This window comes from Pararge aegeria, chromosome 5 (genome assembly GCF_905163445.1).
Source record: "Pararge aegeria chromosome 5, ilParAegt1.1, whole genome shotgun sequence".
Classification (NCBI taxonomy): domain Eukaryota; kingdom Metazoa; phylum Arthropoda; class Insecta; order Lepidoptera; family Nymphalidae; genus Pararge; species Pararge aegeria.
Genome location: NC_053184.1, coordinates 16,889,511 through 17,033,689, shown reverse-complemented (window position 1 = coordinate 17,033,689; position 144,179 = coordinate 16,889,511). Strand labels below are relative to the sequence as shown.

At 35.9% G+C, this 144,179-nt stretch overlaps 4 protein-coding genes across 4 annotated transcripts; 2 read left to right on the top strand and 2 right to left on the bottom strand.

The window, feature by feature from the left end:
- Positions 1–8,278: 8,278 nt before the first annotated feature.
- On the bottom strand, positions 8,279–10,351 carry LOC120623979. Its single transcript, XM_039890275.1, has 2 exons — positions 9,007–10,351; positions 8,279–8,325 (listed from the first exon to the last, which is right to left on the bottom strand). The coding sequence occupies exons 1-2, from the start codon at positions 10,349–10,351 to the stop codon at positions 8,279–8,281; spliced, it is 1,392 nt and encodes a 463-aa protein (XP_039746209.1).
- Positions 10,352–24,415: 14,064 nt separating this feature from the next.
- Positions 24,416–68,852, top strand: LOC120624158 (nose resistant to fluoxetine protein 6-like). Its single transcript, XM_039890533.1, has 12 exons — positions 24,416–25,883; positions 28,581–28,819; positions 31,065–31,288; positions 32,742–32,899; positions 41,705–41,886; positions 48,348–48,490; positions 49,638–49,806; positions 55,206–55,399; positions 62,994–63,114; positions 65,589–65,778; positions 66,835–66,977; positions 68,259–68,852. Exons 1-12 carry the CDS (start codon positions 24,629–24,631, stop codon positions 68,811–68,813), a joined length of 3,573 nt encoding a protein of 1,190 aa, XP_039746467.1. The 5' UTR covers positions 24,416–24,628; the 3' UTR covers positions 68,814–68,852.
- A 1,055-nt stretch (positions 68,853–69,907) lies between these two features.
- On the top strand, positions 69,908–143,589 carry LOC120624159 (nose resistant to fluoxetine protein 6-like). The gene is made up of 12 exons (XM_039890534.1): positions 69,908–70,420; positions 115,669–115,838; positions 123,779–123,972; positions 124,090–124,372; positions 125,430–125,593; positions 126,780–126,948; positions 128,297–128,490; positions 129,408–129,533; positions 130,622–130,827; positions 137,314–137,456; positions 138,085–138,196; positions 141,221–143,589. Exons 1-12 carry the CDS (start codon positions 69,955–69,957, stop codon positions 141,304–141,306), a joined length of 2,313 nt encoding a protein of 770 aa, XP_039746468.1. The 5' UTR covers positions 69,908–69,954; the 3' UTR covers positions 141,307–143,589.
- Positions 104,343–108,042, bottom strand: LOC120624160. The gene is made up of 2 exons (XM_039890535.1): positions 105,822–108,042; positions 104,343–105,724 (listed from the first exon to the last, which is right to left on the bottom strand). The coding sequence occupies exon 1, from the start codon at positions 107,730–107,732 to the stop codon at positions 106,011–106,013; it is 1,722 nt and encodes a 573-aa protein (XP_039746469.1). The 5' UTR covers positions 107,733–108,042; the 3' UTR covers positions 104,343–105,724; positions 105,822–106,010.
- Positions 143,590–144,179: the final 590 nt, after the last annotated feature.

Genomic DNA, 144,179 nt, shown 5'->3' with positions numbered 1-144,179 from the left:
ATTTGAAAATTAGTGATGTTACTAATTACTTTTCATGGCATATTGCACACCATTAGAAAGGGGACAGTCCAGAGATGTTTTAAAAAAATTGGAAGAACATGATCACTTTTAGTTTTTTTTTTATTAAAACCGAAAGTTGACGTTCAAGCTTATTTTTTTACGTAAAAAAAACTTTGCGGGGCTGTAAAACAAAAACTAGATGTTGCTGGCGTGTAATTCTAGTTTCAAAAGAAGCGTAAAACGTTACAAATTAAAGATTAAAAAGAAAATTAATTAATACTTAACAACTTTATTTTTTATTAAAATTTAAATGTAGAATTTTTACAATTTTTAAAAAAACAATTTAAAATCAGTATAAAAAAAACCGTTTGAGCAAGATTTTTTTACGAGGGCTGAAGAGATAGCCAAAGACCCCTCCAATCATCAGATTCGATTTGGCACACGATGCACCAAACATCCTGTATTATGAAAGTTGAGCTTAATTTGCTATACTCCGCGAACAGCAGGAGAATCTGTATGGTGTAATTTATAATTTCTTCAATCCGTATACTCCACACCACACAGATCCTCGGCAATGTACCCTCTACGCACGTTTTGCTCCGGAACCGGAGCCTCGTCAGGAGATGTTGACTTTACAATGAATAATTGTTAAGTCAACAACTCCTGAGGATGCTCCGGTATACGGATAGTATACGGATTGAAGAAATGATAAATTACACCATACAGATTCTCCTGCTGTTCGTGGAGTATAGCAAATTAAGCTTCATTTTCATAATAATGATATATAATCATCGTTATCAACCCATTACCTCATTAGCTCAGGGCATGGGTGTCCACAGTACGAGAAGCGTTTAGAAGTACACTACTCACCAGTGGCGTACACAGGGTTTTTGACCAGTGTATGCATAAATTCAAATTCATTTACTTCAAGCAGGCCTACTCTATAAGCAATTTTGAAACGTCAAGTATGTATGTTTGTAGTGGCTCTACCACCGGTTCGGAAAGCAGATTCTACCGAGAAGAGCCGGCAAAAAACTCAGTAGTTGCTCTTTTCCAACATAAACATTTACAATCATTTTACTATTTTGCGGGAGATGAGAGCGAGGCTGGCTGCTTCTAATCTACCTTGTCATTAAGGAATTCATCAAATGTATAGTAACCTCGCTGTATCAGATTTGTTTTTACACATAAAGCAGGAAGATGGCGTAGATTGAAAAATTCTTCCCCTTTATGAGTTATACAAAAAAATTAGGGTAGGCAGTGCTTTTGTGCACGTATGAAGTGCACGCCACTGCTTCTTACATGCGTTAAAGCAATGTCTACCCTATATCTATATATATATATATAAAAGAAAGTTGTATTACACCATTTATAACTCAAGAACGGCTGGACCAATTTTTATGATATTTGATTTTTTGGATTTCTCTTGTTAGATCGAAATAGAATAAAAATATTAAAATATAATATATATATATATATTCATAAAAAAAAAAAATGTAATTATAAAGGTACGAAGTTCGCCGGGACAGCTAGTTTTTGTATATTTGAAAACTCGCATGAGAGGTGGATTACAACGACATTCTTTCTCTCTGCTTTATGCTACCCTGGTCACAAGTCTTGTGCACGCCACTGGTAGACTGCACACGCCTTTTAAGAAAATTATTGGGAATTCCTCAAGCGTGCAGGTTTCCTCACGATGTTATCCTTTCGTTAAAGCAAGTGAAATTTAATTGCATATATACTAGATAAAATACAAGAAATATAATTATATATATATACAAACTGTCCCCGCTGGGGACGGAACTCATGATTCCTCACTTATAAGACCCGTGCACAAGGGTGGTCGTCAAAGAGGTCGTTGATTTAAAAAAAAAATTGTTTTAATTTTTTCATAAGGTTATAGTAACATTTGAAAAAAAAGAACAAAAGATCCTATCAAAGCTCCGTAAGTTAAAGATATTAAATCACTAATAATAATATTTAGTCGTTCATGAAAAAGCAAACAAAAAACCGAACCAAGGAATGAGGAAGTATTCACTAGGTAGCAATACTTATTTATTTGGTCTTACCTATTAAAAGAAGATATCTGCAAGCTCAACTGAGAATATTATCGCTTTGTATTTTAGTCACGCGCTTAGTTTGAAAACGATGAAATACGTGTCTAATTATATTTATTTACAAAGCTTTTGGAACTAATAATTCTTAGGAACTTTAATTTGACGGACAAACTCTCTTCTTTTTTAACTTGAAAAGTTGGTGGGAATTGGTTGGATGAGGAAGTCAGGATTTTGAGTTCTGATTGAGGCGTGGTGGACTACGGCCTTTATTGAGAGAAGACCTGTGACCTGTGACCTGTGATGAGGTGAATGAGGGGTTTGCTGCTGTCCGTTCAGAAATTCCGTCTACTATCTCCAATCATATTCTTTAAATATACTACGACAATACACACATCGCCATCTAGCCCCAAAGTAATGGTTTGGAAAACCATTTCTTATCCATGTAATATTATAGTATGTAATATATTGCTTAAATACGTATATACTTATATATATTATTTATAATATGTATGTAGTATTAGAATTTATGAGTAAGTAGTTCATTAAAATTATTTTGTATATATATAAATATATATTTTTATACTTAAATTGCTGCACCAACCCGTTCCTTCGTTTTTTTTTTCCTAACGTCAAAGGTTGTCTGGAAGAGATCGCTTTAGTGATAAGACCACCTTTGCACGATCTATTTTATTTTTCTTATTTTAAGTTTCTTCTGTATTTGTGTTTAATTTATATAAAATGTGTATGTGCATTAAAGACTTAAAACAAACAAACAAACAACTTTTTTGCCCACTGCGCCAAACGGCCGTCGTCATTTATCAGGCCTTCACGAAATTTAGGCAAAACTAAACTGAGAGAAGACCTGCGCTCTACAATGGGTCGATAATGATAATGCTCAGAAGTAATTTTATACACTCAGGATATATATAAGAAGGGATAAATCGGGAAGCCAATTCCGTGAAACAGGTAAGCCGCTGATTGTATCTCAAATGGGCAGAGTTCGGGAAGCGAAGTGACCTCTGTTTATCCTTAATCCCCAGTGCCTGAAGACTAATGTAATTGAACAGTGCAAGTTAAATGATGACCTATGACTCCGAAATGTGGTCACTCAGGGCTTCATAAATGAAGTCACAAAGCTGACAATGGAGTAGGCATTGCTTGGAGTATCAGAAATAAGACATTCGTGTAATAACCAGTAGTGTCAACAAAGCTGAAGAGTAGCAAAATTATAGTGGCAATGGGCACGGCCCGTAGCACGGACTAGGTACGGATGAACGTTGATTCCGTGGAAGTAGGGCGGCACTGGAAGCGCAGTGTTGGTAGACTCCCCATTAGGTGGAGAGACGACATCAAGCGAGTTGTTGGAAGTCGCTGGTCACATGCGGCATGAGCCATTGCAGTGTTGAACTCCTTCAAAAAGTTCCTGAAGTACTATGCGTTATAATGATGATTATGTCAAAGTGCATGGCCGATGATGGACAGCGTAATTAAGCAATTTCGAACTTCGAGCTTGTTTACTATGAAGCTTGGTTTTCAAGCAGGTTTATTTATTTAGGAAAACCAACCGCTAATACATTTTTTCTTGTCCAAGTTTTTACGTTGCGAGCTAAGTGAATGTTCAGCTTATTACAGGTTTTCACAACGTTTACAAATAATTTCAAAATTAATTACATTTTATATATAACTTCATTACAAAATAAATGTCTAAAAATATTTTACTAATTAATAAGGTTATAATGTTAAAAATATAAATAGAATTAAAATTAAAATTCATATTAAATTAAAACTTAAATTAAAAAAAAAAAATTTACATGAATGTCCAAGTTTAAGCTTATTAATTTTTGAATATTTGATAACATAAGAAGTCAAGTATTTATTTTATTTTTATCTTGAAATGTCATTTGAAATGTGTTTCTGGTCTGGACTTAATAGCTCAACTGTTATATAACTCCTCATAATTACTATTGTCACAAAAAGAAAAAAATGGTACCCGATTACCTTAAAAACTAATTTAAGCTTCACTTTTTGTGGTGCCAACATACTATCCTTGAAGAGTCAACTAAATGTCTTACCTGGACACAAGACCGGTTTTACATCAGATTCCTTTTTACTTTATATGCTAGAACCAATGAATTTATTGAACCAGTTGCCTTTTTTTTAAATTGACGGACCAATGCTGGCCCACCTTGCCTGAGCAAAACTGCGTAGCGCATGAAAGGAATGCGTCCCACAAAATTTCGCCCCGGGTCCATCAACCTGAGGCTGTTCCTAGTATAGGGACTGCGTGTTATATTTTTTTAGTAAAACATTTACAAGCGCACCTTGGCAATTATAAAAACTTGTATGCCTGCACATAAAATAGCATGATACTCATTTATACAGCTCCTTGTTTTATTCATTTTCTGATAATATTATTATATTTAAATAAATAAGAAAAAAGAAGCAGTGATTGCCCAGTGGGTAGACTTCAAATTCACTTTTGGGGGGCCGAGTTCAAATCAGAGCACGCACCTCAAACTTTTCTAAGTTACATGCGTTCAAGCATTTAAAATAGCACGTGATTCCCCACGATGTTATTCTTCACCATTGAAGCAACTTGCATGCCTTATAGTTCTCCATAATGTTCTCAAAGGAGTGTGGAGTCCACCAATCCGCACTTGGCCAGGCCACGTGGTTTAACCTCTTCTCATTGTTGGAGAAGAGGATCATCATATCAACGAAACATCAATGGGTTGACTTGATGATGATGATGAAAAAGGAAAACATTGAATTAATTTTGTACGAGTCTACCGGTGATCCTAGAGCTGGCAGTTACTTTGGCCAAAGAATTAGTTTGGCCATTTGAAGTTGCAGTGCTGCCGGTATCTTTGTAACTAGCCTCGCTGCGCTGGTTTCGAAAACATTTAGATTTAGTACCTACATTATATTATATAGGTTATTATTATATATGAATATACTTAATATCACATATTCCATTTGACCTTAATACTATATGTGATATTTTTTTTTTTTTTTTTTTTAATCTATTTTTTTAAGGGACTTTTATAGGTTACCTATACGTCAGCCCCATCGTTACACACAATATGAATCCTAAATAAACATAAATCTTAAACTACAACAATTTGAGAGAATCACCAACGAATCTATAAAGTTTCATTGCCGAAGTGCTCAACGGTTCGCTAATAATAGAATTAAAAATGCCAATGTTCATAAAATTAATATTCAGTTCGTAAATTAGTGTTTCTCTCAAGCTGTGATTCCGAACACACGCCATTAGTAGGTGTAAAACATCATCTACCTCACCACATAAATCACAATTGGGAGAATCAACTTTCCTCATTAGGTATTTGAACTTGCCTAAAGGCATGTGCCCAGATCTAAGTCTAAATGCTAGAATTAAATTATTCCTACTAATATTACTATTCATAAACCAGGGTATATGAGGAGGCTCAGATTGAATGGTCCTGTACCATATACCTTTATCGAGCGATCTCTCATTAAAATATTCATTCCAATGTTCGAAACAAATACTCTTGTATTTGGGCAACATTTCGGTATAGTGAGGTTTAATCTTGAAATCTTTTCCGTTTGTGTGCGCCAAGTTTGCCAGTCTATCCGCCTCCTCATTACCTTTCAGACCGATATGGGATGGAATCCACTGAAACTTTAAAGAAATTCCTTTTTCTTGATAATCTTTGATTATTCTCAAAATAGAATATGCTACAGATACCCCATTACAACCCGTAGTGCATCTTATAATATGTTGAAGAGCACTCTTACTGTCTGTTAATATAACTACTTTTCTGACGGAAATACCTAAAATATATTTTAAGGCTTCTAAAATTGCTATTAATTCAGCTGTCAATATTGAGATATGCTCATTACTAACTTTAAATATTTTATGATTATTAAGATTTGGATCGTATATAGCGGCACCCACACCAGATTTACACTTTGATCCATCGGTATAAATCTTGTAAAAATCATAATAGTTGTTGAGAATTTCCAATATAATTTCATTTTTTAAATTATTTACCTCGTTCAATTTTTTTGATTTATTCATACACTTTAAGTTAGTCATAATGATATCATCATATTTAATGTGACTTATCCACGAACTTAAAGTAAACATTTCCAACACTTCCGAAGAATTAATAGTTTCTACTCTAGTCTCACTATATGTAATAGCAAGTAAAGGTTTTTTTTTATTGATCCAATATCTTGACCCCCCTGTATTACTTAGATTATTTATACTACTAACGGTGGCATTATTACTCCATGACTGTGCCTTAATACAATATTTATATGCGAGATATTTTCTTCTAATACACAATGGCAGAATATTTATTTCACTTTCCATAACATGTATTGGCGTGCTACGAATAAATCCTCCAATAATTCTAAGAGCTTGATTTTGAATTCTATCTATTTTTACGAGGTGGGTTTTAGCAGCATTGTCATATAAATAACAACCAAAATCAATCCTGCTTCTTATCAACGAAATATATAGTCTGCGCAAATGTTTAGGATGAATACCCCAGCCGGATCCAGCCAACATTTTAAGAATATTGAGATATTTGGTTGTTCTTTCTCTTATTTCATAAATGTGTTTCGTCCACCTTAAAGATTTGTCTAACCATACGCCTAAATATTTAATGGTATCCACAACTTGTACCGCTCGATCATCAATACTAATATTAATTTGTTCGGTTTTTCGCTTTCTAGTAAACAAACATATTTTAGTCTTGTTAGGAGATGGTTCCAATCCAATTAGTCTAAATTTTGTAACTACTACATTAATAGCACTTTGCATCATCAACATACAGTCCTGCAAATTAATTCCATTAACGTAAATAACAAAGTCGTCTGCATACTGCGTCATCATGACACCCGGGATACTTAAAGTAATTTTCCGCGTTACAATATTAAATATTAATGGTGAAATTGGGTCCCCTTGGGCTAAGCCTATATTTGTCCATCTTATCATATCTGAATCTCCCTGGCGATCAGCTACAATCTTTAAATGTCTTTCACTTAAATAGCACCACAAATATCTACATATTAGAGCACCAATACCAATCTGGTCAAGAGATTTAATAGCCTCGTCAACAACGACATTATTATACGCCCCATCTACATCTAGAAAGCATGCCAAAGTAGATACGGTTCTCGAAAATCCTTCCTGAATATACGAAGTCACGCGAGTTAGACAATCTAAACAAGACTGACCTCTTCTAAAACCGGAAGTATTTTGAGGTAACAATTGATTTTTCTCAACAAACCACTCAATGCGCTTAGTTAACATGGTATGAAATATTTTGCAAACGCACGAAATAAGCGAAATAGGTCTTAAATTTCCAGCTACAGAGCCATTTATACCTAGCTTTGGGATAAGAACAATTTTAATATCTCGCCATTGTTCTGGTATTTGACCCGAGACCAGAATGGAATTATATAGATTAAGTAACTCTCTTTTAGCATTTAATGGTAGATTGTAAATCATCGAATATGTGATTGCATCATCACCAGGTGCGGTGTCTTTTTTTTTTAAACAAACTAGTAATTCTTGTAACACAAAAGCTGATTCTAGAAAAGTATTACTAGATTTTAGATCAGGCATGGAGGTTAATGCATAGTCTGGTGTGAGCTTACATAAAATATCTTGCTTTTGTAAGTTAGATGCATAAAATTGACGTCTTTTGTACCCCTTTACCCAACGCATTTTGTCCCACATAACAGATGCTGACGTTTGTTCACAGATACTCTCACACATATTTTGCCAGTCAAGTGATTTATAGCGTGAAATTATATTCTTGCTTTCTTGAATCTTTTCTTCTAATTTATTTAAGTTATCCGGTGTTGGATTCCGACGAAATTTACCTAAGGCTAACCTACGCTTAGCTACAGACTCGGATATGGATGTACACCAATATGATTGTGGTTTAAATTTAGAACTTGGACTGGAACATATTTTAATCATCGGTATATGTTTATTAGCACTATCATTTATTTTGTTGGTAAATGAATTATACCTTTCTTGTACATTCTGAAAACTTAGAGAAGAAGAGAACAAATCTTTAAGTGTTTCGTGATAAGAACTCCAATCAGCTTTTTTAAAATTACGCTTATTAACTAACTGTAACTTTTCTGTGTAATTAATTGTGTATTTAATTATTAAATGATCACTACCTAAATTTTCTTTCGTAACTTCCCATTTAAAATTAATCCCTATGTCCGACGAGACAAATGTGACATCTGGTGAGGTTTCCTGCAAATAATTTTGATTTAATTTGATCCTTGTAGATTCACCATTATTTATTGAAATTAAACCAAATTCAAGACAAGCGTCTTGTAGCTGGTTTCCTCTAACATCAGACTTATTAGTCCAATTTGTGTGGTGACCATTGAAATCTCCAGCAACTATACTATTTTTACCAAAATTTGAGAAAATACCATCCCAATCAGTCTGAGTAGTACGAACAGATGTTGGACAATAAATAGAAACAATATTCTCTAAATTATTACAGTTGAGCACCTTAATATAAACTATTTCTATGCCTAAATTACTAACAGCAATATAACAGATTCGTGCTTTTACACTTTTATGGGCAATAATAGCGACACCTCCATAACCATCCATTCTGTCTTTCCTAAATATATTATAGCCGCTTACATTAAAATCTATCTCCTCACTAAGCCACGTTTCACTTAAAATTGCAATATGTATATTTTCTTGGTCCAGAAATGCTTTAAATAAAGCTAACTTTGGTTTTAAACTCTGACAGTTCCATTGAATTATATTTAACGTGTGCTTTTTACTTTGACTATCCATTATAGAATATATTAAATAGGTTTTTGAAAATATCACCGTCCTTAATTAGTTCAACTACTAACATTTTAATTTCCTCTAAAATAACTCTCAAAATTAATATAATTTTATTCTCTATACCTGTTTGCGAAAAGAACACTGCTTTGATTTTTAATAAGAGTCCTGCAAAGTCAAACTTGTTACGTTTTTCCTTCTTTTCCTTGTTACTACCTTGCCATTCTCCTCTTCCTATATTTTCGGTAATATACTCCATATCAACAGTACTTTCTACTTTATTGCCTTTTTTCTTCCTTTTTTTTACTTTTTGTGACCCAGTTGGTATAGTCTCAATGATTTCTTCTTCTTTTTCACTATTTGAAGATGTTTCCATGTGCTCATTATGAATCTCAGTCTCAGATACTAAAACATCTCTATATGTTCGATTGCCATTGCCCTTAATATGTTCGTTTTCACGGTGTTCAACTGTCACCCCGGTCATTTTACGCTGAAGTCTATCACTTACTTTTCTTTTATTGTGATACACAAACAAAGCCTTTCGATATTTACAATTCTCCTCGCACATAATCTTCCGAATTTCTTTCTCTTTATAAAACACAGGGCAGGTCTTGTCAAGGGCCATGTGACTTCCTTTACAATTAATGCAAGTATATAATTTTGTTTCACAATTAGGGTGTTGCTTTCCGCATTTTGGGCAAATAATTCTTTTAGTTGGGCAAAATTTCCTAGAGTGTCCATAATTCCAGCACCCAGAACACTGCGTGACAGGAAATGTGAATGTTTCCACCTTAAATCTGCACCCGTATATAAGTATATACGAGGGTAAGGTAGAACTTTTGAAACACACTCTAACTGATTCACTCTCAATCCATTCACGCTTTTCATTAAATCTCCTTAATCTTTTAATAGACAATATTTCGTACTCGCTTTCAAAAATTCCTATCATTTCACTTTCTTGAACTTCCATATCGATATTTCTCACTACACCGAATGACAATTGAATTTCTTGTGTTAACTGACATCTATAATCTGAATCTGCAAACTTTTTATTAGTAAGCAATTTTTCTGCATTTCTTGTATCACTAAACTCAACTAAAATCTTATAAGGACTTTTATATTTGACACTCAAGATATTTCCTATATTTTCTGCACGTAATAGTTTAGCTAACGCCATTTGTTTAGGTAAAATTTCCTTTGACGTAATAATAACCTCTATCTTTTCATTTTCTTGATTTTCTTTATAAATTTCGTCTTCATCCATGTTATCACTACTACTAGACTTACGAACAGCTATACGTTTCGGACGGTTCCGCTTTACGGTCGTAAATCCATCTTCATCAATACTTGCGCCACTGCTATCACGCAATCTCTTCTCCCGCTGTATATTCTCACACACTACACTTTCGTCAAATTCATTTACAATCAAAATATTAGACTCACACTCGATACTTTTGCTTATTTCGCTCATGTTTACATTTTTTTTTTTTTGTGGGTAGGCAAAAAACTTTTAACAATTATTGACAAAGCGTCCGCTCTAATGATGTGCTTGCGCACGAATGATGTGATATTTATGTGATGTTATATATATTTTATATTCATCATCCGCTTATAAACGTAGGTACCAGAATTAGGCAAAAAAAAAGATAGTGGCATTTAGAGCTGAGGGTCTCTATTCCAATAAGGGGATCATTTTATTGACATATGGAACTTGAACTTTTGGAACATGTTACGAGAACCTCTCTGGCTCTGTGGGAGGTCCCAGGTTCGATCCCTGGCGGGTAAAATTTGGGAATTTATATTTTTCAATTTTCTCTGGTCTGGTCTGGATATAGACTTTGGCTTTTTATACGATGGCGCGTAGAGACCGTTTAGTGGCTTAATATGACTGCCATACCTATTATAGGTTAGTCCTATCATCTTGACTTGAGCATTTCTTGCATGTCTCATTATGTACACAATCTTTTAATTGCCTTTAAGTATAAAGATCGTTTTGTATAATATTAAAAAAATAATAAAATGTCAATTGTAATTTATGAATCTAACACATCTATTTCAAAAAAGTAATGCTATAAGAAAATGTAGACTATTGATTACATAATAAGATAACTAATGAGTTAGAATGAATAGAGTGTAGGGGTATTGTAAGTATTTGGCCTTTTTTTCCCTTTATTGTTCAACACAAATATTAATAGAAATTCGTCCCAAACGCCACATGCTTTATGTGATGAGACGTAATGAATATTTTTTGAGAATTAAATCACAATTATACTAGCACGCAACACAGATTTTTTCGCACGTCTAAAAGTTGATTAGTAGAAAATGCTTTAGCATTAAGTCCGCCTTATGTATCATCCTACATAGTTGTTATAATGTAAAAAATATATCTAGAGAAGTACTCTTTCAAATTGAAGTCCGGGATTAAGAGATAACTGCCTCTTATTAACTTATGATTATTTAAACGTTAGAAAAACCTAGACAAACGGTTTTAATGTTCGTACCTTACTCCGGGTCAATCTTCGGAACGGTTAGACATAATTTAAAGATTCTTTCGCGGACAAACTTTGCAATGTGTTTTGTAAACTACTTTGCGATTAAATTAAAATTGATTACAATTTAAAATCATTTACTATTTATTATACCACTTTCCTATAAACGATGGGCTTACAACGATCGCTTAAAGGAGGATTATTTCGAAATATCAGTTTTTAAGGCATAAGTACTTTGTATTCCGAAAAATAAGGATATCTTGATATTTATCTAACAAATAGTTTAATAACATGGGTTGATGTTTTACGTGACACATTAAAATGTAATAAAAAAAACGCTCCATGAAATTAATTGCATTAATTATATGAATTGTGTCCACCTGCTAAAGCATGGGAACATGGAATAAAAAAAGTTTACCCCCGTTTATAACTACTACGTGTAATTATAAACGGGGGTAAACTTCTTATTGGAATATTATTTGGATTTTATTTCCACATGTGCGCCAATGCTCTGAGAGTTGATAAAGCTGTGGGAGAAGATACATTTTTATCCTTTCCCCGGGGATATAATTGTCTCCTGCCCATGCTAGCTGTGCGGTTGTTAGATATGTTTTAAGATGCCTAGTGGACGTCTCCAGGAAGTAAAAAGGTTTTCGTTGCGGATTTTTTTTCAGGATTTTGTTGCGGACTTCGGAAGCGAAGTCCAAGCGCTACTCTCTGAGCTAACACCATTTGCCTATAATAATTTTAATTATTAGGAGAATCTGTATGGTATCGTTTATAATTTCTTCAATCCTCACACTCCACACCAAACAGGTCTTCGGCAATGTACCGTTTACGTCTACGCACGTTTCGCTCCGAAACCGGAGCATCCTCAGGTGGTGTCTTCATAATGAATAACTGTTTTCTTAACATTGTAACGCGTGCTTCTATCCAATAATATTGATTATAATATAATTACATACCTGAACTTCTTATTATAAATTTATGATTAGTACTTTGACCGGGATGCGTCATGGTTAAATAGGTAGCAAAAGTTCAAGAGGTAAAAAAAGCAGTCTCCAAGCAAGGTCGGGGCGAATATTATGCAATAGCTGTTACGTAGAAGGTAATCAGTCAAATTTTTGAAAATCTGCCAAGTTCATTGTTCGTCAAGTAAACTTTACGTATTCAACTCAATGTGACAAGGGTGATCTCAGCTCTATTAAATGTCAACTCGATCTAGGGCTGCCAACATTATTTATCTTAAAATAGCACTCTGCTATTATCTTAAAAATAGAAAGTTATATTTGTTAATTTAAGTAATTAAATATATTTATTGGGCTAAACGCCAGTATCTTTTATGCCATTGGTTGCCCGGAAGAGAGTGCTATAACGAATAAGGCCGCCTATACACTGTAATTGTTTTTCTGTTTTTCATTTATATATACTCATTATTTGTACATAACTCAGAAAAACGAGAAAAAACAAGAACAAAGACATGAAGAATGAAGCTCGATACAAAAGGCGGCCTTATCGCTAAGTAGCGATTTCTGCCACTGCTGATTAGGGCAACTAAAAAAAAACGAACAGGTTGGGTACACTATTTAGAACATTCATACGAATGTCTACCTACTAATACATAAACCAGACTACACAAATACAACAATACTATTGATAAATTTAAAAAATAAATATACTAATACATATTTTAACATACCATAAATACTCAAAAATGAGTTTAATTAGATAAATAAATAATAATAGTCGTCTTTATTGACATGATTGTACCTACAATGGAAGTTTATTCATTCATTTATAACTTCATACCTACTTTATATTGAAACTTTAGATAAATCTATCTTTTTAATTTTTCAATATTGCAATCAAGAACACACAGAGGATGGATTTTTAGAAACATTGTCAAACTTTTTTTGTGGTAATAATTTGACGGACCAATCATATTGCACATCTGATAGTTATTGGAAAAAAGCAACACTTCGAAGGGCATGTAAGGAGCACTGCAACATGCCACCCTATGTCGATCAACCTGCGGAACGTGTTTCAATTTACCGGAATATTTTGGTTTACGACCGTTTTATTTTATTGTGCTGCATTTCACCGGTTAAATGATTGAACGAACCGAAATGCTACCGTTTAATGCGTAACGATTTCGTTAAATAAACCTAAATTAAACGGTATATGCAATACTTTCAATACTTTTAAAAATGCCTAGCCTAGTTCATAGCGCGAGTCTTACTACGCTGTGAAAACCAGAAATGGTATAAATTATACATCTTTTTAAAAACATTTGTAACGATTCTTATAAATCAAGATGTTTAAGTAGAAAGAGCTTAATTTTAGGGATAAAAATTACTTAGGTACCTACAATATGACGAAACTTTTGGCTATAATATAATTATATAATTTCAAAGAGAAAGCAGGCAATTTAAGAAAAATCTTGTGCATGGTATAACTTATGACCAACGTCAACGTCAACGTATCTTAACGTCATGCCGCTTCAGATTACTCGTACTCATAGCACTGCACGCAGCCAATAACAAAAATAACTGAAATTAAAGTTTGTTAAACCGGGTTATATCAATCCCTATTTATCCAGTTTTTTGTTTATCCGGTTTAAAAAACGAAACCGATACTAAGGTATCGTATAGTAAGGTATAAGGCTGAAATAGTTCCAATACCGGGGTAAATGATGAATGAAACCGGTTTGAAAATTATTCCGTTTTCGGAGTACTGGTTAAGCCTCGTGCGTATGTTATCAAGTTAAGATATTCATACACCTCCACCAGTCTACAAATCCGCACTTGGCCAGTGTGGTAGACTAAGGCTCAGATCCTTCTCAGCCTGAGAGGAAACCCGTGCCCTGTAGTGAAGTTTTAAAGAAAATTATTTGTTCAACTCAGCTGGCCTCATTTGATACTGGTACGCCGCGGTTGTCATACGAGGTGAATAAATAAGTAAATAATTAAATAAATATACTACTATAATACACACACCGCCATCTAGCCCCAAAGTAAGCGTAGCTTGTGAAATGGGTGCTAAGATGACTAATGAATATTTTTTTTATGAATAATATCCATAAATACTGAAAAAATACATATAAACACCCGGACACTGAAAAACATTCCTGCTCATCACACAAACATTTTTCAGTTGTGGGAATCGAACCCACGGCCTTTGACTCAGAAAGCAGGGTCGCTGCCCACTGCGCCAATCGGCCGTCAAAAACTAAGGGAGTATAACGGAGAGCGGGCTGCGGCGTACTCTAATGAATCCTTATATTAAGGTTGATAACCCCTCATTTTTTCGTCGTGGTGGAATAGCTTTATGGCTATCCCAGTCCTTTTGGGCAGGACAGAGGTTACATGGGACTCGTATCATCATCATCATCATCATATCAAGCCATTACAAGCCCACTACAGGGCACGGGTCTTCTCCCACAATGGGAAGGGGTTAAGGCCGTAATCCACCACGCTGGTCCAGTGCGGATTGGTCTCACACACCTTTGAGAACATTATGTAGACCTTTCTGGCATGCTTGTTTCCTCACGATGTTTTCCCTCACCGTTGAAGCAAGTGATATTTTAATTATTTAAAACGCACATAACTTTGAAACATTGGAGATTAGCTGGGAGTCGAACTCGGCCCCCTCGAAAGTGAAGTCGAGCCTTCCCACTGGAACTCGTATACCCAAAGTAAATACCACCACGGCATGTTCTCTCCTTGGCTTTACTAGACGCCCAGGGAAAAGCTTGGCAACCCTATTGCGAACCGACATTTACTGCTTTTATTGGAATATTCTTTTTGTCTACCTACCTACCAAGTACCGATACATGGTAACCAGTGAATAATTTTTGCTCATAACCGTTTGAGTTAAGGAGACGACGAATGTTTCCGCAAGTTTATTAATAGTACTCCTCTTTATAGAAAGGGACGGAATCGACGCGATGATAGTGCTACAAGCGAAAATATATCTTAATGTTAACTGAATTGGATATGTTTGGCAATCCATAGATTTGAAACTATAAAGACGAATGGCTTTGGTATTTAAAGTTTTTTTCGGTCGTTAATCTTCATTGGTTGATTAACGGAAACAAGATGATTTTAGAGTTTAAATTGTTGTGACATTCATTTGAATATTTATTCATATTGAAAGCTACTGTTTAAATTGATCTATCCGCCGTTTGATAGAGCTACAATCTAAAATAAAAAAAAACCTTTTTTTTTAAACGTTTTTTCAATTTTTGGGACAGAGTCTCAAACGCAAGCGGCGTTTGAGACTCTGTCCCAAAAATTGGTCTTGACGTCTGGTGACCCAAGATCTGGCGCTTATTTAGACCAACGAGTAAGTCTAGCAATTCAAAGGGGCAACAGAGCCAGTATTTTGGGTTTGGTACCCATAGGTTGAACAGTTAGACGGCTTTTTATTTTTGTAAATATTAATGTTAGTTTGTAATTATTATTATGTGTTTACAAATTGAAAATAACCTTTTTCTGAATCGGTCTCTACGCTCTGATCAAACAAAGTCAAAGTCAAAGTCAAAAGTCAAAAATATCTTTATTCAAGTAGGCCCACAGGTGGCACTTTTGATGCGTACATAAGAATTACACGGTAGTGAGATGATGGCGATAACCACATTCGTAAACTTAAAACTAAAGCTACGAGGGTTCCAAACGCGTCCCGGTCTAAGAAGAAGCCCACAACAAACTTAGCCGGGTGTTTTTTATTAGTGATCGATGTAGGTACTCTACAAAACTGAACTGAAGCGCTGATAGCCTGAGAGTACCCCATGATGTTTTCATTAACTGTAAATAAAATCGCACATAACTTCGAAATGTTAGATGTGCGTGCCGGGGCTGGAATACGGTCCCCCCGAAAGGAAAGCCGAAATCTTACCAACTATGCGGCCATCGCTTTCATATAACAATAATTCGAAGTAGTAACATATTAAATAAATGATAATCCATACATATGATGTTGTATATTTCAAAATGATTAACGTATTTCGCCTTGAACTTTCTCGTATACTTACAAAACACGAGAAATAATAATGATTTATATTTCAATTATGTTCTGTTGAAGCGCTTTTTTATTATTGAAGAATTATAAAAGTGCAATCCACTCGTATGCACCATCTATTTTTTAATTTATTATTGCGAGAGACTGATGGCAATATGTAAATTAATCTGGTAATAGAGTCACCTTTCCACATCATAATAAATTTTATGTTTTTATTTCAAAGAACTGGCTAACCAGTTTAGCAAAAAAGAATTTTTAACATTTGTGCATCTTTTGATAAAAAAAAAAATTAAGGTTTTTTTTACCAATACTTGTTTTTTTATAGTATTAATAAATTGCAGCAGATGGGACCTGATCGTAAGTGGTAAATCATCGTCAGAACAACACTTCGCACGGCATGCAAAAAACACGTCCGCCATTATATTATGAAGATTAAGAAGAAGAAGAAGAGATACTTTATTGCACACAAATATACATAAAATATAGAATAAGCAACAAATTAATTAATTATTATAGATTAATCAATTATAGATTAAGCTTAATTTGCTATACTCCGCGAACAGCAGGAGAATCTGTATGGTGTAATTTATAATTTCTTCAATCAGTATACTCCACAGCAAACAGATCCTTGGCAATGTACCCTCTACGCACGTTTCGCTCCGAAACCGAAGCATCCTCAGGAGATGTGTGGAGACTTTACAATGAATAATTGCTAACTTAAATTTAAATGAAGTTATAAATTACACCATACAGATTCTCCTGCTGTTCGCGGTATATACAACGGACTACGCGGACAAATATATAATTGGAATTTTCATGAAATTTAGTATACAGGGGGTACCGGGGGCGATAAATCGATTTAGCTAGGATTCATTCATATTGAAATCTCGAGCAAAAACTATCCTTTTTTGTGAGATTCTGATGCGTGCTATGTGTGAACGGTAAACGTTACGCCGAAAGTATGTAGTAACTATATCGGAATTATCGGAATTGTTGTTTCTTTAAAGTTCGAAATCAACATACGAATATTTTTTTAGTCGGCTCATTCGCGGACGAGGTCGCGCGGGTCCGCTAGTTTTCTAATTAATAGAGTAGATTACGTGTGAGTCTGAAATGAGGAGATCCGTAGAAGAACTAGAGTTACCGACATAGCTCAGCGAGTCGCTAAGCTGAAGTGGTAATGGGCGGGTCAAATAGCTCGGGAAACCGATGGACGTTGGTATGTCGTCAGTCCACCTCGTTGGGGTTCTTAAGGTACTGAAATGGCGACCCCGCACCGATAAACACAGCGTAGGTCGACCCCTAACGAGGTGGACAGACGACATCAGGCGAGTCGCTGGGAGCCGCTGGAGCCCAGGACCGTGGATTGTGGAACTCCCTTCAAAATACCTTTGTCCAGCAGTGGACGTCAATTGGTTTAATTGATGATGATAACGGCAGTAGATTAATAGAGTAAGAGTTGAGCCCTAAGCGGAGAACTACTAGAGAAAAATTGAGTTAGTTTTGAATTTATTAACATTACTTTTGCGTAAGTACCGGGACTGTACAAAGAAAGTTTCATCTGTCCTGGTAAACGATTACGTCATAGCTACCGGGGCCGAGTCCGAACCCCAAGAGGGGAAATTTGGGAATATATATAATAATATACGAATTTTTATTGATTGAAGAGTGTACTCTGTAGATTTAAGTTTTAGAGGTATAAAAAAACTGTTAATCTTTGAAACAACTGGACTGGACTGAAATGGTTTTGAATGTTATTTACTCAAACAAGTGGTGAAGAATTTTACAAGAATCCTGCTAAAATTTGACTGCTGAATGGATTTCGTTATAACAAAACAGAAGGACTTTGCAATAAGTGAGTGTCCAAGGCTACATTCGAGAGTTGGAAACGAGAAGAAAAAAATGAGATAGTTTAAATTCACTATTTCACCCTAACTGTTATTTATTGTTTACAGTACGTGCTCTTAAATAGTTTGCAATACTCACAGGTTATAAACAATAATATGTACATTTTTAATTATTCAGTACCTCATTTAATTATAATTGCAATCATAAAACAAAGTAAAATCTAAATTCTAAGTATCAGCCGTCAAAATTCTCTGACGCTTCAATTAAAGCACAGGTTTTTTTTGAGTAGCTATCATTTTAGTAGCAGCAACAAGCAGATGCCCTTCCTATTGGTTAATGTAGAGCCATCGTGTTCGCTCCGCGTATATATTCAACTTTTGAAATCATTCAAATTAAGTTCACTCTATTTGTATAGTATCGTACTTATTCGCAATCTATTCTAGCCAATGGCAGAGCTTGCTTCCCGAGTCTACGGTTGTACACAAATGCTTATTGGCCCAAGCCGAAAAGAGTTGCAAAGTTGCTATCGACGCGAACGTAGCAAAACCACGCTGCTAATTCGAAAATGACTAGAATTTGATCTTCTGTTATTCCCGCTATCGTGGTAGACAACATAATTCAAGTTAATTCGCCCCTGTGAAGTTGCCGTGCAGTGTGTGAGTGGAGTGTGGATCCAAATCATCAGATTATCCAGGCGGCATTGCCACGTGCTGTCTTGTCTCCCATACAATCGAAATACGACCAACCAGATCTCTGTCTGGATCGCCTCTTTACGACCGGTAAGTATCTGCTTGTTGCTTAGACCAGTGCCTAACGTTTGAAGATTAGAACCTTCCCGTTTTACATCGGTGGAACATCCAATCGAAATTCGCGTTCTAAACCACGGATCGGACGGATCTCCACTGCAAGATTCGTGTCGTCACACATCGCCTGACCAGCCCTACTACTGTATCTCATGCCAGCAACATATATTGCAACGTTCTGCCCTATGTCAATCACCCACGTAGGTGTTGATCCTCATATGCCTGTAATAACAGGGTGTGTTGTATCTTTAAAAAACCCAATGACCGCTTTTCTGCAGAACAAGGCGCGCGCTCGGCAGCTGCTTTCAAAGTTGCAAACTATTTGAGCGCACGAACTGTACTCATAATCAAATTTGATTGAATACATTATTTGCAAATTGTTAAAATTATAATATGAGGTGTCTGATTGAGGAGACGTTAAACTAGTCATATTCGATTAGCTCAGCATTTCGTATTTTGTCTTTGAAATATAAAATACCAGCTGTTGCCGGCGTGCTTCGTCCGCGTTTATTACTTTTTTTATTATCAATATTAAGCTTAATTTTGATAATATATCATGGATTTCCGCAAAGTAACGCCTGCTTCTATCCAATACTTTTTTTTTTAATAAATCCCGTGGGAACCGTTTGTTTTCCTGGGATTAAAAGTAGTCTATGTTACTCTCCGCCCTTTCTACTAATTCTATGCCAAAAATTAATGTGATTGGTTGCATACTTAAGGCGTATAGGAAGGACAAACAAAGTAACACACTTGCGCATTTAAAATATCATATCTAAGATTTTTGCCCAAGATGAATACCAATAGGGCAAAACTTTTACAGTACGTAATTAGTTTTAGTTAGAGTAATGGTTTAATTTTTACTATACCCATACACATAAAAAGTAATCCCTTTAACATCTTAGACTGGATCAATTACTAGCTGTTTAAATTGTAAGGTTGAATTTGTAGTAAATCATATTCAAACATATAATATATATATATATATATATATATATATATACTAGCTGTTGCCCGCGACTTCGTCTGCGTTTGATATTGTTTTTAAAGTATTCAGTATCGCTAAGCCTTGAATGATATATGTGGTAGTATATATATATAACATGTGATTGTCAATTAATTATAGCCAAATAATTTGCAATAAAATAAAATTGCGACTATAATTAAAGATCTAAGTTATCCTATCTCTTAAGTTGGACCAGACTACTCACGGTGTGCCAATTTAATTTAAAATCGGTTAAGTAGTTTAGGAGTCCATCGCGGACAAACATCGTGACAGGAGATTTATATATATTAAGATATATATATATATAAATTTTTAACTCGTATGTTTGTATATATATATATACATACGAGTTAAAATTTTGTGACCTAAGCCAACCAATATGCCAAATTAAGGGAAACTAAAAATGTAAACAACACACACAATATTTGTGTGTGTGTGTGTTACAAAAACATACTATAACCTAACCTAAATATATCTTTTATTGTATATTTTTTTACATTTTTATGATGCATTAATTCGGCGTATTGATTGGCTTAAACCTCAAAATTTTAACTCTAAGTTAAAAATAGGATAACACACATACATCTTAATATATATAAATCTCCTGTCACGATGTTTGTCCGCGATGGACTCCTAAACTACTTAACCGATTTTACATTAAATTGGCACACCGTGAGCAGTCTGGTCCAACTTAAGAGATAGAATAGCTTAGATCTTTAATTATAGTCGCAATTTTATTTTTTTGCAAATTATTTGTCTATAATTAATTGACCGTCACATGTTATATATATATATATTATATATATATAACCTTATATGTATAAGGTTATTATAAGGTTATATTATATATATACTCGTATATATATATATATATATATATATATATATACTACTATACTCATTTAAGGCTTAGCGATACGGAATACTTTAAAAACAAAATCGAACGCAGACGAAGTTGCGGGCAATAGCTAGTCATTATATAAATTCATTATGTCAAGATTACCTATGTTTATTTTTACGTTCAAAGCGTACAGCGATTCCGTTTACTACGGCAATTTGATTCTTAATGCTCATACCATAAGTATTAGAACTGTATGTTTATATGTTTCAGTCTGCGACTGATGAGTGCCAATCGTAGACTATTACGACAGTCCGTCATGGGCGTTGCGGGATTTGTAAATGCTTCATCTACTTTATGCTTTCATTAGATAACAGAAATTCGGTTACCGATACAATTGTATTGTGTTTGTTTTGGAATCTATATCCATTATGTATTCTGTAACAAACTGGTAAAATTAACCAGAAGCGACCGATATATATATGCGACTTTGTACGTCTGTCCGTCTGCAACAGAAAATTATTTCACTTAAGTACCGCTGCAGCCACGAAAGGGCTTTTCAAACAACACTTACTTCGCAAATAAAATCTATTTATCGAGCTTTATTGAAAAAATCTTGATCTTAATGTAACTACCTCTAAATATATTTGATATTCCTATTGCGCAGAAGCTTTCGTTTTAAAGTTAATCTCAGTATATGAGATAGAAAAAATAGCAAGTTTATTAAAAAAAAAACAATTTTTTTTTTTGTTTATTTTTTCAATACGCCATCTCTTTGGCCTAATATGCAGCGATACTGAGCCAGCTCCTTTCTCAAACATTTTTACTTTAACAAATTTATGACACAAATGTAACATTTTACACAAATGTGTGATAATAAAGACGACTTTTCTTTCTTTCTTTCTAATAACCAAAGGACGTATAAAGTTATACAGTTCTTTTCCACGCTGTGACACTTAAAAGGCCCCGTTCTAGTATTAAAGTGGTATTAAAGTATTAAAGTATGCAGCTATACTGAGCCAGCTCCTTTCTCAAACATTTTTACTTAAACAAATTTATGACACAAATGTAACATTTTACACAAATATGTGATAATAAAGACGACTTTTCTTTCTTTCTTTCTAATAACCAAAGGACGTATAAAGTTATGCAGTTCTTTTCCACGCTCTGACACTTAAAAGGCCCCGTTCTAGTATTAAAGTGGTATTAAAGTATTAAAGTATGCAGCTATACTGAGCCAGCTCCTTTCTCAAACATTTTTACTTAAACAAATTTATGACACAAATGTAACATTTTACAGAAATGTGTGATAATAAAAACGATTTTTCTTTCATTCTTTCTAATTAACAAAGGACGTATAAAGTTAAGCAGTGTTTTTCCACGCTCTGACACTTAAAAGGCCCCGTTCTAGTATTAAAGTTTATTATCTATGGTACTGTCAGTTGAACGAACAAATACTGAATACAGTACTTCGCTCATCGTCATCACCAACTGCTGATCACAGGTCTTTTGTATGAAGGCCGCTTGTTACAAACGGCTCCCAGCGACTCGATTGTTGTCGTGGGCCTACCTCGTTGTGGCCGACCAACGCTGGATTTAACTGTGCCTGTCACTATTCCAGCACCTTGGGGTCCCAACGTCAGTGGCGTGGAGAGGGTTTTTAACCAGGGCATGCATAAAGAAGGACAATCGCATAAATTATATGAAATTTTTAGGGTAGGCAGTGCATTTGTACATATATGAAGTGCACGCTGCCCGACGTCCACCGGTTCTCTTAGCTATGTGCCCCGCCCATGTCCACTTTAGCTTTGCTTTACTCGTTGCGCTATGTCGGTGACGGTCTCCTTATTTCTGTATTGATCACGTAGCTCTTTCCATCGCCCGCTAAGTGACTCTGAGCCTTCTTATAAGGAAAAATATATAAACATAGCCATCACTGCCCAATGGCAACACGCACTGATCGAAGACTTCGGTCTTCAGGCACTGAGGGAAAATAAGACTTTATACCTCGATTATTAACATTGTCCCTGCAGGTTTATCATAGCAGGAGTCAAAAATTATATCCCCCGATCATATCTCCTGGCAAGGGATAAGATAAGCGTGTCAGCCTGCCAAAGCACGGCAACAGGGACTAGAAGTTAACCCCTGTTCATTATTACACGTAGGCACTGACGTAATACTATTTGCCGTAATATTATTTTATGGACAGTATTGCCACCCGTGCGCCAACACATGCAAGGTTGATAAAACTTTAGGAGTACAAACGTCGGTTCAGGCAAACCAAGTACAGAGACGGCTCAGGAACAGCAGAAAACCTTTAGAGAAGGTAAAATTTGGCACTTTCCCCGGGGAGAACAATGTCCGACCAGTACTTGCATTGTTGCTTTTATTATTTGGTTCTCCAGTTTAAACAACAATTTAAACTAGCTCATACAGTATGAAGACAAAATATTCTAAGTTCTAAGCTACTTATAGGTAAACACCGCAGACAAATAAATAATGTTCAACTAGCTTACGACTATACAAACGATAAAAGTATATCCGGTGCAGGCAATGTATACAATTTAATTCGGGCCATCAAAACAATTGAAGAATTTAGTACTGCTATTTTATGTTACCATAGAAAGCTTGCATAAATTAAGTATATTAAATTTTGAATAACTAAACTAATAATAAATGACTTGTATATAGGGTCACCAGCTTCATTTTCTTTTATACATTAATAGCGGGCAAACGAGCAAGTGGCTCACCTGATGTTAAGTGATCACCGACGCCCATAAACATCTGCAGCACCAGAGGAGCCACCGATGCGTTGCCGGCTTTTAAGAAATTTGTTTATCCTACCGCCCGCAATGCTCCTATTGGATGTAATTAATCAATATTCAGCTTGGGATATCACTCAAATAAATACGTATACTTCCGGCTTGAAATGGCTCAGATGGTTAATGTTTAATTTTGGATGATTAATTTATTTAAAATTCTTAACTGACTCATGTTTCTTAAAAGTAAAGTTTTTTAAACATGCCTAAAGTGGAACTCGCGGATGCAGCATTAAAACTGAAAGATAGATTTTAGACTGATTCAATTAAGACATTTCATATCATATTAAACAAGTTTAACCAGCGCAGAGTTAGTAAATAGAATTTGCCCGATCCTGCGTTTCGGTGAGCACGTTGAGCCACTTATTATAACAAATGATTAAAACTCGGCTATCCACGTTGGAGCAGCATAGTGGTTTAAAGCTATTTATTCTTCTCTCCTATAAAAGAATAGGCCAGTGGTTATTAGCACTGACGGTTACAGGCTGAGAATGTATTTGATGAGTTAAAAAAATGCTCTCTCGTGAATCAATCAAAAGTGCTAAGTCAAATAGCATCGATAACGCCACATGCCAATCAATCACTCTAATGTAATTCTATCAATCCAATCGCCATCGATTCGACTCGCGGGCCGGACAATCGCCTCTGCAACACTATTTTTACACTCATCTTGGCCAAATGCCATAATACTGCGCCCTCGCTCCCGTACACTCGAATTAACTCCGGCTGCGAAAGTGTGTTTTGCTACTAAAAAACTTTTGATAACAACTGAAAATTACATCCCGATTCGTACTCCATCGCCATCAATGAAACATCTGTAGGTGACCACGACAGAGTGGCGAGTGCGACGCAAATAGCACCAGGGCTTCTGGCTGAAGTACGTTTCAGTCGCACGTATGATGGCGCCGTGAGCGTCTCACGCGGCGGCCATGGTGAGCCACAGATCGACGCTAGCTCTTATTTTAATCTTCGTTCCTATATTAGTTACAGTGATAAGCGCATTCCGCGTACGTTTACCAGGAGGTTCCCATGAAGTGAAATCTGAACGAAGACACAAATGTGAGGATTGTGGTGTGAGTGATTTTAGCCTTGACCCAGTTGTACATAGTTTTAAAAAAGAAAGTGCGAAACGTACTCTCGATGATATTAAAAAGGTTCTTAGTGAAAAACGACATTTGTTTGAAGAAAAGTTAGCGAAAGATGATGAACAGGACGACGATGAAAATGAAAACGGTGACGATGATGAAAGTGATTCGGTAAAAGCTAGTTCTGAACGTTTAAAGAAAGTGGAAACAAAAAGTAATTTAGATACTAAAAGTAGAAGTAAAAAAGTGTCGTTGATTTTAGATTTTAATGACGATGACGACGACGACGACGATAGTGAAGTCGAAGACGATGACGACTATGATCTCCCAAAATTATCGGATCATAAGAAACCAGTTGTGGTTGATTCTAAAATACACATAGATGACAAAGAAAAATCAACCACGCTTGTGAAACCATTACTCAAACCTAGTGTAATTACTAAAGATAAGAAAGAATATGTTATAGATAATAACGATAAAGATGATATTACTGGGCAAACAAAGCAAAAAGTAGATATATCGTCTATCAAAACTGTTCTAAAAGAATCTTTAAAATCTAAAGCAGAAATTGAAAAGCCTTTGAAAACGACACCAAAAGTTGAAATTAAAAGTGATAATGAGAAGGATTTAAAACAAAGTGTAAAAGATTTACCAAAGATTAAAATTATAAGTAAATCCAAAGACATCCCAATAGTTTCCGAACCCAATGAAAAAGCCGTTAAGAGTGAAGCTAAAGAAAAAGAAAAAACAAAACCTAAGAGTTCTGATAAAGAATCGGTAAAAATAAGTAAAAGTCTCGCAGAAGATGTTTTACAAAAGAAAACTATTCCTGAATCAAAAAAGAGCGCAGTGTTAACATCTGAAGAAAAAATTGATACTAAAAGAGACACTCCGAGAAGCGACTCCAAAGACAGTCGCTTACAACATATTTCCGATGTTTTGCATAGGCGAAACTTGTTACATAGTGAATTTGAGGATTTTTACGCATTTTTCCCAACATTTGCGCCAAACTTTTCACGCGTACATAATCCTGAATGCCGGCGCCACGGACAAATACTTTTGAGACAGTTGCGTGGAACAAAATTATGGGCCTTGAATAGTGAGTACATTGTTTTAATATTAACACACCAAAAATTGTTTACTTAGTAACTTAAAATTAGAATTTACGTGTAGCTTTCCAAGGTTTGCGTTATTATTTTAAGCTTAAAATTATATTATTTTATAGGTAACTAGTGGTGCCCTGCATAACACACAAAATACTCCGACCCTCCGCGTCGACCTATTTCCTCGACTCGTATACTCGTATTCTCTATAATCGTAGCATGATGTTAAATACTACATTTGTATAGATTTGAATTGAACTTGGGTTATTTTTATGAATGACTGTTATGTGCATAAAGTTTGCTTAATCTAGGTAGGTAGGTATACCATTTATTGCTGTAACTAGACTGCTCTTACATACTGTGTCACAAGACCAGGGTGTTTACCTAGCTGACCTCAATAGGTTTTGGATAGAAGTTATCATCTTCTTGCAATGCAAAATGATTGTGTCCGCATCAGAAGTGATTTGAATAAAGAGATTATTCACTTTAAAGATACCTTCTATGAAAAGTAGGGATGAAAACTACTGGATAAGTTATCACTGGAATCTGATATCACATGAATTAACATACTTCAACCAACATTATTCAAAATCCGGGAGCTTTAAATACATTACGTATAGTCCATTATTTCATGCCTATCTTATAATTGAAATGATCTTTTCGTAACTTTTTAGTAAAATACTATAAACATCTCTTGTTTATTTTAGCATATAACCATTTTACTTTAAATTAAATATAATTAAAAGTTTGTTAACCTACATGATAAGGCAAGTTAAAAAAAATGAAGGATAGCTACTTTTACTAGATCGAAGGATTTTAATGGCAATTAATATTTTTATTTTTACATTCATATTAATATTTACTGGTAAACACACTTTCACGATAATTATAACATTAATTTATCATGTTAGGCACTGGTCTCCTCTCTCTTAAATGAGAGGAATTTAGAGCAAACTTCCTGGATGCTCCGATGCGAGTTGTCGGGCTCACGTGACCTATGCGGAAGTTCTACCTGACCCGGAACTCGAACACAGGATTTTCATATTAGAGTATCGAAATCATCAGGTTTATACGGTCAAGTGTGACATTCAATGCATACGTTTACTTATTCGATTGCGTGAGAGTTAACTACTATTTATATGGTATAGAAAGAGTACAATCTCTCTCTCATTACATTGACAGTGTAATTTCTCAGTATCGTAACCGCTAGATGACGCTTCTACGATTCCATATAAATCTTAGTTGACGTTCACGCGATCGAATAAGTCCACTAGTCCTATAGTTTGCATGTTTGACTACAGAGTGTGCTTTTTTTTTTTTTGCTTTTTCGGAAGGACACTTGCCGATAACCTCCTAAGGGGTTGCTACGGCGTCACCGGGGGAGTGGGGCGAGCGCGAAAGCTCGCCATGAGAAGAGCCCCAGGGCTCGACGACATCGGGGGGAGACAGAGTGTGTTGTCAAACATGAAAACTATAGGACTATCTAGACCAGGGGTTCCCAACCTTTTTAAGCCAGCGGCCTACTTACAAGTTAAGAAACTTTTCACGGCGCGCGCCTGCGCCCTAACCTAGCTAGTTAAAATAGATAGGTACTTGTTATCTAACTAGGCAAATATATGACACTAGTAAAGACCGTATTGGACCCTTGACACCGTCTTATACCACTACATAATAAATATTTTTAACAAAATAATACTACCCCAACAATAAGATAATAACACATAATTTTTCAAAGTGTGGGACAAGCTGTGACACCACAGCACAAAAAGTATAAAAAATATTTCTTTTCTTGATATTTTTATTTACAGAAGAAGATGGTTGGTTCCCCTACTTTCTACGGCGCCCCAGACCGGCAGGTTTTTCGTATCAGTTTTTTGTGATAAAGGTCTTCCGGGAAAGTACTACCGATTCTCCGGTTCGAAGGGGGTGGTTGCCAGTTTAATTACAGGCACACGATCGGGTTTATGGCCACGGGGCTTCGCAGAACGTGTTCCTTGCATGTCCTGCGAAGCTTTGCTCTATGAATGAATGAATGAATGAATACACTTTTATTGTACACCACATAAACATATAGTAAAATTATAAATAAGAATTTTACAAAAAGTAAACAATTTACAATTTGGCGGCCTTATCGCTACATAGCGACTCCTTCAAAGAAACTAAAGGCGTTAAACACAGCTCAAGAAGAGAGGTACGAGTAGGTGGTGCATATAAATAAACATATATATTTTCATGTATATCTATACATAGATGACCTCTATTTATAAATGATGGCTTAATATCGTCACTTGGGCCATCTGCATGGTCAGTCAATCAGTACATCGTATCCTTCCACTATGGTAAACATTGGTGCCTAATCTTCTGTAGGTAGGAGCATAGATATAAAAAAAAGTCTATAAATAGTTTATTCTTTCCTATTTTCTATAAGAATTCAGTGAAGGCAGGACTACTTAAGACGGGACTAAATTGACAGGTTTTAAAGTAGTGTTTTTTTAAGATAAGTCAATTTAGTCTAGTTTAGAGATTCGTGTATAGCAGACTCGAGACCGACTTCCACTTATACTTACGTAAGCCCTTGTCCTACAGTTCTACAATACCTACATTGAAAAGTCCATTTGTGTTTGTAAACGTTTGCGTTGAATCGCTCCCCAAGGGTTTGCACAGTTGGACAAATGTGGAATTTTTCATTACAGTGCTCGACGCAACCGCAAAGATCCCCTCGGGGCTACTCCAAGGCAATGGCATACAGCTGGGTGACTTTGATCAGTGCTTGGGGATCCGGGCGAGGGTACAACTGGATACCGGGAGCATCGTGAAGATACAGGGGAAGTACTGTTTGGCAATGATCGATGTTAAAGCGGAACACCCTGACCTGGAGGCCCCAGTGCATTTGGCGCAATCCAGAAATTTGTTCAAGAGCAGAATTGATGATGTGAGTATATCTTTAAGTTGTTGAAACGTTAATTATTAATCACAAAAAAACCCGACAGTGGACTAGTTAAAATTATAATATAATTTTGTATGGTATATCATAAAATTACGAATATTTTATAGATGGAAAAAATATAAAATTTATCATAGCCATTGACCTTTAGGATCTTTAAATAAATCATTTAACGGTCAATATTAAATCTATTAGAGTTTCGATCGGGCTAGCTAGTTGTTTATAGGTAATTTAAAAGATATACCTTCGGGATCAACACTATAATTACACCTTTTATTAGATCCTCATCAGATGTTCATAAAATTAAAGAAACAACTTCTAAACTAATTTAAATTCATAAATGTAATTAAAAATATCTACGACAATCTTCCGAACTCCAACGTGGTCGGTCTGTATGTGACCTTTTTAAAAATAAATTAATCTAAAACCTTCTCTAAGATAAAACACATAACATTCAAAAACCACCAAGAAAATAAGCCCAGTAATGTTTCAATTATATAATAGTAGCAGTAAAAAAGATACTTGCAGTACATTTTCTCGCGGTACATTATTTCCGCAAATCAGTGCATAGAGGGTATGCACAGGGTATGCAGATGATATAAAATTAAGAAAATCTCCAGTACGAGTTATAAAACACCTAAGGATAGGCCATTGTAAGAGCTATAAAAAGCCTAGCCTTAAGTTTATACTAGAGATAGAAAATCTCCAGTAAGAGTTATAAATTTATATCTTCTGCATACCCTGTGCATACCCTCTATGCACGCCACTGCCGCAAATTATATTATCTGAAAAATTGTTTGGAATATCCTAGCTTGCCTGTATAGTAAAAAAATATTTTTTTTAAATTTATAATATTACTAGCTGTTGCCCGCGACTTCGTCTGCGTTTGATTTTGTTTTTAAAGTATTCAGTATCGCTAAGCTTTAAATGAGTATAGTAGTATATATATATAACATGTGACTGCCAATTAATTATAGACAAATAATTTGAAATAAAATAAAATTGCGACTATATTTAAAGATCTAAGCTATCCTATCTCTTAAGTTGGACCAGACTGCTCACGGTGTACCAATTTAATTTCGGTTGAGTAGTTTAGGAGTCCATCGCGGACAAACATCGTGACAGGAGATTTATATATATTAAGACTATACCTACTTAGGACTACACTATGACCGTAAATAAGTCTAAATGATGTAACTACTCGTTAAATTAATTAAGACGATAAAGACAGGGAATTCAGTAAAATACCCTATTATTATGCTGATTTATTGGTCCCTCTTGCTGCTGAGGGACCTTGGAGTATGATGCGGAGTTTAATATTGGTTTTGCTTACATTTAACTTAGTTATAGATCTTTTGACCATATTTTTTTCAGACCTTACTTACAGTTAAAACGAGATAGACTTATGGCGGACTTATAAATTTGTCTCGTTTTAACTGCATCATAAGTCAGCAAAGTCAAAGTACACTTTATAGATATGTCTTAGTAAAAAATATGCTATATCCTCTATAAATATATAAATAAATATAAATATACTACGACAATACACACATCGGGATTCGAACTCGGCCCCCCGAAAGTGAAGTCGAGCTCCTACCCAATGCGCTCAATCACCGCTTGCATATCCATGTTAGCTCACATAATTTAGATTGCTACATATTAAAGCTGACCCCCATTGTGCTCTCGACCTTGCGTTTGAGTGAGGGGATAGTTTTCCGAATAATTAACATATCTTCTCCACATTATCTTGAAGATCGTATTTAGATGTATGTAATTATGCTGTGTCGTGACTTCAGATCAGAATACAGTCACAGTAAATAAGTGAAGAACCGTAAAATAAATAATTATCATCTTAGTACCCATAACACAAGCTACGCTTACTTTGGGGCTAGATGGCGATGTGTGTCTAAGGACTATAATATAAAACTTTTCATAAAATTTTATGATAAGCAGTATTATTTGAATATTCTCGATGTTCTTGTTGCAGCATTATAATTAGGAATTAAGAAACATTAAGAACCAATAGGTGGTATTAAGTATTAAAACCTACATAAAAATAACCACATACGAATACATAAACAAAAATTACACAAATAAAAAAAAATATGTCCATATCTATATATATATATATAGGTATTAATATATTAATAAATAACTGGATGGCTTCACTCAGTTTGGGTGTGACGCTATCCTTAACATTTCTAACTTCTAAACCTTATCATAATTTGTTTAGCCAGGTCACTTCGTGCCGCGTTTCTCCACGCTTAGCTGGGGCGTCTGCGTTCCTTCCCCTTGCAGTCCAGAAGACGTGGAGGTCATCTTCAGAGATGCCATCAAACACTATCAATATAAGACTGGTATCAGCATACGGGTGAAGGTCGATCAGAATGACTGCTATACAAGGAAGGGCCCCAACTGGTGGAAGGAGTGGCTGGATTTACCTACTATATTGACGCTGTAAGTTGTCAAAGTCAAAGTCAAAAACATCTTTATTCAAGTAGGGCGATAGATGGCACTTATGTTGCGTACATTATACAAGAAATGTGTAAATGGTAGTGAGATGATGGCGATAGCCATATTCTTAAACTTAAAACAAATGCTACGAGGGTTCTGTCCTGTTCTAAAAAGAAAAAGAAGCCCACGACTAAGCCGGGTGTTTTTTTTGTAATCACCATCTAACATTGTCATCTTAAATTATTATTATTATTTCTTAGTAGTTTTTATCGCACTCCATAAAAACAACCAGTCAAATTATTCTTTTGTTAGGCAACGTTGATCAAAATGAGTAGCAGTTTAATTCTACTGCTCCTAGTAAGTTTACGACCTTCCTGGCGCAGTAGTTAGAGGTAGTGATTAATGAGCAGAGGTCTCGCCTTCAATCAATTTAAAAGATTATAATTTCGAATTTTGACTGCTTTTGTCTGCTGGGAGTCTTCGGCCGTGGCTACTGGTACCTTACCGACAAAGACATGCCGCCAAGCGATTCAGCGTTGGATACGCGTAGAAATAGGAGTACGAGTATGGTTTTATTATAACTGCGATATACTTAACAGGTTAATCCTTTACTACCTTTACTATATACAATTACGTAAACATATATGTATGAACGCTTCATAAGTGCCTCTGATAGGGCTGCATGAATAAAGAATTATTGAATTTTGAATTTTTTTTAATTTCGCCAGGTGGTATTAAGTCAAAGGCTAACTTGGAGAGAAATTAAAAAGCAAATGCTTAACTTGGCGTCATGTCTATATCGGTAGGGTGGGGACTTGCAACGGCCGAACAAGTTACCAGACTAAACCAAAGGAAATTCAGAAATTAATAATTCTCTGCCGGGGCGGGAACCACGGACCACCCACATTTAAGACCACAACGCTCACTGTTCCATCGGGGAGGTTGATATTACTATTCCGAAATAACTTACTACCCAAGAATCCCAGCTATAAATCCAATTAACATCAAAATCGGTGTAGTGGTTGAGCCGAACGTAGGATACAAAACAACAAACTAATGAACAAACAGACATACTTTTGTATACCTATTGTTATGACATATGACAATGGGATGATAATATAATTTAGTGAGTTTAGACTTAAATGAGAAAATGTTTTATCCCCGTTAAATATAACAGTGCGTTAAAATGTTAACAATGTTCCCGTTAAATATAACAGTGCGTTAAAATGTTAACAATATAGCTAACTGTGTAATTTTCAAGTTGACATGACGATGATTATGATGTTTAGTCCACCATGCTAGCCCAGTACGAATTGGTGGACTTCACACGCTTTTGAGAACGGATGGAGATCCAGACGGTTACCTCACTATATTATTCTTCTTCGTTGAAGCAAGTTTTAATTAATTATAATATTAATAAGTATTTATATTTTAATTGATAAACTATTATTAACAGGTCCCTATACGCCACAGTTATCTCATTGGTCTTCATTGCTACTCTGCAAGATTATCTTGGCACAAATAATTCCGAGGAAGAAACAACAGAGGAAGGGAAATCTGACGAAGAAGAGGACGACGAGAAACAAGGAAAAGAAAAACAAAAGAAAAGCTCAGGTAAAAGAATCACTCATTAATAATTTATATTAAAAAAAAATTATGATAGGCAACATAAACAAAGCGATAGCACAAACACTAAACGACGAGACGAAAGTGCCATGTGAAAGGAGATTTTGGAGATCGCAACAGAAATTGTATGACATCTTGCGCGTTTGCAAACGCAAGTATACTCGCGTAAGTCTTGCAAGTGTTACTTGCTATGCCATTTATATAAAAAAATTATATTATATTGACTAAAGTCTTGCGTTTTTTTCTGCAATAAATAATGTTACGAAGAAATAACCAATCATACTTTCGCAACGAATGCAGAGGTAGCTGTTTACAATATTAATCAAAGGCGATTTCGTAGAATACTTGCAGTGTTACGCGTTTCTGCCAGTAAGTACACTCGCGTAAGTGTTACTTGAGTCCCTCCTGCTGTACCATTTATATATCTACTAAATTCCCGGTTTCTTTTCTGCACCAAAAATCTTGCGATAAGTTAGCCTGTTATAATATCAACAATTATTGTAGAGGCAAATACTAGCACAAAGTACTATTGTTAGCTACTGTCATAAGTACTGTGAGGATACGTACCGATGAAAAGAAGTCAAAGCGACTCTTTAAAAAAATTTATATCACGTATTACTTGGTGGGTGTGTAAATAAGTGACGTAAAAGACTTGCAGTAAAAAATCTCTCTTCATATTAAGTTTACAGATACTTAATAAAAGTTAGTACCTTTAAAATAAAATTGCATGAGGTACTTCATAAAATTAAAATAAAGTAACAATTCACAAATTCCACAGACCTCTAGATCAACCTTAACCTACATTGAGTAACGAGAGTTCAAGTCGATTGTGATTCAAATTGATACGATATGACGATGGCACTTTTAATTAGCATAAATTACATACACAAGTCTTACAGTCGAGTTGCAGCACCGCGGGTCACGTCGACTAATTGTTGCTATCACTGGACCTGTGACATGTTTATCAATGCCGCGTGACCCGATACAACAATGATTTATGACCCTGAGGGAATAAGGACTCCTAACAACTACGCGTCTAATAGCAGCGCGTTTTTTAAGCTATTAAAACGCGACTGAGAATAACGCTTTTTTTAAACTTTCTATATTCCACTATATGTTAGTCCTTAACTACTGCAAAGATGGTAGCGGGATTAATGGTATGGCAGTTATATAAACCCAAACCCGTCATCGGTTTCTACCAGAACGCAAAATCGTTCGGTGCCAAGTCTTTGACTGTACTTTGTCTGTAGATAGTGTTTAACCTGGAGGATTACCCCTACCAGATCAGAACAAAAATAGACCACAACGCTTGATACTGCACCTGACAAGCTGAATGAATGAATAAATAAATACACTTTTATTGCAAACCGAACTAAATATTGCAGTAAAAATTTAGAACATCAACATAACACAGCGTATACAATTAAGATGCTTAATCATGAATATAAATTAAAACTTATTGATTCATGGTTGATGATGATGATTTGGAATGAATTCTATTACTCAGAATCATCAATAGGAAATAATTTGGGTATGCAATAGTTTCTAAGCTTAACGAAATTATAGTGTTATTATTTTCACAACTTGGTGCGGCAAGATCTAAGAATATACATACATATTATTAATTACAAAAACAGTAAATATATAAAATAAATAAAAATAAACTAAAGCATATTCGTGAATTCCTATATTTGGAATGTGTGTTGTATGAAGATATTTTATACACGATGTGGCCCAATAACTAATTTGCAATGTCGCGCGTCGTATTTAGCATTTATTAGGTTATTACTCAAAGGGTTTTGCACTTTTTTTTATTCGAAATATCTGGGAAAATAAACGCTTCAAGTGCAGTCGTCCTTATTTTCAAACCAATACAATTACGCACGTTATTTATTGAACACCCAGAGCACAGCCCAGCAGTGTGTGCAATATTGATTGTCACATTTCCAGCTGGGATTTAGTGGTTTTGAGAGTAGCGGCTATCATTTGTTATTGGTTATTGTCATTATTTCACTATAAAGTTAGCCGCAAAACCACGTGGGAGATTTGCATACAAAATCTACGTGTGATATTCTCTTCTATGATTTGATTTTTATTTAATAGCTACGCTCCACGGTGTAAACGGATTACAATCGTATTGCTTATTCGACTTCGACATCATTGGAATGACTGCCACCCCAGCATTCCGCACCTGTCTAAACACCTTCGGTTAAAACTGGGCGGTTTTAAACTCAAAATTCATTTATTTCAAGTAGGCCTAATATAAGCACTTTTGAAACTTCAAGTCTGTCTGTGTGCAGTGACTCTACCACCGGTTCGGAAGGCAGATTCTACCCAGACCGTTGCTCTTTTCAAATGTAAACAATTTACATTTTACATTTTAAAATTCATTTTTCAAAATTCAGATGAAAGTGGAGCCGGATGCTTCCAACATACCTTGTCATTAAGAAACTGATCAATTGTATAGTAACCTCGCTGTAATAAATGTGTTTTAACAGATTCTTTAAAGTAATGCATTGGTAGGTCCAAAATTACCTTAGGAATCATATTATAAAAACGTATACTCAATCCCACAAATGACTTCAGTACCTTTCGCAGACGATATGCAGATGTCACTAATTTATGACCATTCCTTGTAAGTTGACTGTTTGTATCCACTTTTTGTTTATAAAGACTAAAATGTTGTCTTACAAATACTATATTGTTTTAATATATTGTGAGGCTACCGCAAGTTTACCTATTTCTTAAAATTTTTCACCGGGGAATCACGCCATTGAAGTTTATTTATTGACCGTTTGAGTTTGAAGTTTGAGTGAGCGCTCCTAGTCAAGTCTACCTATGTCTTTTTTTTTCATTATTATTTATAGAACAAGTAGACTAGAGCCTATCAAACTGAGTTTTAGGTGTTAAACCTCAAGTGCCTGCAACCATGCCCTTCAGACACAAAAGTAATTCTGCAGAAATAAGTATGAATGTCTTGGCAACAGAAATAAGTATGACAGTAATGGTTACTTCCCCGGACGCGTCACAATAAATTAATAGTTTAAATAACTCAAAAACACGCTTGGTTAAAAAAACTAAACAAATTTCTACCTTTTAGTTTATATACGAAAGTGTGATTTTTAGTTTTTCCTAAACTATTATTTTTATTTGAGTTAAATAAATCCATAAAATAACCATTAAATTAGTTAATATTAGAGAAATCGAAAAAGATAATGGTTGGAAATTTAAATAAACATCATTTCTGTCTAAAGACGAACGTTATATTTGACGGCCGACTGGCGCAGTTGGCAGCGACCCTGCTTTCTGAGTCCAAGGTCGTGGGTTCGATTCCCACAACTGTAAAATGTTTGTTTGATGAGCATGAATGTTTCTCAGTGTCTGGGTGTTTATATGTATAGAATCCACATATAAAGTATTTATGTATATTATTCATAAAAATATTCATCAGTCATCTCAGTACCCATAACACAAGCTACGCATACTTTGGGGCTAGATGTCGATGTGTGTATTGTCGTAGTATATTTATTATTATTATTATTATTATTATTATATATATTAAAGAAATCTTATTTAGCATATTGAAAAATGGAATAATCTTATAAAGTTAAATGTTTTTTTCCTATTGCGTCTTTGGTTGCCCGTAAGAAAGCGCTATGCAGCGATAAGGCCAACAAATTGTACCCTCTTGCTCTAGGCGTATATCTCTGTAACAATTTATTCATTCATTCAAATAAGTGTATTGTCATCGGTTCTCGATATATCTACTAAGTTTGAACGAAATCAGACCGTTCGAAGAGGGTCAAAATCAAGTCCAAAGGAGTCCGTTACTAACATACAGGTGAAGCTAATATATAGCGGGTAAATAGCTCAACAATGACGCACGACGGTCTGTCTGTCCGTCATAGTCATTGTTCAAATATAAACAGTAACCTTAACAATTGCATGCCCATTAAGCACCTTACGAACAAACTTGATCAATAAAATTTCTGACAAATTCTGGTCCGGTGAGTTATTTAAATCTTTTCGAAAAAAGGTCGAAGTCAAATACGGTATTCGATTTTTGGGTCGAGGAACTTTCTCGCTCCGTATAAGAGTACGTTTAAATGCCATGAGTTCCCCAATTATTTTTGCATAGACTATGTGACACCACAACCATTTGACTTCTTTATGGTTTACTAGCTGCAGGGCTAGCACGGGCAGGAGACAACAATTCTATCCCCCGACTATATCCTCTGACAAGGGATATAATTAACGTGTCCACCTGCTTAAGTGCGGGAATATGCGATAAGAGAAGTTTACCCCCGTTTATTATTACACATATATTATTTGGATATATTTTCCACTTGTGTGCTCTGAGAGTTGATAAAGCTGTGGGAGAAGATACATATATATCCTTTCCACGGGAATATAATTGTCTCCTGCCTATGCTAGCCTTGCTGTTGCCATGTCTTTCTCAAGAGCGTTAGTCTAGGTTAGCATATTCAACAACAGAATACGAGGCCTTCGGTTGGACTCCCTGTTCGTGCCAAGAGTTGTTAGTTATTATGTTAAAGAACGCTGGCGGTCCTTACGTAAATTAGATAGTATAAGTACAATAAACAATATATTACTTAGCTATGAAAACATTAAAATAGAAAATAAGAATTTAGGATTAAGGAAAATTGTATTTAACTCTATTATATTTAGCCAGTAAGGTACTTAATTGTAAGGAATGTAAATAAAGCTTTATTATTATTATTATTATGTTAAAGAATTCTCAGTATCAATCTTGTAAATTGGCGGTGTCCTCCGCTGCCCTCCAAAACTAACTTGTGGTGAGTCTGTTTCTTCTATTATTGAGGAAGCCTGTGCGCAGCTTTTTGGCGTCAATAGGATGATCAATGATGCTGATGAATTTACCGGTGATACAGCGTATTCACAATAATTGGTATTTTTAATCATTAAACTAATATTGCAAAATATAATAGAGAATAGATTTGCATAATACACACGTTAACATAGATGCCATTTAAATATAAATAACGAAGTCACAGTATATTGATATTAGATGACGTGCAAAGATTAGAAACCATTGATTGATGGAAATTGAAAATGCACAAGGTATGTTAAAATTAATACATTTAAATTATAAAATAAAACAAAATAAAAGATGTTTTCCAGATCTTCTTCAATTGTCCACCAATCACTGGGCTAGCGTGGTAGACTACGGCCTTAACCCCTTCCCATTGTAGGAGGAGACCCGTGCTCTGTAGTGGGCCAGTAATGGGTGGATATGATGATGAGTATGCACCCTAGATTGTAGCCTACTTTTGTAATCAGTTAATTTGTTTTTTACGCTCTCAGTCGATTATCACATGAAGTAAGTGAAACTAACTCACATTCATAAATATATATTTAAAAAGACGCAGTTTAATATTCAAGTCTGTAATCGATTATCGCTTGCTATTAATAGCAAATGCACAGTTCTAAGTAATTGCTGTGCAAGGTTTTATACATCATATCAACCGATTAACGGAAAACTAGAGGGCACGGTTTTCCTCCCACAATGAGAAGGGTTTAAGACCTAAACCTAAGGCTGGCCAACCTCAATAAGGCTGGTCCAGTGCGGATTGGTGGACTCCACACACCTTTGAGGTGATTATCGAGAACACGCATGCAGGTTTCTATTATGTAGCCGGCAAATCCATTTCAGACGAATGTCTCAAAAATTTGAGATAGTAAAAAAAACAGTGAAGAATGAATGAATTAATACACTTTTATGGTACACTAAAGAAAAAAGTAGTTACACACATATAAATATAGAGAAAGAGAGTACAATTTGGTGGCCATATCGCTACAAAGCGATTTCTATTGATACAATTTGTTGATTGGTATTGGTGGCCTTATCGCTACATAGCGATTTCTACGAGTGATGATAAGGTATAATAAAGTCTCGTCCCATGTAAAAAAGTAAATAAAGAACACTCCTTTGTATCCTATTACGTACATAAAACGCGACCCCGTTTTTGTCAACGGCGCGGCGCCGGCGTCCCGCGAAATTTGTATTTACATAAATAAATTTAGAGGCCTCAAAACCCTCAGTTACGAACTCGGGCTCTTTTCTAAATCAACGAACGAAATAATTTATTATGTAAATTGGGAACGCCGACAGTTTTACGTCACATCGAGTTTCACGCTCGAGTTTTCTTGATATTTTTATTTTTATTAGACTGAACTACTCCTATAAGCTTAGATAGCGCAGTGGGTAGGAGCCTGACTTCACTATCGGGGGGGCCGAGTTCGAACCCCAGCACGCAACTCTAACTTTTGTAAGTTATGTGCGTTTTAAGTAATTGAAAATATCACTTACTTAAATGGTGAAGGAAAACATCGATAAGAACCTTGCATGCCTGAGAGTTCTACATAATGTTCTCAAAGGTGTGTGGAATGATTTTTTTGGTATACGTTTGGGTGGCACTCTGGATGGTTCAGATTCACAAATTAGCCCGACAGATGGCGCCGGGGTCCGCTAGTAAACATTATACTGCAATAAATTGTTTTATAATCTATGCACGCCAGCTTACTTATACAGTGAATTTGTAATTGCTTGCATTTAAATAACATTTATGTAAACGTTTTCATAAATAAAGATATTATGATTGATTGATTATTCTAGCTGTCGCGGCGGTATCCTAGTGTGTACTCAGCCTTAAATTTACTATTCCGCAGGGCGTGAAGGACGACTGAAAAATAAATGAAACTCAAAAAAGATTTTGGCGGGTAAAGGGGATTCGTTAACGAAATATCAAAGTGTCAATGCAATTAGGTAGGGCTTTATTTTTTTGTATTTTCTTTACGATTCTCTGTCTCTATGAAATAAAGTAGCAACTTATTCAAAAAACCTCTCAAAAATTTCCTTCGGGGAAAACGCGTATTGTTGGATTATTATCTGTCTATTATTCCTATCTGTCCCCTCGGGGGGACAAATAGGAATAAATAGTGCGAATTGTCTTCCTGCGCCAGACGAGGGGACTTATCAATGTTTGTGCATTCAAAATTCAAAATTCATTTATTTCAGGTAGGCCTAATACAAGCACTTTTGAAACGTCAAGTCTGTCCGTGTGTAGTGACTCTACCACCGGTTCGGAAGGCAGATTCTACCGAGAAGAAGCCGGCAAGAAACTCAGCAGTTGCTCTTTTCCAACATCAAAAATTTACATTTTATATTTTAACATTCATTTTTCTATCTTGTGAGAGATGAAAGCGAAGCCGGATGCTTCCAAGCAACCTTGTCATTAAGAAACTCATCAATTGTATTGTTTTAACACATTCTTTAAACTTATGCATTGGTAGGTCCAAAATTACCTTAGGAATCATATTATAAAAGCGTATACTCAATCCCACAAATGACTTCTGCACCTTTCGCAGACGATATGCAGATGTCACTAATTTATGACCATTTCTTGTAAGTCGACTGTTTATATCCACTTTTTGTTTATAAAGACTAATATGTTGTCTTACAAATACTATATTGTTATAAATGTATTGTGAGGCTACCGTAAGTATACCAATTTCTTTAAATTTTTCACGGACGGATTCACGTGATTTAAGTTTATATATTGACCGCACAGCTCTTTTCTGCAATATGAATATAGTTTCAATATCAGCAGCTTTGCCCCATAATAAGATCCCGTAAGACATCACACTATGAAAGTACGCGAAGTAAACAAGTCTTGCTGTTTCTACGTCAGTAATCTGTCTAATTTTCCTGACGGCGTAGGCAGCCGAGCTTAGTTTACATATTACACATTCTATTTATATATTACAATATTTTCATATCGTCGGTAACCGATTTTATTTGTTCTTCGCCTTGTTTTGTAGTACAATTAGCAATGATTAAAAAATCGTAATTCGGTATGGGAATTGCCACGTTGGAATACTGTAGACCGGAGTCGTTCTACAGATTGTACAAAGTTGACTGGCACTATATATATTTCTATTAAAAAAAAGGGAAATTAGTCCACCAATCCGCACTGGGCCAGCTTGGTGGACTACGGCCTTAACCCCTTCTTATTGTAGAAAGAGACCCGTGCTCTGTAGTGGGCCGGTAATGTGTTGATGTGATGATGAAGAATCACGAAATCACAGGAACTATAATGCCTACAAACTTGAAATTTGAAAAGTAGTTTCCTTTTAAAACGTAGTTGTCAGCTAAGAAAGGATTTTATGAAATGACCCCTTAAAAGGGTTAAATAGGGGCAGGAAGATGATATCAAAGTCCCTGTTATTTTTTTTAAAGCATTAAAATTTCCATAGTGTTTTTTTAATCCTTAAGACAACTTCAAAGGAAGGTTTTGAATAGAAAAAAAATAGTATCCCTAAAACTACCTCATTACTGAATAGCAAATAAAATTAAGTATGGGAAAATATTACATATTACCAATTCTAAGCAACGAAGGCGCGGCATATTTAGCCGTGGCTAGTAACCACCCTACCGACAAAGACAAGCCGCTAAGCGAAATTTAGTGTTCCGATACGATGTCGCGTAGAACCGATTAGGGATATGACTACCTTACGCCCTAACAGGTTAGCCCTATCTTAGACTGCATCGTCACTTACCACCAGGTGAGATTGCAGTCAAATAATCATAATCATCATCCGCAGCCTATTCACATCCTTCTGCTGGGCACAGATTCATCTCTCATATCAGAGACGGCTTTAGAGCATATACCCACAACGAAAAAAAGCGGGTTGGTGGGCTGGTTTTTAAATTTTTATCTTTATCTTTATTTTTATCTTTATTTTTCGCAGATGGCTTCCTAAGCTCGTTCTCCCTATACAACACATTGGGAAGACTGGTGGCCCCAGCAAGCAGCGAGGAAATAGCCTGTATCCATGGCGTCCGCGCGGTCGCTACTGTGGCCCTCTTGTTTGCTCATAAGTTTCTACCCATCGCCCTGACTCCGTACACCAACCGCTTGAAGATCAGTGAGGTAGGTTTAAATGGCCATGTTAGCTGTATATGGCCGAGTTATCTTTAACAATGATTTCTTGTACTCTTTGATCCCCAGATTAAGCAGTTCATACAAATATTTTATCATCATCATCATCATAATATAAACCCATTATTGGCCCACTACAGGGCACGGGTCTCCTCCCACAATGAGAAGAGGTTAAGGCTGTAGTCCACCACGCTGGCCAACCGCGGATTGGACTCAACACAGCTTTGAAAACATTATGGAGAACTCTCAGACATGCATTTATCACGATGTTTTCCTTCACCGTTGAAGCATTCAATTTGAATTGCTTCAAACGCACCCAACTTAGAAAAGTTGAGAAGTGCGTGCTGGGATTCCAACTTGGCCCCCCGAAAGTGAAGTCGAAGTCCTACCCACTGAGCTGATATTTTATGGTAAAGGATAATAAAATCGATATATTTAAATACAAACTAGGCCGCGTTCTTTTTTTACAATGATCTCTTATACTCTTTGTTTGCCAGATTAAACAGTTCAAACAAATATTTTACGGTGAAGGATAACTAGTGTGGACTCCACCAATCCGCACTGGGCCAGCGTGGTGGATAATGAGTTTATATGGTGATGATAATGATTGGTTTTGATCATCATCAACATATTAATATCCTATAACTAGACACAGGCTTTCTCACTCATTGTGATAAGGATCTAGAGCTTCAGTTCACCACGCAGCTACAATACGCATTAGCGGGCTATTAAGATTCATTTCACTAAACCGTGTGCCCTGTAGTGGCCCGGTAATGGGTTGATATGATGAGGCATATAGAACAAAGACAATAAACCCAATGTCAATATTTTAAACCACACCACACCCTCAATTTGAAACGCCTGATCGGTAAATAAAGCAATAACGCACAAAATAAATATAGCGATAGTAAATACCTAGGATTACAATAATCAGTTATCGCGTAATATCGGTAATATCAGATCACCAGATTGTGCAAAATTGTTCTAGTAAATGATAATTATTTAATATATCGCTCTAATTAATAAATAACTATTAATCTGAAGTAAATAATTTTGTTAATCTGTAGGGTTTTGATATTTAGATATGATTAAATCCAGATATTTACAAATCAATTTCGAATTACTCATTCTTTTTTACTATGGTTGTCAAAAAATTACATAAGTCGGCCAAAATCGGTAGCTAGCTGGGTGACCGATTATGAGAGTCAAAACTTAACTCGTATCTTCCGTGTCTCGGATATTTTATGGATCCATACTGAATAATTACTAATAATTAAAATGCGAAAGTGTTTTAGTTTGTCCTCACTTTATGGCCTTACCAAACAATGGACTTCATTTTTACCACAGAGTTAGTTGAAGGACGGGCCATTAACATAGGCCATTTTTTATCCTATGAAAACAAGCGGTTTTGACAAGATTTGTATAGAAATAAACGCGACGGCGGGCATTGGCTAGTTTAATTAAAAGATGTCACTGATACTTGGTAACAATAGTTATGCAACATTTAAAGTATTCAAGTTCGTTACTAAAACCCGTGAAGCTACTTTTAAACAGTTGGTGGGTGGAAGCTCTACATATATCGATAGAGTAGACATGAACGTTAGGGACATAAATTATTTTTGTTAGTAAGCGATGATAGCCCAGTGGGTAGGAGCTCAGCTTCACATTCGGGGAGCCGAGTTCGAATCTCAGCACGCACCTACAACTTTTCAAAGTTATGTGCGTTTTAAGTAATTCAAATATCACTTGCATCTAGGTTCTTCCAGGTTCTAGGTCTAACGATAACATCGTCAGGAAACCTGCATGCCTGAGAGTTCTACATAATTTTCTCAAAGGTGTGTGGAGTCCACCAATTCGCACGCCAGTATAGTGGACTACGGCCATAACCCCTTCTCATTGTGGGAAAGACCCGTGCCCCGTAGTAGGCCGGGTTTATATGATGATGAATTGTTGATGATAAGTTTTCATCATCATCATCAGGCTATTCATATCCTATAACTGGAACTGAACACGCTATCTCACTGATAGAGATAAGGATCTGGAGCTTCACTCCATCACGCAGCTACAATACGCATTAGCGGGCTATTAAGATTAATTTCACTGAACCGGGCCTCGAAGCAATATATTGTGATAGCGAGCAAACCGAGCGAGCACGTGTTGTTTATTAGAACTGGCATATATCCAATTTAGTCAACTGTGTGAAATCGTACTCTCAACGCTTGAGTTGTTTACATCGATTGAGTAAATAATTATCGTTTTTATTTTATTTATTTTATTTTATTTATTTATTTATTACACAAACTACTAAAATTATAAATATTCGCATCCTGAAACTCACATGAGTTTATTTGGACGCTGCACATTCCTCTAAAATCTCATAAGTTTATAAGTTTATCATAATATATTAACCATTAAATAGCAATACAGTATACAGCAGGTAGTACACTAATAAATCCAGTGTAGGTAATTCTGTACTGCGAGCCATCGCGTCGCTCAGTAGATACGAGCGACCGGTTTGGCGCTGCCCCGAATGCATACGTTATACAGGTGTTCCAATATTAATATGTTTAAAGGTTTTAAGTTACATTTATTTCATGGTAATATTTGTTTAGAATGCGTTTTACGTTACTCATCGTCACTGAATTTCTCAACGTTAGGGGTAGTTCATTTATTAATCTAGGTAGCATATATTTAGTGGTTCTCTTGCCGTAATAATTATTCGCTCCTGTAAGGTTTATTTTTTTTTCTTGTATTCTTCTGGTTATTATTGCCGGCTTATACGTATTGTTTTCATTATATTTCAAAAAGTTCTCGATGAGTAATTGTAATTTAATTTTTTGTTTTACTGTGAGTGTTTTGCATTGCTTATAAATCCATGTATCGTCGTGTTTGTGTTTTAGTTTTAAATTGTGAGGTACAATTTGTTTTAATATTCTCAGGTGTAATTTTTCTATCTGTTCAATGTATGTTTTAAAAGTGCGTCCGTAGCTGCTAAGGCCATAGTGAATAATACTTTCCCCTAAAGCTTTATACAATTGTACTTTGATTTTGAACGGGATTTTTCATTTTAGTAGACTAATATTTGATAATATCGTACGCAATTTAGAACATACAGTTTAAAACATTCGGTCTGAACCGCTTGACGTCCACTACAAGTAATCGGTTTTGCAGTAGGGATTTCAACCGCCTTGAAATGATTACAAGCTTTCGCAAGCGGCTTCGCTAATATTAATTTCTACACCATATTAAGATGGGGGGTGTATATTACTTCGATGACCTGCCTTCTAAGTCCAAGGCCGTGGGTTATTTACCACAACTGTGCGATGAACATGAGTGATTTTCAGTGGCTGGGTGTTTATTTGTATATTATAAGTATTTTTGTATCATAATATCATGATATCAACCGATAGACGTCCACACCTGGACATATATTTTGGACAGTTATTTTGTAGGGAGTTCAAAATTTTACGGTTTTGTGCCGCTTGGATCCAGCGGCTACCTGCGACGCGCTTAATTTCGTCTGTCCACCTCGTTGATGGTCGACCAACTCTGCACTTAACAGAGTGGGGCTGCCCTTCTAGCACCTAGGGATTGGAAACATATTTTTGTATGTTATTCATAAATTATTTAGTATTATTCATTAGTTATCTAGTACCCATAACTTTGAGAAACATAATTGAGAAACCGTAGAATCTTCGCACTTGTTTCTAGTCTAGTATTTTTCGACCAAAATTTCTAAAAGTGTTGAGTTAATTAAGGGTTGATATGATAAACTTAGGTTGATAATACTAAAATTTGTCTGCGAAATTTTACGTCAATATACTATTGACGTAAAATTTGCTAATAAAATTGAGTAGGCACTCTTTACTTTAATTTACGTTTAATTTCAAGCACTTATAGCATATAACTAAGAAACAAGTTTGTTTAGAAATATCCATTTACGTTTCTCAAATTGTTCAGTTTTGACGGGATATGAGAATTAGATGAAGTGAAATTTTACGACTGAAAAAAAATTTTGCGCGCGTAAACGTAACAAAACTTGGAGCTAGTTCATGAGATATTGTTTGCATTGTGTGTAATCTGAGTTACATGAGTTTTTTTTTCTTAAGGAATCTGTTTAACTATTATTATTATTAATCTGTTTAATATATTTAATTTAAGGCAGCACTTCAAGTATATTATAAAATACCTAATATGATATTATATTATTAGCTTCAAACCCTCCTAAAAACTCAACTTACATTTACACGACAATCTTTTTATTTTCTACTCTTATTAACGTTTAAATAAGTAGAATCATTATACCTACTTCTGTATGGTCCTAAGTTATTTAAACAAAAGTAAATCCAGTGTATACATTATGAGAAATTTCTAAGTGAATAGAGTTTATTTGAAATGCTCTGAAACTTTAACAATTAATATTATTTGCTTGTGTTTTAATTGAATTGTCTAGTTTTGATAATCAATTAACAGTTTAATATTTATTATACGTTTGTTAAAGGACTTATTAAAGTCGTTGTGAAAGGAGATTGGATGCAGCTAATTAATTTAGATGACGCAAAGTTTTAGTAGCTACAAGGGAATGAGAAATCCTACTATCCAAATAATATTATAAATGTAAAAGTGTGGATGTTTGTTACTCAGTCACGCTAAAACCACTGAACGGATTTGGATGAAATTTGGCACGCATGTAGCCTTTGACATGGAAAAGAATATAGGCTACCTTTTATCCCGAATTCTTAAGTAGTTCTCGAGGGTAAATTGAAAATTGTTAACGAGCCTTATACCCAAGTCGCAGGCAGAAGATAGTTATAGTATTTCGTAAATAAGGATCTTTATCAATAGCCTATAGCAGTTCACTGCTACACTAGAGGCCTCTCCTAACGCGAGGGTTTGCCCATAATCACCACGCCAGGCAGACAGGTTAGTGATCATAGAAGATGGTAGTAGTAGCAGAGAGGAAGCTGCTGCCGGATCTCTTTTATATTACTTTCAACATTTTTCTACCCGGGGAAAGCACATCATTTGATCTTCTCCCACAGTTTTATAAACTCTCCGAACTAAATTATATCATAATAACACACCATTTATTTTCACAATTCAATCAATTCAAAATTCATTTATTTCTAGTAGGCCTAATATAAGCACTTTTGAAACGTCAAGTCTGTCTGTTTGTAGTGACTCTACCACCGGTTCGGAAGGCACATTCTACCGAGAAGAAGCCAGCAAGAAACTCAGCAGTTGCTCTTTTCTGACATCAAGATCAATAAAAGGGGGTAAACTTCTCTTTATCTGATGCGGTGAGAGCCCTGTGGTTTCAGGGGGGATAGTTTGAATCCCAGCACGCACCTCTAACTATTCTAAGTTATGTGCGTTTTAAGCAATTAAAATACCTATAACTTTCTTCAATGGTGTAGACAACTTCGTGAGGAAACCTAAGAGTTCTCCATAATGTTTTCGAAGGAGTGTGAAGTCCACCAATCCGCACTGGGCCAGCGTGGTGGACTACGGCCTTAACCCCTTCTCATTATGGGAGGAGACCCGTACCTTGTAGTGGATCGGTAATGGGTTGATATGATGATGATAGAATAAACATAGCAGTGTTTTGATGGCTTCATTTTTCTTATTACTAATTTATACTATAATTTATACCAATTGTAAGTGAGAACACTTTAATAAAAATTTTAGATTAATTTTATGATGACGTCGAATACTAGAATGCATCAAAAATTGCAAAAAAAACAGTTACAAAAAAAAATGCATCGTTGCATGTCGCGATCATAACATTAAATTTACTTTATGATCCATAACGAAATAAATATGCAATGAGTCTCTCAGAAAAACATGACATTTATTAAACTTTGCTCAACTTAGCGTTAGAAATACTAATACCTTAATATTTGGAACGACCTTCCGGCATCAGTGTTTCCTGCCACATACAACATGAATGCCTTCAAGGCAAGAATGAAAAGGCATTTTCTAGGCAAGCGCGCCCAAACTTTGACCTCATAATTGCTTTCCATCGGGCATGATTTTCATCAAGCGCAATCCTATCTTAAAATTAAAAAAAAATCCTATTATAAGTACTTAACTATTGGAGTTTCATAACAGAAAAACTCAGTATGTACTTAAATTTTTATAACCTTATAGAAAAATTATGGGGTATGAATTGCTCTAAATTGATAGCTAAATACTAATAAACTGTGAGATTGTGATAACGAAATAAATACCCGGCTAAGTTTTTCGTGGGAAGCGCCTAGAACTATCACCTCACAATATTTATATAAACGCTTCATAAGTGCTTGTAATAGGCCAAAATGAATAAAGAATTTTTGAATTTGAATTTGGATTTCGAATTTTTGTCTTGGACAGGGAAATTAATAGCGCCGAACCAAAAAAGTTCTTATATTCGTTGATATTTCATATGTAAATTGCTATGTTTTGATTTCCAGATAGTGACATCTCCTTTGTTGTCATGGTGTAGAGCGGGATGGATGTTCACCGACTGTTTCCTCCTGATCAGCGGAACCTTAACTTCCTACCGCAAATCTACTAGCGATACGATGGCTTCCAAACTACTCTCACGATACTTCAGGTGAATATTAAACCTTTAACTACCAACAAATATATTTTGTATCCTTCATGAGTTGATTAAAATTTAAAAAGAAAATGCACTGTAACAATATTTATATTAGAAGCAAAAATAAATATTGGATAGAAGCAGGCGTTACTTTGCGGAAATCCATGATATATTATCAAAATTAAGATAAAAAATTGTTAAGATTAACAATTGTTAAGATTAACAATTATTGTTCATTGTAAAGTCAACATCTCCTGAGGATGCTCCGGTTTCGGAGCGAAACGTGCGTTGAGGGTAGGATTGAAGAAATTATAAATAACACCACACAGATTCTCCTGCTTTTAGCGGAGTATAGCAAATTAAGCTTAATTTTGATAGCAAAAATGAACTCGTTGTACAGTTTACTAGGCTACACAAATTACAAATTCATTCAAGGGCAATTGTATATCATTTTATAACAAATTACCAAATTAAATCTTTGAGATGTCTCTCAATAAGTTCAAAGTTTATATAAAACGTAAGCTTACAGAAAAATTCTATTTTAATAATTACTTAAACGACAAAAAGCTTGGGTGTGAATGGCTCTAGCTTCATAGCTTAATATAAATAATATGTAAGATGTTGAAAACAAAAAAAAAATACCGGGCTAAGTTTGTTGAGGGCTCTTCTTAGACCAGGGCGCGTTTGGAACCCTCGTAGCTTTAGGTTTAAGTTGGAACGTTGGAACGAAGTTATCACCATCCCCTTACAATAATGTAAACATATAGGTATGTATGAACGCTTCATAAGTGCCCCTGTGATAGGCCTTATTCATGTGAATAAAGAAATGTTGAATTTGAATTTTAATTTGAATTTGATGATGATAATGTCACTAGCCTTTTTGGGGAAACGGTCCCTGGAATACGTCTATTTAACATGGTAGCTCGTGCCAAAGCTAACGCTGTCATTTTTATTTTTTAATTTTTTATTCCACTACAAGTTAGCCCTTGACTGCAATGTCACCTGGTGGAAGGTGATGCTAAAATGGGTAAGTTATATTCAATTGCAGCCGAAGTTTTCCACCCAGATACTTGTACTTATGGTTTATTATAAGGGAGACTGTTTCTTCGTTTTGATGATTTCAAAGAGAGTTTGGTGAATCAGTCAAAATTTTTTTCTTTAGATTAACACCAGCTCTATTTGCCGTGGTGGTGTTCTACGCGTACATCTGGGACAACATCTCGTCTGGCCCGATGTGGGGCACGTTGGTGACGAGGAACGTGGAGCTGTGCCAGCAGGGCTGGTGGTGGAATCTATTGTATGTGCAGAATTACTTTGGCTTCGAGGATATGGTAAGGAGTTATGAACTATGTATTTAGTTAAGCTATGGAGTTACAGAACTATGGATATCTTTAAGCTAGGTAAATACCTAGCTTAAAGATATCCGTAGTTCTAATAAATGTGGGAGTGTAGCTTCTTGACAGTTACTTCGGGGGGTGGGCCGACTTCGAACCCCGGAATGCACCTATTAACTTTTCGAAGTTAAGTGTGTTTTAAGTAAATAAATATCAATTACTTTTAAATAATTATAATAATGCAGAATAGGCTTACGCCTCATAAAAATACCCCCCTCAACCAATTTTAAAGTCCAGGAATCTATGGGTAGAAGCTGGTATTGGTAATTCAAAAGTGTGTCGGTTTGCTTGTAACCTTTTTTCGGATCAACCACTGCACAGATTTTGACAAAATCGGGACAGAAATAACATGTATCCTGGAGACTAACAAAAGTAACTAAAATAGTTTTTATCCCGTAACCGGGACCGTTCCATGGATTTAAAACAAACTTTGCCTACTATATAAACTGCCCAGCAGTGCCCCTCGATGAACTAAAGATCATTTCAGTCCAGATTATTACAAATAACCTATTGACCCCAGTGGCGTGCACACTGCACAGAGGGTATGCACAGGGTATGCAGATGATATAAAATGAAGAAAATCTCCAGTACATGGCCGGACCCGAACCCCGACCTGAGTGCATTCAACCCGATCCAATCTAACGTTGAGTTTAATGAGCATGTACATGGAATAAAAATAAACCCAATTTAGATTGCCTGTTGTGAAGTTTAACTATTATCCTGTGAATACACAAAAAATGATATACGGAACGCTATCTTGATAATTTATGTCAAGCGAACAATTCTGCGTCGTATGCCCAGTGGCATATTTAACTGCGGATCCCGGTTCGGGCCAAAACTTGTTAAGTATTGGGGTTTCTTTAATAGTAATTCAATAACAAATCGGAGTTAGTAAAATAGCCGTATCAACCCGTGCTAAGTAGACGATTATATTTAGATAGATAGCACGTTAATCCGTCGATCCTGATTATGTTCACTATGTGATAATAGGCGTTAAAACTCACCAATCCACATTAGAACAGTGGGTTTATGCTCTATAACCTTCTCTCCTATCGAGCAGTAGGACGTTAATCGACGGAGAGTGGAAGGGGGTTTAGAATTTTATTAAATTCCTATATTTAAGAAATAAACGTATTAAAATCTGGAGTTATAGTATTGATGTATTGAAGTCTGTACATTTTACATATTACAAATGTAAGTGGAACCGCTAGCTCACAGTGGAGTGATAGAATCTTATCAAACCGCGTGGTGGTCTAAGTGGGTGAATGACGAATTTATGATAAATATCAACAAAATCGAACTATAAACTCTGTTTTAAGAATGGGGTAACTAATAATAAAATCTTGTAGTTAGGTAGGAGGTAGGTACCCATTTGCAAATGTACTATTTCCGTAAATACAGCTCGGAAAATCGCGCCGCAAATATGTTCGGCGATTCCGGGGAAGCGAACGGAATAAGTTAGGAGGGAATTTAAATATTCTCGTTCGTATGAATGAAGTTGCTGAGTACTTACTGCATTTCTGAGTTTTTGTATTATTTGCATTTTAAGTTTCCAGCAGGTGACGAAGTATTATTATTTTAATGGGTTATGTTTCTATAATGGTCGCTGCTTCATTGGTCTAGACCAATGAAGCAAACGGGGTGCCTAGAAGGTATGCAGATGATATAAAATGAAAAAAAATCGTTACGAGTTGTGAAAACTTTAGGGTAGGCTTTTTATAACTGTTACAATGCTTATGCTTAAGTGTTTTATAATTCGTACTGGAGATGTTTTCCATTTTTTATCATCTGCCAGCTTAGTGCATACTCGGTCACACCACTGCATGTTCGACTACGGTTCACGAGACCTTGGGTTCGAATCCCGGTTACGGCCAAGAATAGTTAGGAATTCCATGTTTTCTGCTAAAGAATTTTAAGCAACAGACCGGAATTAGGAAAGCGGAGAGTGTGCTCAGGAGCTATTCGATTTGGTCAAACCATCTCCTTTCTACCATCGAACTGCGAGGCACCGAAAGAATCTGCACCGTTACGTGGTTGAAATACCATCAACACGTACGAAGCGTTTTGCTTCTTCCTTTCTGATCCGCACCGCAAAGGCCTGGAATGCCCTCCCATCTTCCGTCTTCCCTGATACCTATAATCTGGGTACCTTCAAATCAAGAGTGAATAGGCATCTTCTAGGCAAGCGCGCTTCATCTTAGGCTGCATCATCATTTACCATCAGGTGTGATTGCAGTCAAGCACTTGTCTATATACTTTAAAAAAAAAAAAAAAAAAAAAAAGCGGTCGTGTCAACCCCCGTGCCTCGGAGAGCACATTGAGCCGTCAGTCCCGGTTATTATCACTTACTTGTGACAAAAGTCGTTAAAGCCCACCAGTCCGCACTGGAGCAGCGTGGCGGGTCCATGCCCCAAAACCATGTCTCCTATGAGTGACGATGTATATGCTGTGTGACTGACATTAAATGCGGATGATGAATGGTCGCTAGCTATGGGCGTGTTTGTTTAGTAAAAGAAGTTTAACAAGTGGTAATAAACCAAGGTAATAAATAAACTACCATGTCTCACTTGGTAGGTAGGCACATCAAGGAAGGTGTTTTCCTGTCTTTAAGTATTCTTTAAGAGATAAATTTAAAGAAGCTATGGTTATGACGGTGCAATATCGATACATATTTGAAAATATAATTTATGTACATAAAACCTTGCTAAGTTTGTTGTGAGCTCTTCTTAGACCAGGGCGCGTTTGGAACCCTCCTAGCTTAACTTTTAAGTTAACGAATGGAGATAACCATCACTTTGTAGTGTTACATGTTAAATATGAACGCTTCAAAAGTAATAAGGTCTACATGAATAAAACATTTTTGAATTTGATTTGGAATTATTCTGCCAGATATATCAGGTATCAGATTATGGGAGTGGGAGTTTCGCTACGGCGCGTTACCACTACGGTTAGTTTCGGTACGATGCCGAGTAGATAACGATTAGAAGTAAGGGTTTAATACTGCCATACCCTTAACATTATATCGTGATACGATCTTAAACTGCAACAATTGCCATTAGGAAGATTGCATTTAAAGGCTATCTTGCAGTTGAATAATAGTATATTGTGCAACTAGTGCGACAAGTTGTCGATTGTCCACGAAAGCGAAGTTGAACGCACGAGAGAAGCGAGTGCGGTCATTCGCTTGAGTGGGTAATAGATGTCGCACTTGTTGCACATACTATTTTGTATTACTCATGCGGGGAAAGTAGTATCTTGACGCTCGCTGTTGCGGTTGAAAAAGAACCGTTTGCCCATTTTAATTATTCTTGTCGCACTCAAATTTTAAAATGGGCAAACGGTTCTTTTTCAACCGCAACAGCGAGCGTCAAGTTACTACTTTCCCCGCATGAGTGATACAAATAATATTATTTGGGTAATTTGTCCTGGGAACTAATTTCTTTCGTTTTACCCTTTCTATCATTGATCGCGAAGCATTAAAATACTCTGAAGCGTTACTTAGTTTAAATACTTAGTATAGTAGTAGAGTAGTTTAAATTAATAGACACGTACTTGCTTTTTGCTTTCTACGCATAGCAAAAGATCTGGAATGCACTTCCGGCTTTCGTTTTTCCCCTGCCTATACCAAAAGACGCAGCAGCAGGGGGAAGCCGGAAGCAAAGAAAGAAGTTAATTCAAATCAAGAATAGGTATATAAAAGGCTGCATTATGACTTACCGTCAGGGTTCATTGCAGTTGCATGTTCAAGCGTTGGTCTATATATAAAAAAAGGCTAACTGCGAAAACAGCCTTGTTCATTATTTCCATGCATTATAAGATGTTTTCTTTATTGGCGCGATTTTTTATGCGTGTTTTGACACGGCCTTGACCAGGTTATTATGGAATGCTGATACATACTTACTGTGATATATTTCGATGGGAAACAACTATTTGGCTTTATTATTATGCCGTTTTCGATTTATGCGTAATTTTTTAGCTTCTTAAATAGATTGTAGATAAAGAGCTCCGACTCCTTTACCGTAATCTATTTAAGAAGCTAATAAAAAATATACTTCCTTAACGTTTATGCGGGTAGTTAGCCGGCTAGGCACGGCAGCCTGATCTTTGAGAAACGTAGCAGTTATGAACTCATTTATTTGGGTTAATATTGTGCAAGCTACACGTGACTAGCGCATCGATTGACTTGCGTTATCAATACACCACATTGTCGCCCGTTTTTCAAAATATAGCTACTATAATACATTTAAAACAATTAAATGTATGAATTTATAAGAAGATCATAGAAATATATAAAAAACATATTAAAAAAAAATAGCCTTTTTAAAAGATTACACCAATAAATTATTAGTGGTCTCCAAACAAGGTAGCCTGTATCGTGGAGTGAATTCTTATTTTGTTTAACAAAGAATCATACCAAAAGTAATATAGGTAGGTAATAAATTCCACGGGAAAAGATTCCCGTGGAATTTGTATGAAGTTTGCCTGGCATTAGCATTTGTCTGTATTATTCTTTAAGATACGTGTACCATCTTCACACAGTTTAACGACAATAATAGAAAAACAGTAACAGTACTTTGTGCTAGGGTGCAAAGGAAGCCTTATAACTATAGGTGACTTTTAAAGGCAACCCGAGCGTGCGAAGTCGATAAAAAGTGAAAAACAAAATACAAATATAATAAACATACATAATCATTTTATATACTTTACCTATTTAATAACTACACGACAATAGTGTTTTAAACCTCAGGTAAGCTTAAAAACTTGCATAGGTTTAACTGAGGTTGTTTTTTAATGTAAGGGGTAGGTTTATCTGGTAGGTATTATTTAATTATTATCCTACTCCTAATTTATCTTTAACTATAGTTATTTATTGCATATTTGCGTATTTTTTTACCTACCTTTAGTTATTACCGGTTTTGTGTACCTTATAACAATAAACAATAAACAGATATACGTATTCATCTCTAGAATGCAAGCTATTTACGTGCTAAAAATGTATCTAAATTTTGTCAAGATCATTGCAATAGTCGAGCCGATCGCTGAACAACCTTTATAAACAAACAAATAAAGTGCACTGACAGGTTTATTTGAACAGAGACAATTGGCATTTTATCGTAATGATGAAGAATATATTAAGTCTGGTGGGAGGCTTCGGCCGTAGCTAGTTACCACCCTACCGACAAAGACGTGCCGCTAAGCGATTCAGTGTTCCGGTGCGATGTCGCATAGCAACCGTTTAGGGGTAAAACTACATACTCCCTAACAGGTTACCCCGCTTCCATGTAAGGGCTAACTTGTAGTGGAATAAAGAATTAAAAAAATATTATGTTTTCTAGTGTGCACCTCAAACCCACCATATGGCCATAGATTTCCAACTGACAATCTTGGGAGGCATATTAGTATGGGCGATCCAATCTGACGTGCCGTTCTCCGGTACTGTGACCCAGTTGCTGCACCTCCTTGCCGCGTACTCCAGATACACCACGTTCAGAGACCATCGCCTAACGGCGTTGGCTTACCAGGGAGTCAGGTATGTGAGTCTTTATACGTAGTAAACGCAGTTAAAGAAGCTAAACACGACCAAGACCAACGACGCAGTCAATAAGTTAATTATTCAACTATAATTAATTAATTAAAATAATTAATTAAACAGTTAAACTAACGCTTTTCGTAGCTAAATAAGGGAATGAAACAGTCCTGTCATCTTAGTATAAGATTTGCTCGCTCGGAATCGAAGAGTCGTTTTCGAGTATGGGAATACTTTAACATCGGAGTAAAATGGATCTTATTTGCTTTGAGTTACAGATCAAATTTGTATACAACGCTTGAGCTCGGTATTTGTTAAACAAAAAAGAGGATTTGCGACTCTTAAAGCTGGTGACATTTGTTTCATTTACTATGGCGATGCAGAGTTAAATACTTGAAAACGACTCCGGCAACTGATAATGTTCTATTTAGTATGCTATTAAGCTGTAGCCCATCCTTTGCACTTCACTCCTTCGTTGCGATTTTCTCCTTCAACGTTTACGCAAGTAATATTTCAATTGCTTAAATTAAAAACGCTACTAACTCTGTAAAGTTAGAGGTGCGTGGATCGAACTCGGTGCACCCAAAGGGAGGCCGAAGCTCTAACCAATAGGCTATCACCGCCCCTCGCTGTATTAAGTAAAAAATAGTAAAGTAAGAAACAAGAAAAACGTACAATTATCTCTTAGTAATTAATCTACTTAGCTGGGAATATCAAGAGTCAGTTGTCAGTTAAGAGCAAACCACCACAAAGCGGACTCCATCACTGCATTGCAGGTTTCAGGGGTTTAATTTAATTAATGTATTGATCACATCGGGTAACGGATAGTTTCAATCATTGAGGAGCGGTGGCCGAGCTTAGGAATTTAGTGTTGAACCACTAAAGTGCTCTATTCATGCGCGCCTGTTATATATTAATAGCAAATTGTTACAAAATATGAATTGAAAATTTATTATCACTGTAATTTTTTTATATTGAAGTAAGTTCCGGTTTATTTATATGTTATAGGATAATAATTTGAATACGTATGAATGCAAATGAGTGAATAATTAGATCTAACAAAGAAGTAGCATTCCTGTCATTTTTCTAAAATCTAAGGTGAGGTAGAATATTAAAGCTGAAGTGAATATTGCATTTTTTGTTAGAACTCAGGAAATTCCAGGCCAATTTGAAAAATCTTTTTTGAGTTTCATAGATGAATTTAAAAGTGGATCTAACGTTATAATGGCTCAGGCCAGTTACTTGAGTTAAAAAATTCTCCGGAATGCTTTTCAAATATGTTTGAAAATACCTTTCTCATAGGATAGTTGTATAGGCTTCGCGACTCGTTGAGCTATGTCGGTAACTTTGGTTCTTCTACGAATCTCCACATTTCTGATTCGATCGCGTAGAGATACTCCGAGCATAGCTCTCTCCATCGCCCGCTGAGTGACTCTAAGCCTTCTTATGAGGCCCATAGTTAACGACCATGTTTCAGAGCCATAGGTCATCACTGGCAACACGCACTGTTCGAAGACTTTCGTCTTCAGGCACTGAGGGATTTCTGACGAAAAGATGGCACGGAGTTTCCCGAACGCTGCCCATCCGAGTTGGATTCGGCGGTTCACCTCCTTCTCGAAATTGGACCTACCTAACTGGATCGTGTGTCCTAGGTATACGTATTCGTCAACAATTTCGAGTGCAGTGTTCTCAACGATTACTGGTTGAAGCGGAACATGAGCATTAGACATAATCTTCGTCTTGCTCATGTTCATTCGTAGGCCAACCTGTTGAGAAGCTCTGCTGAGGCCATCGAGCATCGTATTTAGGTCTCCCAGAGTCTCTGCCATTATGACTACATCGTCGGCAAACCGAAGTTGAGTGATGTACTCGCCGTTAATGTTGATGCCAAGTCCGTTCCATTCCAGAAGCTTAAAGACGTCCTCCAACGCAGCGGTAAATAGTTTCGGGGAGATAACATCTCCCTGTCGCACGCCTCGCTGCAATTGGATTGGTCTCGTAGTCTGATCCTGTATACGAACTGACATAGTGGCGTTTTTGTACAAACACTGCAACACTTGGATATACCGGTAGTCAATTCGGCATCTCTGCAGTGACCTAAACACAGCCCAAGTTTCCACCGAATCAAAGGCTTTTTCATAGTCCACAAACGCTAAGCAAAGTGGCCGGTTATACTCTTCAGTCTTCTGTATAACCTGCCGCAGCGTATGAATGTGGTCTATGGTACTAAAGCCCTTACGGAAACCGGCTTGTTCGGGAGGCTGGAAGTCATCAAACCTACGAGCGAGACGATTCGTAATAACTCTCGAAAACAGCTTGTAGATATGACTCAGCAGCGAGATGGGTCTGTAATTCTTCAACAAGGTATTATCACCTTTTTTGAAGAACAGAACCACCACACTCCTGTGCCATGCCTCTGGCGTTGTGCCTTGGTGAATAACGGAATCAAACAATCGCTGAAGGACTCTCAGTATCGGTTTTCCACCTGCCTTCAGGAGTTCTGCCGTTATTCCGTCATCACCCGGCGCCTTGCCATTTTTAAGCTGCTTGAGAGCCACACTAATCTCGTATAGGCTGACGTCTGGGATATCTTCGGTATAGTGTCGAGTTAATTTGGCTCTAGGATCCTTAGCCAAATCTTCAACAGGCGTCTGTACTGTGGTGTACAACTGTCCATAAAAGTTCTCAACCTCACCCAAGATCTCAGGTTTGGAAGAGACAAGACTACCATTATTGGTCTTCAGTCGCATCAACTGGCTCTGACCGATAGACAGATCTCTAGCGAACACTTTAGAGCCTCTGTTTTGCTCGATGGCATTTTTAATACGCTCTGTATTGAAGTGCCGCATATCACGAGTCTGTGATTTAGAGATCTGCCTATTAATCCGCCGGTAAGCGGACGCGTCTGCTATAGACTGTAGTCTCATCTCTTGCCTCTCCGTCATAAGCTTGAGTGTATTGGTTGAGAACCTATTGGCCTTGTTTCTACGGTGGGCCTTGTAGAATTTGGACCCGACTGTTTGGACAGTTTCCACCAGCCTGTTGTTCAAATCGTCCACAGTGTCGCAATCTGCTAGGCAACCGAACCGGTTCTGTAGTTCTAGTTGAAAGCTCTCGGGGTTTTGAATATGGGCACGAGTAGGCCGGAGTGTAGACTTCACCAGTCTGACTCTTTCAAGTTGAACGTTTATACTCAATGTGCCTCTTACCATACGGTGATCACTTCCGGTTTTAACCCTGTTGATCACAGAGACATCATTGAATACATGCCGTTTGGTCGACATGATGAAGTCGATCTCGTTTCTCGTGGAACCATCGGGGCTTATCCAGGTCCATTTCCTGTGTGGCCGCTTCTTGAAGAAGGAGTTCATCATATAAAGGCCCTCCTTCTCCATGAAGTCAGCCAACATTTGACCCCTGTGGTTCCGTTGCCCATACCCAAATTGCCCCACCCTCAACTCTGAACCAGTTCGCTCGCCAAGCTTCGCGTTGAAATCCCCCATCACAATATTGTAGTAGGTGTTCGAGGCATGTATGGCTTTTGAAATGTCCTCATACAAAACCTCTACATCCTCGTCTGGGTGTGCCGAAGTCGGCGCGTATACCTGTATGACCTTCAACGAATACCGTTTGGTAATTCTGAGTATAAGGTATGCTACCCTGCTCGACACACTTTCGACTTTTACAACATTGTTGACGAGAGACTTGTGGACGATAAACCCGACACCACCCTGTGACTGTTGGTCACCCTCCCGGTAGTAAAACAAGTTGCCGGATTCCAAGATTATCGAGTCCTCCCCCTCTCGCCGGACTTCAGACAATCCTATAATATCCCAGCGCAACTTGCTCACCACTTCTTCCAGCTCAATCACCTTTCCATCGGTCCTCAACGTGCGTGCGTTGTATGTTGCCAGGTCAAGTCGTCGGGGTTGGCAGCGGAATCTCTGCCGGAGATTCTTAACACCCCTTGCCCCGCCGTTACCATAACCGCTGCCAGAGCCAGGAATAGCGGGGCCGCCGGGAACTAGGGGCTGTGGTTTTTTTCTCCTTCCCATTAAAGATATGCCCGATAATGACCACGCTGGGCAGGCGGGTTGGTCATCGCAGGGCTAGACTGATCGCCCCGCTGTCGCTGCTGCCCGACACCGGTCTGTGCCATTTGTTCAGCCTAGCCAATTCGAAGTGGTTATACCGCCACTTGTCGGTCGCCAGAGCCTCGTCGGTTAAACGGCAGGGTGCACCACGTGCAGGTGAGGTTGGCAATTTGGGAGGCTGACTGGTACTAGCCCCACCCACTTACACCCCCTAGCCCCACCCACTTACACCCCAAGCACTGCTTACCATAATTTTTTTATTTAATCGTAATATGGGAGTAGATATTTCCGTTTTATGTCCTCTTCCTGCTTCATGCCCTGATGAAAAATCCAGTGCACGTCACATTTAGTTATCCATTGATAGTATCCTAGATCGGCAGTCTTCGAGGCGTAGCGCTAGGAATCTCAAATTTCCTAACTGTGGGTTTATACTGAGGATATTCAATAGAGGAGATCCGTAGAAGAACTAGAGTTACATGTCTCAACGGGTGGCGAATCTGAAATTGAAATGGGCAGGCCACATAGCTCGGATAACCAATAGACGTTGGGATCCTAAGGTGTTGGAATGGCAACCCCGCATCGGTAAACGTAGCGTTGGTCGACCCCCAAGCAGGTGGACGGACGACCCAAACGAGTCGGGAGCCGCTGGAAACAAGCGGCCCAGAATAATGGAGAGGATGATGATGCTTTAATAGAATGGTCAATACAAAACAACTTAGCGGCCTAAAAATAATTCGCCCGACTCAGGACCTCGTGATCCATAGCAGAACTAGCTAGCCGATGTTCTAACAAGGCAGATATTTTCTAAACGTTATTCAGTCATTTACAATTACAGTGGTTATTGCGAGCGAAATAACATCTGTTGTGTAATTAATTATGCCAATGCCACACATTTTTAACGATGATTAATATTATTATAATAATCATGAATAGCATTTAATTTGCATAATTGGATCGGTTAGTTTATAACTGAATATTTCTAAAGCAAGTTGGATTTAAAAAAAAAACGGGTAAATGAATGTTCCTTTTTTTAAAATGACCTTACGAGTAAGTTTTGGTGTATAATATATTCATATTACGGTTTAATTAAAACAGGCAAGAGGGTATTAATTTATTTTTATATAGCCCAGATATAGAATAGGCCATAGCCCAATGGGTGGGATCGCGACTTCATTTTCGGGGGCTTAGTTCAGATCCCAGCACGCACTTTCTACTTTTCTAAGTTATCTGCGTTTTAAGTAATTAAAATATCACTTGCTTCAGCGGGGAAGGAAAACATCGTGAGGATACCTGCATGCCTGAGACTTGTCCATATGTGTTTTATATTTGGCTCAAGCACCGCACTGGTATTTGGAGAGACACATACACAGATAGCTCGCATCCCGTAGAAGAAATTAAACTTAACTTATTCAGCTCCTAAGCCTGCCTATGCCAGGCTTAAGAGCTGAATCTATCTTAACGTAGCTTAGAACAGAGACAGACTGCATTCTGGAGATGGACAAAGAAAAAAATAAATTTGAGACATTGTTTAGCAACGCAGTTTAGCAGCGATAAGGTAAAAAAACAGTTTGGATTCTTATAAGTACCTGATGTATGACCTTTTGTAATCGGAAATATTCGTAGGTATTATTTTTAATCTTTGGCGTAATGGGTGGCTATTGAGTAGTTCTTTTTAATTTTTAAACAGCATTTTTTTAAAAACTCGAAGTTTTAATTGCAGAAGTGCAGACGTTCGAACTTTTTGATGACAGGTAAATACAAATCTATACACTTCGTAGGTATATATGATTATTTATTTATGTTTTTTTTTTATAAAAAATAAATGTCAACTTACAAATAAATACAAAAACTGCAATACTTTTAGGGGTCCGTAGCTAAATAAACAACGGAACTATAAATTATATTTTGTCCATGTCTTTATGTTCATTAGTATTTCACTAATATTTTACTATTTATGCCTACACTAAAAAAATAAAACAGATTAAGTTTGTAGCTTGGATGCAGCAGTTAATCTTTAAAAGTCTTAAAATATCAAAGATATTTTACCAATATTTAAAATTTACATTCAACCTAGGATAGATATGATATTACCTCACCAAACAAAAGAGGTTTTTCTTATCGAGTCGACGAAAAAAGGTTTAGTTAATGCATTTCTTACAAATTCTGCTTTAGCGGTAAACATATTCATGAATTCCATATAATCAATGAAGTGATTCATTTTATAGAACAACTGTAGAACGGCCAGCACACAAATCGATTAAATATGATATTGTTAAAGTGGGTGAGATAGCTCGGGGCCTTAGCTGGTCTTAATATGACATCAAAAGTAATGTTTTCGTTAAACTGCAAGTAACAACAATAAAAAAACACAATATTGCTTAAAATTTATTTAAATTTAAAATTTGGGTGAAATGTTTTTTTAAGCCAGTTAATAAAGGAATGAATCTGAGATTAACGAGTCATTAAAAGCCCTCTTTTACATTTAAAAAAAAACTATAAATGGGAATATAAGAATTATTAATAAGTTGAATTTGATTTCAAACACCTCTGTCATATATAGTGATATGATGAGAGATATTAGATTCGAAACTTTTACTTTCAAAGTACGGAATTCTCAGTGCGTGAGTCTGACTCTCACTTGGCAGGTTTTTCACTGCTCTTTTGAAATGGCAAGTCAGTATTTTTGTTGAAATTCTTGAATAGAAAAAGGCTAAACTATGCGGAAATGCATGATGAAGGCTGACCTTCATATGCATTTGTGTCCGATACCTAACCCGATACGCTATATCATTTTTCAATTAGCAAAATAAGATTTTTGTTAATTAATATAATTTTTAAATCGGTTTATAAATGGCAGAGTTCGGTAAACATAACAAAATAATAAAAATACAACCGAATTGAGAACTTCCCCTTTTTTTGTGAGTCGGTGAAAAAACTGTCAGAAAAGTATTCGTTAATATTATAATAGGTACATACTTCGACTGCGACTGCGACTTCGTCTACGTTTGATTTTGTTTTTTGATGTGGCATTCAATTTAGTTTTAGTTTAAAAAAATAAAAGTATTCAGTATGGCTAAGCCTTTAAATGAGGAGTTCTGCCCTCCTCTGTATCGTCTGTGTCCTCTTCTGTATCTCCAACTTCATTCAGATCTACACAAAGTTTAGGGAAAATCAAACACATATTCTGGCCTCTATAGTACAAAAATAATTATTTAAATCGGTTATAATTTGTCGGAGTTATGGTGTAAAATCGTCAAACGCTTTCATCCCCTCTCCCAAAGAACCGAGCTTAATGTCGGGATAAAAAGTATTCTATATTACTTCTAACACTTCCAAGAATATGTGTACAAAGTTTAATGAGGATCGGTTAAGTAGTTTTTGCGTGAAAGCGTAACAAACAAACTTACATTGACATTTATAATATAAGCTTTTCCACCAAGCTTAAAAAAAAACAAAGGGTATATATATTTTTTTTTTTTTAAGTTTTATTTTTTTATTTTCAGTGTCAGCCAACTGTACAGAACTGGTCGTTTGAGCTACACATCTATCCTACATCGATGCTCTCCATACTTGATCGGAATCAGCTTGGGACTTGCATTGAGAAAGAAATCTGGTATCTCAAAGGTATAATATACTTTTTTATAAATTTAAATAGCATTATAAATTTCGAAACCGAAAGGATTTCGACCTGCGACTCTTTGGCAATCGCAGGCGCTAAGCTAAGGCTGTCCAACCGATGCCGAAGTTAGCGTATTTTATATCAGTTAACTTATATTTCGCAATGTTTTTCTTAATTTGTATCGCAGTATCATCGCAGATCTTTCTGGCTCAGTGCTTAGCGCTTTGGATTTAAGTGGGAGATCCGGGGTTCGATCCCGGCATGGGCAGTTTGAGATTTATAATTTCTAGAATTTGTCTTGTTTAGTCTGGAGGCTTCGGCCGTGGCTAGTTACCGCCTTAGCGACAAAGTCGTGCCGCTAAGCGATTAAGCGCTCCGGTAAGATGTCGGGCTACCAGGTTAGCCCGTTACCATCAGAGCTAACTTGTTGTGGAATAAAGAAAAAACATCATCCACCCTTTACCGGCCCACTACCGTCTACATGGCACGGGTTGTCTCCTATGAGAAGGTGTTCCACCAAGTGCGAATTTGTTGACCTCACACGCCTTTGAGAACATCAATAAAAAAAAAAACAACCGGTTAAGTTTGTTGTGGGCTTCTTCTTAGACCAGGACGCGTTTGGATCCCTCGTAGCTTTAGTTTTAAGTTTACGAATATGGTTATCGCCATCATCCATCTCACTACCTTGTAATTCTCATGTAAAGTACGCATCAAAAGTGCCATCTATGGGCCTACTTGAATAAAGATATTTTTGACTTTGACTTTGAATAAGAACTCTCAGGCATGCAGGTTTCCTCACGTGTGTTTGTCTGTTTTCCTTCACCGTTAAATTAAGTGATTAATAAGTTAAATTCAAATATGTCTCTTTGAACATTAGTTATTAAATATTATTAGATATTTTGCGTAATTGAAGTGCATGAAATTGATGATTTATGAATATCTTAATTATTTATTGCTAAATTAATTTTGTACGAAGTAAAATACTTTTTACTAAAAGGTTAAGTATTATTCAAACTGCTAACGTGTAGACACTATCCTTGAAAGTAGAATGTAACCATATTATAATATTAGTACATAAGCTAGATTACTATTTCTCTACCTGCCATTTTGGTTTTTTTATTATTCCAAAAAAATAAAAATAATTTTTTTTTTATTCTACTACAAGTTAGCCCTTGACTGCAATCTCACCTTAGCGGGCTAACCAGTTTGGGGTACATGAGCGGCGTACCGCTAAATTCGCTCGGCGGGTTTTTCTATCCACGGCCTAAAATAGATGATACAGATTAATAATGATTTATTCACTTTCGTTATATTCACATCTTAATGCCCTTAAAAATAAATTCTTACTGTCCGAATATATATTTTTTGCATGCTATTATAGCATATAGTGCACTTCATAACTCTTCCGTCGTTATGCCACGATTGTTTGTACCGGCCTATGAGTTTCATTGCAGAAAAACAACGTTACCGTATCTTATATCTTTAAACGAGCAATTCTTGTATATATATATATATATATATAATTGGAATCTCGGAATCAGCTCCAACGATTTTCATGAAATTTAATATACAGGGGGTTTCGGGAGCTATAAATCGATCTAGCTAGGATTCATTCTTAGAAAATGACATTTTATTTGTGTTTTTTTCATTGGAAGAAAAATAACAAAAAGGTGGCGTTTGGGTAGTCCCAATTTAAACTGAAAAATATGACTTCCTGACATCTATTGGCGAATAATAATACTGTTTTTTTTTTAATTGTGATACTTTTTATAAAAAATATATATTTATTACGAAAGATAAAAAAATGTTTGTCAAAATCTCATGTATTTATATACATATATAGACTATAGGTGTAGACGATGTAGTAGTACGCTGCATTCGAAATTTACGCGGGCGAAGCCGCAGGGCATATCTAGTTCACTTAAAATTAATATTTACCTACCCATGTAAAAATATATTATATATAGGTATATGACTATTTTACGCATTCATAGGATTTGCAACTGAGTTAAATAGTTCAGGGGATAAATAGGGTTTTATATAAATATTTTTTTGGTATATCTATTTATATAAAACCGAGGCAGATTTTAAAATAACAAAGAATACGTTAATTAGCTGCTTACGTTTTTTTTTTTTACAAAAAATGGCTGGAAAAAATATACAGTGTGTAAACAACATTTAAAATACAAATTATTGTGTTTTTTTATTAGTCACGGTTTGTTGCTCCGGAGGAGTCCTTAAAACAGTCGATGTAAACTGAAATAATAAAATAAATTTCATTTGAGATCACGTTCATCTTTTGATTTATCTGTGCGGGCTAGTTTTGTTTCGTTCGGAAAAAAATCGCTCTTGTCTTATTTTTATAACTTGCTACAAGAAACTTACTCTTATGTTCGTTTGCTTTACCCCTATACCTTTTTCTACGAGTAAGCGAAAGTCAGTTTGTTTTTTTTTAATTTACTGTCTAATGTCATTGCAGCTGCTATCATTCTTAGGCTGGTTCACGTGTGCTAGTCTCTGGGGCCTAGTTCTATGGGCTGGAGCTGATTCAGGATACTTTGATTACCGATATGACGTCACGTTCGCCGCTATTTATGCCACTCTCGCCCCATTCGCCACTGCTCTGGGTTTCGCGTGGATGATATACGCTGTCCATAAGAATTCCAATGGTAAGAATTTTCGTAATTTTTTTATTATTAGGATAGTTAGTATTTGGATAGTTACCTCATAACATTTCTACGGTTTCATATTCAAATTTACTTACACAAAAGAGCACTTCTGAAAGGTCAAGTCTTTTTTATTGTGACCCTACCTGGTTTGGGAGTAGTGGCGTGCACGGGATTCTTGACCAGGGTAGGCATATAGCCGAAAGATTGCATAAAATCGAAAAATCCATGTTTTATAGGTCGGCAGTGCTTTTGCGCATGTATGAAGTGCACACCACTAGTTGGGGGACAAATTCTACCGAATTGCCAAACTCAGTAGTTGCTTTTTTCTAACATAATTAATAATAAAACAATCATTTTTCTGTGTTCTGAGAATTAATATCACATAAACGTTTAAAAGTGAACCCGATTAAAATAAATAAGATATAAATAATGACAATCACTTCATTGATTTATTTTATAAATTAAAAAAAAAAAAACTTTAAACTAACACAACAAATAACAATAACAAATGTCATAAATCAATTACAATACAAGTTATACAGAAAAATGTGGGATGGCAAACGAGTACTGGTTTTCGTTTTGTTTTTCATTACACTTAAATTATATTTTCTAATTCTATAACGTTAGACCTTTTTAGGTTCAACTATCGAATAGACAAACTAAATGAGATTAAATGGAAAATAAGCCTATCACAATCTACTACTTTAGCTTTACTTCTATGGCTATCTATAGGTATAGAGTATCGTTTAACTTTGCTTTGTATTCGATACCCAATTGTTAGGTAGGAAAGAAAGAAAAGTTTACATATAGAAATACCTATGCATAAACAATCAATACGTTAGCTTTTAGCGGCTTTATCGCTAAAATACGATCTTTGCAAGGCAACCAAAACAGATATTGGATAAAAATATTTCTGTTGAAAAAAAAAACCGGCTTTGTGCTCTAAGCCCTCTGTGTATGAAAGAAGTGTACCCATCAGTGGGATATTATTAGACTGAGGACTAGAATTAGTAGACACGAAGTACATCATATTAATAAATCTTTGAAATTTTCCAGGATATCTTTCCCAGTTGCTTTGCAGTCGCCCACTTCTTTTCATCAGCCGTATTTCCTACGCAGTTTATCTTATACAATTCATTGTTTATCTAACTAAAACTGCGACAGTCCGATCGCCTAAGGAATTCTCTTATACGACATTGGTAAGCTCAGTTTGGTTTTAAATAAGCTTAGTAACCGCCATGGTGAAGCGGTACCTACTGTGGCGTATGAGTGAAAAAACTGGAGTAATATTGTTTCCCGATTGCGACCCGTTTCGAATTAGTTTAGAAAAGAGTATACTGGAACCCGACACAGAGGATCTGACTGAGCAATCTCAGTATTTTTGCTATTTTAAGTGGATCAAATGTATTAAAAAAAATCAGAATCCATTGGCAGTTTAATATCATGCTTTACCGGTGAAGGAAAACATCGTGAGGAAATCTGCATGCCTGAGAGTTTTCCATATTGCTCTCAAAAGTGTACTCTGCCAATCTGCTCTTGGCTGGCGGTTTTTTTGCTATATTAAGTGGATTAAATGTATTAAAAATGACAGTATCTATTTGCTGTTTAGTAAAATTCTTTACCGCTGAAGGAAAACATCGTGAGGAAACATGCATGCTTAAGAGTTTTCCATATTGCTATCAAAAGTGAAGTCTACAAATCTAAAAACCTAAAACTTCTTTAACCTTCCTCATTCTGTGAGGAGACTATTTATATAGGGCCGGTAATGGGTTGATACTAATGTTGCAGTGTCTCAAAATTGAATATTTGTCTCGTGTATCTCTTCGGAAAAATAACTAACAGGCTCATTGACGTTATAAGAAAAGGCTATTATAGTAATATATCAAAATAACTGAGACAAATTTGTTGGTACTCCTTTGTTTCTGTTGGCAGTGAGCATTTTTCGTTTATATTAACTTACTCAAGTCTGCTCTAGTAGGAGACCTACACCCTTTTTAGGTTAGCATGCTCCCAACTTAGTCTTCGCGGTAATTGATAGCTTACTATTAGCATTCTATTCCTACATTGTCATAGAACAAAAAAATACAAATGGTTATCTTGTTTAGATTATTTGTCATACTCAATTATAGTAGAAGCTCGAGAAATATATGGGTAAAAATTGTATGTGTTAATTTTTCCATACGTGCCATACATACTTTGCAATTATATCATGATGTTGTGTCGTGAATATTTTGGGTTTGTGTTACTGAATCACAGATAAGATTTTATGAAACTTGTCGCAAAAATGAGGCACGGATTTTATATACCATATACAAGATAAATTTTAAACAGAGGGATTAAAAAATATATTAAAATAATTAGTTCAAAATTTTACACGATAGTAAGTAACCAAACCGGAAAGTAATTCTATAATAATGTCTATATTACGGAGAAATCTGAAAGTAGTATATGTTTGACCCTTTATATTGATTTCTTTCCAGTTTGACATTCAAGAAATATTTACCATAGTATTCTCTTCAATTCTTCTAACAATAACACTGGTAATTCCACTTCAATCTGTACCTAAAATATCATTTGAATCAAAAACTGAAACCGTTGAAGAAAACGATACGGAAAAGGAGACTACAGAGCAAAATGATGTACATAATAAACAAGAGAATGATATTAAACTAGAGAAAGAACAGCTTTCAAGGGAAGTTCCACAAAGAAGATCTTTTATGGCTCATAGAGAAGTTCTTGAAGAAATACCAGAAGTGGACGTAGAATACGAAACGCAGAGGGATTCTAATGAGGCCTTAGAAGAGATTTTAGAAGAAGAAGATGACTTAGAAGAAGAAATGGAGGAAAAAGAAGACGAAGATTTGGAAATCATTGAAGAGGAACAAGGAGAAGAAGACGAAGAAGGTCCTGAAGCAACACAATATCTGACACGCTCTTTCTCGGGGGAGAATGAACAAGATATAGATGAATGGGAATGGACAACAGATGGGAATGATAGAGGGAGTCAACATTTTCGTTACAGCAGAAAAGAATGAAATTATGATCAATTAATAAACTTTTTTAAATACAAAATACCTACAAAGTTTTTTATTTTTTTGGAAGATATTATAAAGGTCAGGAGGTTCGCAATAGGTGATTGATCAAATACACGATCTTGACACATTTTTGGTATTTTCTGCACAGAACCAAAAGTGAAAAACAATCCCTTATATCTGTAAAAAAGAATTTCCAGAAATATTATTTGGGTGTCCAGAACCCTTGATTCTCTGTTACATTCATTTTACGAAACGTGACTGTCATTTGTGACGTCACAAAAAAAAGTTCTTGTACGAAGAAGTGTCTTCAAAAATCTCGTAACTTATCGTCGAGTTATCTTAACTACATTGAGTTTAAAGGCATTGTAGATATTTTAGTGTTGACAAATAATATACAATATATATATCATAGATATAACACACCATATCAATGTATTTCTAGTAGGACATACGTCATTATAATAAATCACTATTAGTTACTGTGAAACGATATTCAATGTTTTATAAATAATAAGTCTAAATTTTAACAAAGTTGAGTGTCAACTTTTTAATCATGTCATTAATACGTAAAGTGATAAAAAACACGTAAAACTTAAATTTTGCTAAAAAAAATATTCGCTAAAATTTAAAACAACCAAAGCATTCTACTAAAATAATAGAGTTCGGAAGTGTTAATGGAGCCATGTTTTGGTCATTAATAAAATAGGAAGGATAAATTGAATTGTGAGGTTAAATTTGAAATAGGTTTCCAAATTCGATATTTTACCTTGACAATATTCTGAATGGATTCTTTTAAGCGCATGACTACGAAACAGCCTACACAATATTTAGGTGACTTAATCACTGAATTCCAAAAGAGATTTTTTTTTAATTTATCGAAATCAGAGCACATTTGTATTAAAATACCGATATTACTAATTTTTTTGTGACTTACAACGGAACCTAAATTGCTATAACAATATCCTTATAGCACGCTACTACAAAGAAATTATATAGCCTCGATAAAACAATGGCAATTACAATAGAATAATGGTCACAGGACACTACAAACAAAGCAGTGACTTATTTAATTTCATTGATCGAGCCTCGATGGCTGCGATTCAGTCGGTAAACAGAAGCGGCGCGTGCGCACGCCTCCATAATGATCTCGATCGGAGCGCTCGTCTTAGCGTTCGCGATCGTTGCCACCGGGCAGAAATATAACGAGACGAACATCGACCAACAGGTTTTGAAACGTCTCAACACTATTATTAACGCGACCGGTAACTTGGACCCGCGGGATATAGCCCGGCTCAATCGTACCGCACAAAGCCTAGGCCTAGACAGGGACTTAGTTGCTAAACTATCTGAACGATTAAAAAATGAAAGAGACGTGAAAAGAAAACACGACACAAATTACAATTTGTACGAAGATGGTACAGTGAATAGTGAAGCTTCTAGAGTTGATGTTGTGGAGGAATCGCCAGATTACGCCTCATCAGTAGTGCTTGCTAGCGATCTGCTATCACTTTCGAGTGCTGTGGCGAATGTGAACGAAAAAGTTTGTCGGGAACAAGGGTACAGATTCCTGGACGGACTGCTTCTTAACAAGAGATGGGCGTTGAAAAGTAAGTTTTAGTTGTTAAGAATAGCAAATCCAAAAATAACAAAACAGGTTTGTTTGTAACGTTTACTGATCTAAATCGTTGTATTAATCATGATAGAAATTTACACATTTATAGCTTGGACTTTGGAGACATAAAATAAGGAAAAATTAAAATATTAAAGAATAATAATAATTATGCCTTCTAAATTGGCTCAGGTCAGACGGGGCTGGCTATACCAAGTACCAATGAAACCGTAATTATTGCTAAGATAGATACCGTTCCGCACAATAATAATGCATGCATACCTGTTTCAGTTTTTTTTTTCTTTTGAATAGGTCGTGGCTCGTCTTCTGTATCATAATTTTCTATCACAATTTGTTCTCAGATGGAAACGGATAATAATATGTCAACGTTAAATAATTAGGTGCAAGACTGACCTTATAAAAAAACATGTCCGTGCAGAAACTGATGACCTATACAATATGTGATACCATTAAACTTACGGTTTACAAGAACTGTAAGATTTTTATAAAATAATGATCAGCGCATTTCTTTTCCTTGTTTTTGCTGTCATAACAATAAATTAATAATATTTATTGTGTTTTTGTAACATTATAATTTTTAACACTAAGATTGGATGGTAATTTTTTAGTGCTTCGTTGATTCTAAATAAAGGAGTTAATTCCTAGCTCGTACCTTGGTTTAGATTTTTGTTAGACCAAAGTAGCTAGTTTTCCTTAAAACGATAAGGTAATAGATGGAACGTTATTGTATTATTGCTACTGTCATGAACAGCTCGGTTGAACATCTGCAAGGATAAGTTTGTAGGAAATTACTTATTAACTACTTTAGTCAATATAACAACTTACAATCAAGTTGATTAGCCTCTTTGATATCGATGGATCTACGACTTTGAAGGTAAAGGGGTACCTTTTGCCTGTACTCTATGCTTTGAGAGCATTTTAAGCTGTCAATTCTAAATTCATATTTACAAATTATTCTGATAATTGCTAACTGGTAATTACTGAATATTCATTTAAAAAAAACTAAATCTAAGGCTAAATTGCGTTTTGAACCTATAAAACAGTCGCTGTCAAATTATACATCTTGAATGAAAAAAATGCTGTGTCAGACAGCGGGTCATTGTCCCTTTTCACTGATATTTACGATCTTTACACGAGAGTCTGAGCCAGCAATCTACGGTAGCTCTACTTTCCTCTGTAATAATAGACGGACCTCTGTACTTTCAGTTTTAGTTAGCCCTTGGCTACAATCTCAGCTGGTAACGAAAAAAAAATTCTCGGCGCTAACTACTGCGCCGGACAGTTCGTCAAAATGTGGATGAGATCTGTGATAGTATTATTTATAAAGAAGAATAGTATCTCTATCACTACTATGGAATGGAGAAGCAGAGTATAAAACCGTTGACCGTCGATATATTCAATGTATTTATTGTGGGCTCCAAAACGCATTTTTTTTTAAATTATCAATATGGGCACGGGTCTTTCCCGACAATGAGAAGGGTTTAATGCCGTAGTCCACCACGCTGTACCAGTGCGTATCGGTGGACTCCATACTTCTTCGACTATGGAGCACTCATGCAGATTTTTTTTCATAACTTAAAAAAGTTAGAGATATGCGCGTGCTGGTATTTGAACTCGGCCTCCCGAAAGTGAAGGTGAAGTCCTAACCACTGGGTTATAACCGCTTCAATTATCTACTTTTTGTTAATTAGCCCGTAAGTTTCATTTAAGTGGGAATTCCTTTAAGGAACAATAAATGTCTTAAACCACATAAAAAAAGATTCCAATGAATTGAGATTCTCCTTCTATTTTGAAGTCGTTTGAAAATAAAATAATCCAGAATATAACTTTGTCTTAATAAAACAAAAATATTACAATACGTTAATCCAAAGATTTATGTAGCATTCATTCAAACAAAAATATAGGAAATGAGACATAATGTTGTGATAGTTTATCTTTATGTCACGTCTTGGTTGGTGACGTGTTGTTATAAGACTATATTTCAAATTAAATTTGCCATTTTATTAACGTAACAAGTTTCACAACAATATATATATTTGCAACGCTATTTTTTCAACAGATTTGTCAAATATTTTGTACAAACACTATTTGATAAATAGTGATTGAATGAATTACGTCAAAGTATAGGTTCCATACGTTAGACTGATCTTTTTTTATAATTTTTTGTCTATTGCTGCATATTCGGCAGTTTATCGTCCGTCGGTATTGCATGCAAGGTGCATACCTTTCAAATGAAAGCATGAAAGAATACTGCAGAACTATTCAAAAGTTATGCCACGTTTTTTGTAAGGTAATTAGAGTTTATCCTGATAATGGGGGCCCGTGGAAATGTCAATAGGGACGTGAATAGTTAGACGGCTTATATTTATTGTATGTATAATAATATTAATTTTAGTTTGTAATTATTATTTCCCTAGAAAAGTATATTTTTCGTTTCTTCATTAATAAATAAATAATAAAAAATAGGGACGTTCCCAAAGGGATTTTTGTTCATTATTAGGGAATCGAGTGGGATTCTTGGTTCGGGTATTTCATTTCTACCATCTGATGTGAAGGCCGAATCTACTGAAAAGAAGCCGGCAAGAAACTCTGCAGTTGCTTTTTTCTAACATCAACATTAATGTGATGAACGCGGAGCCGACTGCTTCAAAGCAAGCTGCTATCAAACAGTATATTGGAGCGTATACGTCAGGGCGTATTCCGTAACAATAAGCCAGGGTATGCTTCGGATCACTAAAGACCAGGATTCCGCTCATAAGGACAATCAGTGTTAATGAATTTGTTCCGATCGTTTTTTTTTAATCTCCTATAAAAACTAACGGGGCCATCACTAAATCAGATATAGTGATAGACCTTTAACAGCCTCGTTGATCTGGTATTACCTCAAAGAGTCTTAGGTTGAGATTTACAGAGCGTACTTCGTTTGCTCAGTCAAAGTAAGTCTTAAAGGAGTACAGAATTAGTTTTATGATATATCGGACACATTACTTTTTGTCTCGTTTAACTGCTTCATGTCTTCAGGTAAGACTAAGCACATTCTTATTGGGCAAGTTAGTATCAAGTACCTATGTTTAGGTTTCTTAAGACTGAATTCGCACGCATTATGGATCTGTCTTATGTCAATAATATGTTTTAAAAATAGGCCAAAAGTGATGCAAAGGAAAACTTTGCGGAAATTTTAGTATCAATGCTTACGTATCATTTATGCATAGTATGTTACAGATCTTTTGTATTCACAGTCCACCTTGTGAGTCGCATAAAGTTCATAAAATCTAATTGTTTACAGTACAGTAAAGGTAGTTTTCTTGGGCTATTTTCGATACTAATTATTAAAAGAAATATATGAAATCATTTCAATGAGGTACTAACCTCATTTATTACCTTTTTTAAATATTAATTATACAATAATGAAACAATGGTTTGCTTTACAATAAACGCGCCCTGGTCTAAGAAGAAGAAAAAACAATCTTAGCAGGGTATTTCTTTTGTTATTACCATCTTACTCTGTCTTTAAGTTAAAAATTTAATTTAATTCATGAATCTTTTAAAACGCGACGCATCAAAATGGAGGGTGTAAAGTACCTGCCGCTTTGGAGTAGTCGACGCCCGCCTCTCAGCATGAGCTAGTGGCAGCTAACAATATGAGCGTACTTACTGTAGTATGCTGTAGATATTTTGTATTCACGGCCCGTCTTGCGAGTCACCCACGTTAGTCGGTGCGTAAACAATGCCGCAATACTGCTTATATATGCAGGGCTCCAGTTACTGCTCAATGGAAAACGAGAGGCAACGCAAAGTTACATATAGTGAATATGTCAAAATAAAAAAAAAAACAAAAATATCTTTATTCAAGTAGGCCCGGGTTGCACTTTTTATGCTTACGTGAGAATTACAGATGATGGCGATAACCACAGTCGTAAACTTAAAACTAAAGCTACAAGGGGTTCCAAACGCGTCCTGGTCTGGAAGAAGCCCACAACAAATTTAGCCGGGTATTTTTTTTTGTTATCAGCATCTCACATTGTCATTTGAAATTATTAGAAGAGCAACCTGGTTAGAGCAATAATTCACACCCAAGCTTTCTTCGTAGTCCTTTATACTATAATAGGACTTTTCTATAAGCTTACGTTTAATACAAACTTTGAACTTTTTAAGAGACATCTCCAAGATGTCAAGGGAGAGATAGAAGCAGTCGTTACTTAGCGGAAGTCCACGATATGCAATGCACAATAAGGCAAATTTACTACAATAAACACCTCACTAATATTGTAAACGCGAAAATGTGTTTGTTTGTTTTTGTTTATTTTGGTGTTGCGGAAAAGCTTTATGGCTACCTGCGCCCTTTTGGGCAAGACAGAGGTTATGTGGCGTGCATAGACGGTATGCACAGGGTATGCAGATGATATACAATGAAGAAAATCTCCAGGACGGGTTATATATACTTAAGGGTAGTATTTTAATAACTCTTACAATGTTATTAATATGTATGTATATTCTTAGAGCTTTGCGCACCGCTATAAGGATTCATATGTGAGCCAATTCTTACAATAGTTGCCTGGAAGAAATCACTATAAGTGATAAGGCCGCCTTTGTTACACAATTTAAATGACTATTACCTTTGTTCTCTTTTATTTATTTACTGTGTGCAATAAAGTGTTTTTGATCGATTGATTGAATGTCTATTCTTAAGTTTCTTATAACTCTTACTGGATTGTTTCTTCATTTTATATCATCTGCATACCCTGTGCATACCCTGTGCATACCCTCTATGCACGCCACTGGGGACTCCTATACCCGATCTTAACACTCTTGTTGCCTTTACTAGACGCCCGGGGAACTACTACTTACTATAATGATACTAATACTTCCCAGACGTCTACCAACCGCCCATCTGAGTACCAGAGCTCCAACGCCAAAGCGGAAAGGATCGGGACTGCGTGATATGAATGTATTATGTGTATTTCTCAATATGTATAACTATTCGTTGTACAGTGTTAAATTAATATTTATTTAATTCGCCACACCCACACTAGTTTTGTTAAAAAAAAAAACTAGTTCTTCTACTCTCTACGAATATCGATTCTTAATATAATCATGAAGTGTTTTGTCAAACAATTTTTTTAAGTTGCTAGTGTTATTTTTAAATACGGTTCTGGTTTTACTCTGAATGGCGCGTAACTGGTTTATTTATACTAAATAGGTCGTAAATGGCTAATCTGTTCAAACAACTTACCTGTTTATCTTATATATAAATCAATTGGAGTGTCTATCTGTGCTTACATTAATTAGCTGGTATATTATTATATATAAGCGTTTATGTATCATCGTTATATCAACCCATTACTGGCCCACTAAAGCATGGGTAACCTCCCACCAAGCAGGCACAGTGCAGGTTGGTGGACTCCACACACCTTTGAGAAGATTGTGTAGAACTCTCAGGCATGCAGGTTTCCTCAGGATGTTCTCCTTAACCGTTAAAGCAAGTGGTATATTCATTGCTTAAAAACGCAAGTAACTTCGAAAAGTTAAAGGTGCGTGCTGGGATTCGAACTCGCCCCACGAAAGTGAATTCAAAGTCCTACCCACTGGGCTATCACCGCTTCGTATTTATATTGTTCATGAAATTATGCATCAGTTATCTTAGTACCCATAACACATGCTACGCATACTTTGGGACGAGATGACGATGTTTGTATTGTCTAAGTATAAAATTTTTTTTAACAAGAGTCAGTTTTTTCTCTTTTTGGTAAATTACTGCCTTTTATTTAAAAGGAGTAGTAGACTCCTCCCCTCCTCTTTTCGTATGTATACGAGGTGACTAAGAGAATTTAATGCAGAACGGACAGAAGCATTCTTTGTGCAACTACTGCCATCGATTGCGATCGCCAACAAGTTTGCCAAGCGTGTTGATCATATACAAACCCTTCCAACAAATAATAATAGTAATATATATACTACGACAATATACACATCGCCACCTAGTCCCAAAGTAAGCGTAGCTTGTGATATGGGTACTAAGATAACAGATGAATATTTTTATGAATAATATACATAAATACTTATAATATACAGATAAACAACCAGACACTGAAAAATATTGATGATAATCTAACAAACATTATCCAGTTGTGGGAATCGAACCCACGGCTTATGACTCAGGAAGCAGGATCAGAAATACTAATTCCCAAATGACCCCTTCCCTAAATAATTTAATAAGTATAATATTATAAATGCGTCACTGTATTCGTAAGTTTGTTGCTCTTTCACGCAGTAACGGAGCAACGAAAATACTTAACGTTCCGGACAGAGATAGCTATCTCAATTAGATAGGTAAGTGAGATAGGTAATTCAAATTCAAAAAAATTATAGGATAATTGCAAGACCAATCTAAGCGGACGACGTCGGTGGCAAATGCTAGTTTAAAATAATAAAAACCGCAATTATAATAAATTATGCCTATCTATATATATATATATATAACTAAATATGTATATCGCAATTAGGGATATAATTGTATATGCAACGTAACAATTAAATGTGTTGTTTATGACAGCTAAACCCGCCAATCTAAGTTAAATAATTAATTTATTTTTTCCTTCTGAACAACTCTTTTATTACACGCTTTATGTTAGCTTCACTTGTATGTTTGTTTGTAACGGACTTCTATGGGCGCGATTTTGACCCACATTAAACGGTCAGATTTCTTTCAAACTTTGTAGACATATCGAGGACCAATGACAATACACTAATCTGAAAAGATTATTCCAATTTTCACTATAAAAAATAAGATTTTTTACTAATTACTACAGCGCCATCTAGACCCAAATGTAAAAAACCTATGGCGTTCGCGTACCTAACAAATTCCACAGTAAACATTAAGCTACTAGATGGTAGAGGGCGTTAGCTATTACTTTTTAATGGCCTGTTTTAAATAATAATTAGAACTTGCATTTCGAGAGACGGGCACACTGAATAAAAAAAAAATATTTTATCTCTTTAATGGTGGATGTGTTACCGATTAATTTTGGTCTAATAAAAATAATAGATCAAGAAAAACTAAAAAAAATCGCTATTATGAATAAACTAAAAGAAAGAAATTAGTTTAGTTTTTTATACCAAGCGTGCTTTTTTAGTTTGTTTGAACTATTTAATTATTTTTAAAACACGCTTCTAATGGTGACTTTATTATCAAAGCCGTATCTGTCAACCAATTATACTTAGATGCTTGGCGTTCTGTAGGTACTACTATCGCAGTAGTAATCAAGGTGGGAGGGAGGTCATATGTGGGAGGTCCCGGCTTCGATCCTCGGCAGGGGCAATAATCAAATTTCTTAATTTTCGCTGGTCTGACCTGGTGGGTTGGCCTTGGCTAGTACGACAAATGCGTGTAGCCTAGAGATTTTTTTAAAATAATTGTTTAGTGTTCAATAAAACATAGGTAGGTTAATAAAACATAAGTTGTTTCGATCTACTTTGAATAAGTAGATCGAAACTGCAACGATTCCTACTAGATGACGCTACAGTCGCTATAAGACTGATGTGAAAGGCATATACTAATTTTCGGCAGCGACGGTAGGAGAGCCGTAGCTTAATTGGTGAAAGCGCTCAGGCCGCGATTGCCCGAGAGTCGCAGGTTCAAATAATGTCAGTTCCGAAAATTTTTATATGCATTTTAAAAAACACTACTAAAAAATTATAACAAGTTACATTACTTCTGCACAATAGGTATAACTTATATTATTCTTAATATACACGTGGATATACAGAAATCAACTGTTCCTAAGCCTGTGTTCATAAACCTGTTTTTTAGGCGGAGTGATCTCCTTTTAAATTATTATTTTCCTAATTCTAAGGTTGCCTGGCAGAGATCACTACTAAGCCTTTTGTATTCTACTTCTTTTTTTATGTTTCTTTTTTATTATTATATATTATTATAATTCTTAATGTGGTGTACAAATAAAGATTTATAATAATAATAATAATATTTTTTTAAGGCTCGTTTAGACGAAACAAAGATTAATTTCGATTTAAAGTACGAACGAACTTGGCACCCTTGTGACGACTACAATCAGAGCTTTATTAGATGTATTGCTACATCTTATACAACGTTTAACCCAATAACGAAATAATGTTGAAGCATGCATAAGTATATTTCATAATCACTCTGTAAAAATATGAAATCAAAAGAAGTTTATTTATTTTTTCATACAAACGAATTCTAAACATATTAAGTTTTTACTTATGGCAACCCTTTTGAACCGACAAGCGCCTTCGCTACAGTGGCATACTCATTTAGGTTTTCGGTTTCACAGATAAGTCTAAGAAACAGTACATAACGTTCCTCTAAAGCCTGTGAAGTATTATTTCATCCATTTTATTTCATTTACACGTTATATATTATTGATGGATCGAACCTCGTACTCGTGTTTACCGCTTGAGATAGCTTTAATTGTATGTATAGTCATGCATATAGAAAAACCTGTGAATGCTTCCGTAGACAATTACTTGCAATTCAAAGTGCGTCTTACCTTGTTATATTCTCATCAAGGTGTGGTACTTTTTTGCTAATCATATTGTAATCTTATAATTATTTCATTCTAGAATTTACCGAGTCTTATTGACTACTGGTTAGTTAGAAGCACGGGGGCGTTCGGAATAAGTGTAGTCAAAAAACCCATACACAGTCCAAACGCCATTCTAAATCGAGGTCCGAGCCTCACAGGAGCTACCCTAAAGTCAACGTTTCTCCTGACCCAAAATGTTTTACAGCCCTGGGGCTCAAATCCTGGCGACCTTTACGCTCTCCGCCATTCACTGGCGAAGGTGTTACTACCCTTATGATATAATTAGTATCATGGTTTTGTGTCAAAGTATAAATATTTCTTTTCGCAGTATATATATCATGTTATGAAGATTCGTGTTCTTTACCTAAACTGCAGGTAGAAAATACTAATACGTACGTTCCCACCGTGAAAGTTAAAACACAGTTAATACACATGATTTTAAAGCTTTAACTGACTTACTCAAAATCTTACATAGGTACGTGGTAAAAGGTAGAATATTTTACAACAATAGTATTTAATTAAATCTTAATAGGACAATAATTTTTATGAATATGAATTATTTTAACCTTATTTAATGCAAATAAATGCATGTTATCTCGCATGCTGTGATAGCACATTTGATAGGAGCTCGATTTCGCTTTCGGGAGGCCGAGTTCAAATCCCAGCATGCACCTCTAAGTTTTCGAAGTTATGTGCGTGTGAAGGAAAACATCGTGAGGAAATCTGCATGCCTGAAAGATCTACATTAGGTTTTCAAAGATGTGTGGAGTCCATCAATCCGCACTGGGCCAGCGTGGTGGACTACTGCTTTAACCGCTTCTCATTGTGGGACCAGTGCTGTGTGCCCAACACACAGCACCGGTCTCCTCCGGTACTGAGTTTATGTGATGATGATGATGATCACGTGATTTCAAACCTTAACTTATATTGACAATCTAGATATTGTCATTGATAGCTTCGTATCTGTCTTTGATAGCTTCGCATCTGGACTGTGTCGTGTGGTGACAGCAGATCAGAAAACAATTGTCATCAAAAGAGTCGTGAGGAGTTGAGAGGTGCCAGTCAAAAATTTTACAAAGCTTGGAATTTTGAAATCCTAACAAAAGACCTACCCAGTGGCGTGCATATGCAGAGGGTATGCACAGGGTATGCAGATGATATAAAATCAAGAAAGTCTCCAGTCTTGTACTGTACTGGAGATTTTCTTTTCTATTTTAAAAAACTGAAAGATAGGCATTGCATGAGTTATAAAAAGCGCACCCTTTAGTATGTATGACTCGTAATGGAGATTTTCTTCTTTTTATATCATTTACATGCCCTGTGCATACCCTTTATGCACGCCACTGCTGGGTAGGTCTTTTGTGAGGATTTCAAATTTGCAAGGTTTGTACCATTTTTGACTGGCACCTCGCAACTCCCTACGACTCTTTATATGTTGATAATCTCATGGGGTTTACTAACAATACGTTTTCTGTCACGGGGTTGCCATTCAAGCACTTTGGGACACCAACGTTCTGGGGGACCTTTTACACTCTCAGCTGAGCTGTGTTTGTAACTCTGGCTCTTTTACGATCTTCTCATTTCTAATTCCATTACGTATATAATACTCCGAGGATAAATAAATAGTTGTTATGTTTTATACTTTATTCTTTCCTGATTTATTTTGTTCGAATTACCTCAGTAAAATATTTAAATAATACCACTACATAAAGTGTAAATGAGAACCAAAATACCTTATAGATTCCTCATAAGGGTTGTCATAAGTAAACACTTAGAATGTTTGGCATTCGTTTGTATGGAAAAATAAATATGCTTCTTTTGATTTAATATCTTTAGTTTTAAATATACTATGAAATATACTTATGCAATCTTCAACATTATTTCATAATTCGGTTACACGTTGTATAATTTTTATTACAGATTTGCCAAATTTAAGTCTTGTTGAAATCCTATAGAAATTAATGTTATTGAAGTGCAATCATTATTATTTGTTGCAATAAACAAACAGTCATCAAACAGTATAAAATAATAATATAATTTATCACAAACAATAATATATGCAACTCTGTATATCGTTAGCCGTGACTTTTCTAAGCTCGCTATCCTTAAAGTTAACTAAAACTAACTGTTGACCTCGACGATTAGTTTTGGCGGGATGAAAAAATTATGCAAAATTTCGTCAAGATCTGTTAAGGTGCTCATCTGTCCATTTTAAATAAATATTAATTTTAAAAATCTGCAGAAACAGCCCCCGTATGTAATCACTTCCAAATAAGCAAACTCTTCGAAACTATTATCTATTTTTTCGTTTTTTTCTTTGATCGTGTAAAAGTCAGAAATATGGTCAAGAATAAAATCGTTGTTAAGAACTACGTATTATAAATTATTAATAGATTAAAGTGACGAGCGCTGCTAATTGAAATTGAAATTTCATTCTGCCATCTCCTTCTACACGAAGGAAAACTTTCTCAATTTTATATAAGAACTTTTTTTGTACCCATCGAATATATTATCTAGATTAATAAATAAAGTTTGGATATATAGGACTGTGCGTCTCCCAAACTCTAACTGAACTTGTATTACGTCTCACTACAAGATACCGTTTTTGGTCATAGTGCTTAAATCTAGTCCAAATAACTGTGACGGAAAGCTTACTTAATCGTTAAACTGCAATAACTTGGTACTCCAATAATTACAGTAAATACTTATATAGAATATGTCCAGAAATACTCATATTTAGGAAAGCAAATCTCTTTCGCAAGAAATAACAACGAAGAAGAAATAAAAAGGAGAATTAGATTTGCATGTAGCAAATTCTGTAGCATGAAAGAGCTTTTAAAAAGCAAAATGCCTAGAGCAATGGAACGAAGTATTATTAACGTCAGAAGAATCCATAAAATTCGACATTCATTTGGTTTGTTGTCTGATCAGACAACAAACCAAAATAACCGATGCCCTCGCCTATACTCTAAAAGCAAAATGGAAGTGGGCTGGCCATGTTGCTAGACTTACCGACAATCCATGGACCCTCAGGTTAACGAAATGGCCAGGCCCAACAGGCAACCTTGCTAGAGGTAGACCGCAATATCGGTGGGATGACGATATCAAAAACGTAGCTGGACCAAACTGGATGCTGAAAGCAAAAAACAGGCAGCGCTCGCTGTCTCTGGAGGAGGTCTGGACCTTGAAAAAGGGTTCTTCATAACCGTTTTTTTTTTAATTTCTGTAACTATTATTTTTTTTCACTTTATATACTTGAAATTAACGTTAAATGTGAAATTATGTAAATGTATGAAGAAATAAAAGGCTTTTTATTATTTAAGTTTGATATAGAATACTGGTACTATGAAGCGGTGATAGCGCATTGGGTAGGAGCTCGACTTCACTTTCGGGGGGCCGAGTTCGAATCCCAGCACGCATCTCTAACTTTTCTAAGTTATGCTTCAACGGTGAAGGCAAACATCGTGAGGAAACCTGCATGGCTAAGATTTGTCACAGTTTGGCCACCGACTGGCCAATCTGTACTGGGCCAGCATTATGGACTACGGCCTTAACCCCTTCTCATTGTGGGAGGAGACCCGTGCTTTGTAGTGGCCCGGTAATGGGTTGATGTCATGATGATGATGATGACTCGAACTAGGATACTGGTTAGTCATAGACGTCTTTTCATACCGGGCACTGTCCCAGAAGTCTATGATTGCAGTTCTAGGTAAATAAACCTCCAGGGAAGTGAAAAAAACCCATCAAAAACACGCACCAAATCAAATCGGATATCCATCTGGTCCTGTTGTGTACCAACAAAAATATTTAGAGAATTAGCTTTAATTGTGACATGAACTGATTCGATTTCAGTTACCAACGTTGCAATTTTTTCATGCAATTTTTATTTGCAATAATTAATTCATGTACCCGAAAATTAAACAACGTAAATACCCAGTAATGTCTACATATACATAATTTTTTTTAAATTCCATTCTAATAAATAATCCAGCAAAACGTTTTAAGAATCAAAATACACAGTTTCTTCATAGAATATATTTTATTATATCCAAAACTTTTCATATATAACTAAGAAAAACATCTTTAAAATTTTCGATAAACGTAACCTTGATATTTTTTTCTATTTAGAAAACTTTAAGGAATTTTGCGAAGCGGTCAATCATTTAGTTAGAAATATGGTCAAAAACAAAATCGCAGCGTAAAACCTACCTATCGTTTCTAGTGGGAAGCTTTGGCCGGGGCAAGTAGATTTTTTTTTTTAAAGACCAAAAAAAAAATCTACTACGTCAATGCACGCATCGCCATGTAACCCCAAAGTAAGCGTAGCCTGTGTTATGGGTACTAAGATAACTGTTGAATATTTTTGTGAATACTTATAATATACACATAAACGCACAGACATTGAAAAACAATTATGTTCATCACACAAACATCGAACCCACGGCTTTGGACGCAGAAAGCAGGGTCGTTGCCCACTGCGCCACTCGGCCGTCGGTTCTCGGTAGAGTGCTATCGACAAAGACCTACCGTAGAAACCTACGCGACATCGCAACGGGCTAACCTGTTAGGCTGTATGACTACCATACTGCCTAACAGATTAGCCCGCTACCATCTTAGACTCCATCATAACTCACCACCAGTTATCTTGGCAGCCAAGGGCTAACTTGTAGTTGTATAAAAAAAATACCTAGATTCATTTACAGTTTAAGTTATTTCAATCTTATTGAGCAGCACTCAAAACTCAAGTCAAAACTCAAAAACAAACTATAAGGAACAAAAGTGCTTCTACAGTCTACACGAAGGAAAACTTTCTCAACTTTATATAAGAACTTTTTTTGTACATTATAAAGGGTATATTGTTACGTAGTTGATTTCCCATGGACATTGTACACGTATGAAGCTTTGCTTCCTCGTTTCTTATACGCATCGCCAAGATGTCGATTCCCTTCCGGCTTTCGCTTGGCCGTCACCTATAACAACGGTTCCTTCAACAAAGTTAATATCTATCTTATAGGCAAGCGCTACCTTAGGCTGCATTATTACTTATCATCAGGTGTGATTGAGGTTTTTTTTTGTCATAATACTATACAGGGCCGCCTGAAGGTAAGTGGAAAACTATAGCCTGTAGCTAGAACAACATTTCGCAGGGCATGCCAGAAACACGTCTATGAGCTCGATCAAAGGAAGAATCGAAATTGCATTTTTAGTTGATTCGCATGTCCTAGCACTAAACCTTAAGTGGGGGGTTTGTTGCTATGCGCCGAGGAGTTCAGTTCTTTATCTCCAATCCCGTTCATCAGAACTAAACGAAATTTGGACAAAACTAAACTGACACTATAACCTATCCAGTACAAAAATAACTATTTAAAAAACATTTGACGGAGTTATGGTGTAAAATTGTCAAACACTTTCATTCCCTCTCCCAAAGGAACTGAGCTGTATTTCGGAATAAAAAGTATCCTATGTCCTACCTCGTAGTAAATAAAATCGTGCAAAGTTTCATTTGAATTCATTCATTAGTTTCAGTAGGATACGCGGCCCAGATACAGACAGACAGACTTAAAAAAAATTGAGTTTTGGGTTCAGTATTGGTTATAGAATGCCCTCGAAAACAAAATTTTAGAATATCTTCAATGTTCAGAATTTGACCTTTTACAGTTTTATTGTAAGTATATAGAATATCAAGTTTGAGACGACAACCTTGACTGACTCCTTAGAGTGCTCTCCGAGGCAAGGATGTGGACACAACCAATATCCAAACTCCAGACTGGGGTTTTCTAACTAAAAACCCCAATATCTAACAATTCTTGGTCCGACATGGGAATAGAACCCTCCTGGGTAGACCAATCTAACCACATCAACGAGGCAATTTTATATCCATAATTGTTATGTATATTAGGTATATATAATTATTTACGTAATGTAAAAATTGCTATACCAAATTCTTATTAGTATGCAACATTGTATAATGTTTAGGTACCTATAAAATGTAAGATTTTAAATTGAAACAATTTGCAATGACGTCATCGCCATGCTCATCAACCTTTTAACGTATCATGGCCAAAGAAGTCATCTCTTTAAAAAAAAAAAGAATTACATGCTCTGAGTATTATAGCGGTTGCAGGAATGAAAAAACATTTTTATAATATTTTTGGACTGGTATAAAAACTCAACAATATTTTTAACCATATGTATGAAATTTGGAAACGCTCTAATTTGCTCGCGTTTATGTTAAATTAAGGTCAATAAGCACATTGTTGAATTCTAGCGATTTTAAAATACTATCATAAAACTTAAAGGACATTATAAGACCTTAAACTAGATTTAGTTTTTTTCCCTGATTATAGGTATACCTTAATGACAAGAATGTTTGGAAGCATACGGCTCCGCATTCATCTCCCACAAGATAGAAAAATTAATGTTAAAATGTAAAATGTAAATAGTTGATGTTGAACAAGCGCAACTGCTGAGTTTCTTGCAGGCTTCTTCTCGGTAGAATCTGCCTTCCGAACCGGTGGTAGAGTCACAACAAACATACAGACTTGACGTTTATTAGGGCTTATTGAAATAAATGAATTCTAAATTATCAAAATTAAGCTTAATTTGCTATACTCCGCGAAAAGCAGGAGAATCTGTGTGGTGTAATTTATAATTTCTTCAATCCGTATACCCCACACCAAACAGATCTTCGGCAATATACCCTCTACGCACGTTTCGCTCCGAAACCGGAGCATCATCAGGAGGATGTTGACTTTACAATGAATAATTGTTAAGCTTAACAAGTATTCATTGTAATTATAAATTAAACCACACAGATTCTCCTGCTTTTCGCGGAGTATAGCAAATTAAGCTTAATTTTGATAATATATCATGGATTTCCGCAAAGTAACGCCTGCTTCTATCCAATATTTGAATTCTAAATTTTGAATTTTTGTAGGAATTATTTGTATACTGCTAAAAGAAGATTCTAAGTTAAACTAACTATTTCAAGTATGCAAATGAAAGAGTTTTGCGGAAACCAACATTTAATTTAACCCTTCAAGGCCAGAGACAGGCAGGCTCATGGTAGGGGTACGGAATAGAGTTTTAAATCATTGTTGAGCTCGATCCACCGGTTTAGCCGAGGGACTGCTGTGTTGTGCCAGCTCAGCTAAAATCCGCGAGCGCATTGTTGCTGTGAGTTCAACTAAACTTAGGCCCATTTGCACCTACGGACCACTTACATAGGTAAAAATAACGCAACGGATTTTGTAACGCTGAAATATAACATCTAGATGATACATTTCCTCATCATTATTATCAAACAATTAACAGCCCGTTACAGGGCACGGGTGTGCTAATAGAATGAGAACGGTTCAGGCCATAGTCCACCACGCTGGCTAAGTGCGCGATTTCACACGCTTTTGAGAATGTTATGGAGGACTCTCAGGTATGCAGGTAAGGCAAGTAAGTGATTCTTTAATTGCTTACATTAAAAACGCACATAACTCCGAAAAGTGAAGGTTACGTGCCGAGGATTGGTCTCCGTCGCCTGAAATTTAAACCGAAGCCCTAAGATTACATTTATTACTATATATTTGCCTTATGGTGACGGTTGACTTCCCGTGGGTGTCGTACGAGACGGCTAAAGGAATATAACGGAGAGTGGTCAGTAACGTCTTCCGTGCTAATACTTCTTCTACCTACTGCGATAAGCATCCCGTCTGCCCAGCGCGGTGACAATGGACAAACTCTCCCGTTGCGAAAGGCCTTCAGTCCAGGAGGGTATTCTATAGGTGATATATATACGAGTATGTTTATTGATAGTTTCGTCATTTCTTCTTTTTTTCATTCGTACATAATACAGATCATAAATATTATTTTAGACACCATTTGTGCTAAAACTCTAAAATTTGTGGTACCGGTATCCAAACATAATTTCGTCTATTACTTGCATATTAAATTAAATTGATTTAAGATCTTTCTCCAACAAAAATTAAAATAATTTAAAAATACTTTATGTATCTGATTTTTTTGTTACGTTATAATTAGCATTGAAGTCAAATGTTAATATGCACTATAAAAAAGAGTACACAGCAAAGGTTGTTTTATACCTAACTCACTATTACTTCTTATTATGTAATTATGTTTTGTAATGTGAGAATGTTTTCTTGCGAATTGGGTTGTACATTTTCAAGGTTGCCTGTCTATTGGTGTTCTAGGATATATATTTCGGAGAGTGTGCTGAAGAATTAAATATTATTTCATTTAGTTTCCCATTGAACTGTGGGGCATCGTGAAGATGTCACTACAGGATCGTAGTACATGACTTCTTTGATGAATGCTTTTCTGTTTTCCCCACCACCTATATTATAAGTGCCTTCATCACGATTGAATAGGCATCATCTAGGCAAGCGTAGGTACTCCACCTGTGGCTGGATTATCAGAAGTGAAAACAATAACTGTGTGTTTTTAATCTTTAATATTTATAACGTTTTTTCATTTTTTAATGTAAGTACGATAAACCGCTAACTAAATACATTAATCTCACAATGTAAACTAAATAATTGTTAAAATAATGTTTATTATTTACCAATAATAACTATTAAATTAAGAAAGAAATTATTATGAATTGAATAAACTAAACACAGCGACGCAACAGCGAGGAGCAGCTGACTTTATCTTTCTCGCTCGGGTACACTCGGCGATCCCGAGTTGACCCGATCGAGCCTTTAAACTCAGAGTGTGATGTTTAAGCCTAACTTACTACCTACGTAAAAATCTGTGTGCGATGCGACAAAAGAAGTTTTCACTTCAAAAATACAAAGCGTTTGCTGTGCAAAATATTAAATGATATACTCGTTATTTACAAGAGTTAATGTAAGGTAAACAAGTAATATTTTAATTATTTCAATTAAAATATAACTTGCCTCAACGGTGACGGAAAACATCTTAAGGAAAGCTAATTCTTGGTGGTGGACATCACCAAGAATTCTCAGGCCAGGCCTTAACCTTTCTCATTCTGAGAGGATACCCGTGCCCTGTAGTGAGCCGGTAGTGGGTAGATAATTATGAGGTAAGTTCCTTAAACGTCTACACTAATAGACGTTTACTGCTAACTTACGTATCTTGAAGGGATTTCCACGGTTTTATGTTGGTCGCATCCAGAAGTTGCAACACTATATAACTTGCCTAAGAGGAAATTGTGGTATATAATTATAATCCTTACAAGTATTATAAATGCGGAAGTGTGTTTGTTTGTTTCGGACGGAGAGTAACATGGACTACTTTTTGTCCCAATACAAACAGTTTTTAAGGGATTTGTAAAAAGCCGTAATAAACGCTGACTATGAACTCGTCCGAATGTAAAGTGAGAATGGGCCTTTAAGTTCAGCTGGGAGCCTGCCAAAATAGATCCGCGGTTAAAATGGTTCATAGAATTGCGTTGTGTTTCTGATACTGAACTAAAATTTGGATGAGTTTAAATATATTTACTGTATATTATGAAACATTTTCGTTATTTAGGTACTTATTTCATTTGACGTTTCTATCATCACAGAAACGTCAAATGAAATAGGTACTACTAAGCAGATATTTCTTGAATTGATAATATAACTTCCATGTAATTAATGGAAATAATACAAATTAACGGTTTAATTAAGTATTACACTCATAGCAATTGATTTCTCATTGCCCTTTGAGGATATAGTAAGTATGATTTAGACCTCCTTACCTAGAAAATTATTATAATATATTTAGACTAAATATATTCAAAACCGCACAGGTGAAACCTCCTCAATAAACTCGTTACTAAAATCATACACTTATCACACTAAAATCATACCCAGTTTATCTGTACTCATCACCTTATTCAGAGACGTTATAGAAAATAATCCCTAGTAAATTTAATTTTTAATAAAGTTATATCAATATTAAATATCATAAAAATAAATTACACCTTGCCTGGCACCTAAGCAGGTTATAACAATACTAGCTGTTGGTCGCGACTTCGACCGCGTTTGTTTTTAAAGCATCTACAGACATTTTTATATTGTGTGTCCGTCTAAAAAAAAGCAAATAGTGTATCACTAAAAAGAACTGTTTTGTGTAATTGTAGTCCTTAAATTTTTTAAACTCACGACAATTTCTCAATTGAATGTCCTATTGAAATGAATTATATGTAATATGTAATATTATGTATTTTCTGCTATATTTAATATGAATTTCATAGGCAAAACTGCTACTTTGGGTTACAATTTTCCAATTTTCTAAAGGATCCCCAATTTTTTTGCAAATAATAATATAAGCCTATGGTCGCGATAGTTCGACTTTCTTTTAGCAAAGAAATGAAAAAATGTGTAATCCACCATTTTTTTTGTTTTATTAAACAAAGTGTTTTAGTAAATTTATAAAGTGGGTGAATAATTAAACTTGATAACTATGCATCCATATTTGCCAGATATTTATTTAATAGTTAATAGATAGTTTTCAAGAAACGATTAAAATTATATTTGATTAACAACCAATGTTGCTGACATGGAGTTGGTGGGTATTTCGATATAAATACGATTGCATTATCGATGCACCTCAGTCCTACATGGACTCGAACGATGCAAAGATGTTGTCTTAGTCTTTCAACCTTCAGGAGTTTTATCAATAGTTAAGTACACTTGAACCTTTCAAACATGAAAAACAAAATCAAAATTGGTCCATCCGTTCGGGAAATACTTTGCCACAGACAGACACACACGTTAAACTTATAACACCCCGATGTTTTTGCGTAGCGGGTTAAAAGACGGACTTAGAAAATGATTGCGACGCGCGGACGTGTGCAAATATGATACTAAAGGTACAGTTGCCATAACTTGGTATTGTTTTGCTATTCAGTGGCACTAACTTGGTACATTCAGCATAGTGGAAGCCTTCCAAGTATTGCTCGTATTTTACGTCTGACGTCACATTCTAGAACAATCCGTTGTGGAACAATGACGCCGGTAAACGAGCTTTGCATATCAACTTAGCTTGCATACCAAAAATAATTCCCGCCTAAAGACTATGCATATTGTATCTAAGGTATTCGGTTTACACGATAAACGACGATTGCTATGCGATACGATATTGATTCGATTTATTTTCTGCAAACGACATAAAAAAAGGAGAAGTGTCTCAATTTGGCTGTATGTTTTTTTTTTAAACAAGAATTCTAGGTACTTTCCTTGCATATAAAAAGGAACCGTATATACGAATAAGTATAAAATTTATACTTAGAAATTTTATCAGCCGACGGAAAAATAGTGTAGAAAACATTTATTTCTTTCTTTTTATTTAGATACAAATAACAAAGTCTGTTTATTTTACCAAAAAAATTTGTTTTTTAGAGACATTGTTTCGGCTCCCTTCATACCATATAAGATTCGTTTTTACCCATATAATTTGTATGCATATATTTTGTTTTCTTTTTTACTTTTCCTAATCCTAAGATTACCTGGCGTGTAAGATAAGTACAAAAGGCGACCTAAGCTGAACCTGAACATATTTATATCGCAAATCAGAGTGAAATTATGGTGTGAACATATTTTTTTACTAGTTCTGTTATTAAATGACTACTAAACAAACAATAAATATATCTCACAATATTTTTTATATAATAGATAACAATTATGATTTTAATAATAAGAAAAAATATTATTAATAATCCTCAAGTATTTATTGGTTTTTAATAAAAATGTGGACACTAACACTTAACTCTTTTTAAACACTTTTCTAGTTGACAAAGGTGTTAAAAAAGATGGCAAAGTTTCAAAAAAGATCACTGAAACACATTCCATTAAATATAGAGAAATACTTTAATTATTTACAATATTGGATAGAAGCAGGCCTTACTTTGCGGAAATCCATGATATATTATGAAAATTAAGCTTAATTTGCTATACTCGGCGAAAAACAGAAGAATATGTATAGTGTATTGTTAAGCACTTAACAATTATTCATTGTAAAGTCAACATCTCATGAGGATGATCTGGTTACGGAGCGAAACGTACGTTGAGGGTACATTGCCGAAGATCCATTTGGTATTGAGTATAAGGATTGAAGAAATTATTAATTACACTATACAGATTCTCCTGCTTGTCTAGGAGTATAGCAAATTAAGCTTTAATAAATATTTGTAAGCAAAAATAGCCTATGTGCCCAAAATAAAACTTAATGAAATCTAAAATGTCTTCAAAACAACCGCAGCGTGGCATATAGCCCGAGCTGCTGGTAGCATTGCCCTTTTGGTCGTTCAAACTAATTCTTTTGTTATGGTTACTACAAGCTCTAGGATCACCGGTTTTTGTCAATTTCTAATGACGCGAACAAATTGCTATCAAATTTTATGTTTGTTCCTCTTGGGACAGTCAATATGTAAGCTTAAGTATTTACTGTGCTCCAGGCCTGCTTGACTGATTAATTAAGTCGCCTGAATGTGTGATGGAGCTAAGACATCGACACACGTAGCATCCCAAACGAGCGACCTTCCTTGCCTCCAAGGAACGAACGTCGTACAATCATTTATTAAAAATACGCAGTTTTGTTTCATTAGAACGGAATAAGCATAAATATTAATAATTAAACGATTTAGGTTAGCCCAGGAATTTATAATGTAAAATAAAAAAAAACATAATAGAGGATCCTTTAGATTATGTAAATCTGTGTTTTAATTTATTAATGTATTTTAAATAAAACTATTAATACAATTATTCAGATTCATTAATTCATCTAAAAATACCTATACAAAAAAAGGCATTTCAAAAATAATGATCATTAATATTTTGTATGTAGAATTCTTAAACCATTTTGATATTACAAAGGTTTTGTATTTTTTGGCTACGTAGCCAAACAATACTACTACTTAGTCATAGATATCTAGATGTTTCGAATGCGACTGCAAGTTCTATAGATTAGCGCGTTCTAACAAATGTTCTTTTTTTATCAACCCTATAAATATAGTATCCTGTTTAAACAAACAGGTTATCTTCGGTCCGAATTCGGACTAGAATAGAGAGAAAAGTGTGTTATTTTTGCACAACCAATTTATTATAAAACTGCACTTTTTTTTACTTCGTTTTGTGGTTTGTGGGACGTGGAAGAAACGTAATATTTAAAGTTTATCTGGAAACTGGTACAATATAAAAAGCAGATATGATCTCAATAAATTAGGTTACGAATGCACTGAAATTCTGAGGTCACTCAAAACTCGTGTCGGTCTCGTTACATATAACTGCCTCTATTGACAATATAATTGTTAGTTAAGGGATCATTTACACTTGATTTATAAGGCTGGATCTAACACCCGTCCAAACACGCAGTGGCGTACACCACATATGCCATGAAAATTGTTAAAACGAAAAAACAAAGCAAACATCGCACTCCACTTAAGCATAAATTTGACACATACGTGGTAGAAAAACCAAAAACCGACCCAAACTGCTAGTCGAACCGTGGTGCTGCCGTAGTAGAACATTCTAACTACTATACAAAGGAGGCAGTTCTGAAAATCACTGTTGCAGTATTCCTTGGCAGGTACAAAAATATCTACTGCCATGGTGCTATAACACAGCTAAGTAGTGATCCATTGATCACATGGAATCAACGTATATTTTAATTATTCTCGAAGTTTTTTTTCCTCTGTTATTTTTTAAATTATTTATATATTGGTTCAAGAACTGTGGTGAATAAATCTTATTGTTATTTTAATAATTCTGAAAAAATTCAGCTTAGTACAAAACGGCACTGAAACATATTCTGTAGTATCAACGTTACAGACGAGATTAAAGACGTTCATTATGTTCTCTCTTCAGTTAGGACTGACTGTCCTTGTCTAGAACAGAGCTTAGAACCTCGGCTACGGGTTTGAGGGTCGCGTTTTAACGATTGTTAGCACATGACGATTATCTTAGTCGTACAATAATTCCTCATCACCAGACTGGTACCAATTGAGAACTTCCTGACAGACTTAACAGGTTTTTTTCAATCTTCAGACGTGTATGTAAAGCTTAATTATAAACAAACAACGCAGTATGTGTGAAATCCTAAATACTAGCACCTTTATCATAACATTTTTTCGTGATTAGAATAGTAAATTTGAATTTCGGAGTTTGGAATTTGGAATTCTGAATGTAACAGATTTGTGCAGGGACTCAGGAAACAAACCCTGCGATTCATTCAATGTCTTACTAGTTGTACTAGTTGTAAGACATTGACCATACCAAAAAAGCACTTTTTTTATTTTTAAAGAGAAAAATCCTAAATTTTGATTTCTTTATGTGGAATACAATATTTAATACAACAAGACACTTCAAGCTACTACAAAGAGTTCAACGTACACGGGCTCTAAATGCAATTCAGCTAAATTTGCCAATTCCGCTAATTAATATTATGACGACGAAGCTTAGCGATATATGACGTGCATTCATAATAACACTCGACGCACACGGCGGCCATTGTTGTGTAATTGGGCCTGATAACTCATACACTCATCATTCGATTGTCTGGACTTACCTAATATCAACTATAGGACCTTTAATTAGAATCAGTAAACTGATGTAATTCAGTAACTGACTAGTTGGTCTACGCCCAATGTTAGTAATCCATCTAATCCAAAATCTTCAGATGGCAGATTGAATTTAGTAGTGCTATCTTTGTCTATTTCTAGTACCTATTCAATCTCAGATCACTGGTTTCGATCCCAGGATCGGCTAATAATAATATTATCTACCCAAAAATAGTATTGGATATTTCTATCAATAAATTCTCAGTACCAGCCTGGAGGTTGGAAATTGGGGGTGATAAACCCCCCCTTCCTCGGGGAGCACGTTAAGCTGTTGGTCCTGTACCTGATCTCATTCCGGTCTTTTCGGATCTGCCGTTCCATTAGACTGCAAGAGTCAGGGAGTAGAGAGTGCTCATATGTTGGTGCACACATCAGTAGTTGGCTAATCTCATTGAAGATTTACCACCTTGGCCTTAATCAACCGGGGAAACAGAATATCACAATGTCATTTCGTAGAATAGTGTTGCCAACCTTATCTCAATAGGCCACCCATTTGCCTAGTAGTACCAACTCAACTGTTTAGTAATAATAAAACAATAAATTAAACGTTCAGCGAAACCGATAAAACTAATTTATATTATTACCTAGTCGGATGGATACCTAGTTTATAAGATTAATCAATATTCTAAAACAGCACACTGCTGGAGTAAAGCCTTTTCTTGACGGAAGGGTTGGTCCATTAACACCACCTGGACAAACCAGTTTGTGATCAAAGTTGACAGAAGAGGACAACTGTATTCTGATCCACCATCACCGCACTACTTCACCACTGCACCTAGTTTAAAATATATGAATAGGTATATTTTTATACTACATCTATTTAGCAAAGTAAACGGAAATATCATGCATATGTTACCTTTACGAGCTGTTTATATTTAAATAGTTCTATTCTTAGTAGGCCTTGAACTACCGAATAATCTATATACCTATTATTATAGAGGCACAATAGATTTTTTGTATGTGCGTATGTAATGGAAACGTAGAAGCCAATAGACCTCGTGGCCGACGTTAAGCCCAGTCAGATTCGCTTAAAGTACTATATCTGGGAACGGAAGAAGAAAGTAAAGGGGGTTTGTAATTTAGTTAATAATTATTATTTATGCGAAAGTATATCCGCATATTTCTAATCTCTTCAAGGCCAAACTGCTAAATCTATATTTAATACATACAAACTGTATATTTATTAAATACAACTTATGTTCTATTTTATGTGTATGTATATGTTCTATATTAATTATATACAAACTGAATATTCAACTTATGTTCTAACTTAAATGCGGCGGTCGATTGGCGCATTGGGCAGCGACCCTGCTTTCTGAGTCCAAGGCTGTGGGTTCGATTCCCACAGCTGGAAAATGTTTGTGTGATGAATATTTATGTTTTCAGTGCCTGGGGTGTTTATTATAAGTATTAAGGTATATTATTCATTAAGTTATTAGCAGTCATCTTAGTACCCATAACTCATGCTACGCTTACTTTGGGGCTAGATGGCGATGTGTATATTGTCGTAGTATATTTATAACTCAACGCGACGATAGCCTAGTGGTTAATACTCACATTCTCGAGTCCGGTTCTCGGCTCGCACTACTTAATTCTCGAAGTAATGTGCGATTCAAGCAATTAATGCACATATGTGCACCCTGTCTTTAAGGAAATGAGATGATGATCTTTAAGAGGGATCTGGGATCAACATAAAACACATTACAAAAAAACGTGTGTGTACTTATGTACACGCGTTATAAGTTATACTTCTTTGGCGTAATTAGATAAAAATCTTTTCAAAAGTTTTATCTTTCGTCTTTTTGAGTTTTATTATAACGCATTACCTACTTAAATAAATTTTATTTAAATATTACGAATAAATAAATAACGTGAATGCAGTTGTCAGTTCTCAGGCAAACATACGTAAATGTCCTTACTTTTCTTATTGGTAACTTTTTTTTAAAACTAAAATGTCGACTTTAGTTTTCAAAAAAAGTTACCAACAGGTTGGGTGTTGGTTTTTTTTGGTCGAATTCGCATGTGCGCGCGCAACGTAAAAAAATTACTCTCATCATTGTTTCCTAACGCGCCAAAAGAAGAATAACTTAAATATAAATAATAATTTTGCGTTTGTCCTTAAGATGGATTCCAAAGAGTCAAAGTTATTCCAATAAATAACAATACATTGAGAAATCATGTAATTATAATTATAAAGCGCTTAACTTATAAGCGCAAAGCGGAAGTACTTGTATGTTCTTACGTAACTAATAAGGTTCTAAGAATGCATTATTGGTCTGAACTATTATAAACTATATTAAATTTATTCCTCAAACACAGACGGGTCAATCATTTGATGGATTAGCTGTTTGAGTTATTGTCTATAATGTAACGTAATTATATGCGATGGCCCGTCAAGTATTTATGTTAACGACTACTCAATTTAAAGGAACGGGAAAACTAAAGTTAACGATGGTTTAAAACTAATTCCAATATCATGTTTCGATTTTTTTTTAATTTAATGACAAGTTAGCTCCTGATTGCTATCTCATTTTATTGTGAGTGAGATAGAGAAAGAGTCATTATCATCCTATTACTAGGCCACTACAGAGTCGCATCTTAAAATTCTTCGGGCACAGCCCCCGGCGTGAAAGTGACTTCATAGAGCGTCTTGTCGTGCAGGGCAAGGTGGAGGGCACTAGAGGTCGAGGAAGGTCACCCATTAAGTCTGCTGTGGGTGGCCCTTTGCACGAGTGCACCAAGCTTTCGGTCAGCCCAGAGAAGTGGCGGATGCTCGTGGAGCGTGTGACATCTGCCCTCAAAGACGCTTCATGATGACCACGACCACTCTGTCAAGAGTGTAACGACAAAGAAGAAGAAGACAGAGAACTTTCGGGGGTATTTCTTAATGTCTGAACTTAGCTTAACTTCGATCTTATAACATCGCTTATAAGCCTTCATCACATCAACCGATAGACGTCCACTGCTGGACATAGGTCTTTTGTAGGGAGTTAAGCCTTATAATCCAAGATTTAATATAAATGCGAAAATATTCGGTTTATCGCGGGTAATTTTAATATTTTAATTTCGGCTGCATGTTTATTTTAACAGTGATAGCCTAGTGGGTAAGGCATTGGCTTTCCTTTCGCGGAGACCGAGTTAGAGCCCCGGCACGCACCATTGACTTGTCATAGTCATGTGCGTTTTTAATTTAAGCAATTTAAATATCACTTGCCTGATGGAAAACATCGTGAGAAAACCTGCATGCCTGAAGGTTGCCTGTACAAGCCGTTGAGAACATTACAGAGATAATGTTCGCAATGGATTGTGAAGTCTACCAATCCGCACTTGGCTAGCGTTGTAGAGTACGGCCTTAACCCTTCTAATTCTGGGAGGAGACCCGTGCCCTGTAGTGGACAGCTAATGGCTTGACGATGAAGCTGATGACGTATATTGATTTTGTTAGAACCTTTGCTTACAAATATAATTAAAAAAAAAACGCGCCATTATCTGTACATATTTTGTTAACTATTTCGAACTTACAGTACCAACGTATATTGGCTTCCGCGGTTGCGTGTGTTTTAAGAAAATCACCTTAGAATGTCTATAGAGTTGCAGGGACAACAATAAAAGTCCGAAAAAAGTAACAAATAAGTTACACAATAAAATTGTGGGTCAATATCACTGTTGCATGCGATCTCTGCGTGACTCACATAGCCCAAATGTCTAATTAGGCATTCGCGACGGGTTTCAAGGTCGTCCGAGTCGGGACTGTAAACGTGGTGTCGACAGCAGTACACCAAGTAGAGTACCCATGACATTAAAGTTACATCTACGCGCTGAATGTATTCCGTGACGTCAGTTATGACACCTACTTCATACAATAACTAGTCGGGACTGCAAACGAGTTGTCGACAGACTGACATCGAGTTGAGTAGCCGTGACATTAAAGTTACAACTAAGCGCTAAATGCACCTGTGACGTCAGATTTGACATGTACTTCATTAAATAACAAGTTGGGACTGCAAAAAATTTGTAAACAGACTGACATCGAGTTGAGTACTCGTGACATTAAAGTTACAACTAAGCGCTAAATGCACTCGTTACGTCAGATTTGACACCTACTTCATGAAATAACTAGTTGGGACTGCAAACAAGGAGTTGACGAACAACGTCGAATAATCGTATGTTACAACAACACGCATTTCGTGACGTTAGATTTGACACCTAGGTACTTCGTACAATAACTAGCCGGGACTGCAAATGAGTTGTCGATCGTAGCTGTAACTGTTATACCTTTAGTACGTTAAAGTCAGAGAGTAACCTAGGCTTCTTATCATCCCAGAAAAATAAACGTTCCTACAGGATTTGTAAAAAACCGTAATTAATGCGGATGAAGGATATGGGCAACAGCTAGTATGTAATATCTGACTTAGCAGGCCCACCTGTTTGTAAGTGGACGGTAAACCTTTAACATTGAATTGCCGAGAAATGATCGAGGTTTTGTATAATATTGGAGTTTGGTGACCGACCGATGGACGTTGGGGTTTTAAGGTGCTGGGTTGATGACCGCACCGGTAAACGCAACGTAGGTTGGAACCCAACGAGTTCACATCAGGCGAGTTCCTGGGAGCAAGCCGCTGGAGGCAAGCGGCCCAGGACCGTGGATTGTGGAACTCCCTACAAAATACCTATGTCCAGCAGTTGACGTCCACTGGTTGAAATGATGATGATGATTTACAGTAAATAACAGATAATATACGTTGGAACATAATAAATACAAGCTATATAAGCGGTTATACACACCTAAGACGCAAATCATACAATTTAATGAATATAAACGACTCACTCGAGAAATGTCATGTATTATTAATACCAAGTGATGAGCACAGCTTCATAACTATGAATGGGTCCTTAACGTGAGTTGATACGTTTCCTTATACATACGTTCCGTCTTCATTTGTCAAATAGATATTACTGTTTTAAACCCGGATTTAGTTTTCAATATAAAACTTATATTGAAGACAGTGATTTAATAATTAAAGATTTAAAGATTGGCATAAGAGTTGACAGTGAATTTTAGAGAGACTGAAATAAAAGATAAAAAGGTAAACAGTGTGAAAAATTGAGGTGTCAATCCTAGTACATAATTATCTTAACGAAACTAAATTGTTCAATTAATAATAGTTCTATGCTTTTTCAAGGCAAACATTGTGAGAGGGACAGAATTATTCGTAGACCTACTAATATAGTTTAATTAAGAGATAGTACCTGGATGACCAAGCTTTGCTATCCTACTTTTTTTAATACCAAGCCTTTTCTTTGTATTCTAATGATATTGTAGAAGTTTTTTATTTCTTGAAAACAAAAATAAGACGTTGTTTCTAGATAAATTTACCGCTTCCAAAACCAATTTCTGCCATACTATATTTATAAACCTTACTAAATTTCATGAAAATTGTTGGAACTGCTTTCGACATTCAGATTATGTATACATCTACGTATCATATACAAGAATTGCTCGTTGAAGGTATTTGATTTTTACAACGGAATTGGTACCACCATTCCTCGTACTGTTTATAATATTTTAATATTAGTTATTAATTTCTCTTACTGTTTATAACATTTTAATATTAGTTTTTTTTTTTTTTTTTACTACGACAGTACACACACCGCCATCTAGTCCCAAAGTAAGCGTAGCTTGTGTTACGGGTACGAGTAAGATAACTGATGAATATTTATTTTTTAATAAATACATAAATACTTATAATATACATATAAACACCCAGACACTGAAAAACATTCATGTTCTTCACACAAACATTTTCCAGATGTGAGAATCGAACCAACGGCCTTGGACTCAGAAAGCAGGGTCGCTGCCCACTGCGCCAATCGGCCGTCAAAAGTATATTAAAAAAACAGTAGTTATTTGAAAAGTATATTAAAAAAACACATGACTCCATAAAAGTTAGTTGTGCGTGCCGGGGCTCGAACTCGGTCTCCACGAAAGGAAAACTGAAGCCTTACCCACTAGGCTGTTATATTTATACAACGGGTAACTATATTACGAAATATTGTTGAAGAGTGTATAAGAATATTTCGTAAGGAGCCACCCTTTAAAGTTATTAAATCAAAAGAAGCATGTTTTTTTAACATACAAACTAATTCAAAATATTTTAAGTGTTTACGTATGACAACCCTATTGAAGAAAAAAACCGGCAAGTGCATAGTACCTACGCTACGCGACGTGTACGCAATAAAGTGACAGGAGTCACTTGATTTTACTTTTGCATGTGATGTTAGGGTATGATTTCTTTCAGTAAAAACGGTGGCAATTGTTTACTAAAAACTATTAGCTTTTCGGTTTAACAGATAAATCTCAGACACAGTAAATAATGTATTCTCTAAAGCCTCTGAAATATTATATAGTTGCTCAATTACACGTTGTATATATATATTTAATTAGAGATTTGCTCTTCTCAGTATATTCTTTATAACTACGTTCCAAAATACAATTCTGCAGTTATTTTTCCATATTTAAATCAAATTGCAACGCTTGGCTTCCTTGCACCTAATGTTTAGTACGTAGGTACTGTTTTTTATTTTTTTTACATATTATTATCTCTTAAAAATAAACATTAGGTACACGGTGGATAAATTAAACCCTTCTTTGTTCCAAGTAAAGCAACTGCCTTATTTTGTTTCGTGGTTACCATGTTCGACTACGAATCACATAATCGTGGGTTCTATTCCTTTTTTAGGTTAAAATTTTAAGGTATTGCCTTTCTCTTTAAAAAAATCTCCGTAGTTGCTTAAAGCTACGAAATTAGAGAAGTCTACTAATGGAGAGCACGTTAACACTTACGTAAGACGTCTGCGTAGTTTCCTCTATTTAAAAATAATAATTTGGATTGGTCGTAAGTATATGTCACATACTCCACGCTTCTTGTCTTATACGCCAGCTAGTGGCAAATATCATAATCAATTGGGATTATTTATTTCCAATATTTTCAAACGGATCAACTGTGAATAAAAATTCAAGTTTAAAAAAAAATATTTTATATTGCAAAGTTTTTAGAAAATCTCTAAATATACTTGTTTATTTATTACAAAAGTAATAAATAAACAAGTATATTTAGAGTAAATTATTAATAAATTTTCTGATGATTGCAACATTCTATAATATTCAATTACAAGGTTATATTGACATTTGCTGATCTAACCTTCAATTTTTATGCTCTCAATTATTCTATTTAACAAATGAAAATATTTATAAAATGTGAAAGTGATATTAATGAATTTTAAATAGAATATATAAAATGAAATAGCGAATATTAAATGAATGAACATTTTACTCTTTCATCAATAAATAATAATAAAAGTTTTACTTCAATCGCGCGTAAAGGTTGCACGCACACACTTTTTTTTCTATTATATTGAAATTTGGTATGCATGTCACCTATGCTATGGAAAAGGCCATCTACTTTCTGTACCGATCTCCCAAATAGTTCCTGTGGGAACTTAAAAATTGTTAACGAACAAAGCTTTATAAACAATTCTGAACTCCACGCAGACCAAGTCGCGGGCAGAAGCTAGTATCTAAATAATACTAGTTTTTTGCCCCGAATTCGTCCGCGTTTGTTAAAAAAAAGCTTTTGTCTTAAGATAGGTACACTAAATAATATCTATATAATATCTAAAAATAACTGTTTCGTGTTGGTCCTAAAATTTTTTAAACTTTTGATAACTTCTATATTAAATGTCCGATTGGAATGTATTCATTAAAAAGTATTTTACTGTTATATAGAAATCAATATTCTATTTATTCGTGTTATTATAAGATGTAATCGCTATTGTACGGATAAGCAATCCCTTGGACTTTTAATAATTACAATATTTTTGGTTTAAAAATATATTGGTTCAAGAACCTTAAAAATAAATATTGCGAAGCTAATGATACACAATTGCACAATGCCACTAGTGGCGTGCATAGAGAGTATGCACAGGGTATGCAGATGATATAAAATTAAGAAAATCTCCAGTACGAGTTATAAATACTTAAGGGTAGGCTTTTTATAACTCTTACAATGCCTATGCTTAAGTTTTTATAACTCGTACTGGAGGTTTTCTTAATTTTATATCACCTGCATACCCTGTGCATACCCTCAGTGCACGCCACTGAATGCCATTGCAACTCAAATATGATAGATAGATATATTCAATAGTTAATCATGAATAGTTTTCTCAACGCACGCCAAGTAATGAATTTTATAGCCCAAATTTTGCTATAAAATTCATTACTTGGCGTGTTGGATCGGGTCAAAAGTAGTGTCGTGCAGAGATAGATTATAGTTTGGAATAGAACATAAGATTCTTTTTATTTCAGAAAAATATGAATGAATGACTGAATAAATGCATAAATGAATGAATAAATGAATGAACTTAATGAACACCACAAAAAGTACATAAAAATAAAATAGATTTTCTAAATAGAGTAAGACGAGTTATTTTGTATAGTCGTGTCTTACGGATACAAGCAATTATTTTATTGTGTTACATTTTAATACGTTCATTCGGACAATTCATGTTCTTGTGCAATCAAGCATTCCACTTTCATAGCGTGCACGAAAACACAAGATTAAGCACACTAATTCTTTAATTACACCACTGAAACTGTAAGTGCAAAATAAAATTATTACCCTTCTTCTTCTTCTTCTGTTCCTGGGCCTTTTCCGCACTTGGTTGGTCTGGGACCGTCCGTTGTACGTATGGCCACTGATGCGGCTCCCCGCTGGATCACTCCAGCCAGCCGAGCTCGCTCCAAAAGCTTAGCAGGCCGCCCAGGTCGCCGAGTGCTTCATGGAGTGTTGCTGAGGAGCCAATGTGTGCTGCGCGTTGTTCTGCTACTCCGTTGCATTGGAGTATTACGTGTATCGGTGTTTCCTCCGCCTCCATGCATGCTCTGCAGAGAGGGCTGTCAGTTATACCTAAAATGGAAAGGTGTTTGTTTAGTGGGCAGTGCCCTGTTATCATACCTACAACTGTCCTTAGTTTAGGTCGATTCAGTTGCAGTAATTTTGTTGTTAGTCGTGGGTTGAGAACTGGTACGGCCTCCTTCGTGTGTTTGCACTCTTTTGTTTTAGACCATAGTACCGAGTGTGATGCTTGCGTCTGGTTGTGGAGCCATGTTTTGTATTCAGTGAAGGGTATGGGTATGATGGGTTCCGGTCCAGCTACCCTTAGTGATGCTGCCTGACGCGCTAATTCGTCGGCTGCGTCGTTTCCTCTGTTTCCGTTGTGACCTCGTATCCATTTTAGGGTTACTCTGTTGGATTTTGATAGGGCTTGTAGGTTCTTGTGACAGTCAAGTATGAGTTTTGATGTTGTTGTGTGTTTGGTTAAGGCTTTTAGTACAGCTTGACTGTCACTGTTTATGTTGATGCTGAAGCCTTTTACCTTTCTGTTTAGCATGGCTATGACTGCTGTTGTTATGCCCACGCACTCCGCTTGGAAGACGGAGTTGTTCTTACCAAGCGGCTGGGCAATGTTTATGTTAAGCTCCGGGCAGTATATCCCCGCTCCAGTGCCTGAGTTTGTCTTTGATCCGTCGGTGTAGACCTCTATTACGACGGTGTCAGCTTTGTCTGTTTTTCCTCCTTCAGCGGCTACTTTATAGTGCCTGTCTAGCACATAGTGTTTCCGCGTCTTGTCACATATCCAGTCTAGTTGTGGGCATTTATTAATTTCTTTTGATAGTATCCTTGTATGTCCTATGTTTGTATCCTTCCACAGCCCGTAAGCCCTCAGTCTAAGGGCTGCAAGTGTGGCTTCCTCTTTGATGTGTAGGTGTAGTGGTGGTATGCATAATATAGCTTCCAGCGCAGTGGTTGGTGTTGTGCTCATGCAGCCTGTGATAGCTAGGCACGCTTGACGTTGGAATTTTTGTAGTTCTAGTTGGGTTGTCGCAAGGAGTGTTCTCGGCCACCATATCAGTGAGGCGTAGTTTAGTGAGCTCCTGACGACTGCTAAGTACAACCATTTCATGATGTATGGTTTAAGCCCCCAGGTTTTTCCTGCCATGCGTTTGCATTGGCTGAGGATGATCGTTGATTTTTGGATTTTTGTATCTATATGTGTCTTCCAGCTTAGTTTGGAGTCCATCGTTACTCCGAGGTACTTTACCTCGGTTGATAGTTTTAGGCTTGTTTTAAACAGTGTTGGTGTTTTTGGAAATTGTGGTTTCCTTTTGTTGGTAAATAATACGAGTTCTGTCTTTTTCGGGTTAACCGTAAGTTCATTTTCCCTGCACCACTGTTCTAGCAGTTTCAGTGCGTTTTGCATTATTGAATTCAGGGTGTTTTCTTGCTTTCCACTTATGAGGATGGTGATGTCATCGGCATATCCTATGGTGAGGAAACCGTTTTTGTTCATTTTTGTTATTAGGTCGTCAACTACCAGGTTCCATAGGATGGGGGAAAGGACCCCTCCTTGTGGGCACCCTTTAGCTACAATACCCTTGGTTGTTCCATTAAAGTCCAGTTGGATGACCCTAAATTCTAGTAGGGCTCTAATCCAAGCTCTTAGTGTGTCCGGTACTTTATGTCTCGCAAGAGCTAAGTCTATGCTCTTGAATGTTGTTTTGTCGAAAGCTCCTTCTATGTCTATAAAAGCCCCGAGAGTCGAGAGTTTGTTTTCCAGGTCGTGTTCTATTTTGCTTACAACAGAGTGCAGAGCGGTTTCTGTTGATTTACCCGTGCAGTAAGCGTGTTGATTTTGGTTTATAGGTATGTGCTTCAGGGTTCCGTCCCGGAGGTATCTATCTCCGAGTCTTTCTAGGGTTTTTAGTAGAAAAGATGTTAGGCTAATAGGTCTGAATGATTTGGGTTGTGTGTAGTCGCTTTTACCTGGTTTGGGTAAGAATACTACTTTTACCTCCCTCCATGTTAGCGGTATGTATCTATGTGCTAAGCATGCTCTAAAGATTTCTGCTAGCCATGGTATGAGTTGTTCTTTGCCCCATTGTAGGAGGGCGGGGAAAATGTGATCTGTACCTGCAGATTTGAAAGGGTGAAAGGATTCGATAGCCCAACGGACCCTTTCATATGTCACAATGTTGTTTGCTATTTCCCAGTCTGCTTTTGTTGGTGTCGTGTTGTTTTCTTCCCACACTGGTTTGTCGACAATCTTACAGCCTGGGAAGTGGGTTTCGATAAGTGTCTCACTCACTTCTTTGTCGTTTTTAGTGTAGTTCCCGTCTTGTTTCTTTAAAGATCCGATGGTGCGGATATTGTCCCTTGACAGGATTTTCCTTATGCGGTTTGCATTATCGTAGTTTTCTATGCTCGTGCAGAAATGTTGCCAGGATTTGACAGTTTTCTGTTGCACAAGTTTTTTGTATTGAGATTGAGCCTCTTTGAACTTGTCCCAATCTGCGTCTTTCCTGGTGTTCTTTGCTCTGTTGAAAAGGTGCCTTAACCTTTGTCTTTTTCTCTCCAGGTCGGGGCCCCACCAACTGTGTTTTGGTGCATGTTTTGTTTTTTGTATTCTTAGTGGGCATGCTTTTTCGTAGCATGTTGTTATGTGTTTTGTTATTTGTTCTACATTTTGGTCTATTTGCATCGTTCCCTTTATTTTGGGTTTGTTGTTGTACATTGTGTCTCCCTTTATAAGAGTTTTGTATTTCTCTCTGTTTGTTTTTCTGGGATTTCTTCCAGGAGTTTCTTGCGGTTTAATCAGATCCAGTTCAAAACTTATTCGCCTATGGTCGGAGAGTGTGAGCTCTTCGCACACGTGCCAGTTTTTTATTTGGTCTGATATGTTGTTTGACGCTAGAGTAAGATCAATAATCGTCTGGTATCTACTTGAAACAAAAGTCGGTTCTGAACCTTTGTTAAGAATGTTTAGGTTAGTGGTTAGCAAGTATGAAACTAGTTGCTCACCTCTTTTGTTGTTTGTTTTACTTCCCCATAGGATGTGGTGTGCGTTGCTGTCGACCGAGATAATCAGATCGGTGTCGTCTTCTTCACATTGTTTTATAAGGTCCATCACCTCTTTTGTAGGTATTTCGCCTTCTATGGGTAGGTACAGCGAAGCCAGGACAAGTGGTCTGGCCGCTGCAACTGTCCCTTGTTTTGTTCCGTTCTGTATTCTTACTGCCGTTAGATCTCTGTAACAGTAATGTGTTAGTAGTGTCGCTGTTAAACAGCGAGGTATGTATATACATGTTCTAGGTTGTTCCTGCGGGCTGTTGTAGTACAACTTACCATTACAGCTGCCGAAACCGCATATGTTTTGGGCCCTTACCCACGGCTCTTGGATTAGGGCGATGGTATCGGTCTCAACCTCCAGCTGTCCTCGTAGTGTGGCCGTTGCTAGTTGTTTGTGCTGGAGGTTGGTTTGTATTATCTTTATGTTGTCGTACGTGGTGTATTATAATGGATTGGAGTTGTTGTTTAAAGGTCGGCCTCAGGGGCCCATCCTTTTAGCAACTCTTGTATCCTCGCCTCGTTTGCGTTCTCGTCATCGTCAGTCTCAGTCTCGGCCACCCCCTCCCATGGTGTCATGTTTGATGGGTGGTTTGTCCCGGTCTCCATTTCTATCGCGTCGATATCCTCGGAGGCGTTTTCAACGGAGGGTCCGGGCGCAGTGGCTTTGAGGTTTGTTGTCGCTGTGTCATTTTTCGTTTCTGGCTCCGGGGTCTTCTTAGGCGGTACGTCGCTGAGTCCTTCGCCGTCGAAGAACCGGATATAGATAGATCCGGTGGAGTAAGAGACTCTCCTTCCCTTGGCCAGGATGTCTTCGACCTGCTCCGTGGGTATTCCTAGGACTAGAAACACTCCCGGAGGGTTGCTGTTTGTTCTTTTATATGTGTACAGGGTCCACGACGAGACCTTGTACCAGGGGTTTTGGAGGGACAGCATTTGTTGGAGTATTGCTATCTCCTCCGTGAAGTCAGGCACGTATAGTGCTGACCTAATCCGCACTGGTATGTCGGCCTGCCTTATGAGCGTGAGCCCCGTGCCCTCCCTTGGCGACTTCAATCGAGGTACGATTTCTTGGAGCCAAGAGAGGGCTTTGTCGTCGTAACACCACAGTTTCAGCACTCCTTCGTTGAGAAAAGCTTTCCCTACAAAGGATGGGGCATATGGTGTCGTTCCTGGCGCTGGTTTTCTGAGGCAGATAGCGAGGATCTCTTTTTGGATTTGACCCTGGACGCTATTTGCCTCTGGTTGGGTCATGTCGCTTCTGGGCACTAGGGTGACGGCCACACTTAGGTGTGGTTGGGTCACTCTCGCGTAAGAGTCCCTTGTGCGCGTTTGTCTGTCTGTCCGTGGTCTTTTGTATTCTCCCCGGGGCGAGATGGTGTCGTCAAGCCTATCCCTTTTCAGGGACTGGCTTGTTGACGTTCCGGGGTTCCCACTCATGTCACCGGTCTCACCACTGCTCCGCCCTCTCCAGTACGCATTCGACCGGTGGGCGACAGGGTGTGTCCGGCGTTGAGCAGGAGTGTTGGTCGATGTTGGTTTTTGGGGCAAGTCACGATTGGATTCCGGTCGGGACACGCCCGCAGATGCGTCCGTGCCCTGTCCAGAGACGACAGTCGCCGCGGGTGGTTGACGGCCTTGATGTGGCTGTCTCCCTTCCCCACTTTGTCCGTACAAGCCTCTAGTCTGGTGATGGACTTCCGCGTGCGTGTTCCTACCGGGTTCCATCGTCTGCTCGTCAGTCTGCGTGGTTTGGGTTTGGGGTGTGTCAGTCCGTCTGTCTGTTTTCTTTTTCTTAGGCCTCTTTCGCTTTTGTCTGCGGACTACCTCTGTCCAAACGCTCTCGGGAGCAGGTGGATGAGGTATCGCAGCAGCAAGAGAGGCCATATTGATCTCTTTGGAAGCGGTCGGTTGGGTGGTTCGGGTGGGCGCGGGTATCGGGGTCCGGTTGACATGGCTGGGGGTCTGTCTTGTGTCGTGTGGGGTCGTTGTCCGTAATGGGAAAGCGTTTGGTCGTTTGATGTTGTGCATAGCACAGGGCGGGTCTGTGCCCCCCCCAGAATACGAGGGGCAGCCTGCAGCCCGAGTTCCGTCCGCGACAGGAGCTCGAGTTGCAGAGAGGGATTCTCCGGTCCCATCTCTGGGTCCGGTACCCTCCTGGGGTAGTGTATCTTTCGGATCCGCTTCCATGGTTTTCTACGATTTGTGTTGTTTGTGAGGTGTTTGTGTGTGATTGTGTTGAGTGAGTGTTTGCTTGTGATGGGGATAGAGTGGTACGAGGAATAAGGTTTTAGGTGTTTGGGAAATAGAGTGGATCATGGGAGCAAGGTTTTGGATCCTGGCCAGTGTTGGGAGTGATCACTGGGCAGGGATTTTTGAGCGTTGAGGTTTACTCCTCCTACAGGCGAGGCCCGTAGCTTGGCTGCTCGTTTAGCACCACCCAGGGGACACGTGTAGGGTGGGCCTCAGGATGAGGTGGTGGCTCCTACGGACGCGAGCTGCCGATCGTCCCCCGAATCGAAGGGTATTATTACCCTTATAAACAACGCTTTACCATGTACCCGTTAAAAGTAGCAAATTTCCCGAAATAAGGAAAAATTCTATTGGGTTATCACCACTGATATCAAGTTTCCGTTTCTATATTATGTCTATCAGGCTCAGAGGCTCAGAGTCATTCAGCGGACGATGGAGAGAGCTATGCTAGGAGTATCTCTTCATGATCAAAACAGAAATGAGAAGATCGTTCACGTTGGGGTCTTAAGGTGCTGGAATGGCGACCCCGCACCGGTTAACACAGCGTAGGTCAGCCCCCAACGAAGTCACATCAGGCGCGTCGCTACGAGCTAAGGTATCTATAACCACTAGGGTATCTATAAGCTATATATAGATACCACTAGGGTATCTATAAGCTTTACATAGATACCCTAGTGGTTAGTGGTTCGTTTCTTGCCGGCTCTTCTAGGTAGAATCTGACTTCCTAACCGATGGTAGAGTCACTGCAAACAGACTGACTTGACGCTTTTAAAGTAGGCTTACTTGAAATAAATGAATTTTAAATTTTTGGTGACCGAGTTCAACACTGGCATGCACCTCTAACTATTCGGAGTTCTGTGTAATTTACAATCCTTTCCCTCCAGCTTGTCCTTGGTTACAATCTCATCAATGCAACGAAGCAAACAGACTAAATTATACCAAAATATTTGTACCCAAATACACGAGTACATAGCAAACATATATTTGCCACTTTAACAACATAATACTAAAGGAGGTCAGTGAAAATAAGACAACTTTCTTCTTTATAGTATTTAATTATAATTTTACTTTTTCTTAGTATTCCACAATTTTAGTTTTCACGTCTTTCCACCTTCTCATCTACTGCCCGAATCCTCACGACAGCCACGTCGATGCCTTTCCGTCGACCAATCACCCCACCGCCACGGCGGGTTGTGATTGGTCGATGTTTTCCTGCATCAACGCAATTGGTTGGTTTCAGTAAAATCAGCCAACTGAACATCTAATAATCTAATAAAATTCTTGACCTAGTGAATATAAATAAAAGTAACATTCTAAAATTAATAAAAGTTTTTAAAATAATAATTATTTATGTGGGATGACGGTGGTAAAAAATCTATATCTAAACGAACCTAGCAATACTTATAAATAAAAATATATAAAAAGTAACGCCTGAAATTGCACTACAAGTTACGAAGATTCTCCCTACTATTTTGCTCTAATATAAAATGTGTGTTACAGTCACCGTAAATTATTTTAAAGAAATATAAGATTAAAACTGGAAAATATTAGTAAAATATAACTTTACGACTCACATAAGTCGCAGTTAAAAGCACATACATAAAATTAAGCCTTGTATAAACTGGTGTACCACGATACGCGGCGACGGCAAGGAATATATGCCACGTTTTCCACACTATACATTTTTATGGCCACTTAAAGTGTATTTGTATTCGACGGCGTACTGACCAATTTATTTACAAAGACAATATACCAAATACTATGCAAATAAATAGCTTCTGCCGGTCATGTTTCCGATAACTATATACAAGGACTTCTGATATGCAAATACATATTTATTTATACTCTTTATTTGTACACTACATGATTCAGAAAAACAAAAAAAAAAGATAAACAATTAAAAAATGTAGTAGGATACAAAAGGCAGCCTTATCGCTAAGTAGCGACCAGGCAACCTTAGGATTAGGAAAACTAAGAAAGCAAACGAAAGGATGGGGTATACTGTTTAAAACGTATCGTACGTAACAAATAGGGTTTTAAAGAATTCATAATACGGGAAAAATGCCAAGTAGGTTTGACGTTGGATAGACGGTTGCTAGCAAAAATATGCTAAAACCAAAATAATAATAATTCTTTATTTTCAGGCAATAGTCCCATAGAATAATTTGATTTAATTTAAAATATAATAATAATAAAGCTAAAGCAGATGAAAGCTGGATATTTGGGTACCTCATGAGCTCACTGAAAGAAACCTAATGAATCTTGTACTCATTTGTGATTCTTTATTACGAAGTAATGAAACCGAACCATTTTTGAAGAAGCTGATAACTAAGTGCGAAAAAGGTTGTGGTCAAAGGCCGGTCAGGCTTCACAGACTGTGGTGAAACCGGGTTAACTCGCAACAACGTGATGCTGTTTCTGTGGTGGGATTGGAAGGCCGTTATTCATTATGATCTATTACCACCAGGCAGGACCATCGATTCTGAACTCTACTGCGAACAACTGATGAGATTAAAGCAAGAAGTTGAGAGAAAGCGACCGGAATTAATCAACAGAAGGGGTGTGGGATTTCATCATGATAACGCTAGACCTCACACATCTTTAGCCACTCAGCAAAAAGTAAGAGAGTTTGGCTGGGAGGTATTAATGCATCCGTCATTTAGTCTTGAACTTGCATCTTCAGATTTCCACCTGTTTCGGTCTTTCCAGAATTCTTTAGACTCAGTTTAACATCACGAGAGGACTGCCAAAACTACTTATCGCGGATTTTTAATCAGAAGCCCCAACATTTCTATAGCAATGGGATTATGCCCCTATCTAAATGATGGCAAAAAGTTATCAAACAAAATGGTACCTGCATACTCTAGATAAATGCGAAGAAACTTTTTCCCCAACCATTATTGTCAACTGCTAAATGAATAACTAACCGAGAAAAACACTAAAGTGGAGTGGTTTTTGATGCCTCAAAATTAGTGGTGTAGGTACACGGTTTCTGTATGTTCTTAATTCTGTGGTCTCTTATGTTTATGTCTATCTATTAATGTTCATGAAAGCAAGTATATAAATGTATGAATGAATGATTTTAAAGGCACAAAAACAATGATAACTGTACAAAATATACGCTGTGACAACCATAACAACATACTTAGAGGTTAAATGGGGTCACGGATTACTATACCAATAGAAAAACGGTCATGGTCCTAGATAATATCAAAACAGTAATTTAGGTACTAGAATTGTACTCGAAATCTGTTGCATTATTTTGAACATACAGATCTGTTATATAAAAAAACAAATTGTGCGTGCACTACGGATGGTAGACTGAAGTATTAAATAGCTTACAATTCAATATCGATTAAAAAATAATCAAAATATATGAAGCTTAATACATGAGGAATTAATTGATAAGATTATTGTGAATTAAAATTTAAATAATTATAAAATTTTTAAAAGTATAAATTAAAACATAACGTTTGTTTATGTGCCCACACCATCGACCTACATTTTATTCTAAGATAGATTGTCTATTAAGAAATAGATCCGACTGAGTAGGTTGTATATGGTTAACCATATAGATCCTTAAGGATCTATTCCTGTCCTGAACATCAAACAACTGTAGCGCGCAATTCTGAGGCTAGTCAGACTGTTCTCTTTTTGAATTACTCTCGTACGCGGGACGGTATTGAGGATTTTGCTACCCGCAGTTTTGATAAATAAAGTACGCCAATTATCCAAACATAAGATATGATACAGTAAATTGTTCAACAAGGGGTAAAGCAATGGCTTACGTTAAAGCAAAACGGAGGCTGTTGAATACTCTACTTTTCACACCTCGCAAGTCAATAAAATCAAGTTTTGGAGAGTTTTTTTTACAATCTTAACTCTATAGTTCGCTCTTCTCAGGCTCTGATGAGTGCCAGGGACGCCATCATACGTTAGAGCGAGATAGTAATATTAGAATGAACAGATTTTGTTCAGATACACCGTGCGCGATGTTCCTTATTCAAATGATCATAAACTCTCCAACATTACTTACCCGCTAAGTCAATAGGATGTATTGACATACTTGCCCTCAAAGTCAAAGTCAAAAATATTATCTTTATTCAAGTAGGCCCATAGGTGGCACTTTTGATGCTTATAGTGTACCTTTCAATACTAGGCCTAAAAATATATTTTTATATCGTTAGTATTTACAATATTTTTTTTTTTTCAAATTGCTGTCTTAATTTTTTGCTTGTCACGACCAACGAATAGATCGTCATTTCTGTTAAAATAATCTGAAATTCCTAGAATTTGTTTGGGAATTCTAAAATAATATAAACGTTATGCACGTTTATCATCTTATTTTATATAATTATTATAATGCGTTGATGATTATAATAATGTGACAACGATTAATCAAACTGATTAACGATTTCTGATAAAGTCATAACGATTTTTCTGGTAAATTGACAGGTGAGTCGTTAAACACGTCACATCAATGTTAAAGGAAAACAATATTCATGAGTTTGTTCAAAGGTTCTGGGACGTTTTCCGCAATTTCATTGAAGGCCGCTTAACTCGCACCTGTTGTAAACAAACTAATTTCTGTTTCTTTTTTATAGTAATGCTTGTCGGACCAAACAGATGGGAAACCGGATGGTAACCATTGTCTATAAACAGAACAACACTTCACAGGGCATGCAAGCAGTGGCGTTCCTAGGGTTTTGAATTTGAGTTACCTAAAGGACAAATTTAACACGTCATGATCTCACCATTCTTGTTGTGCTAAATGACAAACCATATCAACAAATCTTTGAAAAACACTACGGTTAGGGTCAGCACGCGAATTATGATAAAGAAGTTTCTATGCAATGTTTGCCAAAATTAAAAAGTAATCATAGTAATCCCAAGTGTTTCTTTGAGTTCTGCTCTCTTTAATTCTTGTGATGCCTGGTAATTTATGTCGTAACTAGCCGCGTTCCAACTATTATTTTCATTAGAAAAAAAATATGCAAAAATTTACCTGTTGTTCGCCAATCAATTATTTTTTGATTTCGCCACAGAAACAATTTGCACACAAATTGAGCTCATATTTAACAATATTTACTATATTTTTTAAGAAAACAAACCAGTAAAATGCTACTCAAAAAAACAATAATAAAATCCTAAGTAGTTACTAATCAATAATAATGAACCTGTCAAGTGTCAACTAGATGAAACGCAAACAATAACACGCGTGAAGTTGTTTCAATTCGCTCGCTGGTCATCTTCACTAACTTCAACTCGCAATCTGGCATTTGATCTCCATACTAAATTATTAAATAATCTAGATTGTCTCTGCTAAATACATTGAAATTTCTATGAGAGAGAGCAGTAAAATAAAAGCCCCGTATAAGCAAATGAGTGTGAGCGAGACAAAGCGGGGCCTCCGATCGCGTACGAAGACACGCGAAGAGCGCGATAGTGATAGTTCGACGCGGCGCCGCGCCGTACGGCTGGTTGCTACCACAGAGACTACCTGCCAGAGTAACGTAGTACTTGCAGTAAAGTAGACAAAGAGTATATACATCATTAAGCAAAAGTTAAAACATTGTATTTATATCCTCATTGCTATTAAGTTTTAATTATTTTTTTAATGTCATTTCGGAATAGTCGAGAAAAGTTTAAAAGAGATATTTATTGTAACGCAAGCCCGGCTTTTCGGCTTGTATGGTAGTACCGCCACTGCATGCAAGAAGCATTGCATGCCCTGTGAAGTGACCAGGTTGCTCTTCTAATAATTTTAAATGACATTGTGAGATGACGATAACAAAAAAAAACACCCGGCTAAGTTTGTTGTGCTACTTCTTAGACCAGGACGCATTTGGAACCCTCGTAGCTTTAGTTTTAAGTTTACGAATGTGGTTATCGCCATCATCTCACTACCGTGTAATTCTTATGTACGCATCAAAAGTGCTACCTATTCTTCAATAAAGATATTTTTGACTTTGACTTTGACATGTCTTTACATGTCCTGAGTCATGCAATTGTCACACACACGGGCAACCACACTCTACATACCAGTCACAAAAAGCTCTTCCACTACCTATTAATTTAAGAGCGTATGAATATCGATTAAAAATTAAATACTAAAACTTAATGCATCGTCTGAATAAATATATACTTATTTCTTATCATCATCATATCAACCCGATATCTCTCAAGCTCACTACAGGGCACGGGTCACCTCCCACAATGAGACGGGGTTAACGCCGGCATGGTGGTCTCCACTCACCTTTGAGAACATAATGTAGAACTCTCAGGCATGCAGGTTCCTTCTCGATGTTTTCCTTCACCAACGAAGCAAGTGATATATATTGCTTATAAAACGCACATACTCGTAACTTGGATAAGATAGAGGTGCGTGCTGGGATTCGAACTCGGCCGCCGAAAGTGAAGTCCGACTCCTATCTACTGGGCTATAACCGGTTCCACAATATAAACCGTAGACACGCTAACTACCAGCCAATCAAGGCAGTCAATGGTCTATTGTACTCATATGAACTATTAATGTCTTATAGTTATCTTGGTTACCTATTTCAAATTTGGGCCATATGGTCCACAGCCAATATAGAGCTACCGCTCACCGCGCTACTGCAATACGAGTTGGCGGGCTTATTTGCTAACAGTAGAATTGAATTATTAATTAGTTTGCATTAATCAGGCAATTAAACTGTATATAGTAAATAGGCATATAGACGAAATTATTGTCAACTCAACTAATTGGGTATTCAATAATAATTATGCAAATTATGTCAAACGATTTAACCTCATAATTCAAATTAATTGTAAAAGTCAGCGGTTCCAACTCAAACAGATTCATTGTTCGATGACCGATAAAGTAAATGTAAATTAATTTAAACAAACAATGTTTTGGAGGGTCGGTCGTATCAACAAAGCTTCCCTAAAATGTTGAATTATTTATGAAAGGTTTGATTAATTAATTAATTAAGTATCATATAATAGTTCACCTTAGTTAGCATTTGGCAAAATAATTAATGCTTTAGTTGATCCAAGCATAGGTTAAATTATCATTCTGTCACTGATACAACTGACTTTGTATGAGAGTTCTGTATCCGGGCTCTGAATATAAGAAAATATTACTCAGAAAATGAAGCTGTTCGTATTTTTTTTAATTATTATAATTAATGTTTGATTACATGTAAAAAAGAATGGTTGGACTTTATACTGTTTTTGATTGTAAAAAAGATATATTAATAAAACGCCTTGCTACGCCTGAGAGTCCTACCATCAGCGCGTGCCGGCGTGGTTGACTACGGCCTTTACCCCTTCTCATTGTGAGAGGACCCTACCTCTGTAGTGGGTCCAGTAATGGGTGGATATGATGATGATAATAAAAAGCTCCATGGTTTATCGCTTCCTGGTTCGTACCAGTACTACTTGATCATATTTTTGTATTTAGGTACATCTATTAAGATACTTGTCACGAGGACTTCTGAAGCTGCCGTTTAAATCTCGAGCATCGCCATCTATCGGCACAGTTGCTAAACCTTGTTTGTTATCGGAATTTTTGGTTCCATATTATGAATATAAAATACTGATCGTTGATCTATTTGTTGGCATCTTCGACTAATCGCGAGGAAGTGGGTTTGATTCCTATATAATTCCTAGTACGATCGTACTTAGGAAATTGCCGTTGTATTGCGATGGTTAAGGAAGATGACCTTGGAGAGCACATGGTTTGTGAGTGTTGGATATTTGTTGGATTGTGCGTGTTGGATGTGTGTGTAAGTTCTCTCCTATGAGTGAGAAAGCCCGTGCCCAGTAGTGGGATTTTAATAAACTGCTTATTATAATGATGATGTACTAAATTAAACTTTTTGTTTTGCAGTGTTCGATGCATCGGCGAAATCTCCGCAGGGATTGCTCTTTGGTTCTTCCTACCATCTGGGCAACTTCGACGAGTGCGTCGGTATCAAGGAGCCTGGCGACGGTATGACTGTGGAAGGCCAGTACTGTCTTACCACTATAAAGTGGCGTAGGAGTGAGGAGAACAACAAGGTACTTTTGATCATGGCTGCTAAGCTATCACCGTCGTTACTTTATAATTTTACATAAATAATTTGCCATACTTACTTATTAAATTATTTAGTTTTTTTTTTACATAAAATGGTTAAGGTTTTACTTTTTACGTTTATCTAGGTATAAGTTAACCTTAAAAGATAGACATATGCTGTCGCTGACTTTTTTCAGATCGTTTTATAGGGGAACCTTTTTATCGGAACTTTAACCGTTTACTCAGCGCACGCTGTCGAAGCTCTCAAAAGTAAATACAACCCGATTTTGAAACTCCTATTGGTCTAAGCATGATGATATAAAGCCTTCCTTGATAAATGGGTTATCCAATACTGAAATAATTTTTCAAATCGGAAAACTACTTATTCGATGTGAAAAATCCTAAGATTCAGATCATAGCGTTCAAGTCAATAAACAAACGTGGTGGACTACTAATATTTATTTATTTATTTATTTATTTATTTATTTATCTTACATTTTTGTCATTACAGGAAAAAGTTATCCTAATACGACAATACAGCATGTTATGTAAATTTTAATAATATATATAACTATAATGTAATAGCTGTTGCCCGCGACTTCGTCTGCGTTTGATTTTGTTTTTAAAGTATTCAGTATCGCTAAGCCTTAAATGAGTATAGTTGTATATACATATAACATGTGACTGTCAATTAATTATAGACAAATAATTTGCAATAAAATAAAATTGTGACTTTACTTAAAGATCTAAGCTATCCTATCTCTTAAGTTGGACCAGACTGCTTACGGTGTGCCAATTTAATTTACAATCGGTTTAGTAGTTTAGGAGTCCATCGCGGACAAACATCGTGACAGGAGATTTATATATATTAAGATATGATAAAATCCAAATCGCTATATTTGTGAGTTCACTCAGAGTGCAACAAAATAAAATGTTATACAATTTTAACATATATTCATAAACAAAAATAAGTTAAAATACCTAGGTACCAAAATAAATCTAAATAAACGTCTTCGAAACCACCGCAGCGAGGTAAAGTGCCTTAGATGCTGGCAGCCTTGCTCCTTAGAACATCCAAACTAATTCTTTGGCCAGCTCTAGAATAACCGGAAGACTCGTTAACCCTTTTTGACATTTCTTGAGAAGAGCTTGATGCCAAAGTATCTTTACCAAAAGGGACAAAAATTAAACTGTTATCAAGGTTTTCATATTTGCGAGTCTTGCTCGGCACTGGTAGCAGCCACACCCATCATTGACGAAATGTGTGATGCAGCTACTACGTACGTTACTAAATGTTATTAAATAAATTATATATAATAAAAAGAGATATCGATGAAGTACCTTTCTTAATTAAAATATTTTTTTTACCAAACTTATTACTTAATAAGTAAAACATTGTTTACGTTTTAAAACAGGTGAAAATTTACTATAAATGTACCTACCATGAATTTATCTTTGAATAGACCAACTTCACCAAATGACTTGATACCAACAAAAAAATTTCATTTGTAAACATTTCCTGATTTGTAAAATCAGGAAATGTTCGTTGTTTTCTGTGGCAGTCTGTATAATAATTAAGCTATACTAATATTTAAATATTACACAGGCCTATTGAACTTATGTAGAAAAATATTTTATTGTTGTAAAGAAGAAAATTTTCAAACATTTTATTCCTTTAAGATCCTTATTGATTTCTAGAATTTTTTTTACTGATATGTACTTACTGATTACAATTCTCGTATCTTATTACTTATCAAATAAGATAACTATTCTAATATTGCAGAGAGTCTTAGGAGATCTTTTTTATAAATAATTGTATAAGTTATTAAAAGAGCGCAGTCTCGGAAAGAACTCAGAAAGTACCTAGTCAAACCCGTTAACAAATAATTATTGTACATTTTATGTTGTGTGCATATAATTATTTGCCGTGAACTTACACAAGTCTTTACTCACAGAATAAACAGTAATTTCCTGGATGTATCAGTTCTTATTTATTTAGAAATACAAACGTTATTATATTTACACAATTATTATATTGTGTCATTACTATACTAGAATAAATTGTGAAGTATTTAAACTCGACAGTTATCTAAGTAAAGAATAAATAGGTAACGAGTAGGTAATAATAAATAATTGTACTAAGTATTCAACCGGTTTTGTTTTATAATACCTACTGTAGAACTGTTCTGTTACAATATATTGTAACTTTCTATCCGGAAAGTGGGCGTAACAAAGTTTAAATCCTAATTATGTATGAAAGAGACATGATAATATAGTGGATAATATTTCGGCCTTCTTTTCGAGGGGAACGAGTTTGGAAAACATTGTGAGGAAACTCGCATGTCTAAGAATTTTCCAAGAGTTGTCAAAGACTTGTGAAATCTACCAACCTCTACTTTGCCAGCGTGGTGGACATCAGCATAAAACCTACCTAATCTGAGAGGAAACCCGTGCGCTCTAGTGGGCCGATAATGGTTTGATAATGATAATGACAACACTATTGAAGATAAAAGACCGACACGTGCATAGTACCCGCACTACGCGACGCGTAACTTATAAAGTGACAGGATTCACGTGATCTTGTTTTGCATATGATTTTAGGGCTGTATCTGGTTGCTTTCAGTAAAAACGATGGCAGTGGTTTACTTAAAAGTGGTTTACGGTTTCGCAGACAAGTGTCATAGACAACATAAGTATAAGATTAAAAAAGCGTTAAGCTCTACTTATTCTACTCTAACTAGTCATTAATTATTAAGTAAACGTATACATTTATTTTAACTTTAAAGTAACCAAAAATATAACAATTGATATCTAATCTTTAAGATTGTAAGTTTGAAAAATCACTATATCCTTAAGAAAGGATTATAGAAAAATTAAGAAAAAAATTATTATTTCAATAAACATATACAACGCATCGTTATTTTGCCTCGATTGTTGTAGAATGGTAACGACCACCTTATACCTTTTTGATTGGCTAACACGGTTCTCTACCCGTACCACTAGTGAATGAAAACGGAATTTGTGCGATATTATAACAACTGTTAATTTTAGCAAATAACAGTTGTAATAATCACAATATTATTTTTACAATTAACTTTGATGTGAGGAAACCTGCCTGCCTGAGGGTTCCCCACAACGTTATTAAAGGCCAGCATGGTGGACTACAACCTAGGAGTATCGAGTGCCATGTAGTTAGCCGACGATAGGTTAATCCATCCAGTCCCATGCCCATAAACCATTACCAACCAACCATTTATTGCGATATAAATTTTGCTTGTCTTGTATTAACGTAAGAGTTTTATTTTTATTATTTTTGGCTTGGAATATAACCTAATTTGTTAACTAATTTATTGGATAAAAAATGTTACACAGAATATCACTACAATAATAAAAAGAGAAAAAATAGGATACAATACAAAAAGTAAAACAATTTCACATAAATTCATAAACAAATTGAGTACCTAGTTGGTTTTATTTCATCCGATGTGATTTGCACATTTTGATATTACTGTAAAATACTTTATGCAAGTTTAACTAGCACTTGCCGTGCTACTTAGAACTGCGTTTACAAAAATAAGTTATTAGTTATTAAAAAATTAATATTATTGTTTTAGGTTTTCTGCTATTCTTTAATTACAATTATTAAACCAACTTTATTCGCGAGATAAGAATGACTAACAAAAACAAATAATAAAAGTATTTGTAGGTAGCAATACAATACAACATAAAAATTATACATGTAAATTAATGTATTAGAATATAAATAAATAATAAATATACTACGACAATACACACATCGCCATCTAGCCCCAAAGTAAGCGTAGCTTGTGTTATGGGTACTGAGATAGCTGATGAATATTTTTTTTATGAATATAATACACATAAATACTTATAATATACAGATAAACACCCAGACACTGAAAAACATTCATGTTCATCACACAAACACTCTCCAGTTGTGGGAATCGAACCCACGGCCTTGGACTCAGAAAGCAGGGTCGCTGCCCACTGCGCCACTCGGCCGTCAATAAAAGTATTGTTGTAGTCACTTATTTTTAACATTTTGAAATATCTTTAAACTTAGTGGTATTTAAACTTTCGATATCTCATCGTCGAGCAAGGAGGATACGAACACTAGACGTTATTAATATTATTATTTATTCATATGATTATATGCGTAACTAATGTCACAATAAGAGATAAACTCGTCATCATCAATATTATCAACCCATTACCGGCCTACTACACTGGCTCGGGGCAAAATACACACAAAAACACACACACACACATACACATACACACATACACACACTCACACACAACCATGTCAAACTTATAACCCCCCGTCGTTTCTGCGTCGCGGGTAAATTTTATTTGTGTTATTCCGCTACAAGCTAGCCCTTGAATGCAATCTCACCTGGTGGAAGTGAGTAAGGTAGTCATAGCCCTAATCAGTTTCTACGCAACATCGTACCAGAAGTCTAAATCGCTTAGCGGTACTTCTTTGTCGGTAGTCCAAAATGCCCCTGCGACCTCCTACTTAAAGTCACAGCGCTCACCGTTGCAATAGGGAGTTCGTCAAAAAAATAATATAAAGCAACAATGCTCTTTCACACACGATTGCCTCTATGCAGTTTTCCTAAAGGAAAAGCGGCGTGCGACGCCAAGTAGCACTACAGAGCCGTTGCTTTGTGTCCATCGACTCATTATGTACGAACAAACGCATGACCTATTTGCTGCGAGTTCCGGTTACCGTCGGGCATTTAGGAGTTTTCAACATCGTACGATTGAAATAAAATCAATTCAAAACACGGCATATAGAAGGCATTTTGATGCATACATATTACAATATCATCATCATAATATCAACTAATCCTAAGGTTGCCTGGCAGAGATCGCTACTTAGCGATAAGACCGCCTTTTGTATCCTGCTTCATTCTTCATGTGTTTGTTCTTTTTTTGTCTTGTTTCTTTGTTTGAGTGGTGTACAAATAAAGAGTATAAATAAATAAATAAATAAACTAATTACCGGCCAACTACAGGGCACGGGTTTCTTAACACAATGAGAACCGTTTAGACTGTAGTTCACCACACTGACCCAGTGCAAATTGGTGGACTCCACACGCCTTTGAGAACATTATAGGGAACTCTCAGTCATGCAGGGTTCCTCACAAGTTGAAGCAAGTGATATTTCTTAACGCACTTAAATCAGAAAAGTTAGAGGTGCGTGTTGTGATTCGAACTCGGCCCAGTGAAAGTAAAGCCGAAGTCCTAACCACCAGGCTATCACTGCTCTTATTCTATATATTAAAATGAAGCGTTATAATGCTTTATATCAACTTATTTGCCCATCGGGCGACCACGGCCTTTTAGCGATATTACGTATTTGCCGAGGTTGTCTGAAATTTCTAGCACGATGACGGCCCGGGTTTTTGTAAATATTAAATAAAAATTAGGTGTGGTGCCGCAAGTTAAAAAGAAGATATTTAATTTACGTATGAACAATTCTATTATTGAAGAACTTTTTAATTTGAATTTTAGCCCTTAATCCTAATTGACTTAGGCTGAGATCTGCATTTTGACTTTACTTAAACTTAAGGATCAGTTAAAACGAGACAAGGTATGTGTCAGGCATAAAAATGTCATTTTAACAATAATAAAATTCAGAGCAAAGACAATACGCACACTCTATAGATCTCAGTTATAGAGTGAGCAGATCAGTGCCCAGCTGTGGGATAGTAGGATGCCGATAATAATTTAACGATAAAGGAGTTTTGTTAAATGTTAGGAAACAAAATATGCACACAACACATAAATATAAACACGGAATAAAAATATTAATTAATGAATTATATTAGTAAATTTGAATAAATATCTAAAGTGCAAATATTTTGCTTAATACTTCTTGCAACGTAAATGTACTGATAAAATAATTATTAAATGATGCATTAATTTGAATAAAAAAATATTGAGAAAAATATTTTATTAAGTTTTGCCTGCGAGATTGTCGGCACAGATTAAAGTCATTCCAACTAATTTAACTGCGAAAGCGTGTTTTTTTGTTTGTCCTTCCTTAAAGTATTTACAAAGCAACCTGAGGCTACTTTTTATTTCACGAAAATATACGATTCCCAATGGATTTGTAAGAAACCGTAATAAACGGTAGACGAAGATTGGGTGTAGGGGCCCAAGTTTGGAGTTCTGTAAAGGATGTAATTCGTGAGTGTTGGCATATGTATGGGTCGCAGGGAAAAGAAAAGACGTCTGCACTGTTCGACTGTCTGCTTTATAATGAATAAATTCAGACAAACATACATGAAACGAACAGTAAACAATGAGAAAGTGAATATTTAAACGTTGGTGTTGGAATGAATCATAGCCACAGACAACACAGACTATTGCACCAGACTTGTATTTTTGGTATATTCCAACATGAGGGTTCTAGAGAACAGCTAAAACGATCAAAAATTTCTACATCTTACAGCGTCCTATTTTATATTATCATGAGGTTTTATTTTTTTATTAATCAAATTAATTTCAACACATTCGGGCATCAGCTGGTATAAAATATTTAAAAGTAGCCTTATTAGGTGTGAAAAAGCCGGCCTACGGGAATGTAATGATTTCAAATATGAAACTAGGCCGTAATTTAATTAATTTAATAACCCCCGGCCCGTCCTCGGGTCGGGCGAATGAATTTATAGCCTGCTCATTCCTCTAACCTCTTGATAAGACACCAATTAGATCTTACCACTTAAACAAGGGCCAAATCTCCATGAGTAACTGCTTCCTTGAAACGTTCGCGTTTGCGTTCAACGAGCGACCAATAACAAGACTCCTGCTCAAACGTGCACTTCTTGTGATTGTTTGAACGCAAGACGCAACATTTAACACCAATTTTGATGCAGGTTGAACGCTGCCGTTAGGCCTTGCAGCTACGGGATATAGTATGACTTTCCGGACTTACTTCTTTTGAAGCTTTGTGTATAAATAAGACGGCCGATCACAGGTCTCTCATAGGGCTAAAATGTACTTAGAATTTCTTAATAGAAAACCCGACCCTGGATGCCGAGCCAAATACACCAATTTAAGTTTATCTTAAAAATAACAAACTATACACTATAAATCGGAAATTTTAAATCGTTTATTCAATAGTACGCAAGTTTGAGAACTAGAGTTTTGGAAAGCATTTTGCTGAAATTTTGTTGTAAACTATATTTCACTATAAACACTTTAACTATAAATGGATGGAATGGGAAGTGTTATGGATACTAAGATGACTGATGAATAATATACATACATACTTATTATATACATATGAACACCCAGACACTGAAAATCATTAATATTCATCACAAAAATATTTTCCAGTTGTGGAAATCGAGCCCACGTTGTACTCAGAAAGCAGGGTCGCTGCCCACTGCGTCAATCGGCCGTCATATAAACTTGCAGTGCAATACACTAGACTACACAAAATAAGAAATTCTCATAGAGGAAATTGTATATAATTTATAGTAGATTACCGGTTGATATCTTGGGGATATCTCTAAAAAAGTTCAAAGTTTGTATTAAGCGAAAGCTTATAGAAAAGTCCTCTAATAAAGTATAAACGCTAAAGCTTGGGTGTGAACTATTGCTCTAACCATGTTGCTTCGTAAATATTTTCAAATGAAAATATCAGATGGTGATAACAGAAAGAACACCCGGCTAAGTTTGTTGTGGGCTTCTTCTTAGACCAGGGCGCGTTTGGAACTCTCGTAGCTTTAGCTCTAAGTTTACGAATGTAGTTATCGCCATCACTACTCACTACTATATACACATTTTGTATGTAATCAACGCATCAAAAGTGCCATCTATGTGTCTATATGAATTGAGAAATATTTGACCTTGACATACATCAGCACATTGGATTAGAAAATTACAAGATTTTTTTTAATTGTTTCAGATTAGAACTGGAAGAGGTGAAACTCTTCGTTGGGCGGTTTGCGTGCCGAGTGCTTGCGACGCCGTAGCTGTGGCAGAGTTTGTCAGTGACGTATTATCCCATACTGTAGGAAACTCTACTGGCGTAGAAGTAACCGAGAAAGATTGCTACACTCGTAAACCTATGACAGTCAGCAAGCTGGACATTGTTTTCATGTGAGTAGAAGACTTTTCCAAAATACAGAACTAAGTTAGGTAAAAAATAAAGATTGTTATGATTTTTTTAAATTTATTTTGAGTTATAATTTTTACTCTGTGTTTCTTTTATTACAGTGGTATACTTTTATTCTTTGGCGCCGTCCTCCTATTCACAACTTCCTACGAGGTGTACTCATTGCGCTGGAGGAGAAAGAGGAGTAGCGTAATCCATGAGCTAATAATCTCTTTTTCTCTCATAAACAATACTAAGAAGATATTGTCTACGAAGCAGAACAACAGCCTTGGGCTCGAATGTGTCAATGGCATTAAGTCTTTAGCAATGATCTTCATTATCGCCGGACACGCTTGCTTGTTCATTGGCAGTGGACCTGTAATGGACGCTGAAGCTTGGGATCGGGTAAGTTTGGCTCAGTCTTCTCTCTGCACCCACCGTCATGGTTCACGACATTTTATTTGACAGAGCGCTATATAAATAAGCATATTATCTTGCACAATAATTACGACATTTATTATACCTTGATTAAGTTTATTTTTATTATCTCATATATATATATATATATATATATATATGAGATAATAAAAATTTCATAAGTATTTATGTGTGATTGAGTATATATTAGTTTATTATTTTATATTTATTTATTATATTTTTCTTATTTGTGTAATTTTGTTTATGTATTTGTATTTAGCATGTAGGTTTATAATAATCTTACACCACCTGTCCGCTCTCGCTCATCTTGTCCTAATCCAAAGGTTGCCTGGCAGAGATCGCTACTAAGCGATAAGGCCGCCTTTTGTATTCTACTTCTGTCTTTGTATTTCTATTGTTTTTTTTTTCCTAACTTCATTGTGGTGTACAAATAAAGAGTTAAAAAAATAAAATAAATAAATAAATATAAATATACTACGACAAAACACACATCGCCATCTAGCCCCAAACTAAGCGTAGCTTGTGTCATTACACAAAAAAAATCCAGTTGTAGGAATCGAACCCACGGCCGTTTACTCAGAAAGCAGTGTGGCTGCACACTGCGCTAATCGGCCGTCAGTCAATAAATATAAATTTATGAAAATGCATATAAAAATTTCAGAACCGCTAGGATTTGAACTTGCGACTCTCTGGCAATCAAAGAATGAACAATTTACCACTAAGCTACGGTTATAACACCGCCCATGCTGAAATTAATATATAGCTCTAGCTATAATTAATATATTATTGTATTGTAAGAGGCTTCGGACGTGGCTTATTGCCCCTATCGACAAAGAGATGCGTTTTTTTTCTATAGACATTGCCTAACTCATTAGGCATTCGATTTAGGCGGTGCCTAGCTTTAGTGAAATCGGGCAAGTGTATAAATAAATACTCGTAATATAATTCAATGAAATAATATTAGTTTATACATGTGAATGTACTGAAACGCTGTTTATTTTGCAACTGTTTGAAAAATTTGCAGTTAATCCGGGACCCGACCAACGCGTTCATGTTGAACAATGCGCTCCTAGTAGATACTTTCCTATTCCTGAGTGCATTTCTGTTCAGCCGGCTCTTGCTTATTGAACTGGACAAACGAAGAGGCCGTCTGAACGTACTGCCAATATTGGTTTTCCGATATATTAGGTAAGCTTATTTACACGGGATTTTATTTATTGTTTCCTTTGCTTTAGAAAACTGGGACATTTCCTTGTCGAAAATGGAATTGAATTATTGTTTGCAAGGTCTGCTCGCGGGTTCGCACGCGTTCTCTGTTTATTGGAATGACCTCATCCGACCTATCTGATCCAAAAGCTTTTACTATGAATAAAAAATATTTTTAAATTGTAATTATATTTAAAATGGGAACGTGCATTTTTTTGGTTTTTCCTTAGATCTTATTTGTAGTTTTTGTCCATAGTGATGTAGTGATATGACATCTGACAACATCCCTGGTGTAGCGGTGAGCGCTATGTTAAGTGGGAAGTCCCGGGTTCGGCCCGGTAAGGGCATTTTGGGAATTTATAATTTCTGAATTATCTCTGGTCTGGTCTGGTAGAGGATTCAGCCGTGGCTAGTTACCACCGAACTGACAGAGACGTGCTGCCAAAGCAATTCAGCATTCCGGTACGATGTCGCGTAGAAACCGTTTTAAAAAACGAGAGGAACATGCCGTGGTGTTGTTAAGTTTGGGTATACGAAGCCCGAGTGGCCCCAGATTTGGCCGAGTGGTGACGGTAGTTCAGAATACTGTTGTCACCACCCCTCCTCTTCCCGTGGATGTCGTACGAGGCGACTAAGGGAATATAACGGAGATCTGGCAGCAGCGCCTTCTATGCTACTACTAATATCTACTGCGATCACCAACCCCAGCGTGAGGATTATGGGCAAACCCTCCCGTTGTGCGTGGCCTTTAGCCCAGCAGTGGACTTATATAGGCTATGTATGATACGAATCCCAAATAACCTGTCCTGTCCAAAAGGACGAAGGAGGCCATTAAGCTTCGCCACCACGCAATAAAATAATGGGCTAGTACTATACAACGCGTAACCGAATTACGAAATACTGTACAAGGGTGCATAAGTATATTTCATAAGGAATCACCCTGTAAAAATATTCAATCCATATAAACTAATTCAAAATATTTTAAGTGTTTACTTATGCCTACCCAATTGAAGATAAAAGAAGTAGCTACGCTAACTAACTTAGGTTTCGGTTTCACAGATAAGTCTTAGAGACGGTAGATACTGTCCGTCCCAAGCCTGTTAAGTAATATTTCACTTTTCATTTAGACGTTGTATAAATGTAGTGTTTGTTTATTTCCTTTATACAGGGTGACTCCCGCCTATTCAATAGTCATACTATTCTATATGACTTGGCTACCAAAGATTGGTGAGGGCCCGTTATGGGAAGGAAGACTGCAATTGGAGCAAGAAAGATGCATGGAAGTGTGGTGGGCAAACATACTTTATGTCAACAATTATATCAGCACAGATAAACTAGTGAGTACAATTTGTCCAATTCTCATACGATAGTACTTATATCCAAAATTAAAAGGGATAAACTAATTATACTAAAACCAAACTTGAGTGGTGATAGCTCAGTGGTAAGGACTTCGGCACCACTTTAAGGAAGCTGGTTTCAAATCCTAGCACGCACCTCTGACCACCTCAACACTTTCTTAATACCCACATTGTATATGAATACTCTGAATTTCAATCTTCTGTTTATTCAATATTGATATTTATGAAAAAAAAAACGATATTAACTTTAAATTGCCATATTGGTTTAAGTGTTTTTTTCCCTATAATCCATCGCGTTAGGAACCAAAAGAAACATTGTATTATTTTTATTTAACATTTTGGTCACTTGTTTAAAATTTATCATCACTTATATGTGGCAATAAGATTAGTTATTACGTTGTTTATTTGAGTACCGCATATAATATTGGTTTATTAAAGCTTCCAATTACCTACCCACAGCTTAAATTTATTAATAAATTGCTAAACATTGATCAAATCAGCGAATCAGTCGTATAATCACCATCGTCATATTAATTTGATTAATAAATTGTTTCTAAATTGCGTTATCGAAAGCTTCTAGCGTTTAAAACAGATTAGTTATTATTTAAATGGATGCACAGTGATCATTAGAGATTATCAATTGCTTATTATAACACTGTCGGGAAGAATTGCGATTCTTTAGTTGTTTTTAATTATCCCAATTTATTTTTAAAGTTTTTGAAGTGAAACTCTTTAGAATCGTTGTGATTTGAAACCGGATGCAACGGAAAAACGACAGGTAACAGACACAAATACAAAGTAATGTAGGATGAAGCCGGCAAAGAATGAGAACATACATACTATTTTATCTGTTGTTTTCCCATTTAAGTTACCAAGGAAACCGAATAATATCGAGATAAAGAAACAAACACATAAATTACTATTCTTGTTACCATGGAAACTAAGAAATAAACCTTACATTTATTCTAATAGTTCTGTTCTACATCCACCTCAATCTCTCGCAGGCTACTTTTCAGAAGTTAAACTTCCGCCGTGTGTGAATAAATTGCACAGGATTTTTTTTTGTTTCTTTGTATCTGTAAATGTGAAAATTCTAGAATCAGTTCAGTTTCAACCCGAATTTTGCTGGTTATCGCAGCTGAATTTAGTTAATAATTTTCCAGAAAACCATTCAGTAAAATAGTGTTGACTTAATAGCTAGTTTAATAAACCGTTGGTTTGATTAGCCTTTTAGAAACCTGGCGGAAGTTATGCTTTTACTGTCAAAGATTTGCACCTGTCACACACATTTTAACCTTAGCTGAATTGTTTAAATTGCTTTTCACAGTGTATGTTCCAATCGTGGTATCTGGCAGTTGACACGCAGCTATTCTTCGTGGCGCCCATATTTATCTACAGCCTGTGGCACTGGAGGAGATTTGGGCCCATATTTACGGCGGTGGCCACCTTCGTGTCCCTCGTCATACCCTCTGTCATCACGTTTAGAGAGCGCCTGGATCCGACTTTGCTGTTTTATGCTAAGTAAGTCAAGTGTGTTTAAGGACTTCTCTAACGTGACCTGCAATTTGTTTTTACGTTGTTTTCACTACGTGTGTAAAGAACATAACTTTTCGTAGTTTTATTGAATAGCTGTGATACATTTGTTTCTGTTTTTAAAAATTCTTATTTCATATAGATATAGTCTTTTGCCCGTGTTCACTAAACTACTAGCTAGGATAGGTGGACTCCACATACTTTTGAGGAAATTACGTAGAACTTTCAGGCATGCAGGTTTCCTCACGATGTTTTCCTTCATCGTCGAAGCAAGTGATATTTTAATTACATAAAATGTACAGAACTTAGAAAAGTTAGAGGTGCGATCGGTGCTGGGATTCGAACTCGGCCGCCTGAAAGTGAAGTCGAATTCCTACCCACTGCGCTATCACTGCATCTGTGATTGAGCTTTACTTACTTAAACATTGTTTCGTACGTCGTTAGTAAAAACGGGCATTATTCGCACTTTGAAAACTTGAAAGAAATTAAACTATGCCGACGACGATGGCAAAGTCATTAATAGTTTCCGGTAGTTTGATTTCCGGCACGCCCTTCTAGTTTTCCCAAGGTTGGCTGTTAGAAAATGCTTTAGCATTAAACCTTTTTTGGTTAAAGATTATAAACTAAGATTTTCGTGGTAATCAACACTTCTTTAATATAATTCAACGGGTAAATACCACGATAATATTTTTGGATTTGTCGATAATTCGACCCAGTTGCAAGGATCTTTTTTTTGGATGCTTTTTTTTGGTTGTGTCATGTTCTCAAAGGCGTGTGAAGGCTTCCAAACTGCAATGGCCAACATGGTGGACTACGGCCTACACTCTTCTCATTCTGTTATGAGACCCGTGCGCTGTAGTAGGCGGATAATGCGTTGGTAATAATGATAATGATTTTTTTTCCAGAGAATTCGCTGACTTCGCTAAAAACTTTTACTTTGTCGAAGCTTATATTAGAACTCATATGAAGATGACACCGTACTTTATGGGAATTTTAACTGGATACATTCTACATAGGATTCAATTGGAAAAGTTAGTTTATTTCAACATATTTTAGCTTTATAAAATATTAAAATTCTGGGACCGCGAAGGGCCCTTATCAAAAAATAATTCAATAAAGGTTCAAAGACCTTATAACGGTCTAATGGAAATCCTCGTGATAGATACACAAACGCTACATCCCTTCCTTATTATTATTTTTTATTCTATGACCCGGTTTTTGTTACATAATGCTTTTGATTCATCATTTATTCTTTCTTCGTTTAATTTTCTATTTTCATCTTCCTTTAGAACTTTGCATTCTCATTCCCACTCCCTCTTACTCTTTTAGATGAGGAAAGATGTACGCCTTAGCGTCTATATCCTTTGCAAATAGTTTTATATACCGACGCTACTATTTTATTTCAAGTACCTTGCTGCGTGTCGAATAAAAGATAATATTTAGTTTAATTGGGATGTACTAGTTTTCTTAATTAGCACATAATAATATAATAACAATAATAATATATTAATACACACATCGCCATCTAGCCCCAAGATAAGCGTAGTTGAGTTATAAATAATAATATCGTTTATTTCTTTCATCAAAATTGCACATATAATGAGTGGACGAACTGGCTATCCTGGCTATGGTTAAGATGACTGATATTTTTATGAATATACTGAAATACTTAGACACTGAAAAACATTCATGTGTCAGTGGTCTTACGCTGGTTAATAGAACTGTCAAAACATTAGCAGACCAATACGTGCGATCATTGACTTGTTGTTGTGCACGAGATAAGCAAATAACGCCAAATGTTTCAATGACGTGCCAGTGGTCCGCCATCGGAAAACCATAATGACACCATTGAGTTATTAGAATACCAAACTGGTCAAAACTGACAATTATGAAGTCACTGATCGACCATGAAGTCCAATCGACCAATCATGAAGTCACATACACAATTGTAATAGCAGACTTGGGGCCCAGGGTCGCTGCCCACTGCGCCATTCGGCCGTCAAACACTTATTCAATTATACGAAGCTGATAATTATAATAGAGAATAGTTTCTAAAATTTGGCAAAAAACCTATCAGTATATAGATAGACTAATTTAAATTACTACTTTATAATTGCAGTTACGAATTCTCAAAAATGCTGAAGGCGTTTGGCTGGACAACGAGCATAGTGCTCGGCTCAGTGACCACCTTCTCCGTCAGCCTGTTCTATCAGGAATGGTACCACTATAGCGCCATTGAAGCGGCCGCGTACATCTCTCTGCACAAGTTTGCATGGAGTATAGCCAACGGCTGGCTTATTATTGCGTGCGCTACTGGAAATGGAGGTAAAAAAACTTACGTATTTTCCTAAGTACAGAAACACCTTCGAACACTTTTCTATAGATTTTATTTTACTTAATTATATAAAATAATGCCGTTTTCGATGTAATAGATCCTGGTCCTGCAAATAAGACTGGGTGGGTTAATGCCTGTGTAGATCAGAGAGCTAGTGGCTTATGGAGTGAAGATGAACGTAAACGACATATTAATTATTTGGAATTTTTTTACACTAAATCTACCCACAAATTAACCAGCGCCATCTTTTACAATGCTCATGAACTATTACGTACCTCGTACGTTGTCACTAAGAAAATACGATATTAACTTTTTAGAACGGTTATACGGAATTGCGATCTATAAAATGGGTCCGAGAGGGTCATTGAGAGATAAATTTAAAGATGTTAAGATAATGACAATACATATTTGAAAATTTATGTATGTTCACAAAAATATAAGCAAAAATAAACTTGCAGTGCAATATACTAGACTAGATAAAATAAGTAATTTATTTAAAGGAAATTGTATACAATTTTACAATAAATTACCAGTTGATATATTGGAGATGTCTCTGAAAAAGTTCAAAGTTTTTATTAAACGTAAGCTTATAGAAAAGTCCTATTATAGTATTAAGGACTACGTCAACGATAAAAATGCTTGGGTGTATATTATTGCTCTAACCAGGTTGCTTCTTTAATAGTTTTTAAAGGACAATGTGAGATGGGGATAACAAAAAAAAAAACGGTTAAGTTTGTTGTGGGCTTCTTCTTAGACCAGGGCGGCTTTTAGTTGACGAATTTATTTATCGCCATCAACACACTCCTATGTCATATTTGACATGTAATGTACGCATCAAAAGTGCCCTCTGTGTGCCTATTTGAATAAAGAAATATTTGACTTTGACTTTGACTTTGGAAATATCTGCTGACAGGCTCACTATTGCTTGACGCTTGTATAATATATCAGACTATAACATATAGTAGAATTGAATCGTACTGTTTTCCTTAACCCCTTCTCACTGTGGGAGGAGACCCGTGACCTTTAGTGGGCCGGTAATGGGTTGGTATGATGAATCGTACTGTTACGTTGGCAATAAGATCATCTCCCGCGGTCGCCTGGTGCTCTTTTTACATTTTAATACCAATACATCGGTGCTATTTTATTTTTTGAACCCTTTCTATGCGTAGTAAGGTAACATGTCTATGATTGCCGTGCGTGTGTCTCGCAAAAACTTGAAAAAGGCTGAACCAATTTGAATTATTTTATGTTTTATAGGGTGGATAAAATTTAAAATTAAATTATTAAAACCTAGTCCGCAAAAACGATGAAACCTTTCGTTTGGGAATTATAATTTCGGATTATTATTGGTTTATGACTTTCTTAACTGTATCAGGTCACCCAGTAATTATTGAAAGCCTTTAACTTCGAAATATCACGCAGGATAAATTTAACCGATTGTGATGTTATCTGAGTGTGTATTTATTTTTTATGGAAATGATACTTCTTAAGCGGCGATTCGATAATTTTTTACCAGAATTCGGAGTGAATTTTTCAAGACGTCTAACTTACATATATTTACATTATTTTTTTTTAATAATAAATATACTACGACAATACACACATCGCCATCTAGCCCCAAAGTAAGCATAGCTTGTGTTACTAAGTTGACAGATAAATAGTTTTTTTATGAATAATTAACATAAATACCCTGCATAAATACTTATAATATACATATAAACACCCAGACACTTAAAAACAATCAACCATTACAAACATTATCTAGTTGTCGGAATCAAACCCACGGCCTTGAACTCAGAAAGCAGGGTGGAAGCCCACTGCGCCAATCGGCCGTCTAACTTATTTTGTAAAATAACATGAAATGTACAACGAAAAATACTGAGAAATTAACTATATCTTTGTCTGGTGCTATATTATATTTTGACCAACTGAGTTGCCACTTGGGGTATAATTTACTTCCATAGCGATGTTACTAAAGACACATTACTATTACGTAACTTTTGAGAAGAATGTAGTTTTATATCGCATAATCTGATAATTACCGATAGCTAAGTGTGAAGTGCAATGTGAAAATGATTTAGTTTATTTAGGTTCACTTCGTATTATTTTTTTGTTTTATCGGCAATAGAAATATACATTACGTAAAAGTATTTTAATTGTCTAGTTTTTATGGTTCATAACAGCCCGCTCACAGACAGACAGACGGACGGACCTACGGCCGGACAGACGACAGCGAGAGCTTTGTTACGTTCTGAGAAGTAATATGAAGTATACATATTTATATAAATTTTTAAATATACGTAAAATATTTATAAATACATATTCTTGACCCAGGGTAAACCAGGCTTTTGAGGAGTAACGTCCATTTGGGGTACATAACCCTACAAAGGTAATTTGATTTTACTTGAATGGTGAAGAACGTTTTTAATACTTAAACATTGAAGCCAATTTTTCTGGCATAATTATTTCTTTATTTTGCATAATTAATAATTATGCAAGTAAAATGACTCCGAGCCAAAGGGACGCAAATGTTATAATGAAGCACGAAAAAAAAAATTTACATGCCTAGGCGTGGAATATCGGAAAATATTACTTTGTTCATCGGGATCATTCAGATGTTAATACATCTAGACTGCACAATACAGCATAAGCAACATTTTAATAACCCGTCGTTATTATATGTACAGATTTATTATAGCTCTTCTCCGCGGTTACTATCGCTTTAGGGTCGAAACAAAATATGTTATTATCGCGAAATAAACTGGCCACGTGGATACATTCGAGTACTAACAAAAGAAGCAAAAGATCTCTTAAACCATGCGACCAAATAGCATGCTTTATAGCATGTGCAAGTTATGACAGCAAGGTTTACAATATTCCAACTTAAAACTACTAGGAGAGCACGTTCGGCGAATTACTACCGCTATGCTTATTTGTGCAAAGCAAGACTGTTGTGTTCCGGTCTTAAGGGCGTGGTTGCCGGTATAATTAAGAGTACAAGAGGCGTAACACCTTATATGCCTTAGGTCTATATACACAAGGCGGTATTCTCTACGAAGTTTTGCTCTGTTAACAAGCGATGGTTATAAACTTACCATCAGGTAGATCTGCACAGTCTGTTATTATTACTTATAAAAAAACTTCTTATGAACAAGTTCATCTTATCTAGCAGCAGTCTTATCTATAGCGTGTCTATAACCTGTGAGACATTAATATTAACTATAGAGCCTGCAATGTCCCGCATGAGTGCTTCAGCCTGTCCGGCGGCCATGGACATCAGTCAACTTAAAAAGCTGCTATGCAGGCTTGCATCTTCTGATGTAATTTCTGGATACTATTTGTGGAGTGACGGAAAGCGGTGCGGGATAATAGACTTGTAAATTTCGGAGTAATGCGCGTTTTTAATTTGAGTAAATAAAATATCACTTGTTTTAACGGTGAAGGAAACATAATGTTTTCCTTCACCATTAAAACCTGTAAGCCTTTGAGTGATGGAATTTGAAGTAGATTCTTTATATTCTTTTTTTTTTGAACTGTGTTAAAATCTACTTATATATATTACGTATATTTTATATATTACGTATATTTATTTAGATTATATATGTATTTGTATCTTTACATTTTGGTATTTATGTATATCTATCAACACTCTTGCCACTATCCCGTTCTCTTGCTGTAAGTCCTATCTACAAAGGTTGCCTTACATCCGTAAGAGATTGCTTGCAGCAATAAGGCCGCATTTGCATGTCTACATTGTGTACTGTATACTCCTTACTGTTTCTTTTCCTGTATGTTATACGTGCAATAAAGTGTTTCTTCTTCTTCTTCTAAGTTCTTCATAATTTTTTCAAGGGCGTGTGAAGTCCACCAATCTGCTCTTGACCAGCGTGGTGCATTACGGTCAAAGCCCTGCTCTTTTTGACACGGAGACCCGTAGACGACGACTCCGACTCCGACGTAGACTCTGTAGTTAGCAGGAGATAGGTTGACAATAATGATGAAACAAATGGTCACAGTGAATTTCTAATTTCTGAAACATTAAATACTAAGTAGAATATTATGTGCATAAGATAATAAGAACGTTTTGTACAAATGGATTAAAGCCAATAATCCAAAGAATCATCATGTTTTCACACGCTTTTTATTAGCTTCACCTGTTTGTTTGTTTGTAACTGACTCCTTTGGACACTCTTCAAACTGTCAGAACGGTCTGATTTCGTTCAAACTTTGTATATGTGTCGAAGACCGATGACACTACTAATTTGATAAGATTATTCCATAAGATCAAAATAAGATTTTTGTTAATTTATATAATGTTTCATCTATACTTGATAAGGCAGCAATGATGTTAATTTTAATTTCCAACCATATCTTTGGCTGATTTCTCTAATATTAACAAATTTGATGGTGAATTGGCTACCGATTAGTTTTGCTCTAATAACAACATAGTTTAAGAAAAACTGAACATCACGCTTTTATAAATAAACTAAACTAGTTTGGTTAGCTAGGAATTAATTTAATACCAATCGTGTTTTGTTTGTGTTAGCAACTATTTTTTTTTTTAACTCTAACTGCATGAAACTACATAAAATGCAAGAGTAATAAATAAAGCGTGCTTTGCTGTTTATATACTCCCTGTGGACTACAAGTTAATGAAAAATGTTGTTAATGAAATTCCTGATCTCTTACGTAAATTTAAAAATAGAGAACAAAATATATTTCAAAGGGTCTACTTTTGCTATGCGTTTCCGCATTATTGAATAGGGTCTCGTGTGTACAGCCTAGATGTAATAGCGCGTAAATTTTCACATGTAGAGGTTATTGCATCTCACTGGTCAGAGCAGAACGGTCTATATTAAAATGAATGGATCCCATAAATAATTTTAAAATGAAATAGCCGGCGGGAGTATCACGTGCAGTTCAAAATTGCTCGGTTTTTTATTTAAGCACGTAAATTGTTAGTTTTATTAAAATATGTTACTTGTTCAACAATTTCGGCTGGTAAATACGTTTCGTTTCGAGAGTTCTTTGGAAGCCAAATTTAATAAAAATACTGTATAAAACTAGGAATCGGTTCCAACGATTTTCATGAAATTTAGCATACAGGGGGTTTCGGAGGCGATAAATCGTGTTTTCCGGTAGTAACCGATTTGGTGCAACGAATTTGCACGGGTCAGCTAGTTGTAATAACATGTTATTGCAATTTTGAAGAAGAAGAAGAAATATTTTATTGCACGTATAACAAGCAGGAAAAGAAACAGTAAACAGTAAACAATGTAGATATGCAAAGGCGGCCTTAACTAGTTGTACTAGTTGTTGTAGTAGTCTTTAGTTTAACTAGTCGGGTATCATTGAATGTGTTCTCATCCATGTGTCATCATCATAAGTTTAGTGGGTTGTTTAATCTTCTTTTGCAAAAGGTGTAATATCCTATCAACACATTTTAATCAATGCCTTTGGCAATATTAAAGATACAAGGAGTAGTGACATAGATGACAAACTTCTTTTTTTATGGATTCATATATTTATAAATGGCTCCATGGCTCCGAAACATGGTCGCTAACTATGGGCCTCATAAGAAGGCTCAGAGTCACTCAGCGGGCGATGGAGAGAGCTATGCTCGGAGTATCTCTACGTGATAAAATCAGAAATATGGACATCGGTAGAAGAACCAGAGTTACCGAAATAGCTCAACGAGTCGCGAAGCTGAAGTGGCAATGGGTGGGGCACATAGTTCGAGGAGGGATGGACGTTGGGGTCCCAAGGTGCTGGAATGGCAGCCCCGGACTGGTAAACGCAGCGTTGGTCGACCCCCGTCCGTCCACGGACGACATTAGGCGCGTCGCAGGTAGCCGCTTGATTCAAGCGGCACAAAACCTTGGAATTTGGAACTCCCTACAAAAGACCTATGTCCAGCAGTGGACGTCTATCGGTTGATATGATGATGATGATATTTATATTTATAAATAAAAGTATACTTATAATAATAACTAGGGACCTAACCAATTTTTTTTTTCATTACGTGCTTCTAAGGGCCACATTTGACCACAATGTATTGAAGGTACTTAATTGGATAAGAATAAATGCTGTATTAATTAAAATCGCTTATAAAATGATTAGTTATTGTGGGTTATCCCTAAGAGATAGATATACACAACTGCGGACTTTCTTGTAGCCTTTTTAAGTCTATTATACTGAAATACATTATTTTGATCTATCTCGTAGAGTGAAACCAACGTTTGCAATGTATGCGTAAAAAAAAATGTGTTTATTTACGTCATCACATGAGAAACCTCTAATGTATCATACATATAAATTTTCCTATGGAATCACTCTATCTATTTAAAAAAACCACATCAAAAAGATCTAAGCAAATACAGGGTCAGACAGACGGCGGAAAGCGACATTGTTGTATAACATTTAGTGATAAAGTGTCAGAATAATTTGCCCTTTTTAAATTTTCTTATCTTTTTCAGGAATCCTTGGGAAACTACTGAATTGGAAGTTTCTCGTGCCGATCGCAAGACTGACCTTCTGTGCCTATTTAGTAAACGGCATTGTAGAGTTGTATTACGTGGGACAGTTGAGGCATCCTCTGCACATAACTTTCTTTACCATTGTAAGTAATATCCACATAGCCAATACCGTATACTGTATACCTATACTATATACATAATCATTATTTTTTAAAATTAATTATGACTGGTTATACTTTTTAACAGTAATATTATGTTTAATTCAATGTAAAAGTAAAATACAATCTCCTTTAATCTAAGAAATATGAATAATTCCTTAATAAGATAATTCAAAAGCGGTTACGCAATTTGAATTTCGAATACTTATCTCCATTCTCTCTACAGTTATTGTCATTAAAATAGAGTAAACACTCATTTTTTTATATTTCAATCTTATACTTCTTCAGCAAGCAATCTTAATGGAACCATTTTAATCATATATTTAAAATATTAGGCGTTAAAACGAGTGAGGGAGTTATAGTGTTCGTTTTCTATAGCTCGATAACAAAGAGCGAGAGCTAAATGTATGCAAATTTCACATTAAAAAATAACCCTCCTCTAACCGGTGCAGAAACAGCTACCTTTTAAAGTTCAAACCAGTGCAAGAATTGCCATTTTGTAATGTTCAAACCGGTGTAAAAATGCCCACTTTTTAAATTCCGTGTCGCGAATATATTTTTAATTACAAAGCCTAGCATTAAAACTGAACGATTATAATTTATTTGCTTTCAGGCAGCGAATGCTATATCCCACATAGTCCTAACATTCTTACTTGCCTTAATACTGTGTATTATATTTGAGGCTCCTCTACATGGGATAGAGAAGATTTTACTACGAATGTTTGGTGAGTTGGTGCTTTTTTATTATTTGAAAAGCCAACGTGGAGGTAGGTTTAACAAAAATATGGGTATGCAAAAGCCTTAAAGTAATAAACGACACAGCATTAACATCAAAAAGTGGTATTGGATAGAAGCAGGCGTTACTTTGATATATTATGAAAATTAAGCTTAATTTGGTATTGTCCACGAAAAGTAGGAGACTCTGTATGTAGTAATTTATAATTTCTTGTTGACTTAACTTAACAATTATTCATTGTAAAGTCAACATCTCCAGATGATGCTCCGGTTTTAGAGCGAAACGTGCGTAGAGGGTAGATTGCTGAAGAACTGTTTAGTGTGGAGTATAAAGATTGAAGAAATTATAAATCACACCATACAGATTCTCCTGCTTTGCGCGGACTATAGCAAATTAAATTAAATTTCATAATATACAAAAAACTGATTACCATTGCTATAAGCACTATTTTTAATATTATCGTATAAAACTGCAATACAAAAGTCAGTCAGGTTAGGTCAGTTGTTTGCTTAAATTCGATCAAATTTATTTTTTTGCTTGCGTTAAACTTGGCAACATTCAAACTTTGAAAAATATATAAATGTCTAGCTCAGCGGTATTATTTATACCTATATGATAGTCTTTACATTTATTCCTTTACTGTAATTACATTTATGGACTTTATCGCGGCGAAAACCACGGTATTTTCGAGTAAGCTAGCTATGTCCAACTTAGATATAGTTATAGCTCATCGACATGAAATTTAAGGTGAAAACCTTTGCCTTAGCCTTTGTGGTAATCCAGGGAATAAATTCAGTAGCTTTTGCGTAAAAGAACATCTAACTTCTATTATTTAAATCGGTTTTCTGAAACACAGCTTGAGGTTAAATATCCGGTAGCGACGCCGAAGGCAATAGTGGTAGGTACTAAAAATTCCCAGAGGTATTGAAATATCTCTCTCCACATGAACAACAAATATATAATAAATAGTACCTATTGGCTTTGGATGTAATTCAATCAATCGAGTCTGCTAGACGTATACAATCAGTATACGTTACCACTACCATACAAGCCGAAAAGCCCGGCTTGCGTTACAATAAATCTCCTATAATAATTCATACTTGATAGTAATGAGGAAATAAAAAAGTATGAACTTTGACTCAATAGTGTATTACAATGCGCGATTTCCGAACGCAGCGGTACAGAAATTCCCGAACGCAGCAAACTTCCGAGTGGCGGCAATGGAATGACAAAATATCAAGGTCGCGCACGAAGACCTCTCGCTTTGTCTCACTCACTCTCGTTGGCTTGCATAGGGCTTATGTTTTACTGCTTTCACCTATAGAAATGTTAGTGTTTTTAGCAGAGACAATCTAAATTATTTAATAATTGGTATGGACATAAAAAGCAACATTACGGGTTGAAGTTCGTCAGGATGTCAAATTTGAACAACTTCACACTTCTCCGATAGAGTGTTGTGTTTCATAGTTTGAAGTTTATTAGTGTTTGCTTGAGTTCGAAGTGCATTTCATTGTTTTTTTTCCATTATTAATTAAAGTAAATTTTATTAACATTGAGTTCAAATTGTGTGGAAATTGTTTCTTGTGGCGGGCTCGGGTGTGTGCAAACGTTAATTGGTGAACAAAAGGTAAATTATTTAACTTTTTTGGAAAAAAACAGCTTATATCATCACCGAAACTTTTTAAAACTAGTAAAAATCGTTAGAGGCAATTTAGTAGATCGTTAAACAATACTCGTTGGGTTGTACATTATATTGTCGGTATTGCATATTTTTTCTAATGAAAAGAACGTTTGGAACGCGGCTGGTTACAAAGATTTAAATAACTTTACAGGTGCTATAAAAAGACACCAGATTTACACATAAACATTTGAGTGCTGTTATTTATTTTTTTATTTTCGGCAAACAGCGCATATATACTTCTTTATCCCACCAATTATCAATTGAAATTTCCAATCATAATTCGCGTGTTGACCATAATCGTAGTGATTTTCAAAGATTATTTGATATTGTTTGTCATTTGGCATAGCAAGAACTACCTTTTAGAGGTCATGACGAGTTCAATAGTTCATTAAATAAAGGAAATTTTTTGAACTTGTATTGTTACTTTCAAAATAGGATCTTATTTTAGAAAAACATATGCAAAATCAACTAAGCGGCAAATCCGAGCCGAGTTATTTATCTAATAAAATTCAAAATGATATTATTCATTCCGTAGCTGATGTAATTAAATCTCGCGTCGATTTTAAATTAATTTGACATCATTTGTTTTGGTTATTATCGATGTAACTCCCGATGTTAGCAACAGAGTACTCCGTTAATGTGTCTGAAAGTCGTACGTCGGACACACTTTAATATATTTTTTTTAGGGCTTGCCCATCTTCAAAACCCTAGGAACGCCACTGTATACAATCTCCTGTAGGCAATAAGAATATTTCTAGATTTATTTACTCATTCGAATAAAGAACTGTGTGAAATAAATAATATATGTCATCAATTACTGCGCATACAAATTTAAAATAACTTACTTCAAAAAGAATATTACATCTATACAACGAATATCATCTAGTATCAGTTGGAAAGTCTCTTTTAAAACAAAACCCCAGTTGTTTTTGGCAAAACCCCCGTTGGTTTTGCCTCACGTGGTCCGAATTGGTTAAAATGTTACGCAGAGGCTTGTATCTCACATAAGTAGAATTAAATAGTATCATGATATTTTAACTACTAGACACGACTACTTCCCCCCGACTTCAAATAAAAAAACTTCTCAGAAGCGGACCACCACTTTTTTATAAGTAATTTTTTTCCATGCACCACTCCCGCATGACCCAGCAACTCGCATCGCACACCCTTGCAATATTACGTCGTTTATACTGTTATGTTATAACCTAAAACCTTCCTTGAGAATCAAATGATCAAAAGAATTTACCAAAACTGACTTGTCTTAGAGATTAGCGCGTTCGAACAAACACAACTCCTTAGTTTCATTATTAATATTTAAATATTTATTTTCAGCTCGGCCAGTATTGAGTGACAACGCAAAACGCGAAGAGTCCTGCGAGGTGTCCCGCCACACTAGTCAAAGTAAATTAGAAACGTAGTTACTGTTAAGTTAATTTAGGGACTAGATCAATTGTTTTAATTTCACTTCCGAAATTAATAACGTATCTATAATTCAAGATCTTAATTATTGGAAGTAAATATAACTTGCTTTAACGGCGAAGGAAACTTCGTGAGGTAACCTGCACACCTGGGAGTTCTCCATAATGTTCTTAAAGACATGTGAAGTCATTCTGAGAGGAGACTCGTACCACTCTTAGAGGTTGAGGTGTTGATCATTACGATAATGATGAAACGGACATTTAAATGATAATAATATATTTATATATAGCCCGAAATTTTTGAAGTATTTTACTTAATAAGGATATATTGATTGATTTAATACTTGGAAATTTTTATTAATATATTTTGATTTGTTGTGTTGTTGTCAAGATTTGTTGTTCTTTATTATATTATATGATAACTATTTCATTGATTCTGCAAATTATAAATATTTATTTCTATTTTTCTGTTCTGGATCTTGTGGTTACCATGTTCATATACAGATTACGAGGTCCTACATTCGAGCCCCGAGCTGGGCTAAAATTGTTAGGTATTGATATTTTTATTTGAAAGCGGGCAGTTGGCGGACTAGTCTGTCGCATCGGTCCCGGTTTTTATGACTAAGATATGATAATAATCATTAAATTCAATCATTAAAATCAACCTGCACTGGAACAGGGTCTATGCTCTAAACTCCAGTCTTGAATAAGAGAGCTGGCCCCTGTGGTGATGCTGGCATCGGCAGCGGAATTTTCATAGGAAGATGGATAAGATGCGATTATTAATTTCGGACTTGAATAGCTTTGTTACGCTGATAATAATCTACTTTCAGTGAATCACGAAGTATTGTATTGTCAAACTTTCTGTGTTTAATTTAGTTTGATAGTCAAAGAGAGGTCACCATAACTGGTAAACAATACGTTTAGGTATAAGTTTATGAATACATGGGGTTGATGTTTATAATGCAAATTTATGAGCGGAATTTTACTTCAATAATTTCAGCGAACATTTTGCCACTTACGAGTATAAAAAACATTTATCTGCAAGTAAATCCCGGAGCACGCTATATGAAAAGGAAATTTAGGGTTCATGTTTCAGATACAAAAATTAATGTATCTTATATAAGTACATTTTTTATATGAATCCTCGTTTATATAAAAATTATGTTGAAAGAGTCCGATCTAAGTGTCCAAGACAATAGCCCCTTTTAAAGAAAAGTCATTATACATTTATGTTTAAAAATAGACAGAAAGCCAGAATAGTAATATTATATCTAATTTCTGGTCTGCATTTTTTTTTAATTAGCGTAACATATTTTTTGTTTAAAAAATGTTGTAATCCCCCATCCTGTGTAAGACTGACTTCGACGTCGGACAAAATATTATTACCACGCCTTTATTAATATGGTTAACTTTTAGCCGGTGTACATAATATTGTAGTTTTCTTTTATTGTTACGTGCTGTTATGGTGCTGAACTATGATTTTCATTGTATTTTTTAAGACTTTAGGTGTTTAATTGAAATGTTTGTCTACCGAAGAAATCGTGTAAATATTATTTAAGATTTTTGACCATTTATAGTGTTAGGGTTGTAAAAGATATAGGTTGCAATAACTTACCATACGAGAATTGTGTATTTTATTTCTATATATTAAATACCATCCGTTCCGATAGTACCTAATTATATTTACTAGGGTAAGGAATTATTCCTTAGTATAAAAGAGATACCTACTCACAGACTATTTAGTACAGTTGAAAACGTGGGAATGGAGGAACAGAGTGTAGGTGGGAGGACTTCTCAGGATTTGAAATTTCAAATTTGATACTTAATTTTAGTCCTGGGTACTATCCAGAGTTGAAAATGAAGCTCACAATCTTTTCTGTACCATTAAAAGACGTACTGAACACACCACATTAGCTTTTCCAAAAAATCGGATGATAGCAGCATCGTTTCTGCAACAGAAAAAGTACAGTTGGCAAATTTATAGAGATAATAAAAAGTATTCCTTAATACATAGTAGGTAAACCCGTACACTTTTAAACTGGATGCATTATGAAGGTATTTGTTAAAAATCTTTTCGTATTAAAGTGTGTATGGGCGATCTAATATTCGTGGAGGGTCCAGGCTTTAAATCTCTTTTCTTATTTAAGAGAAGGCATTTTATCTTCAGCAGGGCTAGCACAGACAGGAGACAAAAATGATATCCCCTGATTATATCCCCTGGCATGGAATATAATTAACGTGACCACCTAAAGCACGGAAACATGGAATAGGAGAAGTTTAACCCCGTTTATTATTTACACATATATTATATGGATATTATTTCCATTTGTTCAAAACTACTCATAATTTACAATTTATTTATTGTACGCTCGAAGATGCAATTTTATATAATTACCCTCTTTTTGTAAATTAGCATGTAAGTTCCATTTAAGTGGAAATTCCTTTATGGAACAATAAATATCTTAAACGGATTTGTGCGCCAGTGCTCTGAGAGTTGATGAACCAGTGGGAGATAAGAAATTTATATCCATTCCTCGGGTGGTCTCCTGCCCATGCCAGCCGTGCAGCAATGAGATTTGAATAAGGTTGGAATGAAGATTACTTTTATCATAATTTGACGTTCTTGAGCTGAAAGGTCAACTCGCAAAATTAATAAAAAATTGATATGTTATTGATACTTAAATAGTCTAACAAACAAGGAATGTACTATTTGTGCCTGGTAATCAAAACCACATATTAGGAGCTATAAATGACCCGAAAAATTATTTGAGTGGGTTGCGTCCTTTTTGCTAAACATCGTCTAATTTAGATACACAAAAGGAATTTGCTCGTCTAGTTTTTTTGCCATCAGCGGTTAAATTGCCTGGTAA

What these genes read in the sequence shown, in the direction of transcription:
- LOC120623979 (XM_039890275.1), bottom strand. Translation starts at nt 10,351, where the DNA reads ATGAGCGAAATAAGCAAAAGTATCGAGTGTGAGTCTAATATTTTGATT. An exon ending in AGTGTTCTTTTCGCAAACAG is followed by an intron (nt 8,326 to 9,006) that starts GTATAGAGAATA and finishes AATTATTTGCAG; the next exon opens with GAAACCTCACCAGATGTCAC.
- LOC120624158 (XM_039890533.1), top strand. Translation starts at nt 24,629, where the DNA reads ATGGTGAGCCACAGATCGACGCTAGCTCTTATTTTAATCTTCGTTCCT. An exon ending in ACCGCTTGAAGATCAGTGAG is followed by an intron (nt 41,887 to 48,347) that starts GTAGGTTTAAAT and finishes TTTGATTTCCAG; the next exon opens with ATAGTGACATCTCCTTTGTT. An exon ending in TTGGCTTACCAGGGAGTCAG is followed by an intron (nt 55,400 to 62,993) that starts GTATGTGAGTCT and finishes TTTTATTTTCAG; the next exon opens with TGTCAGCCAACTGTACAGAA.
- LOC120624159 (XM_039890534.1), top strand. Translation starts at nt 69,955, where the DNA reads ATGATCTCGATCGGAGCGCTCGTCTTAGCGTTCGCGATCGTTGCCACC. An exon ending in AAGCTGGACATTGTTTTCAT is followed by an intron (nt 123,973 to 124,089) that starts GTGAGTAGAAGA and finishes CTTTTATTACAG; the next exon opens with TGGTATACTTTTATTCTTTG. An exon ending in ACGCTGAAGCTTGGGATCGG is followed by an intron (nt 124,373 to 125,429) that starts GTAAGTTTGGCT and finishes AAAAATTTGCAG; the next exon opens with TTAATCCGGGACCCGACCAA.
- LOC120624160 (XM_039890535.1), bottom strand. Translation starts at nt 107,732, where the DNA reads ATGGAAGCGGATCCGAAAGATACACTACCCCAGGAGGGTACCGGACCC.